The 122,594-nt window shown below is 44.2% G+C and overlaps 6 protein-coding genes across 9 annotated transcripts; 4 read left to right on the top strand and 2 right to left on the bottom strand.

Moving 5' to 3' along the window:
* The first annotated feature begins 3,816 nt into the window (after positions 1-3,816).
* On the top strand, positions 3,817-23,054 carry LOC121542605 (palmitoyltransferase ZDHHC11). Its single transcript, XM_041852039.2, is given in 12 exon segments — positions 3,817-4,059; positions 6,740-6,865; positions 6,867-6,968; positions 17,341-17,519; positions 17,741-17,842; positions 18,057-18,181; positions 19,036-19,233; positions 19,848-19,966; positions 20,190-20,248; positions 21,124-21,184; positions 21,387-21,465; positions 22,145-23,054. Coding segments are annotated over 11 exon segments (1,263 nt in total). The 5' UTR covers positions 3,817-4,059; the 3' UTR covers positions 22,258-23,054.
* A 1,247-nt stretch (positions 23,055-24,301) lies between these two features.
* LOC121542318 (tubulin polymerization-promoting protein-like) lies at positions 24,302-46,110 on the top strand. The gene is made up of 5 exons (XM_041851718.2): positions 24,302-24,451; positions 33,276-33,389; positions 35,090-35,434; positions 44,293-44,446; positions 44,830-46,110. Exons 2-5 carry the CDS (start codon positions 33,343-33,345, stop codon positions 45,241-45,243), a joined length of 960 nt encoding a protein of 319 aa, XP_041707652.2. The 5' UTR covers positions 24,302-24,451; positions 33,276-33,342; the 3' UTR covers positions 45,244-46,110.
* A 4,694-nt stretch (positions 46,111-50,804) lies between these two features.
* Positions 50,805-56,623, bottom strand: LOC121542606 (centrosomal protein of 72 kDa). 2 transcript variants are annotated; one of them, XM_041852041.2, is made up of 12 exons: positions 56,505-56,623; positions 56,118-56,245; positions 55,349-55,541; positions 55,112-55,226; positions 54,584-54,771; positions 54,077-54,286; positions 53,586-53,767; positions 53,307-53,400; positions 53,042-53,220; positions 52,781-52,907; positions 52,285-52,396; positions 50,805-51,511 (listed from the first exon to the last, which is right to left on the bottom strand). In XM_041852041.2, exons 1-12 carry the CDS (start codon positions 56,575-56,577, stop codon positions 51,448-51,450), a joined length of 1,665 nt encoding a protein of 554 aa, XP_041707975.1. In that variant the 5' UTR covers positions 56,578-56,623; the 3' UTR covers positions 50,805-51,447. The 2 variants fall into 2 exon arrangements, with proteins under 2 accessions (XP_041707975.1, XP_041707976.1); XM_041852042.1 differs by lacking the exon at positions 56,118-56,245 and having other exon boundaries at positions 56,505-56,587.
* A 31-nt stretch (positions 56,624-56,654) lies between these two features.
* On the top strand, positions 56,655-57,829 carry LOC121542607. 2 transcript variants are annotated; one of them, XM_041852043.2, is made up of 3 exons: positions 56,655-56,694; positions 56,970-57,117; positions 57,212-57,829. In XM_041852043.2, the coding sequence occupies exons 2-3, from the start codon at positions 57,028-57,030 to the stop codon at positions 57,749-57,751; spliced, it is 630 nt and encodes a 209-aa protein (XP_041707977.1). In that variant the 5' UTR covers positions 56,655-56,694; positions 56,970-57,027; the 3' UTR covers positions 57,752-57,829. The 2 variants fall into 2 exon arrangements, with proteins under 2 accessions (XP_041707977.1, XP_041707978.1); XM_041852044.2 differs by having other exon boundaries at positions 56,673-57,117.
* Positions 57,830-75,334: 17,505 nt separating this feature from the next.
* Positions 75,335-97,798, top strand: LOC121543752 (kinesin-like protein KIFC3). 2 transcript variants are annotated; one of them, XM_045226224.1, is made up of 20 exons: positions 75,335-75,515; positions 75,968-76,160; positions 76,880-76,985; positions 77,301-77,473; positions 77,772-78,033; positions 84,882-85,075; positions 89,602-89,667; positions 89,970-90,107; positions 90,790-90,987; positions 91,153-91,326; positions 91,822-91,969; positions 93,753-93,883; positions 94,151-94,262; positions 94,388-94,572; positions 94,741-94,845; positions 95,009-95,139; positions 95,381-95,501; positions 96,314-96,443; positions 96,739-96,968; positions 97,260-97,798. In XM_045226224.1, the coding sequence occupies exons 2-20, from the start codon at positions 76,062-76,064 to the stop codon at positions 97,389-97,391; spliced, it is 2,835 nt and encodes a 944-aa protein (XP_045082159.1). In that variant the 5' UTR covers positions 75,335-75,515; positions 75,968-76,061; the 3' UTR covers positions 97,392-97,798. The 2 variants fall into 2 exon arrangements, with proteins under 2 accessions (XP_045082159.1, XP_045082160.1); XM_045226225.1 differs by lacking the exons at positions 75,335-75,515; positions 75,968-76,160 and adding an exon at positions 76,515-76,599.
* A 1,487-nt stretch (positions 97,799-99,285) lies between these two features.
* On the bottom strand, positions 99,286-117,676 carry ccdc12 (coiled-coil domain containing 12). The gene is made up of 7 exons (XM_041852045.2): positions 117,542-117,676; positions 107,626-107,702; positions 102,105-102,184; positions 100,812-100,873; positions 100,645-100,679; positions 100,459-100,535; positions 99,286-99,758 (listed from the first exon to the last, which is right to left on the bottom strand). The coding sequence occupies exons 1-7, from the start codon at positions 117,623-117,625 to the stop codon at positions 99,676-99,678; spliced, it is 498 nt and encodes a 165-aa protein (XP_041707979.1). The 5' UTR covers positions 117,626-117,676; the 3' UTR covers positions 99,286-99,675.
* Positions 117,677-122,594: the final 4,918 nt, after the last annotated feature.

Raw genomic sequence — 122,594 nt, 5'->3', positions numbered from 1 at the left:
GAGTCTCTTACAGGCCACACGAGCTGTTGTTGCTAAGCTACATGTCCACCCCACCACTTTTAGCTTGACTGTCCGTTCTATTTAAGGACAATTCTAGAATTGACTCTTGTATTAATGGAAGGGTAACAGAGTTGCCATGCAATGTTCAGTTTCTTCTCACAGCCACTGTATCTCTGTGGCTGAGGAAAGAGACTATGCAATGTTGAGTTCAAAACATCACACCGAAATGAATGTCAATGTTGGCATTCAGTGCGTTCAGAAATATTCAGACCCCTTGACTTTTTACATTTTGTTACATTACAGCCTTATTCTAAAATGGATTAAATTGTTTTTCCCCCCTCATCAATCTACACAATACCCCATAATGACAAAGCAAAAACAGATTTTTAGAAATAATACATTTACATAAGAATTCAGACCCTTTACTCAGTACTTTGTTGAAGCACCTTTGGCAGCGATTACAGCCTTGAGTCTTCTTGGGTATGGCCCTACAAGCTTGGCACACCTGTATTTGGGGAGTTTCTCCCATTCTTCTCTGCAGATCCTCTCAAGCTCTGTCAGGTTGGATGGGGAGCGTTGCTGCACAGCTATTTTCAGGTCTCTCCAGAGATGTTCGATCGGGTTCAAGTCCGGGCTCTGGCTGGGCCACTCAAGGACATTCAGAGACTTGTCCTGAAGCCACTGCGTTGTCTTGGCTGTGTGCTTAGGTTCGTTGTCCTGTTGGAAGGTGAATTTTCACCCCAATCTGAGGTCCTGAGCCTTCTGGAGCAGGTTTTCTTTAAGGATCTCTCTGTACTTTGCTCCATTCATCTTTCCCTCGATCCTGACTAGTCCCCAGTCCCTACCGCTGAAAAACATCCCCACAGCATGATGCTGCCACCACCATGCTTCACCATAGGGATGGTGCCAGGTTTCCTCCAGACGTGATGCTTGGCATTCAGGCCAAAGAGTTCAATCTTGGTTTCATCAGACCAGAGAATCTTGTTTCTCATGGTCTGACTCCTTTAGGTGCCTTTTGGCAAACTCCAAGTGGGCTGTCATGTGCTTTTTACTGAGGAGTGGCTTCCATCTGGCCACTACCATAAAGGCCTGATCGGTGGAGTGCTGCAGAAATGGTTGTCCTTCTGGAAGGTTCTCCCATCTCCACAGAGGAACTCTGGGGCTCAGTCAGAGTGACCATTGGGTTCTTGGTCACCTCCTGACCAAGGCCCTTCTCCCCGATTGCTCACTTTGGCCGGACAATGCCCCCCATGCACCAATCGAGGTCCATACAGAAATGGTTTGTCGAGATCGGTGTGGAAGAACTTGACTGGCCTGCACAGAGCCCTTACCTCAACCCCATCGAACACCTTTGGGATGAATTGGAACCGCCACTCAGAGCCAGGCCTAATTGCCCAACATCAGTGCCCGACCTCACTAATGCTCTTGTGGCTGAATGGAGGCAAGTCCCTGCACAATGTTCCAACATCTAGTGGAAAGCCTTCCCAGAAGAGTGGAGGCAATTATAGCAGCAAGGGGGGACCAACTCCATATTATTGCCCATGATTTTGGAATGAGATGTTCGACGAGCAGGTGTCCACATACCTTTGGCCATGTAGTGTATGTTTTATGTCCCTCACAACAAGGAGTCTACATCAACTCTTTCATGGCAACTGAAGTTCAACTGGATAAAGTCTTTGTTTGCGTCCCAAATGGATGCAGATTACTTTAAAGTATGTGCAGGAGTCTGTTTAGAAAGCAGAAGTTTCATTGCCACAGTATTTCCTACCTGGTTTCAGTTCCCGTTATTCTGTGGAGGCTATAGGGAAAGTATGTAACATAATAACTTTAAAGTAAATTCCTCCCAAAGAAACAAATCCTGGGAAGGAATCTCCCTAATTATGGCTACATGAAGTTGGATGCAATGCCAAGATTATAGGGTTAGAGTTCTAGGCTACAGACAGTTGAAGTCGTAAATTTACATACACCTTAGCCAAATACATTTAAACTCAGTTTTTTCACAATTCCTGACATTTAATCCTAGTAAAATTCCCTGTCTTAGGTCAGTTAGGATCATTACTTTATTTTAAGAATGTGAAATGTCAGAATAATATTAGAGAGAATGATTTATTTCAGGTTTTATTTCTTTCATCGCATTCCCAGTGAGTCAGAAGTTTACATACACTCAGTTAGTGTTTGGTAGCATTGCCTTTAAATTGTTTAACTTGGGTCAAATGTTTCGGGTAGCCTTCCACAAGCTTCCCACAATAAGTTGGGTGAATTTTGGCCCATTCCTCCTGACAGAGCTGGTGTAACTGGAGTCAGGTTTGTAGGCCTCCTTGCTCGCACACACTTTTTCAGTTCTGCCCACAAATGTTCTATAGGATTGAGGTCAGGGTTTTGTGATGGCAATACCTTGACTTTGTTGTCCTTAAGCCATTTTGCCACAACTTTGGAAGTATGCTTGGGGTCATTGTCCATTTGGAAGACCCATTTGCGACCAAGCTTTAACTTCCTGACTGATGTCTTGAGATGTTGCTTCAACATATCCACATAATTTTCCTTCCTCATTATGCCATCTATTTTGTGAAGTGCACCAGTCCCTCCTGCAGCAAAAGCACCCCCACAGCATGATGCTGCCACCCCCGTGCTTCACGGTTGGGATGGTGTTCATCTGCTTGCAAGCGACCCCTTTTTCCTCCAAACATAACGATGGTCATTATGGCCAAACAGTTCTATTTTTGTTTCATCAGACCAGAGAACATTTCTCCAAAAAGTACAATCTTTGTCCCCATGTGCAGTTGCAAACCGTAGTCTGGCTCTTCTATGGCGGTTTTTGGAGCAGTGGCTTCTTCTTTACTGAGCGGCCTTTCATGTTATGTCGCTATAGGACTCATTTTACTGTGAATATAGATACTTTTGTACCTGTTTCCTACAGCATCTTCACAAGGTCCTTTGCTGTTGTTCTGGGATTGATTTGCACTTTTCGCACCGAAGTCGTTAATCTCTAGAAGACAGAACGTGTCTCCTTCCTGAGTGGTATGACGGCTGCGTGGTCCCGTGGTGTTTATACTTGCGAACTATTGTTTGTACAGATGAACGTGGTACCTTCAGGCGTTTGGAAATTGCTCCCAAGGATGAACCAGACTTGTGGAGGTCTACAATGTTTTTTCTGAGGTCTTGGCTGATTTCTTTTGATTTTCCCATGATGTCAAGCAAAGAGGCACTGAGTTTGAAGGTAGGCCTTGAAATACATCCACAGGTACACCTCCAATTGATTAAAAATTATGTAAATTACCTATCAGAAGCTTCTAAAGCCATGACATCATTTTCTGTAATTTTCCAAGCTGTTTAAAGGCACAGTCAACTTAGTGTATGTAAACTTCTGACCCACTGGAATTGTGATACAGTGAATTATAAGTGAAATAATCTATCTGTAAACAATTGTTGGAAAAATTTATTGTGTCATGCACAAAGTAGATGTCCTATCCGACTTGCCAAAACTATAGTTGTTAACAAGAAATTTGTGAAGTGGTTGAAAAACGAGTTTTAATGACTCCAACCTAAGTGTATGTAAACTTCCGACTTCAACTGTATGTTACACACATATTTCATTTTTATTGTAAAAAAATAAATATATATTGGTCTGCAAAGTGCTCAAAAACTGGTAAATTAAATGCATCCTTTCCGAGGGCGCTCTATAATGACCACGTACGGGGCATGCCGCGTTTCTGCAAGGCCCGTTTCCATAGCAGTGGACGCATCGCAAGATAAATTCTCCAATTTATGATGACTGACTGACACCCGCAGTGCCAGTTCCTTTTTATATGGATCGTGTTATGGACTTACATACGCTCAATTTTATATAGCCTAGTAGCCTTCCTAATTATTGCCTGATCGATTGATTCAGTGAACTTTTGCGTTTTGGCAAGAGACGGTAGTTGAGACAAAAGTCCGACTGATTGGGGGAAAGAAACAATTATGGGCAATCAAGACCGTGAATTCTGCTTCTTATTTTGAGCAAATATTTTTTGGGGTCATCACAGTGTTTTTCTTTTATTGTACGCCATCCGACAAAATGTAAGTAATTTTCAAATAATTTTGAATAAACTTTAAAGATGTAAAAAGGTAAACTTCAATAGCATATTTTATGTTTTTTTATATATAATGTGTATCATCAGTGTATGTAGTTTATGTTTTTAGCTGTGCACGTTGGTGTTTTGGAAAATGTTTACATCTGATTATGGTGTTGATTGCTTGCGTTGTTGACTGTGTGTGACTGACAGATGGAACATTCGCAGTTACAAACGTCCGGTTGGTGCAACATTTTTTTATGGCTTCTATATAGAAAGCCAATTGACACACTATACATTTTCCTGTCTCGATTTATGTTTAAACTATTGTGGGAACTAAGGCTACGTTATTTGCCTATCAAAACAGTGTAATCGGCGAAACCATCCGATTGGCAGGAGCACAAATAAGAAGCTTGGGTCCTATTCATTAGTCCACACCGGAGCAAAACGTTTTACAACTGCAAACGAAAACGAGCGTTTCTTATTGGACAAGTCCATACTAGTCTTTCCCAGTTTCAGTACATTTTCTTCCGTATGGCGGTTAATGAATACGCCACAGGGATTCGGCAACCGAATTTCAACCCTGTCAATGAACTCATGAGGCAAACAGGATCATACGCCCATGTCAATGCCAATGTGTGCCAAAATGAAGATGATGACAAAACGATTAGTTCTACAGCATCATAATTTTTCATGCACTAACATTCTGAATTTTGAGAATAAAGAGAATAGTCATTATGATTTTGACAGCTTAGTGGAGAAGGTAAGACGAGGAGGGGGAAATTATAAATCAGAAATAATGATAGAAACATAGTGGCATAGGAGGGGTTTGTCAGCGTAAATGTCATAGAAATGGTTAAGCTTTGATTGGGAAAGGTTCAACTGTTGTGACTGGCTGCCTGCTCAAAGCAATATCCTCCTTGTGAAACTGGTTTCTGTTTTTAAAAACCTGATCGTCCAGAGACAAGGAACCAAAACTGTCCAGAAGGGTTGGCTATTATAACCACAGTTGAACCACAATGCTTGGCTTTCCCAAATGGCACCTATTCCTTATATAGTGCACTACTTTTGACTAGAGCCCTATGGGTCCTGTTCAAAAGTAGTGTAATATGTATAGAGAATAGGGTGCCATTTGGGGACGTAAGCCAGAGTGTTTGGTTATTATGTTGAACCACTATGGACACTGTGAGCTAAGCTGTTGATACAGGTTGGATGTGGGGGATGGTAACAATGCCATCATGCTGCTCCAACTCAACTCATTTCCCTGGCAAATGTAACCGCAGCCTACCAGTGTGGCATCATGCATTCTAAAATAGATACAAAACATCCCTTTCACTTTTGGTGTGATGATGGAAGTGGGCAAGTTTTCCTTGGCCATTTGACATGAATAGGAAGAACTGGGTCCTAGTCATCGTAGTCTATAACCAGGGTCCTAGTCATCGTAGTCTATAACCAGGGTCCTAGTCATCATAGTCTATAACCAGGGTCCTAGTCCTCATAGTCTATAACCAGGGTCCTAGTCATCATAGTTTCTAACCAGGATCCTAGTCATCATAGTCTATAACCAGGATCCTAGTCATCATAGTCTATAACCAGGGTCCTAGTCATCATAGTCTATAACCAGGATCCTAGTCATCATAGTTTATAACCAGGGTCCTAGTCATCATAGTTTATAACCAGGGTCCTAGTCATCATAGTCTATAACCAGTATCCTAGTCATCATAGTTTATAACCAGGGTCCTAGTCATCATAGTCTATAACAAGGGTCCTAGTCCTCATAGTCTATAACCAGGATCCTAGTCATCATTGTTTATAACCAGGGTCCTAGTCATCATAGTTTATAACCAGGGTCCTAGTCATCATAGTCTATAACCAAGGTCCTAGTCATCATAGTCTATAACCAGGGTTCTTGTCGTCATAGTCTATAACCAGGGTCCTAGTCCTCATAGTCTATAACCAGGTTCCTAGTCATCATAGTCTATAACCAGGGTCCTAGTCATCGTAGTCTATAACCAGGGTCCTAGTCATCATAGTCTGTAACCAGGGTCCTAGTCATCATAGTCTATAACCAGGATCCTAGTCCTCATAGTCTATAACCAGGTTCCTAGTCCTCATAGTCTACAACCATGTTCCTAGTCATCATAGTCTATAACCAGGTTCCTAGTCATCATAGTCTATAACCAGGGTCCTAGTCATCGTAGTCTATAACCAGGATCCTAGTCATCATAGTCTGTAACCAGGGTCCTAGTCATCATAGTCTATAACCAGGATCCTAGTCATCATAGTCTATAACCAGGGTCTTAGTCATCATAGTCTATAACCAGGATCCTAGTCATCATAGTTTATAACCAGGGTCCTAGTCATCATAGTCTATAACCAGGGTCCTAGTCATCATAGTCTGTAACCAGGGTCGTAGTCTATAACCAGGTTCCTAGTCATCATAGTCTATTACCAGGGTCTAGTCTATAACCAGGTTCCTAGTCTATAACCAGAGCCCAGAGGTTTTCCTGGTCAGGTATTGCGGTCAGGAAAAATGACTGACTGCGTCCCAAATGGCACCCTAGTCTCTAAATAGTGCACTACTTTTGATCAGCGCACAATGGGCCCTGGTGAAAAGTAGTGCACTGAATAGGGTGCCATTTGGGACATAGACTTTGTCCTATGTGTCGTTGTCTTCTGTGTTCCAGATGAGCTGTTTTGAGCGGGGGCTGAGGCGGACGGCCCCTGCACGCGGCAGCAGCAGGAATGACCTGGTGACCCCCTCGACGGCATCTCTCTCCAGGGTTAACGGCTGGGCCTGTCCCCCTCACTCCCTTCCAGCTGGTGGGATGGACAATATACAGCTACATGGCTGTAGTTGGCTTTGGGATCTATATCCCACTACTACCTTCACCCTGGAGCCACATGGCCTACTCTGTAACCTTTACTCAAGGAGTCAAGGACTCTTGGTCGAAAGCAGAGGTTGAAGAAGTTTCAAGCAGGCCTTGGTCAAATAAGCTCTGGGTCAAATACTTTCAAATATTTGAGTTGCACTCAAGTGACTTTACCTGGTACAAGTAGAACCACTTGATTTAGTTTTCCAGTTACAAGTAGAACCAATAGAATAGTCCCAAAAGTGCAAAAAAAAGTCAAGCTAAGTCATTCGCAAGTCAAATAAGTAAGTGTAAATATTTGACACAGGTGTACAGGTCAGATATTTTCTGTGAGATGTCTTGCTTCTGTTTATTTGTTTCAGCTCTTGAAATATTTCTGCTTTGAGTGAAGAGCAAGACCTATAAATTGCACAGAAGGTTTTAGTGTTGCATTTCGGTCCCCAAATGGCACCCTATTCCCCTACATACAGTTGAAGTCGGAAGTTTACATACACCTTAGCCAAATACATTTAAACTCAGTTTTTCACAATTCCTGACATTTAATCCTAGTAAAAATTCCCTGTCTTAGGTCAGTTAGGATCACCACTTTATTTTAAGAATGTGAAATGTCAGAATAATAGTAGAGATAATTATTTTTTTCAGCTTTTATTTCTTTCATCACATTCCCAGTGGGTCAGAAGTTTACATACACTCAATTAGTATTTGGTAGCATTGCATTTAAATTGTTTAACTTGGGTCAAACTTTTCGGGTAGCCATCCACTGTTATGATTTACCAGTATTAGAACCCAAATGCAGACAAGTACACCAAGCCAGAGAAGGTTTAACAGGTTTATTTAAAATGTTCAATAGTCCAGGTTTCCAATAATAGGGGAAGAGCAAGTCCAGGTTACAGGGAGGGTAACAGATCCAGGTCAGGGCAGGTGTGGTACCGTAATGTCCTAGTGTCCGTGGTGAGTCCAAAAGAGAGGTCCGGTAGTGGAGAGGCAGGATGGTGGTGGCAGGAGTGAAGCGGAGGCAGGAGTCAGGTTCCAAATATATGGTCGTCTTGACTATGATCTGACGATGAGTGGAAAGTTTGACCGGGTCTTAAAGGCTGAGGTGATTATGGTGAATGAGCTGCAGCTGGAACCTGACTCCCGCACACCAGACTTCACTCCTGCAATCAAGGACAGACAGAGGAGGGAGAGAGCAGAGAGAGCTACCTAGCAGCAGTAGGCCTAACAGTACCCCCTCTACGACGCCACCTGGCGGCCGGTGGCTTATCGGGATGTAACCTTGAAACTCTCGGACCAGAGCAGGATCCACAATGAAGCTCCTGGGCACCCAGGAACGTTCCTCAGGACCATAACCCTCCCAATCCACCAGGTACTGAAACCCACGACCCGGCCAGAACATCCAGAAGTCGCCGGACAGTGTAGACCGGACCCCCACCCACGATCCTGGGCGGAGGAGGGGGACGAGGGCGGGCACAGAGGGCTAACCCGACACAGGCTTAATCTGGGAAACATGAAAGGTGGAATGAACCCGTAGGGAGGCAGGAAGCTGTAGCTTAACCGCGCAGGGGTTAACAATAGACAGTATCTTGAACGGTCCTATAAAACCAGGCGCCATCTTCTTAGACTCCACCTTCAATGGAAGGTCCCGTGACTTCAAGCCATACCTCTTGACCAGGAGAGTAACCGGGAGCCTGGGACCGGTGACGGTTGGCTTGCCTCTGCATGTACGCTCGAAGCTTCGGGACAGAGCTACCCTGGCCTTCCTCCAGACCTTGAAGCAGCGGCGCATGTGGGACTGCACCGAGAGTACCGCCAGTTCCCCTCTCTTGAGAAGGGAACAGGGGAGGTTGATAACCCAGAGCACACAGAAAAGGAGACAAACCAGAGGAAGCGTTAGTCAAGGTGTTATGAGCATATTCCACCCAGGGGAGCATGGAGCTCCATGACCCAGGGTTAGACCCTGTGACACAGCCAAGAGCGGTCTCCATCTCCTGGTTCGCTCTCTCGGCTTGCCCGTTGGTCTGGGGGTGATATCCAGAGGACAGGCTGGATGTAATTCCCAAAGCTTTACAGAAAGCTTTCCACACCTGGGAGACAAACTGGGGACCCCTGTCAGAGACAATATCCGTGGGTAGACCATGAGAGCGGAACACATGTTCAACCAAAATATCAGCCGTCTCTCTGGCAGTGGGCAGTTTAGGTAGGGCCAAAAAATGAGCGAACTTAGAAAAGCGATCAATCACCGTAAGAATTACAGTCTTTCCAGACGAGGGGGAAGTCCAGTGACAAAATCCATAGTGATATGCGACCAGGGCCGGCTGGGTATAGGTAGAGGTCGTAGATGACCAGCGCTAGCCTGGGTGGAGTTCTTACTTCGTGCACATACCGTACAAGCAGCAATGAAGGCTCGAGTGTCCGCCTCCATCGTGGCCCACCAGAACTTCCGTCGCACAAAGTCAAGGGTCCGCGAAACTCCAGGGTGACAGGTAAGGGGAGACGAGTGAGCCCACTGAAGTACCTGGGAGCCGAGCAGACTCAGGGACAAACATCCGGTTAGGAGGACCCCTCCCAGGGTCAGCTTGATGATGTTGAGCCTGTCTAACAATCCCCTCGATGTCACATGTGACGACCGCAATACTGCAGGTAGGAGGCAAAATGGGTTCAGGGTTACTACCAGTATCAACAGCCGAATGAACACGAGACAGGGCGTCAGGCTTGACGTTGCGTGACCCAGGACGGTAAGACAGAGAAAAATTGAATCTCCCAAAAAAATAGTGCCCACCTGGCTTGACGGGGTTGAGCTGCTTCGCTGACTGGAGGTAAGCCAGATTCTTATGATCCGTCCAAGCGATGAAGGGTTGTTCGCCCCCTCCAACCAATGTCGCCACTCCTCGAGAGCCAGCTTAACGGCCAGCAGTTCACGATTGCCAACATCATAATTCCTCTCTGCCTGAGAAAGTTTCCTTGAGAGAAAAGCACAGGGATGCAGTTTGTTATCTTCAGGAGAACGCTGTGACAACACCGCACCTACCCCAGTGTCGGATGCATCCACCTCCACGACAAACTGGCGGTCGGGGTCCGGCTGCATCAGAATGGGAGCCGAGGCGGGCGATGTTTCAGTTCTTCGAACGCTGATTCGGCCCCTTCATTCCAAGCGAACGGTCGTGAGATGGAGGTGAGAGCGGTGAGTGGCGCCGCAATGCGGCTGTAGTCCTTGATGAACCTCCTATAGAAGTTCGCAAACCCCAGAAATCGTTGAAGTTGTTTTGCGGGTAGAGGGGGCTGGCCAGTCCGTGACAGCAGAGATCTTAGCTGGGTCCATCCGCAACTCCCCCTGAGCGATGATGTAACCCAAAAAAGAGGTCTCAGACACATGAAATTCACATTTCTCCATCTTCACAAACAGTTTGTTCTCCAACAACCTTTGCAACACCTGGCGCACATGCAGTTCATGTTCCTGGGAGGACTCTGAGAAAATCAAGATATCATCCAGATAGACAAAAACAAACCGATTCAACATGTCCCGAAGGACATCATTGACTAGTGCCTGAAAAACAGCAGGGGCATTAGACAACCCAAAAGGCATAACCAGATACTCAAAATGTCCCAAGGGTGTGTTGAAGGCAGTCTTCCATTCATCACCTTTACTGAATGCGCACCAGGTGATACGCATTTCGTAGATCCAGTTTCGTAAAGATGGTAGCACCATGAAGGAGGGGAAAAGCAGAATTAATCAAAGGCAGAGAATACTTGTTCTTAATGGTGATGTTGTTAAGTCCACAGTAATCAATACAGGGTCTGAGGGTCTTATCCTTCTTAGCAACAAAAAAAGAATCCCGCTCCTACAGGTGACGAGGAAGGACGGCATAATACCTGCCGCCAAGGAGTCCCGAATGTAGTTCTCCATAGCCTCCGTCTCCGGCCGGGAGATTGTACAGGCGACTGCTGGGGAGCGGGGCTCCTGGCTGGAGGTCAATGGCACAGTCGTAAGGCCGGTGAGGAGGAAGAGAAGTAGCTCTGTGTTTGCAGAAAACGGATGCCAGGTCATGATACACGTCAGGAACATTAGAAAGATCCATGGACTCCAGTGGAGGTCGAGGCACAGTACTGGCAGGAGTCAGAGCAGAACACAAACAATTCACATGACAAAATGTGCTCCATGAAACAATTCTACCTGTCACCCAATCAATGTGTGGATTGTGTCTTATGAGCCAGGGGATACCAAGGACCAGAGGGGTCTGTGGGCAGTCGATAATATGGAATTGAATGTTCTCTTGATGATTTCCCGACACTCTAAGACAAACAGGAACAGTCTGATGGGTAATATGGGTCAACAATTGTCCATTCAGACCCTTAGCCTGCAGCGGACAGTCCATAGGAACAGTCTCCAAATCCATTTGTTGAGCCCACTCTCTATCCAAAAAGCTTTCGTCTGCACCAGAGTCAATCAGCGCACTAACAGAGAGATTCTGGAACTGCCACTGGAGGGATGCCTGGAGCAGAATGCGGGGAGAAGAGGAAGAATCCGCTGCTCGGCTCACCAAAACTTCTCCCATTAATGATGAGCCGGCCCTTTTCCCCGGACGAACTGGGCAGGAAGGAACGAAATGACCAGCTTCTCCACAATACAGGCAGACCAGAGCCTGAATGCGACGTGCACGCTCCTCTGAGGACAACCGTGCACGACCCACCTCCATGGCTTCGGGTTCAGTGCTCCTCGTATCGACTCGGGAAGACACGGCTTTCTCCGTAGGGAAGATGCGGGGGAGGAGTTTGTTGATGACAGACAGGTTGCTTGGAACTAACACTCCTCTCCGCGGCGCTCCCGAATCCGATTATCCAACCTGATGGTGAGTGAAATAAGATTATCCAGCGTAGGCGATTCATCATATGACACCAATTCATCTTTTAAAGTCTCAGACAAAGCATTGATGAACACTCCTTGTAATGCCTCGTCATTCCAACCACTCACTGCTGCTAAAGTCCGAAACTCCACTGCCATCTCCGCCACACTGCGAGCCCCCTGCCGAAGAGAAAACAACCGTTTCGCAGCCTCCTTGCCTCGTACGGGGTGGTCAAAACCTTCCTCATCTCAGTGGTGAAGGCAACGTAAGCGTTGCAAATGTCCGACTGACTCTCCCAGACCGCGGATCCCCAGGCACGAGCGGAACCGCTAGTAGAGTTGATAAGGTAGGCAATACGGGCTCTTTCTGAGGCGTAGGTGAGGGGCTGTTGTTCAAACACTAACGAGCATTGAGTCAAAAAATCGCCACAGGTTCCCATGTTCCCGTCATAGCGCTCTGGAGCAGGAACAAAAGGCTCTCTGATCTGGGCTGAAGGGGTAGTAAGAGCAGACACTTGATTGGTGAGTAATTGAACCTGATTAAGCAGCACCTGACTGTCCTCAGCAATCGTCTTAAACAGGGTATCATGTTGGCCAAGTAAAATGCCCTGATTGGCTATGGCAGTCCAAATTTGAGTGCACTCTGGGGTGGTATCCAAGCTACTGTCTGCTGGGTTCATGATGTTCAGATCATACTGTTATGATTTACCAGTATTAGAACCCAAATGCAGACAAGTACACCAAGCCAGAGAAGGTTTAACAGGTTTATTTAAAATGTTCAATAGTCCAGGTTTCCAATAATAGGGGAAGAGCAAGTCCAGGTTACAGGGAGGGTAACAGATCCAGGTCAGGGGCAGGTGTGGTACCGTAATGTCCTAGTGTCCGTGGTGAGTCCAAAAGAGAGGTCCGGTAGTGGAGAGCAGGATGGTGGTGGCAGGAGTGAAGCGGAGGCAGGAGTCAGGTTCCAAATATATGGTCGTCTTGACTATGATCTGACGATGAGTGGAAAGTTTGACCGGGTCTTAAAGGCTGAGGTGATTATGGTGAATGAGCTGCAGCTGGAACCCTGACTCCCGCACACCAGACTTCACTCCTGCAATCAAGGACAGACAGAGGGGAGGGAGAGAGCAGAGAGAGAGCTACCTAGCAGCAGTAGGCCTAACATCCACAAGCTTCCCACAATAAGTTGGGTGAATTTTGGCCCATTCCTCCTGACAGAGCTGGTGTAACTGAGTCAGGTTTGTAGGCCTCCTTGCTCGCACACGCTTTTTCAGTTCTGCCCACAAATGTTCTATAGGATTGAGGTCAGGGTTTTGTGATGGCCACTCCAATACCTTGACTTTGTTGTCCTTAAGCCATTTTGCCACAACTTTGGAAGTATGCTTGGGGTCATTGTCCATTTGGAAGACCTATTTGCAACCAAGCTTTAACTTCATGACTGATGTCTTGAGATGTTGCTTCAATTTATCCACATAATGTTCCTTCCTCATGATGCCATCTATTTTGTGAAGTGCACCAGTCCCTCCTGCAGCAAAGCACCCCCACAGCATGATGCTGCCACCCCTGTGTTTCACGGTTGGGATGGTGTTCTTCGGCTTGCAAGCCTTCCCCCTTTTTCCTCCAAACATAAAGATGGTCATTATGGCCAAACAGTTCTATTTCTGTTTCATCAGAGCAGAGGACATTTCTCCAAAAAGTACGATCTTTGTCCCCATGTGCAATTGCAAACCGTAGTCTGGCTTTTTTTGGAGCAGTGGCTTTTTCCTTGCTGAGCGGCCTTTCAGGTTATGTCGATATAGGACTAGTTTTACTGTGAATATTGATACTTTTGTACCTGTTTCCTCCAGCATCTTCACAAGGTCCTTTGCTGTTGTTCTGGGATTGATTTGCACCAAAGTACGTTCATCACTAGGAGACAGAACACGTCTCCTTCCTGAGCGGTATGACGGCTGCGTGGTCCCATGGTGTTTACACTTGCGTACTGTTGTTTGTACAGATGAACGTGGTACCTTCAGGCATTTGGAAATTGCTCCCAAGGATGAACCAGACTTGTGGAGGTCTACATTTTTTTTTCTAAGGTCTTGGCTGATTTCTTTTCATTTTCCCATGATGTCAAGCAAAGAGGCACTGAGTTTGAAGGTAGGCCTTGAAATACATCCACAGGTACACCTCCAATTGACTCAAATTATGTCAATTAGCCTATCAGAAGCTTCTAAAGCCATGACATCATTTTCTGGAATTTTCCAAGCTGTTTAAAGGCACAGTCAATTTAGTATATGTAAACTTCTGATCCACTGGAATTGTGATACTGTGAATTATAAGTGAAATAATCTGTCTGTAAACAATTGTTGGAAAAATTATTTGTGTCATGCACAAAGTAGATGTCCTAACCGACTTGTCAAAACTATAGTTTGTTAACAAGAAATTTGTGGAGTAGTTGAAAAACGAGTTTTAATGACTCCAACCTAAGTGTATGTAAACCTCCGACTTCAACTGTAGTACACAACATTTGACCAAAAGTAGTGCACTATATAGGGAATAGGGTGCTATTTTGGGACTTAGCCAAGGTTTTAGTGTTGCTCTATAGCTGTAATGTTGTTGTGGATAATGATAGTAGTGAGTCATCATCAGGTCAGATATGCTTCTTTATCACAATGTCTCATCCTCCCACTGACCTTTACAGACATAGTCTCATCCTCCCACTGACCTTTACAGACATAGTCTCATCCTCCCACTGACCGTTACAGACATAGTCTCATCCTCCCACTGACCTTTACAGACATAGTCTCATCCTCCCACTGACCTTTACAGACATAGTCTCATCCTCCCACTGACCTTTACAGACATAGTCTCATCCTCCCACTGACCTTTACAGACATAGTCTCATCCTCCCACTGACCTTTACAGACATAGTCTCATCCTCCCACTGACCTTTACAGACATAGTCTCATCCTCCCACTGACCTTTACAGACATAGTCTCATCCTCCCACTGACCTTTACAGACATAGTCTCATCCTCCCACTGACCTTTACAGACATAGTCTCATCCTCCCACTGACCTTTACAGACATAGTCTCATCCTCCCACTGACCTTTACAGACATAGTCTCATCCTCCCACTGACCGTTACAGACATAGTCTCATCCTCCCACTGACCGTTACAGACATAGTCTCATCCTCCCACTGACCTTTACAGACATAGTCTCATCCTCCCACTGACCTTTACAGACATAGTGGCATCCTCCCACTGACCTTTACAGACATAGTCTCATCCTCCCACTGACCTTTACAGACATAGTCTCATCCTCCCACTGACCGTTACAGACATAGTCTCATCCTCCCACTGACCGTTACAGACATAGTCTCATCCTCCCACTGACCGTTACAGACATAGTCTCATCCTCCCACTGACCGTTACAGACATAGTCTCATCCTCCCACTGACCGTTACAGACATAGTCTCATCCTCCCACTGACCGTTACAGACATAGTCTCATCCTCCCACTGACCTTTACAGACATAGTCTCATCCTCCCACTGACCTTTACAGACATAGTGGCATCCTCCCACTGACCCTTACAGACATAGTCTCATCCTCCCACTGACCTTTACAGACATAGTGGCATCCTCCCACTGACCTTTACAGACATAGTCTCATCCTCCCACTGACCTTTACAGACATAGTGGCATCCTCCCACTGACCTTTACAGACATAGTCTCATCCTCCCACTGACCCTTACAGACATAGTGGCATCCTCCCACTGACCTTTACAGACAAAGTGGCATCCTCCCACTGACCGTTACAGACATAGTCTCATCCTCCCACTGACCTTTACAGACATAGTCTCATCCTCCCACTGACCGTTACAGACATAGTCTCATCCTCCCACTGACCGTTACAGACATAGTCTCATCCTCCCACTGACCGTTACAGACATAGTCTCATCCTCCCACTGACCTTTACAGACATAGTCTCATCCTCCCACTGACCTTTACAGACATAGTGGCATCCTCCCACTGACCTTTACAGACATAGTCTCATCCTCCCACTGACCGTTACAGACATAGTCTCATCCTCCCACTGACCTTTACAGACATAGTGGCATCCTCCCACTGACCCTTACAGACATAGTCTCATCCTCCCACTGACCTTTACAGACATAGTGGCATCCTCCCACTGACCTTTACAGACATAGTCTCATCCTCCCACTGACCTTTACAGACATAGTGGCATCCTCCCACTGACCTTTACAGACATAGTCTCATCCTCCCACTGACCCTTACAGACATAGTGGCATCCTCCCACTGACCTTTACAGACAAAGTGGCATCCTCCCACTGACCTTTACAGACATACTGGCATCCTCCCACTGACCTTTACAGACATAGTCTCATCCTCCCACTGACCTTTACAGACATAGTGGCATCCTCCCACTGACCTTTACAGACATAGTGGCATCCCAAATGACACCCTATTCCCTATATAGTGCACTACTTTTAACCATTTGGGACAGAACCACTATCATCACTGCTCTTTTGTCTGATGTCAACTGCAGTATGATGTCAACTGCAGTATGATGTCAGCTGCAGTATGATGTGTACTGCAGTATGATGTTTAGCTGCTGTATGATGTCAGCTGCAGAATGATGTCAGCTGCAGTACGATGTCAGCTGCAGTATGGTGTCAGCTGCAGTATGATGTCAGCTGCAGTATGGTGTCAACTGCAGTATGATGTTTAGCTGCTGTATGATGTCAGCTGCAGTATGATGTCAGCTGCAGTATGATTTCAGCGGCAGTATGATTTTAGCTGCAGTATGATGTCAGATGCAGTATGATATCAACTGCAGTATGATGTTTAGCTGCTGTATGATGTCAGCTGCAGTATGATGTCAGCTGCAGTACGATGTCAGCTGCAGTATGATATCAACTGCAGTATGATGTCAGCTGCAGTATGATGTTTAGCTGCTGTAAGATGTCAGCTGCAGTATGATGTCAGCTGCAGTATGATGTCAACTGCAGTATGATGTTTAGCTGCTGTATGATGTCAGCTGCAGTATGATGTCAGCTGCAGTATGATATTTAGATGCAGTATGATTTCAGCTGCAGTATGATGTCAGCTGCAATGTGATGTCAGCTGCAGTATGATGTCAACGGCAGTATGATGTCAGCTGCAGTATGATGTCAACTGAAGTATGATGTCAACGGCAGTATGATGTCAGCTGCAGTATGATGTCATCTGCAGTATGATGTCAACTGAAGTATGATGTCAGCTGCTGTATGATGTCAGCTGCACCTCTTGTTTAAAGGCTAGCAGGTTGATGGCAGAAACAGAAAGGGTTGATTTATTCAGACTTGACACTCCTACTCCTCCTCACATAGAGAAGCTTTTGTGTACCGCGATGGTCACTGTAAGGTTTGTCAAAATGACATCTAGACTGAGAGTGGACACTTTACTTCATACACTGATACTGAATCAGATATTCAAGCTGGTTTGGATTCTACTATGGTTCATGGTGTGGCTATTTGATAAACTGTATCAATATTTCCCTTGTTAGTCCCTTGACCATCCCACTATGCAGCTGACTGGTTCAGCCTTCATTGTGCACCTGGTCACCCATCTAGCTGCCGTATCAATAAACCCAGCAGAGGCAGGCGTCCGAGCCAAGAAGAGCTACTCCAACCCACTGCCTGTCTTCGACAAGAAGAAACAACCACATGTTATCCACAACCTACACTGCTACCTGTGTAAAATCAATGTGTATGTATCTCACCCAAGTCTCTTAAAAAGGCCAATCTGGAATTGGTCAAATGTTTACATTCATTTTTGAACATTTAAAAAGTGGCGGGCGGCCGTTTTGTTCTGGTTTGAATTCAGGATTGTCCCTGTTGCATTATACTGTACATTGAGATACAATTATGTTTTTTCTCATTGAGGAAATTGCAACAAGGTTGATGTGGTTTCTCTGTGTCTTTCTCTAGGGACCCCAAAGTGAAACACTGTGGCGTGTGCAACAAGTGTATTGAAGACTTTGACCACCACTGTAAATGGCTGAACAACTGCGTGGGGGGACAGAACTACTGGTAAGAGGAAGCATGGGAGGATGGCCCATTTCAGTCGATGTTGACTACTAAGAGTTTGAGGAAATATTGTTTTGAATATCATTCCTTTAAATGTAGTTTATTTGGCTCTTTGTAGTCTAGACCAGGTTACTGTAAAGCACTTTGTGGCAAGGCTAAATCCAATACATTTGATTGAGATCAAAGCCAGATGTATTTCTATGTTTGTCCTCCTCAGGTACTTCTTTGTGACGGTGTTCTCTGCTACGCTGGGCGTCCTCGTGCTCCTCATGGTCATCCTGTTCATCTTCATCCAGCATTATATGGACCCCGCCAGTCTCCGCACCGCACCACAGTTTACCAGTGAGTTTTCATCTCCGCACCACAGTTTACCAGTGAGTTTTCATTTCCGCACCGCACCGCAGTTTACCAGTGAGTTTACATTTCCGCACCACAATTTACCAGTAAGTTTTCATCTCCGCACCACAGTTTACCAGTGAGTTTACATTTCCGCATCACAGTTTATCAGTGAGTTTACATTTCCGCACCACAGTTTACCAGTGAGTTGTAGTCTTTGGTGGTGTTAGGCTAGCTTAACTAGACTAGATAGAGAGGAGGCGATGCATGCAACTGGGTTCAATATGAGGTAATCAGAGGAGTAATTGGATGATTTTGATCATCTATGTCAGGGATGGGCAATTGGCGGCCCACGGGCCACAAGGCCCTCAGATAAACCCCCCCAAAAAAAACGGGACGTGACTGGTCTTCCTGTCTGTAGGTGTGTTGAGTAACGGGACGTGGCTGGACTTACATTTTACATTGACATTTTAGTCATTTAGCAGACGCTCTTATCCAGAGCGACTTACAGTTAGTGAGTGCATACATATTTTTTTTATTTTTCATACTGGCCCCCCGTGGGAATCGAACCCACAACCCTGGCGTTGCAAACACCATGCTCTATCAACTGAGCTACATCCCTGCAGGCCATTCCCTCCCCTACTCTGGACGACGCTGGGCCAATTGTGCGCCGCCCCATGGGTCTCCCGGTCGCGGCCGGCTACGACGCGGCCGGCTAGAATTGCTGTCTGTAGGTGTGTTGAGTGACGGGACGTGGCTGGTCTTCCTGTCTGTAGGTGTGTTGAGTAACGGGACGTGGCTGGACTTCCTGTCTGTAGGTGTGTTGAGTAACGGGACGTGGCTGGACTTCCTGTCTGTAGGTGTGTTGAGTAACGGGACGTGGCTGGTCTTCCTGTCTGTAGGTGTTTTGAGTAACGGGACATGGCTGGTCTTCCTGCCCCTGGTGCCCATGGAGACAAGCTCAGTCAGTCTCCTGGTTGTAGCCTTCCTCACGGTCATGTTGGCTACTGGCTCTCTGCTGCTGCTGGTTCACCTGCTGGGCTTCCACATCTATCTCTGTGAGTTACTAACTGGTCCAGGGGCTGTATGTATCAAGTGTCTCAGAGTAAAAGTGCTGATCTAGGATCAGGTCCCCCCCCCCTGTCCATATAAGCATATTCATTATGATCTGAAAGGCAAAACTGATCCTAGATCAGCAGTTCTATTGTGAGACTTTGTGAATACGGGCTCAGACCTGGGTAAAATATTGTACATATTATTTTGAATACCTTCCTGATACTAGCTTTTAGTTTGATTTAGTACAATGGAACCGATGGAATAGTGTATCTGTATGTTATTTGGCATGACAACACTTTATTATTGTCTCTGAGGATGTTTCTCTTGCAGCATTACAACAGTGAGTTGGCATGACAACACTTTATTATTGTCTCTGAGGATGTTTCTCTTGCAGCATTACAACAGTGAGTTGGCATGACAACACTTTATTATTGTCTCTGAGGATGTTTCTCTTGCAGCATTACAACAGTGAGTTGGCATGACAACACGTTATTATTGTCTCTGAGGATGTTTCTCTTGCAGCATTACAACAGTACACAAGGTCAACACAACAAGACGCTACATACAGAATGTTTTCCTTCCATTCAACTGTCTTCTCTTCCTCTGGTCTCTGCAGTGTTAAACAAAATAAGCACGTATGACTACATTATAACACGACGCCGTAAACAGGCCAGCAGCCAGGACATAGAGATGGGCTTTCCCCAGTCATCTGACAGCAATGGCAACGCAGGACAGGTCAGATCCTTTGTTTCACTGCTCCTCTCTGGCCTTGGTGAAATCCAACCAGGATTTCTGGAAAACCTGGGCATTTTGGCAAAGTTACTGGAATTTTGCAACCCTAATTCCAATAGTTGCATGCAAACTAGTTTCTTCAATCCCATAGCCATGAGTTTGGTACAAGAGAGACTACACAATCATGTATTCTCAGGATTGATTTGTTGATTTGATTGTTTTTTAGAATTATCCGCCAATGGAGCCCTCCATCGACTGTGATGCATCGTTGTCAGACGGTGTCAGGTAGGTAATTCCACTAGGAAACCATGATACCGATGCATGTGGTTATCATGTACAGTGTTGCAAGACACAAGTACTGGAAGGTTTCCTGCTATGCAGCTGGGAAATTGTAATCTTCCAAAGTGTAAAAGTTATCTCAAAGATAGACTTAGAGTAACACGTTATTGTAGTTATCTCAAATTTAGACTTGTAGAATAACACGTTATTGTAGTTATCTCAAATATAGACTTGTAGAATAACACGTTATTGTAGTTATCTCAAATATAGACTTGTAGAATAACACGTTATTGTAGTTATCTCAAATATAGACTTGTAGAATAACACGTTATTGTAGTTATCTCAAATATAGACTTGTAGAATAACACGTTATTGTAGTTATCTCAAATATAGACTTGTAGAATAACATGTTATTGTAGTTTTTAGATTTTACTTTTACCCCTTTTACTTCCCAATTTCGTGATATCCAATTGGTAGTTACAGTCTTGTCCCATTGCTGTAAATCCCCTACGGACTCGGACCCTGCCAAGCCGCACTGCTTCTTGACACACTGCTCGCTTAACCCGAAAGCCAGCCGCACCAATGTGTCGGAGGAAACACCATCCAACTGGTGACCAAAGTCAGCTTGCTAGAGCGCGATGGGACAAGGAAATCCCAGCCGGCCAAACCCTCCCCTAACCCGGACGATGCTGGGCCAATTGTACGTCGCCTCATGGGTCTCCAAGTCACGGCCGGCTGTGACAGCCTGGGATCGAACCCGGGGCTGTAGTGACGCCTCAAGCACTCCACCACTCGGGAGGCCCTTATTGTAGTTATCTCAAAGATAGATTTGTATAATAACACATTATTGTGCATGGCACCTCTTCTTTTGCGTGTTGTAGCTGCAAGAATCAGGAAACAGGAACTATTTCAAGTCAATTCTCTGGATCTTTCTGTACTGAGGTCAGTTACCCTAACCAAATTGAAAGTTATCACTAAACTACTTTTGTCATCATATTCTAAAATAATATTTTGGGTATTGTCTGTATAATATAATAATATAATATAATATGCCATGAAGGTCTTTTGTTTCAGAACTATTAGTTAGGACCATTTGCAAGAAAACATTGTCATAATAAAATAAGTAAATATGTTCTTGTTCTAGTTGGACAACTTTACTAAATCATCAGAAAAGGAAAATGGCTTTTACTATGGCACAGAGCTACCCACCCAGATTATACCAGGTGAGTTTACCCACCCAGATTATAACAGGAGAGTTTACCCACCCAGATTATACCAGGTGAGTTTACCCACCCAGATTATACCAGGAGAGTTTACACACCCAGATTATACCAGGAGAGTTTACCCACCCAGGCTAGACTAGGGGAGTTTACCCACCCAGATTATACCAGGAGAGTTTACCCACCCAGATTAGACCAGGTGAGTTTACCCACACAGATTAGACCAGGTGAGTATACCCACGCAGATTATACCAGGTGAGTTTACCCACCCAGATTATACCAGGTGAGTTTACCCACCCAGATTAGACCAGGTGAGTATAACCACCCAGGTTAGACCAGGGGAGTTTACCCACCCAGATTATACCAGGAGTGTTTACCCACCCAGATTATACCAGGTGAGTTTGGGACAGACATTTTAAATTCAGCAGGAACTTTTTTAAATGCCTACGCTGTATTTAGGTCTCTGGGTCTTTCCTATTTAACTAGAGCTGTGTCCCAAATGGCACCTTATTCCCTATTTAGTTCACTACCTTTGACCAGGACCAAGTGGATAAGGGTCATGATCAAAAGTAGTGCACTGCATAGGGAATAAGGTGCCATTTGGGACACAGCCCGAGGTGATTATCAGTGTAACTAATTCCAATCTGCTGGTTTTAAATGTTTTAAATGTTCTGTCTGGAAGGTGAAGTGGTGATGGACGACCCCTTGGGCTGGAGGTCGGGTGGAGGCGGAGAGGGCCTCAGAGCAGGCCAGTGTGAGGGGGTCTGTGCACGGGGTCTGGGTCCCCTGCGCTGACAGAGCTCATCAGTAGCTGGTCTCTGATGCTCTACAGGGGCCACACACAGTACCTGAGGAACTAAAGACATTGACACACCATAACGAACGTTGGCCGTGTGCAGTACAGTAGATCACCTACTGGATGTTGACTAACTGTGGTCGATACAACATGTCAAATCTTTGGGAAATGAAAAAAAAATGACTGTCGATGTTGTTTGGTCAGAAGCCATCGAATCGGCCACCGGCAGCAGTATCTACCTTGGGGAACGAATAGAGAATGTTCATGCTGGATTGAAATCACCATGATGCCTCCAATGGACCTCCTGTTGTTGCCTATGAGGATCACAACTTGGACCTGGAAATAAAACTTTGGATTCCGAGCTTCTAAAAAGCATCATGGAATGTTATGAAATGGGCTAGTGAATAGAACACATTGGATGCAACCTGGATTCCTATGGAAGAGGACAGACAATGGGATTTCTCACATATTGACTGCGAGGGGTGACATTGGCTTTTTTATAATATGCAATGGGCTATTTTAATAGGATATTTAGACTGAATGATGGGAAGGACATTATTTATTTTGTAGCAATTTTATATATTTTATCTGATCACATTTTTTAAGGAATTGTTTTACCTATGTTTTATTTGTTAATTTAGCAATTTCAAATCATATAGTTCTTGCCTGAATGTAATAATAAAATGTGTAAACATACTGTACAAACTCCTGAGTTAAATAATGTTCCATTCCCAGGTTAACCAGACGGTGGAGCTATTGAGACTCATTGAACTACAATAAATCTAATTAATTTATACCCTATGTATATGTATGTATATCCAGGCAATGGAGTGATGGAGCATTTGTCATTCCTGAGAAACATTTGCTAATTCTTCTGTCCTGGAGCTGTACCTCAGTTAGTGTCTTGCATCATCCATGAGTGCTGTACAGTGGTGGCTGGTGGCACTTTAAATGGGGAGGACAGGGATCATAGTAATGGCTGGAACGGAATGAATGTATTTTGTTAGATGCCATTCCGTTCACTCCATCCCAGCCATTATTATGAGGCGTCCTCCTCTCACCAGCCTGCCTGGCCCCAGTGGACAGTGCATTATATAATCTCCAGTTCTCCATGTTAAATCATTACCACTGGTTGTATAACCATTTAAAGAGGTCAATGCCATGAGTGGACATCAGATCAGAGAATTAAGGCCCTGAATAAGGCTCAAACCATACATTGACATCAAATTACCCACAAAGGTTAGATAGGGGCAGAGTGACACAATTACAGATACTTTGATTTTCAAGTGCATGTGCATTACTAGCAGAACTGTTCACGTTGAAGGAAGGAGAGGGTTCTGTCCTAATCTCTATCTTTTAGGGAAGATCTTATTTCGCTAGAGAGAATGCATCCCAAATGACACCTTATGCAAGCCCTGGTCAAAAGTAGTGCACTAAAGGGAATAGGGTGTAATTTGGGATGCAAGCAGCCTCTACTGTATCTTTGAGGGAAATCTTATTTCCCTAGAGAGAGAATCCCATTGGCCATGTGTTGACCAGCGACTCAAGACATCCTGTACTCGGACTAGAGCCAGGTTGCATTTCCTGGAAACTATTCTGATTTGTTTTTCTTTTCTAATCTTTTTATATACATACCATGGCCTTTGGTCCTTGGACCTCAGTGATGTGCTACTGCTTTCTCACTCTGCCTGTACTGGCTCTTTCTCATGGAAAACATTTCACTCAGAATATTTATTCTGAAGTATTACATTTTTGGATGGGAGTACAATTGATTGAATAGCAGCACCTAATTCAAATGAATGTACAATCACCTCATTGGCTGGTCTAACCTTTGATAGATGGTTTAGAAGTGCTCCGAATACTCCATACTGCAAAAGAGCACGACAGAACAGAGATTCCCACGGAACGGAAGGAATTCCCTTAACCTTTTATGGATAAAACAAAATAACGTTATCCATTGCCCATCACCTTCATGAGAATACTTTGACGTTTACACGAGTGGTAGGAGTGCTGCAGCCAATCAGTGGCCTGAATTTCTCCCCTCATTTCTTTAGCGGAGGCGAACAGCAGGCAGGCATTTGAGATCCTATGTAGCGGGAGAGTATAATGTTGCCAACGATCCTCGACGTGCAGTTATGATTTTGTGGAATTGACAACGAATAACAGTGGATTGGAGAAGGATTGAGATATCAGGTAAATGTGTTATTTACAGATGTGGTTAAATGTTTTTTGGCAAAATAACTGCTATTGATGTTGACAGTTTATTTGTTTTGGTGTGCGTTTATTTTGAAACTGACATATGGTCGGTTCAATGCGATTTTTTAAATATGCAAATTGATAGCTACTTTAATATAAATGTATTTCTATATTTCATTGCACACTAAATTATGTTGTGCATTATATGCAGAAAGTCGCTTGATTGTCAAATATGCTTTCGTTTTTCCCTCATTTGAACGCACTGGTCTTTTACGCCGTTTGGTTCTAGAATTATGCATTGCATAATGGTGTATCGTTTACTGAATTGTAGACGCTGTCAATAGTGTATACGCATATTCGATGTATTACCAGGTATTGCGTTATGCACTGGCAAGTGGCAATAGAAGAGTTGAGACTGCAGCCTGTGCATGGTCACAATAACAATGGTCACGTGCCACGGTGGACTATTCCAGAGACCACTACTTGAGCATGAATCTCTGCACATTTGCAAGTTTATGTAACCAATCTCGCGCAGGAAACATGCTCATACTGCATTATCCAACTTCTGTACTGTCAACTTAAACGAACCATAGCATAGCCTATATCGTTTGGTCTCTCGACGTTTTACATGTATTGTTACCTTCTCCCTTGTACGACATAGCTACTACCTCTACCAAGAGGTCGGGTCCTTTATGGCATAGGAGATCCTCTTGAAACTGTAGGGCAGATCCTTTGTATCAAACCCTGCTCTGGCTTCTAATGCATGATTGTTACATAATATAGCCTAGTCAGCCTAGAAGGGAAAATAGTTGAAGGAAGCCTGTTGGAATGATAATATTCTCATACAAACTACCCTAAGAATGCATGAAGCCCATTTACCCAGTTGTTCACCTCCTTGTGTATTCTGTTTATGTACTCTTTAGGTGCATGTCGATTCTATTGCATCAAAGATTCAACCAATATCTTGGCGCATGTCGATTCTATTGCATCAAAGATTCAACCAATATCTTGGCGCATGTCGATTCTATTGCATCAAAGATTCAACCAATATCTTGTAACATCATGATGACATGGTACTGTGGCTGATGATATGGTCATGTATGTTGATGGAAATGACAGATGCTTGGCCGGCAACACTACATGTGCTGGGCCCACATACAGTATCTAGTGTTTCACAGTCAGAGAGGATTTGCCAATCAGTCTTTGCTTGTCTCCAACTCAAGCAGTATATAAGTAAAGCAGTACAGTAATTCAAACGTAGACCTAATTGAAAACGTAGGTCAGATTTTACAAATAAATGGCCCAGTATTTTGTTCACAGCACTTCTGCTTTACGTGTGCGTTAGCCTTGTTTATCCCCATATGTTGTATTAGGTACGCATGAGGAGCGAATGCAGTCATTCACTGACTTTGCCCCAGATTTCTCTCTTGGCACATGGTTGCAGTGCACTCTGGTCCGAGAGTCACTGGATCCTGTCATAAACAATTACCCTCACAGGGTAAATTAGTATATTTTGTTGTTCAGTTAGTTCATATTCAGGACAGGGTGGTTATGAAAGGTTATGTTTTTGGGGAAAAAAACACATTATGAAAGTGCGTTGTCTGCATGGTCAGTGAAAAAAGCCAAAGGGGTGATCTAGTAATCTAAGCTTTAAGCCACTTCCTCTGGAGCACATGGACGATGTACCGCTGTCAGCGTGGGTTTGAATCCGGCCCAGTGCTCTTTAAGCATGCTCTCTCCTATCTTTCACGCCCATCCAACATGAAAAAACTCCCCACTCTTTTCCCCACAAAAATGTAAAAAGGCCAAAGAAATTCAGCTCTTGTAGTCCTCTCAAATCATTCAGGTAATTGTTGGTGTCACTGATGATGAATAATTAGAGGACACTGTCTGTATCTAATCAGCCCGCTGCATTTTGAAATGTTTTTAAACGTTTTTTTATTTTTTATGTTAAACTTTGCCTCTCCCAGCCGAGTGATATCAATGGAAAATGTGGTTACGGTTTCCACAATTGACTGGTGTGTACAGTAGTATGTCAAAAAGAACCCACGTTGTTCTGCATTCCTGTTGGAGTTTAACACCTTCCACTCAGTGCTATCAGATGAACAGGGTTGCATCCCAAATGGCACCCTATTCCCTATATAGTGCGCTACTTTTGACCAGAGCCCATGTAGTGTACTACATAGGGAATAGGGTACCATTTGAGCCACAGCCCAGGCCTCTCTCCATGTGAGAGGGGACAGACAGGACCACTGCTGCTCTCATTGGGATCATTCATCCATCGGGGTTGCATAAGGATCCTCTCTTTCATTACTCTGCCTTGTATCTTTATATGGCTTATTGTTATGACCACAATAAGGACTGAGCAGAGATAGCGTAACATATTGTTTCTGAAGCACAATACATTCGTGCCTGACACCGGAGAGGGGATGGAGGGAGGGAGGGAGGGATGGTGGGAGGGAGGGAGGGAGGGAGGGAGGGTGGGAAGGAGAGGAAGGCTAACATACAGTACACACTCCAGCCACAGAGAGAGAGAGAGAGAGAGAGAGAGGGAGAGAGAGGGAGAGAGAAAGAGAGAGAGGGAGAGAGAGAGAGAGGGAGAGAGCGAGCAAGAGAGAGACACAAAAACTCTAGTAATGGGGGAAGAAATCGATACAGTTACATTTCGTAATATTATTTTTAGACAACATTATATTGATATTTGACTCCAAGTATCTATTTGTAAAAAATATATACTTTTTTTTGCTACTGTAGGTAGCATTAGCTAGCGCTAGTTGGCTGTACCTGCACCAAAACTCCAGTATTTTTCCTTCATAGCTTGTTGTCCATCTTCTTCTTAAATAGTGAGCCAACATGTTTTCATCACTTTTATTTCCATGACTGATCAAAACTCATTTTCTCATGGCTCTCTCTTGTCTCTCTGCAGCAGACATATGGTGAGAAATATGTTTGGAACATCAAATCCCAATCAAATAGCAGTATAGAATCCCGATACGTATGTAATCATGAAAACGCAATACAAATCGTATCAGCACCTAAGTATGGTGATAATATCGTATTGTGAGGTCCCTGGCAATTCCCAGGCCTAACAAACTGCAGCAAGAGACACAGACAGACAACGGTGAGTGACTTCAGACCCATGGGGCAGTAGGGTGAAGATGTAATGCACTCTGGGATAGATGGATGGATGGAGGGGAGGGGGGTTACTGTGGACTCTGAGAGCTGCCTGCAACAGGGCTCTATAGTGCCGCCATTTTACTCGCATATGCAGCTAAATATTTTGCTGTGCAACCTGGAATTTTAACTTAGGAGCACCATTGCGCCTAGAAAAATGAAGGATTCTAGCTTTATTACCTCAAATATTTTTCATTGTGCTCCTAAATGTCTCTGTGTGCGCATACATTTTTCAACTTAGGAGCACACATGCTCAACGTAGAGCCCTGTGCAAGACTGGGTAACTAAGAGGGACACCATGGCAGACTGACTACCTGGACGTGGTAGAGAGGTTTACACAGGGAAGAGTTGTTGTCTGATTGGTGGACTCAGGTCAGTGGTTAGTGGTACAATGGTGGTTAAATGGCGGACTGGGACTCTGGGTGTTGGTGCTCTAGTGAAGACTGACAGACTCAGGATAGTGTATTTTAGCCTTCTGTCAATGTAGCCTGGGCCCAGATCTATGTTGCTTTATGTATGGGTTTGGCCATGCTAGTTAGAGCTGGGACCAGAATACTACATTATGATCTGGGATCTGGCTACCACATAATGATCTGGGACCAGGCTACCACATTATGATCTGGGACCAGGCTACCACATTATGATCTGGGAACAGGCTACCACATTATGATCTGGGACCAGGCTACCACATAATGATCTGGGAGCAGGCTACCACATAATGATCCGGGACCAGGCTACCACATTATGATGTGGGATCAGGCTACCACATTATGATCTGGGACCAGGCTACCACATTATGATCTGGGACCAGGCTACCACATTATGATCTGGGACCAGGCTACCACATTATGATCTGGGACCAGGCTACCACATTATGATCTGGGACCAGGCTACCACATTATGATCTGGGATCAGGCTACTACATTATGATCTGGGAACAGGCTACCACATTATGATCTGGGACCAGGCTACCACATTATGATGTGGGACCAGGATACCACATTATGATCTGGGACCAGGCTACCACATTATGATCTGGGACCAGGCTACCACATTATGATCTGGGACCAGGCTACCACATAATGATCTGGGAGCAGGCTACCACATTATGATCTGGGACCAGGCTACCACATTATGATCTGGGACCAGGCTACCACATTATGATCTGGGACCAGGCTACCAGGCGGTAGTCTATGGTAGACATGGCATGGTGGTCAGTTGGCAGACTAGGACAACCTGCATCCTAAATGGCACTCTATTCCCTTTATAGTGCACTACTTTTGACCAGAGCCATATAGGGAAAAGGGTGCCATTTGGGCTGCAGACTAGGTGTAGAACTGGGTAGACTAGGGGTGATGGTGGTATAGTGTCATACTAGGTGTAGAACTGGGTAGACTAGGGGTCATGGGGGCATTCTAGCACACACTCTGTTCTGATTGGCTGACAAGGCTGGCTGGGACTGATCTAGATGGAGAGCAGATTGGTTCACCACGGCATGCCCAGTCAGGGAGTGACACACAAACAGAAACATGCGCGCAGGCACTCATACGCATGCTTGAATGAACGAACACACGGGTTCGCGCTCACACACAAGCATGTACTCACGTTGCACAGCTCACACACACTCACTCACGCTCTCACACACACACCTCAAGTTGTTAAGTGTGTGGTATTCTCATAATGTTTACGATTGGCTGTGTCTGCTTATTGTCCTCTGCTGACTCTTCCCCCCCTCTTATGAACAGATAGAATGTTCTTACCATGGCGTGTTGTGTTGCTATTAATAACAGAGTTCAAAATGGGCCAATTTATATGGTAAAGCACTCATCTGTATGCAGCAACGCATGACCAGAAGGCGAGTATATGTAAGCATGCGGTCATCCAGTCACAGATTTGTCTCTTGAGATCTGGACTCAACCAAATGGCTTTTTTCCTTTGTAGTTGTCTACAAATATGGGACAGCAAACAGGCAGGCCTAAGAGAGAGAGAGAAGACGATACTACAGACTATCTGGCCAATGTGTCAGTATGGACTATACTCCATACTGTTGGGGGTTGTTATGCCTAGTGTCTGGTTAATGCCACGGTAATTAACCTTTCATATGCTGTAAATTAAATCCTCTATTAGATCCAAGCCACAGTTCATTTCTGACAGTTCTAATGTATGTAATATATTCTTCACTGTAATCCAATCATCAATAATATGATCATCCGATCATAACATGTTTACTAAAATGTAAGGTAAAATACTAATATCTTTAATAATATATTCTGTATTCACAGCCATGGACTAAATGAGACTTAAAGCTGCAATATGTAACTTTTTGGGTGAGCCGACCAAATTCACGTAGAAATGTGTGTTATAGATATGTCGTGCGCATTGAAAGCAAGTCTAAGGAGCTGTATATTTGTTCTATGTGAGCTATTTCTTTGCTTCCCATTCTTAACTTTCATTTTTGCGTCTTTTACTTTCGGTTTTGTACACCAGCTTCAAACAACTGAAAATACAATATTTTTGGTCATTGAGAAGATATTTCACAGCGGTTTAGATGGTACAATGATTCCCTACACTGTACATTGCTTGTTTTGTCACATAAACTGAAATGAGGTGAGCTATTAGAATTTTAGCAACCAGGAAATGGCGGAGTGATTTCTGCATATTGCACCTTAAAAATAGACACAATGCAGGGAAAAATGACCCACGTAAAAGTACCAAAATACTTTCTCTGCTTATATTTTACACACCATCCAGTCTTAATTGTTAACATGAGGGTTTTGTAGACTAAATTAACTCTTTGGGTGTTTCCCAAATGAAACCGTAGTCCCTATACAGTGCACTACTTTAGACCAGAGCCGAATAAGTAGTGCACTATATAGGGAATAGAGTGTCAATTAGGATGCAACCCCTCTCACTAGCCTCTCTATTAGCCTTAGTCTTGAACGTGATGGGTTTTTTAGGAGACTGTGGCTGTATAGGAGACTGTGGCTGTATAGGAGACTGTGGCTGTATAGGAGACTGTGGCTGTATAGGAGACTGTGGCTGTATAGGAGACTGTGGCTGTATAGGAGACTGTGACACTTGAACACTTGAGACTTCACTGACTATAAAACAAGAGAGTGAAAAGAGTCCTTTGTTCTAGATCGATTTTACTCGTCAGGGCACAAAGAGCACCACAGAGCACTCTATCGTAGGGACGAGGGTGTCACAGTAAATAAACAGCCTTCCCCAAACACAACTATGTACACAGAGGGAAGCCAAGTCTGTCTGTACATGTAGATGGTTCGAGAGGAAGTGGAGTGAATTTGCTGGGAAAGTCTTGTGTGGCAGGATGCAAGCTGAAACAAGATTGTGTGAAAGTTTCACACGGATCATCCAAGCTCCTGTACCAATAGCTGCTGTAAGTGTTGTGACATTGATCATATCACTGTTTTTATTCATTTGTGGAAGAGGGAAGCTGTTAAACTATTTATGTGTACTCTATAATACAGTTCTTTGTTTATTCCTGAAGTTGGGAGTTCAGTAGTTGAATGGTCGGCCAAGGGGTAACTGTTTAATGGCTTCAAGGGTAACTGTTTAAATACTTACCAAGTTAGAGTTATAAGTTAGAGCTATAACAGTTAACTAAACAACCCTGCATCTCTCCATGTCTGCGTCCCAAATGGCACCCTATTCCCTATGTAGTACACTACTTTTGACCAGAGCCCTATGGACACTGGTCAAAACAAAGTAATGCACCATATAGGGAATAGGGTGACATTTGGGACATAGCCTATGTTTGTTTTGGCCAGAGTCCTGGATGACCCATACCACCGCCCCAACCCCCGTAACACCAATGGTAGCACTCAGCGACGTCATCCACCATGTGTGGATGTGTGAAGAGACGGCCATGGGACTCAGAGCCAGACAGAGCTGTCACAGTGCTGTCACAATGGCTACCCAGTGTCCCCCGTTCTCAATGACATTATTGATAGACATTAATAATTGCTTGTTTTCCCTGTAAGAATGGACCCTGCAAAACATAATGCCCTTACACAGGGTCCATCTAGGGTTTTTCAGTATTTAGAGTTAATTTATGTGGTTGATTGTAGCTGTCTTGTAAACAAAACCCCTTCTTTGCCACCCATGGTGCCGTGTCACCCGTGTAGTACTGAAGGGGGCTGGGGGTGCATTGAATGACAGCAACTATCCACTCTTCACGCTCTATATTTGAGTGACAGTTGAAATCAGTTGGAGAAGAAATTTAACATTTAAATGTTATGAAATATAAAAGTTCTCTGTCTGTATTCCGGACCTCTAGATAGATAACAGAACTGCTCTCTGGGAGCAGTCAGAACTGACAAGCTGCGTGTGTGGGGGGGGGGGGACTTTGTTGGGGTGTACTTTGCCATGGCAAAATGGGTCCTGCGAGGCTGCTGAGTGGTTACTGTAGTTCACCATGGGAACGACTTGGTGAGCACAGTTCTTATTTACTTCAGTGGTACAACATTATCAGGAAGTCATCAGTATCTTCCAATAACACGGCTTTGTTGAAAATCTGATATCTGTCATTGGTTACTCTTTCAAATCTACCTTAGGTATTTCAATGAGACTTGTAACATGGAATCGTTTTAGTAAAATACCTGTGTGTGTCTTAGTCAATTTATTAATGCAGATGTGATCCAGGAATCAAAGGAAATGTCTTTGTGACGTGGTTAGCTAAATGCCGCTTGTCTTGCTGTGATGATGCCAATGATGTGTTTAAAGAGGAATCCTGCTCCTCAGACTGACTGAAAGCATCTGGAGAGAGAGTCTGTGTCCCAAATGGTCCCAAATGGCACCCTGTTCTATATAGAGCATTACTTTAGACCAGAGCCCTGGTCAAAAGTAGTACACTAATTAGGGAATAGGGTGTCATTTGGGACACAAGCAGAGAATGATTGTTGTAAAACAAGCCCTTAACAGGAGAGGGGCTCGGCTACAGCCAGACTTTAAAAAGGAAGGCAGTCAGGTTTTATCAGTTGGATTGAAGAAATGAGAAACGTGAGGTAAGAGCTGTGGCAGGGCATAAGGTTGTTATCTATTAGGGTCTTAACTAGAACATATGATGTTGTCTCTGAACAATACAGTATGTATTTGTTTTAAATCTAAACTATAAGTATTTAGGTTAAACTATAAGGTGTTATTCGTATTGCCATGCTATTACTAGTTTAGTGCTTTGGATTTGGTGCCAAGTACATAATGAAACATGTTGACTTACGTTCCAAATGGCACCCTATTCCCTATGTAGTGCACTACTTTTGACCAGAGCCCTATGGGTAAGTAGTGTCATATATAGCGAATAGGATGCCATTTGGGATGCAATTGTTATCACTGGATGAGTCATAAATATCTTGACAGTAGAAGGAGGGTGATTTAATAAGCCTGAAGGCCTCACACGGTGAAAGTGGGAGCACCCATAGTTCCGCACTTTGCACTTTGCTTTCAGACTTTGAAGAACAATGGGCTGTCACTTTTTCCACTTTCATTCTTGTCCACACACACACACATACATACACACACACATACACACACACACACACACACACACACACACACACACACACACACAGAAATAGAAAGAGTGAAACTGAACATCACAGTCACAATGTTCATTGAATCTTTTCCACAGCACAAAGAAACTAAGAGAATCACCTACTCCAAGCAGTGTAGAGGGGGAAACCAACTACAGCAGCGCCATGGCTGACCCAATCAAGCTGGCTGACCCAAAGCTGGCTGAACTAAGGTAAGTAGTCACGGATGTCTCTGAATATGCTGTTGTATCAACATCAATTCTCAACATTTCTTAAATCAGTCTGCCTCTCTCTAAACTGTTCTATGACCTCACGCGCAAAGTAAAACACAGCGGTTTGAAACAGTAGAAATACTACCAGTGTGTGTGCACGTGAAAGCGTGTGTGTGTGTGTGTGTGCGTGCGTGTGTGTGTCTGCCGGCCTGCCTGACTGTGCGTCTGCTCTCCTGGCACTACCATGGCTCTGCTCTTGAATTCCAGAGATAATAACGTCACCTCTGTGCCAGAACACTTACGACATCTGCCCATTCACAGTCATCCTGGGCCAGGCAACACACCACTGACAACTAGCTAAGCTAAAGATCTGGCTCCAGCCTCCAACTAGCACACTAAGCTAACTTGCGGTGAGAGAGAGAACCAGATCCAAAGCAACAAGCTGATCCTTGGGTTAGAGACAGTGCTTTTTCACAGGGGAACAAGAGGACCCAAGGCATCCACTACAGCTGTCTATACAGCTGCCCTAACATCATCCCCAGGCTAAGCCTGTGTCCAAAATGGGACCCTGTTCCCTACATAGTGCATTTACCAGGGTCTGATGAACAAGATTACAGCTGCTCCTACAGTCATCTCCTAAACCTACAGTCATCTCCTTAACCTACAGTCATCTCCTTAACCTACAGTCATCTCCTTAACCTACAGTCAGGATCACAACATGATGCAGCAGAGATGAGAATTCCCCTTTTCTGCCACCCCAGAGCTGTTATTATGTCCCACTCCACCTGTACTAACACAGTGGTTTAAAACAGCAGACACAGAGCTGTTATTAGGTCCCACTCCACCTGTACTAACACAGTGGTTTAAAACAGGAGACACAGAGCTGTTATTATGTCCCACTCCACCTGTACTAACACAGTGGTTTAAAACAGCAGACACAGAGCTGTTATTATGTCCCACTCCACCTGTACTAACACAGTGGTTTAAAACAGCAGACACAGAGCTGTTATTATGTCCCACTCCACCTGTACTAACACAGTGGTTTAAAACAGGAGACACAGAGCTGTTATTAGGTCCCACTCCACATGTACTAACACAGTGGTTTAAAACAGGAGACACAGAGCTGTTATTAGGTCCCACTCCACCTGTACTAACACAGTGGTTTAAATCAGGAGACACAGAGCTGTTATTAGGTCCCACTCCACCTGTACTAACACAGTGGTTTAAAACAGCAGACACAGAGCTGTTATTAGGTCCCACTCCACCTATACTAACACAGTGGTTTAAAACAGCAGACACAGAGCTGTTATTATGTCCCACTCCACCTATACTAACACAGTGGTTTAAAACAGCAGACACAGAGCTGTTATTAGGTCCCACTCCACCTGTACTAACACAGTGGTTTAAAACAGCAGACACAGAGCTGTTATTAGGTCCCACTCCACCTGTACTAACACAGTGGTTTAAAACAGCAGACACAGAGCTGTTATTAGGTCCCACTCCACCTGTACTACACAGAGCTGTTATTAGGTACCACTCCACCTGTACTAACACAGTGGTTTAAAACAGGAGACACAGAGCTAATATTATGTCCCACATACTTAACTCATGTACAGTATGTCAATCTGTTTGACATAGACAGGAAGACCAACCTTCTTGTCTCTTCAGCTAATAATGTCTTTCTCTTTCCTCCTCCTCAGAGACAGTATGGCAGATTTTAAAGTGCAGACGGCCAAGCACCCCAACCCTCCAATCTCCTCCACTCCCCTGCGGCCGCCCAGCGAACAGCAGTCCAAGGACCGGGCCTCCAAGAGGCTTTCCTCCGAGTCCAACGGCACCAGCGAGGGTGGGGCAGGGTCGCGGACGCCCGTGGAGATAACTGCACTGGAGGAGTCGTTCCGGCGGTTCGCCATCCACGGCGACACGCGCGCAACAGGAAAGGACATGCATGGCAAGAACTGGTCCAAGCTGTGCAAGGACTGCGGTGTCATCGACGGAAAAACTGTCACTCTCACGGACGTGGATATCGTCTTCACTAAAGTCAAGTAAGGAAAGCTTTTCTAGTAGGTTCTGTCCCAAATGGCGTAGTAGAAATCTTGCAGGCCAAATGGCACTCCATTCCCTAAATAGTGCACTACTTTTGACCAGAGCCTTATGGGCACTGGTCAAAAGTAGTGCACTTGGAAGGGATTAGGGTGCCATTTGAAACGCAGACTACTACTGTGAACTCTGACTTGTCCTTATTGGGGAGAGGAGAGGAGAGAGGAGCGGAGAGGAGGAGAGAGGAAGAGAGAGGAGAGGAGGAGAGAGGAGAGGAGAGGAGAGGAGAGGGAGAGGAGAGGGAGAGGAGAGGAGAGGAGAGGAGAGGAGAGGAGAGGAGAGGAGAGGAGAGGGAGAGGAGAGGAGAGGAGGAGGAGAGGGAGAGGAGAGGAGAGGAGAGGAGAGGAGAGGGAGAGGAGAGGAGGAGAGAGCAGGAGAGGGTAGAGGAGGAGAGGGTAGAGGAGGAGAGAGGAGAGGAGAGGAGGAGAGGGTAGAGGAGGAGAGGGTAGAGGAGAGGAGGATAGAGGAGGAGAGAGAGGAGGAGAGAGGAGAGGAGGAGAGAGGAGGAGAGGGTAGAGGAGAGAGTAGGAGAGGAGAGGAGGAGAGGAGGAGGAGAGGGTAGAGGAGAGAGTAGAGGAGAGGAGAGGAGAGGAGGAGAGAGGAGGAGAGGGTAGAAGGCGTTATCATCCTTTCTGTTTCTTTCATCCTCCTTGTAATGGTGAACTGCATTTCGTTGAATCAACTGTTGTCTCAGTATAAAGGGATGTCTGGTAGAGCTCCAGTAGTAGGATCCTCCTGTTATATACACTGCTAAAAAAAATAAAGGGAACACTTAAACAACACAATGTAACTCCAAGTCAATCACACTTCTGTGAAATCAAACTGTCCACTTAGGAAGCAACACTGATTGACAATAAATTTCACATGCTGTTGTGCAAATGGAATAGACAACAGGTGGAAATTATAGGCAATTAGCAAGACACCCCCAATAAAGAAGTGGTTCTGATCTGGCTGATGTTTTGGTCACTTTTGAATGCTGGCGGTGCTTTCACTCTAGTGGTAGCATGAGACGGAGTCTACAACCCACACAAGTGGCTCAGGTAGTGCAGCTCATCCAGGATGGCACATCAATGCGAGCTGTGGCAAGAAGGTTTGCTGTGTCTGTCAGCGTAGTGTCCAGAGCATGGAGGCGCTACCAGGAGACAGGCCAGTACATCAGGAGACGTGGAGGAGGCCGTAGGAGGGCAACAACCCAGCAGCAGGACTGCTACCTCCGCCTTTGTGCAAGGAGGAGCAGGAGGAGCACTGCCAGAGCCCTGCAAAATGACCTCCAGCAGGCCACAAATGTGCATGTGTCTGCTCAAACGGTCAGAAACAGACTCCATGAGGGTGGTATGAGGGCCCGACGTCCACAGGTGGGGGTTGTGCTTACAGCCCAACACCGTGCAGGACGTTTGGCATTTGCCAGAGAACACCAAGATTGGCAAATTCGCCACTGGCGCCCTGTGCTCTTCACAGATGAAAGCAGGTTCACACTGAGCACATGTGACAGACGTGACAGAGTCTGGAGACGCTGTGGAGAACGTTCTGCTGCCTGCAACATCCTCCAGCATGACCGGTTTGGCGGTGGGTCAGTCATGGTGTGGGGTGGCATTTCTTTGGGGGGCCTCCATGTGCTCGCCAGAGGTAGCCTGACTGCCATTAGGTACCGAGATGAGATCCTCAGACCCCTTGTGAGACCATATGCTGGTGCAGTTGGCCCTGGGTTCCTCCTAATGCAAGACAATGCTAGACCTCATGTGGCTGGAGTGTGTCAGCAGTTCCTGCAAGAGGAAGGCATTGATGCTATGGACTGGCCCGCCCGTTCCCCAGACCTGAATCCAATTGAGCACATCTGGGACATCATGTCTCGCTCCATCCACCAACGCCACATTGCACCACAGACTGTCCAGGAGTTGGCGGATGCTTTAGTCCAGGTCTGGGAGGAGATCCCTCAGGAGACCATCCACCACCTCATCAGGAGCATGCCCAGGCGTTGTAGGGAGGTCATACAGGCACGTGGAGGCCACACACACTACTGAGCCTCATTTTGACTTGTTTTAAGGACATTACATCAAAGTTGGATCAGCCTGTAGTGTGGTTTTCCACTTTAATTTTGAGGGTGACTCCAAATCCAGACCTCCATGGGTTGATACATTTGATTTCCATTGATCATTTTTGTGGGATTTTGTTGTCAGCACATTCAGCTATGTAAAGAAAATAGTATTTAATAAGATTATTTCATTCATTCAGATCTAGGATGTGTTATTTTAGTGTTCCCTTAATTTTTTTGAGCAGTGTAATAGTTATGTAAAGCAGACAGATACAGAGAGCTAGTAGCATGGATGGTTTGACCTGGGACTGTTTTCAAATGGGAAAAAGGATGCCAGTATCTAGATCAAGCTCAATTACAATTTGCTGATAGATGGACTTGGAATTTGAATTACACATACTAACAACTGCTTCACGCCAATATGACATGTCAGTGTTTATTGATATAAAATTAGCAGCATTGGGACAGATATATATGACATTCATAGGTAGGTTCTGTATCCATAGGATACTATCCTACATTTCTATATTATATTCATGGGACTTTCTTTCCTTTTATACAGCATATTAATAGAAAACAGTATTTCATATGGTATTCCATAATTTGGAATGGAATACCATATGAAATACTGTTTTCTATGAATATGCTGTATAAAAGGAAAGAAAGTCTCACTCTATATAGGCTCCCAACAGTTGAATGGGAAAACCTAACAAGCAACATTAAACTTTCAGCAACACCGGGTCCTAAGAATATACTGACATTCTATCTGAAAGATATATTCTAGAATCCAGATCCACATGCAGTAACATTCATAGAATTAGAATGAATAGAACAGGAACTCCCATTCAGGTCGGGAGGTTTCAATCCCTTCTACTCATTCTGTTACTATGGTAATATTCCATCAGCTCTCCCCATGCTATTTCATCCTGTGGGGGGTTGTTGCCCTCAGTAACAGTCATGTTGTGGGGGGTTGTTGCCCTCAGTAACAGTCATGTTGTGGAGGGTTGTTGCCCTCAGTAACAGTCATGTTGTGGGGGTTGTTGCCCTCAGTAACAGTCATGTTGTGGGGGGTTGTTACCCTCAGTAACAGTCATGTTGTGGGGGGTTGTTGCCCTCAGTAACAGTCATGTTGTGGGGTGTTGTTGCCCTCAGTAACAGTCATGTTGTGGGGGGTTGTTGCCCTCAGTAACAGTCATGTTGTGGGGGGTTGTTGTCCTCAGTAGCAGTCATGTTGTGGGGGGTTGTTGCCCTCAGTAACAGTCATGCTGTGGGGTGTTGTTGCCCTCAGTAACAGTCATGTTGTGGGGGGTTGTTGCCCTCAGTAACAGTCATGTTGTGGGGGGTTGTTGCCCTCAGTAACAGTCATGTTGTGGGGGGTTGTTGTCCTCAGTATCAGTCATCTTGTGGGGGGTTGTTGCCCTCAGTAACAGTCATGTTGTGGGGGGTTGTTGCCCTCAGTAACAGTCCGGGGGCAGGTTTGTTCACTCTGCTGTTTCCCCAGATGTATGATGTAGTCATCATCCTCTACTGCCACACGGTCGAGGTCATTTATAATAGTATGCAATGACCTCACCTGACTGAACAGTGTTTGTTGTGGGGTTCTGTGTTCGTATGTTCTTTGTTGGGTATTGAATGGTTAAGATGCTTTGAAAGGCATGGGGGTGTATATATATATATATATATATATATATATATATATATATACAGTGGGGAAAAAATGTATTTAGTCAGCCACCAATTGTGCAAGTTCTCCCACTTAAAAAGATGAGAGAGGCCTGTAATTTTCATCATAGGTACACGTCAACTATGACAGACAAAATGAGATTTTTTTTTCAGAAAATCACATTGTAGGATTTTTAATGAATTTATTTGCAAATTATGGTGGAAAATAAGTATTTGGTCAATAACAAAAGTTTCTCAATACTTTGTTATATACCCTTTGTTGGCAATGACACAGGTCAAACGTTTTCTGTAAGTCTTCACAAGGTTTTTACACACTGTTGCTGGTATTTTGGCCCATTCCTCCATGCAGATCTCCTCTAGAGCAGTGATGTTTTGGGGCTGTCGCTGGGCAACACGGACATTCAACTCCCTCCAAAGATTTTCTATGGGGTTGAGATCTGGAGACTGGCTAGGCCACTCCAGGACCTTGAAATGCTTCTTACGAAGCCATTCCTTCGTTGCCCGGGCGGTGTGTTTGGGATCATTGTCATGCTGAAAGACCCAGCCACGTTTCATCTTCAATGCCCTTGCTGATGGAAGGAGGTTTTCACTCAAAATCTCACGATACATGGCCCCATTCATTCTTTCCTTTACACGGATCAGTCGTCCTGGTCCCTTTGCAGAAAAACAGCCCCAAAGCATGATGTTTCCACCCCCATGCTTCACAGTAGGTATGGTGTTCTTTGGATGCAACTCAGCATTCTTTGTCCTCCAAACACGACGAGTTGAGTTTTTACCAAAAAGTTCTATTTTGGTTTCATCTGACCATATGACATTCTCCCAATCCTCTTCTGGATCATCCAAATGCACTCTAGCAAACTTCAGACGGGCCTGGACATGTACTGGCTTAAGCAGGGGGACACGTCTGGCACTGCAGGATTTGAGTCTCTGGCAGCGTAGTGTGTTACTGATGGTAGGCTTTGTTACTTTGGTCCCAGCTCTCTGCAGGTCATTCACTAGGTCCCCCCGTGTGGTTCTGGGATTTTTGTGATCATTTTGACCCCACGGGGTGAGATCTTGCGTGGAGCCCCAGATCGAGGGAGATTATCAGTGGTCTTGTATGTCTTCCATTTCCTAATAATTGCTCCCACAGTTGATTTCTTCAAACCAAGCTGCTTACCTATTGCAGATTCAGTCTTCCCAGCCTGGTGCAGGTCTACAATTTTGTTTCTAGTGTCCTTTGACAGCTCTTTGGTCTGGCCCATAGTGGAGTTTGGAGTGTGACTGTTTGAGGTTGTGGACAGGTGTCTTTTATACTGATAACAAGTTCAAACAGGTGCCATTAATACAGGTAACGAGTGGAGGACAGAGGAGCCTCTTAAAGAAGAAGTTACAGGTCTGTGAGAGCCAGAAATCTTGCTTGTTTGTAGGTGACCAAATACTTATTTTCCACCATAATTTGCAAATAAATTCATTAAAAATCCTACAATGTGATTTTCTGGATTTATTTCTCCTCAATTTGTCTGTCATAGTTGACGTGTACCTATGATGAAAATTACAGGCCTCTGTCATCTTTTTAAGTGGGAGAACTTGCACAATTGGTGGCTGACTAAATACTTTTTCCCCCACTGTATATATATATATATATATAGAGAGAGAGAGAGCGAGAGAGAGAAGAGTTTTGTGGGGGAAGGGATGTGTTTTAAGCTGTTTCTGACTTGAGGCATGAGCAGAGCTGAGCTGGGGAGGCGTGCGTGCCATCGTGCCAGAGATGATGCAGATAGTGCCTTTCTTTTAATCAGAGAGTCAGAGCTCACATAAACAATTCAATGGCTTTATGGCCACTGTCTGATGACTATATGGCTGAGTAAATCCACATTTATTCAGGGTGGAGATCGTCTACTGTACCACTGGGTTTCTGTGCCATGCTATAGACTATGTAATGAGGCTCTATTGTCATGCCATTTCATGCCAGTGATGATCCTCCCCTCTCACTGACTAGCCAACCAGGAGCATTTCGTTTTATTCTGTACGTAAAGCCGAGACACTCCATTTAGTATGATATGTTACATTTCGTATGGTATTTATTATTTGTGGATGTCCATCACCCATTTCATATGATACACTACAGTACATGACCAAAAGTATGTGGACACCTGCTCATCGAACATCTCATTCTAAAATCATGGGCATTAATATGGAGTTGGTCCCACAATTGCTGCTATAATGGCCTCCACTCTTCTGGGAAGGCTTTCCACTAGATGTTGGAACATTGCTGCGGGGACTTGCTTCCATTCAGCCACAAGTGCATTAGTGAGGTCGGGCACTGATGTTGGGCGATTAGGCCTGGCTCACAGTCGTCGTTCCAATTCATCCCAAAGGTGTTGGATGGGGTTGAGGTCAGGGCTCTGTGTAGGCCAGTCAAGTTCTTCCACGCCGATCTCGACAAACCATTTCTGTATGGACCTCGCTTTGTGCTAGGGGGCATTGTCATGCTGAAACAGGAAAGGGCCTTCCCCAAACTGTTGCCACAAAGTTGGAAGCACAGAATCGTCTAGAATGTAATTGTATGCTGTAGCATTAAGATTTCCCTTCACTGGAACTAAGGGGCCTAGCCCGAACCATGAAAAACAGCCCAGACCATTATCCCTCCTCCACCAAACTTTACAGTTGGCACTATGCATTGGGGCAGGTAGTGTTCTCCTGGCATCCGCCAAACCCAGATTTGTCCGTCGGACTGTCAGATGGTGAAGCTTTACACCACTCCAGCCGACGCTTGGCATTGCGCATGGTGATCTTAGGCTTGTGTGCAGCTGCTCCGCCATGGAAACCCATTTCATGAAGCGCCCGACGAACAGTTATTGTGCTGACGTTGCTTCCAGAGGCAGTTTGGAACTCATTAGTGAGTGTTGCAACCGAAGACAGATGATTTTTACGCTCTACCCACTTCAGCACTTGGCGGTCCCATTGTGTTAGCTTATGTGGCCTACCACTTCGCAGCTGAGCCGTTGTTGCTCCTAGACGTTTCCACTTCACAATAACAGCGCTTACAGTTGACCGGGGCAGTTCTAGCAGGCGGTGCCACAGTGAAAGTCACTGAGCTCTTCAGTACGGGCCATTCTACTGCCAATGTTTGTCTATGGAGATTGCATGGCTGTGTGCTTGATTTTATACACCTGTCAGCAATGGGTGTGGCTGAAATATCCAAATCCACTCATTTGAAGGGGTGTCCACAGTATGTTACGAATTACAATTTGTATTATATGTTACGAATTTGCAAAATGTACAATATGTTACAGAATTCACAATTTTCGAAACGTATGATATGCTACGAATTCTAGATAGGTGGCTAACGTTAGCTAGCTGGTTAACGTTAGCTAGGCTAGGGGTTAGGGTTAATGTTAGGGTTAAGTTTAGGAGTTAGGATAAAGGGTTAAGGTTAGGGTTAGGGGAAGAGTTAGCTAACACACTAAGTAGTTGAAAAGTAGCAAAAAAGTAGTAAGTAGTTGAAAAGTTGCTAATTAGCTAAAATGCTAAAGTTGTTCGTGATGAGATTTGAACTCGCAACATTTGGGTTACTAGACGTTCACGTTATACACCCACCCATCTACCCCAACCAACCACCCTACTTTCATTTTTGCCTTAAATAATCATCTGTCTTATGTAACCATACCAAACGAATTTGAGGGTCCCGGATTTACATTTACTATGTTACGTCTAGTCTATGAGACCAGGCTGGACTAGCTGTAGTTCAGCACTATGGTGTCTACTGCCTACCCCAACCCTACTGTGGTGAGCCAGGCAGCTGGCTAGATATTTTATTTTCACATTTTATTTTTTCAGTAAAAACATAAGAAAGTAAAAAATTAAGTCCCATCCCATCTTTAACATGGATTCAAAACGATAGCCGCAGTCTAGAACCGAAAGGCTTACCAATCGGCTAGCCACTCATTGTCAATTGAATGATATGTCCCAACCAGCCTCCACCACAGATCCAGGGCTGTATGTGTCAAGCTTCTCAGTGTAGGTCCCCCCTGTCCTTATTTATCGTGATCTAAAAGGCAAAACCGATCCTAAATCAGCACTCCTACGCTTGGTACAAACTGTTAGATATTTGTGATCCCGATAAACGCTCCTGAAAGGGTCATTTAATGGGTTTCCAGAAGACACAGAGCTGTCCTCCTCCTCTCCTCAGACGTGCCAGCTGGAAGTCCTATGTCCCATCTGACATTAGACAGCATGGAACAGGCATGGAGGAATGGAGCTCTGAACTGTTCAACACTGATGGATGGCCCAAACAAAAATCTGTCACTGAAGGAGTCAAATTAATAATAAACCTCAAACAGGCCTGTTTACTGTAGCTTGTTGCTATGACAGCAGGTTACCCGGGGAGACTGTTTGGCTTTATAGGCTTTTGTTTAGCAGATTTATCACCACAGCAATGGTTGTTTGTGTTTGTGTTACTATGCACGACGACGTCTGAACGGAGAAGCAGAATGGTGTATAGTCATATTAAACAGCCGTACGCATGGCCCCTCGGTGGGGTGGATGTGATTGGTTGAGCTATAATAACACCTGACATCATGTTGATGACTACTAGGCTGTATCCCAAATGGACCCTGGTCGAAAGTAGTGCACCATATAGGGAATAGGGTGCCATTTGGGACGTAGCCCTAGTAGAAAGCAGAACATGGAACACCAGAAAATCTAAAAACCCTTGTCGCAGAGAAGTTCACTTTCACACATAAACACATCGTCTGTCTCTGTCAAGGTAGTGCCGAAGACGCTTCTCCCTGTGTTTATCTGTAGAACACACCATTACACAGCAGGGCCATCATTCTCCTTTGAAGCTCTCAAACTGTGATGAGGGGCATTCAAATGACAAGCCAAATCATGTCTCGAATGGCACCCTATACCCTTTATAGTGCACTACTTTTGATCAGGGCACTATATAGGGAAAAGGGTGTCATCATATTTATGATGTGACACGAAGACAGAGGTCAATGTCAACAGCAGCAGAATTCTCTCACTGAATTCCACAGACTCTTCACTCTGTGACATCTGTAGTTTGGCATTTCTAAGTGGCTGGTTGGTTGTTTTACATTTCAGGAAGAAATCCTGTCGCACCATCACGTTTGACGAGTTCAAGGCAGCGGTGGGAGAGCTGGCCAGAAAGAGATTCAAGGAGAAAACGGGAGAGGAGGCGGAGGGGGAGGTCTTTAGGATGATTGAGGGGAAAAAACCTGTCATTAAAGGAGTCACGGTAAGGTCCCAAAGCAGCAGGAAATGACACCCAATAGTACTGACTTTAGATAGGAATTAATACAGTATATAGATATGCTACAGACCAATATGAGTTTGTCCGAGCCAGAACGGCCCATAGGGCCCATTCTGTAGCGTGATGCAGCTTGAGGCACCAGTACCAGTACATCCCCTGGATAGGATGCTAGTGTCCACTGTGATGTGTATATAGAAACAACTGCTGGGTATGACTCCGGGATGCGTCCCAAATGGCACTCTAATCCCTTTATAGTGCACTACTTTTGACCAGGGCCCACAGGGTGCCATTTGGGACGCATTCTCAGAACAAACTCAAATCATTATCGTGCATGACCTTTTTTTATGTGACTTTCTTTCTGTCCACAGAGAGCGGTGGCTTCTCCGACCGTGTCTCGTCTGACGGACACCACCAAGTTCACTGGGTCACACAGGGAGCGCTTTGACGGGAGTGGCCGTGGGAAGGGGAAGGCAGGTCGCGTGGACATGGTGGACACATCCGGGTATGTCGCAGGATACAAACACCATGGGTCATATGAGAAGAAAGTCACCAAGCCCGCCGGGCCCCCTGGAGCCGGGCCCCCTGGAGCCAGGCCCCCTGGAGGAGGGCCACCTGGAGCCAGGCCCCCTGGAGGAGGGCCACCTGGAGCCGGAAACCCTGGAGGAGGGCCACCTGGAGCCAGGCCCCCTGGAGGAGAGCCCCCTGGAGCCAGGCCCCCTGGAGGAGAGCCCCCTGGAGCCAGGCCCCCTGGAGGAGGGCACCCTGGAGCCAAACAAGTGTGAGGACAGTAGGAAAGAAACAAACAAACAGAAACCTAAGACCAACTACTAGGATAATACTTTTCTAAAGAAAGAACTCCATGAAAGCACAACAAAAATATAGGATTTCATATTTTCCCAGCCATCTTGTGTTTTCATTTTGCGCGTGGGATGTTTTGAGTTCCTCTCTTTCTGTGATGTGTGAGAACTGGAAAACTGTTTACATCTATTTTTACATAGCTATCAGCAGCTGGTACATTCCAAACAGATAGCAAGTTACTGCCAAACGTTAAAATGAACCCACCAACCAACAAGGGAAACCAACTGCTTTGCTCTGTATTTTTGAAACCTCTTTACTGTGATAGGGCCTTAACATATTTATTATAAGCACTATGAATAACACGATGCCAAGAAAAACTAAGAGAAGAGGGAAGAAAGGGTTCGCCAAATTGTTTAACAAAATTGCACTTTGCTATGGAAAGGCTATAGCTTCTTTTGCTATATTTAGTTGAAGAAATGCATCCTTAATTTCATACTTTTTTTATAGTTAGATTTAATGTTTATTGGCGTAAATTGGTGAAGTAGATATACTGATAGTTTGTTAGATTGATCATACCATCTTCAATATCAACGATCTGCCTTTCCTCTGGTCAATGAAGTCTGCTGTATGAGTCTTCATTTACTGTCTAGCTGTCTGTCTGTTCTCCTTTATAGTTCATCATAGTTTACACATATTGATGACTACATAGTTTGCCGTTCAGTTGTTCTTAAAATAACTCAACCTTGAACAGGATATGTAGAAGTTCTGTGTCTTCTTGTCTTTAGATACATACAGTACCAGTCAAAAGTTTGGACACACCTGCTCATTCAAGGGTTTTTCTTTATTTTTACTATTTTTTACATTGTAGAATAATAGTGAAGACATCAAAACTATGAAATAACACTTATGGAATCATGCAGCTCTGGATAAGAGCGTCTGCTAAATGACTAAAATGTAAATGTAAATATAGTAACCAAAAAAGTGTTAAACAAATCAAAATATATTTGATATTCTTCAAATAGCCACCCTTTGCCTTGATAATACCTTTGCACACTCTTGGCATTCTCTTAACCAGCTTCACCTGGAATGCTTTTCCAACAGTCTTTGAAGGAGTTCCCACATATTCTGAGCACTTGTTGGCTGCTTTTCCTTCACTCTGCCGTCCGACTCATCCCAAACCATCTCAATTGGGTTGACGTCGGGGGATTGTGGAAGCCAGGTCATCTGATGCAGCACTCCATCACTCTCCTTCTTGTTAAAATAGCCCTTACACAGCTTGGAAGTGTGTTGGGTCATTGTCCTGTTGAAAAACAAATGATAGTCCCACTAAGCCCAAACCAGATGGGATTGGCATATCGCTGCAGAATGCTGTGGTAGCTATGCTGGTTAAGTGTGCCTTGAATTCTAAATAAATCACAGACAGTGTCACCAGCAAAGCACCCCCACATAATAACACCTCCTCCTCCATGCTTTACGGTGGGAACTACACATGCGGAGATCGTCCGTTCACCCACACCGCGTCTCACAAAGACACGGCGGTTGGAACCAAAAATCTCCAATTTGGACTCCAGACCAAAGGACACATTTCCACCGGTCTAATGTCCATTGTTTGTATTTCTTGGCCCAACAGGTCTCTTCTTCTTATTGGTGTCCTTTAGTAGTGGTTTCTTTGCAGCAATTCGACCATGAAGGCCTGATTCACACAGACCCCTCTGAACAGTTGATGTTGAGATGTGTCTGTTACTTGAACTCTGTGAAGCATTTATTTGGGCTGCAATTTCTGAGGCTGGTAACTCTAATGAACGTATTCTCTGCAGCAGAGGTAACTCTGGGTCTTCCATTCCTGTGGCGGTCCTCATGAGAGCCAGTTTCATCATAGCACTTGATGTTTTTTTGCGACTGCACTTGAAGAAACGTTCAAAGTTCTTGAAACTTTCCAGATTGACATGTCTTAAAGTAATGATGGACTGTCATTTCTCTTTTCTTATTTGAGTTGTTCTTGCCATAATATGGACTTGGTCTTTTACCAAATAGGGCTGTCTTCTGTATACCCCCCCTACTTTGTCACAACACAACTGATTGGCTCAAACGCATTAAGAAGGAAATAAATTCCACAAATTAACTTTTAAGAAGGCACACCTGTTAATTGAAATGCATTCCAGGTGACTACCTCATGAAGCTGGTTGAGAGAATGCCAAGAGTGTGCAAAACTGTCATCAAGGCAAAGGGTGGCTATTTGAAGAATCTCAAATATAAAAAATATTTTGATTTGTTTAACACTTTTGTGGTTACTGCATGATTCCATAAGTGTTATTTAATAGTTTTGATGTCTTCACTAATATTCTTCAACGTAAAAATAGTAAAAATAATGAAAAAACCCTTGAATGAGTAAGTGTGTCCAAACTTTTGACCAGTAGTGTATATCATTTGAATGATAATAACATTTTATTTTAGTTCATTCTACTGTCAGATATCAAGTTTGTTATCTATGAGTCAACTTCCCTTTCTTGTGCATCTTGCTTTTATTAATGTTCTGTGACGTTATATCGGTACTGTACCATATGTATTTACAACACAAGGAGAAGAATGATGCTCAGAATTATTTGATATCCTAAGGCCACGTCTTATCTTGTTCATTCTGAAACCCTCATCAATTATTTACACCCAACATATTAAATAAGATAATAGGTCCATGACCCTGAAATTATTATCTCTAATCATTCATCTAAATCACACACACCGTTTTGCTAACACTCCACAGTTCATTCACACTATGTTGTTTGTATTAGCTTGACCACTGCAACTAAGAGGTGAGCTGGGGTGTTCAGGTTTGTATTGTTCAATATTTAACTGATATGATATTGCTATGCCGTCAGATTTATATAGTTCTAATATATTGGTGGTAAGAGTGTGTATATTTCTAAACGTGGCCGCATGGCTTAATTTAAGACACTGACTGCATTTATGTTTTTCTGTCTATTGCTGTATCTTATGCATGATGTAGTGGAATGCTACTACGTTTGATTTGGAAGTTACCATTAACAATAGGAAACATAGACAACATATTTCAGATTTCTCATTTGAACTGCTGTGTTAGTGACTCAGTTTTAGTGACTTGCTCTGCTCCTATGTTCTGGTAGAGTAGTCAGACCAATGGAATTAAAACAAAACTACTTAATTTTGAGAGGACCAAGTTGTGGTTAAATTGTGAGTGTACAGAGACCATAGAGATCCTATAAATTACTATGGTATTGACTAACATGTCAAGAATTTATCAAAGGGACATTTGTGGCCAAGGAGTTGGGTGACATTATCAGGTGATATTATCATTGAACAAAATTTCCAACAGTATTATTAACCATAGATGATATAAAATCAATAGCTTGGTGGAACCAGCCTGATCGCTGCATTCACTATGAAATAGAACCATGAAATAGAATGGTAAACCAGCTATCAGGCTGGTTCCACCAGGCTACAAAATCAATGCCAGCAATTTGAATTGTGTCAAATCGGTGCATATCAAACTAGAACGTTTACATTCTAAATGAAAAAGACTGATATGCCATAGCTACTACAGTTAGGTACATATGACTAGTGACTCCATCAGTATTGCTTGTGACCCTTGAACTCTTGTCTTTGAAGAAGTTTTAGGAAACCTTTTAGTTGAAACACTGTTATTCTGACAATTTCTATGGCACACATTCAACAGAATACAAAAGCAGGGTAATATAGTACTGTAACATTTGATGGAAATACTGTATGGGGGTAAAGGGGATGGGCAAAGAAGAAGGCTTTTGTAGGACATTTATTTTTCCAGCATAATGATGACGTCCTCTTCCTTTCATACTGGCCACCCTACCTTACTGTATGTAGCCTCTGCTGACCAATAAGACTCACGCATTGATTGAGATCAAACCAACACCCGTTAACTAGTGGAATCGTAGTCGCTTTAGTATGATTTGTGTTGTGTGCTTAATGCCAAATACTGTGCACCTTTTGTGTGGAGGAGCAATACTGTCTTATTTTTCCTAAAATAACTTGTTAATGTACTATTATTGGTTCCTGGTGCATGCTTTGTGTTTTGGTTCTTGTTCTCGAGACCTGTGTTCATGATTTGTAGCATTATTGAAAATAAAAACTCCCCATCCCAGAGAATCATAGGTGTGTTTCTAATTTCCTCTACTGGTCTGATTACTTATTAAGGGGATCAGTTGTCTCCTCTACTGGTCTGATTACTTATTAGGGGGATCAGTTGTCTCTACTGGTCTGATTACTTATTGAGGGGATCAGTTGTCTCCTCTACTGGTCTGATTACTTATTGAGGGGATCAGTTGTCTCCTCTACTGGTCTGATTACTTATTAAGGGGATCAGTTGTCTCCTCTACTGGTCTGATTACTTATTGAGGGGATCAGTTGTCTCCTCTACTGGTCTGATTACTTATTGAGGGGATCAGTTGTCTCCTCTACTGATCTGATTACTTATTGAGAGGATCAGTTGTCTCCTCTACTGATCTGATTACTTATTAAGGGGATCAGTTGTCTCCTCTACTGGTCTGATTACTTATTGAGGGGATCAGTTGTCTCCTCTACTGGTCTGATTACTTATTGAGAGGATCAGTTGTCTCCTCTACTGATCTGATTACTTATTAAGGGATCAGTTGTCTCCTCTACTGGTCTGATTACTTATTGAGGGGATCAGTTGTCTCCTCTACTGATCTGATTACTTATTAAGGGGATCAGTTGTCTCCTCTACTGGTCTGATTACTTATTGAGGGGATCAGTTGTCTCCTCTACTGGTCTGATTACTTATTGAGAGGATCAGTTGTCTCCTCTACTGATCTGATTACTTATTAAGGGGATCAGTTGTCTCCTCTACTGGTCTGATTACTTATTGAGGGGATCAGTTGTCTCCTCTACTGATCTGATTACTTATTAAGGGGATCAGTTGTCTCCTCTACTGATCTGATTACTTATTGAGAGGATCAGTTGTATGTTATTACCTCCCGTCTGGACGGAATCCTAACTTACATTTTATATTATTATTCGTTTTTTCCTTGCCAGAAGTTCAGGACCATAAAGGACACACTAACCACAATTCAGATCCCCATGCCAGTGTGACTGACAAGCTACATTCATACTGATCTGGTTTAAGTGTAAGAGTGTGTGTAGGCATCTCTTGAACCCTGAGGCAGAAATAAGGCCACGTTGCAGCTGTAATCTAGACGCATCCATTCCACCACGGCCGTGATAAGCAGATGGAGAGAAGAGAACTGACCTCAGAACCAGGCTACATACAGATCTGGCTGGGGGAGGCCTCATCTAGCCACTGACTCAGGAAAAGGTTTCATTCCAACTACATAGGTTCCATTTGGGACGCACACCATGCCTGTTCTCTCCTCATATGTCATAATAATACATTATCCCCAAAATATGTTCTACCGAGACAGGCCTTACTTGCTAGAACTGACCCCAAGCAGCATTGTGTTTAGTGAAGAAGCTCTTTCCCCACTTCAGTTTCCGTAAACAACACAAAGGCAGAAACACCTTTAACACAATAAATACTTTATCATTTAAACATGTCTAGAGTCATAAATATTGAGATTGTAAAGGGTGTGTAAAGGTGTGGATAGTGGATAGTCAGTAAGGAACAGTGTAAAGGTGTGGATACAGTCAGTAAGGAACAGTGTAAAGGTGTGGATACAGTCAGTAAGGAACAGTGTAAAGGTGTGGATACAGTCAGTAAGGAACAGTGTAAAGGTGTGGATACAGTCAGTAAGGAACAGTGTAAAGGTGTGGATACAGTCAGTAAGGAACAGTGTAAAGGTGTGGATACAGTAAAAGCATGATGATATACAGAAGTTTAAAAAAAAAATTATGACAAGTTTACGTGCTCAAAATTAATCCCAAAGCGTCAAAAGAACAGTGTAAATGCTGGCACCAGTATATATAGAGCTAAGATGAAGGAATCTGGTGCTGGTGCTCATTCAGCAGGACAATGTTGTGGAACGTTCAGATAGGAATGTTAGTTCTACATTTCTCTCTGACATCATGTAAAATAAGGAATCAGCTCTACTCATGACATTTCTACCTGCAATGTTCCATAACATTTAGCTACTGAACATGGCCCTGGTGTTGTAGTTGTAGGCCTGCTGGTTGTTGTAGTTCTGACGTGAAGCTGCCCCTCCCTCTCAGAGCAGTCTCCCAGTCCCCTCCAGTTCTCTCAGCAAACGCTCATTAGTTGCAACCAGTGACCTGCAGCACAAACACAACACCATTTAGTCACAAACACTAACAAGCACTTTATTCACCCATTGGGGTATAGTCTTTAATCTTTATATTAGAATAAACAATCTGGCATCTCTTATAATGAATATCTCATTAGGTTGCTTTTAGTCAGACCGTGTTAAGATTTGTATTATCCCAAGTGTCAAGGACTTTTACTGTCCCTAGAGTGGTTGAATGCTTTTCTTAGCTCCAGGTGGTACTGGACATAGTGTAGTATCTTAGCTCCAGGTGGTACTGGACATAGTGTAGTGTAGTATCTTAGCTCCAGGTGGTACTGGATATAGTGTAGTATCTTAGCTCTTGGTGGTACTGGACATAGTGTAGTATCTTAGCTCCAGGTGGTACTGGACATAGTGTAGTATCTTAGCTCTTGGTGGTACTGGACATAGTGTAGTATCTTAGCTCTTGGTGGTACTGGACATAGTGTAGTGTAGTATCTTAGCTCTTGGTGGTACTGGACATAGTGTAGTATCTTAGCTCCAGGTGGTACTGGACGTAGTGTAGTGTCTTAGCTCCAGGTGGTACTGGACGTAGTGTAGTGTCTTAGCTCCAGGTGGTACTGGACATAGTGTAGTGTAGTATCTTAGCTCCTGGTGGTACTGGACATAGTGTAGTGTAGTATCTTAGCTCCTGGTGGTACTGGACATAGTGTAGTATCTTAGCTCCAGGTGATACTGGACATAGTGTAGTATCTTAGCTCCAGGTGGTACTGGACATAGTGTAGTGTAGTGTGTGCTTACCTATGGTTATCCTGCAGCATATCTGCCAGCTCCTTGACTCTCTCCCCCTCCTGGACCTTCTCCCTCAGCTCTGATACCTTCCTCCTCAGCTCATCCACCTCTGCCTGCCTCTCTGGAGAGAAAGACACCACAGTTAGTTAGCACATGATGCTAGCAGCAATAGAAATTCACATGGACCACAGTTAGCACATGATGCTAGCAGCAATACAGAACCACATGGATCACAGTTAGTTAGCACATGATGCTAGCAGCAATACAGATCCACATGGACCACAGTTAGCACATGATGCTAAAGCTGCAGCAATACAAATGCACACTGACACGCAACATCAACAGATATAACAGACTGAAATCAAATCAGATTTGTGGAACATCTTGCATTACTCTTACATGTGCTCTACTTCACGGTTACATGTGATCTATGTCACGGTCAGATTCTGCCCAGTATAGTGACCACTGACCAGGTATATCAAAAAGCTGCTTTTATTTCACTCACCACATATCTCAGTGTTAGGTGAACTTTTCATCATAGAGTTGAGATATTGTTGTTCTAATTTGATCATCTGTTTCTGTAGAGAGATGTTATCGTCCAATAGTATCCTCAGCTGCTCATTCACGCTGTCCTGCAATCAATCAAAAGACATTGAACATAATTCCATCCATCCATTCTCAACTCTTTGTGGAGTCAGGGTCTCATGCATTTTCAAACATGAGGTAATATCATTGAAGATGCTGCTTTGAACAGTCTGAAGCTTACAACAGACATGCGTGCTTCTTTCAGCTGTGTAGTTAGTCTATGGGTCTCTGTCCTGTGTTCTTGGTCTCGTATCTCTGCCTGCTCCTTCAGCTCTTCAACGTTCCCTCTCAACGTCCTGACCTCGTCTTCTCCACTGGAGATGTCTTGTTCCATCATGGAGAGGATCTGGACTGCCTGAGCTGGAGGTAGGTCAGATAAATACTAGTAGACCCAGATTCTCCATTAAGCAGGTAAGCTATACAGTACATGGGGGGTTCATACTCACAGAGGAAGTTGTGGTCATGGTTCAGTGGCTTCTCCCCTGTCCAGTGCTTGTCCACTAGGCTCAGCAGCATCTCCATTGGTTTCCTATAGCTTCCCTAGGAGATAGATTTGATACAATTACAAATGACTGGTTATAATGAACAGTAAGATCTAGGATGGATGAATGGTACGGTAGGGGAGGTGGGTTTTCTCTAGGATTAATGAATGGTACGGTAGGGATAGGTGGGTTTTCTCTAGGATGAATGGTACGGATAGGTGGGTTCTCTCTGAAATGTCTCACCTTCTGTTGCTTGGCATGTTTCTGTGGTGAGGTGGAGCCCCCTGCTGTCTGCTGAGTGTTATGGTAGGACAGTCTGGGAGGGTGCAGGATGGGGTTGGAGGCATCAGAGCTATTTGGACAGAGACTTCGTGGACTGGGGGGGCGGATCTTCACTAAGGAAGACTTAGGCTGGTCTGCTTGATCTAAAGGAGGATGAAGCCAGTGCAAAATACTCTGAATGTTGTATTAGGATATCACAGGAGGTTGGTGGCACCTTAATTGGGGAGGACAGACTCGTGGTAATGGCTGGAGCGGAAGAAGTGGAATGGTATCAAATAAATCAAACATATGGTTTCCATGAGATTGATGCCATTCCATTTGCACCGTTCCAGCCATTATTATGAGCCGTCCTCCCCTCAGTAGCCTCTACTGTAGGACATTCATGCCACATGGTTTGTGTGACAGCTGTGACACCAAATTTCTCAGAGAGGATATTCAGAGTGTGATCTCACCAGGATGAGGGGTGAAGTGGCCCTTGGCTGTGACTCTCAGGTGTTTGGGGAGTTTCTCTCGCTCCTCCCGTCCAGAGCTAGCCCCGCTGTGTTTCTCTACACAGGGGTTAAAGGTTACCCTCGGCCCCTCTGACGTTTTCAACGAGGAGGAAGAACCTTTCATTCGAGATCCTTCTCTTAAACGTAGACCATTGGACTGGGAATGACAAGCTGATCATATGCACATTTTAGTGGTAGACCAAAATGAATGTAACTAGTTAAACATGCAATTCATCAAGTGCTGAATGAAATCAATTAAGGGTAAATCTCTGAAATCTTGCCATAAATGAGCAAAATCCCCCATGTTCCTAGGCAAAACTAAAGAACATCTGAACACTTTTGTCTCCCCCTGGTGGACTTTCCTTACACTAACAGTCATGGTGTACATCAAGCTCCAATACCAATTCATACTGTCATTTGTCAATGTAAAAAATAATGTACTATTCTGTGATGAAACAACAAACTCACACTCATCTTTGATCTGATGATAGAGCTGGGACTCTGGTTCCTTGTGGAAAGAGCCAGTAAGGAACAGAGGTTCACTTTGGTCCCAGTTGCTCTTAGCAACAAGGTTCAACACTATGTCATCGTTGTCATCCAGGACAGAGAGCTTCTTGGTCAGGCGATTTACTGAGGCCAACCTCGGCTTACTGCTCCTGGAAGACACCAATCAAACACTTATTACATCACAACATAGCAGTATTAGAAGAATATTGTATAATACAATCTATAACACTGTAATATGACAGTTGTTACACTGTACAGACTATTGGAAACAATGCCTTATAAAGAACAGTTTACTTGTTTTTAAAAAAATGACATCTGAAGTTTGTCTTTCCTGATGTTTTATAATAATACAAATCAATATCGAATGAAGACAAGAGACCTTGGTGCGCAAACAAGACCTCCTTACATTAGCAAGCTGATGTATTAACACTGTGTAGAGTACAGTACCTCTGGTCCGTGATGTCTGTCTAACCCTGTAGTGTACAGTACCTCTGGTCAGTGATGTCTGTCTCTGAGGAGCTCATCTGTTGGGGTCCGAGCGCAGAGTCTGAGGAGAAATGCATGATTGAAACTCTTCTCTCACTGTCCCTGACTGGACAGTCATCTGCAGGAAAAAACAATAAGAAAACAAACATCACATTTCAGATTGGTAAGAAGAACTATCTAACAGCAATATCATTGGACAGCCAATCGGACTCAAGATTAAAATATGGTAGCTATAGGTACCAAGCTTGCGAAGGTTGGACAGTGCGTGCACCAAGTACAGGCGGTAGTGTGGATCTGTTTTAGCCAGAGGGTTGAGCCTCAGGTCCAGCTCTCTCAGAGCAGTCAGCTTGCAGAGCACTTTGACCTCCTGAAGGGAGGGAATGCTGTTGTAGTACAAGTTCAGCCTCTCCAGCATCTTCAAGTGTTGGACCCCCTATAAATGAACAAACAGAAAGAAACAAATGTGACTTACACATTCAGTGTGTGTCCCAAATGGCACCCTATTCCCTACATAGTGAACTACTTTTGCCCAGAGCCCTGGTCAAAATAATGCATACTATATGGGGAATAATAGTCTCCCGAGTGGCGCAATGGTCTAAGGCACTGCATCGCAGTGCTAGCTGTGCCACTAGAGATCCTGGTTTGAATCCAGGCTCTGTCGTAGCCGGCCGCGACCGGGAGACCCATGGTGCGGCGCACAATTGGCCCAGCGTTGTCCAGGGTAGGGGAGGGAATGGCCGGCAGGGATGTAGCTCAGTTGGTAGAGCATGGCGTTTGCAACGCCAGGGTTGTGGGTTTGATTCCCACGGGGGGCCAGTATAAAACAATTATTATAATAATTGTATGCACTCACTAACTGTAAGTCGCTCTGGATAAGAGCGTCTGCTAAATGACTAAAATGTAAATGTAAAATATGGAATAGAGTACCATTTTGGACGCAAGAAGATCTACACATTCAGACTTCAGTCACCATGTACTGTATACATTTGTCTGTGGAGAGACATCTCACCTCGACAGAGATGAGTGCATTACAGGAGAGGTTCAGGGTTTTCAAACGGACAAAGTTCTTTAGTGAGATTCCCAGATGTCTGATTTTCTCCTTGTACGAGCCTGGGAGGCTCAGTGATCTCACATCCGCTGTAAAGTGGTCATGAATGTTAGTAGCCAGCAAGCAGAGTAGAGTTGTTGGGTAGTTGTAGACCCATTGTAACGTTGTCCATCTTTCGCTAGATAACTAGATAGCTACCTGTTGCCAGGTAAATGCAAAGTACTGTTTAGCTGGCGAGCTAACGTTAGCATTGATAAGCTATTAATGGCAGTATAAAACGTTTTTTAAATCAAACTCATCATATATCTAGCCTGCCAATTTACAAGCTACAAGTGTCAAAGATATTACCAAGGCAGTGGTGATTTAGATGTAGCTTCTCTCGTATCCACTCCTCTGTTATTGTTGTCAACAGCGCCGCCATATTGTTCGAATTTGGTGGAAGATCGAGCCGAGCATGCGCAGTTCTTTAACGTCTGGGAACGCCCACATCCTGGTACTGCTTGCCTCACGTGTTCAAACAAGCGGAACAGAGACAGAGGTAAGATTGAGTGAAAAGGGATATTTTTCAGCTCACATATTAAAGTTTCAATCTTGACTTTGGTTACATCAAGAGTATAAACGTGGCTAGTAACCTGAAACATAGCTGTTTACAATGTTAACACTGTACACATTGCTACGGTGCAAGACAAGTATCCTAGCAAACTTTCAACAGTGTTTTCTCAACTTTGGTATGGGATTCCACAGTTTAATTGCAGATATCTTACAACTTCTCTTTCACAAATCCCATTCAATTTCTTCACATCAAATGAACAGGGTGATTCTCTAACTGTAGCGTTGGATTTGAGTCCTCTCTTACCAGTCCTCAAGACCAATGGCAGGCTCTCTGACAGAGTTGATCACAGCATGTTCCAACATCACACTGTCAGTCTCTGCTCTGAACACAGCATATCAGCTCTTCAAGGTAATTTTAGGATATATTGGTGTTCACTTGAGTGATTAAACCATTCTCCACCCCTCAATCTGACTGTTCCCTCATCTCCCTCTTTCTCTTGTAGGACCACAGAGCTCCAGCGGTGGGTTTCTTCCTGCTTGGTCTCTCCTCAGGCCTCTGCACCCTACCTTTCTCCATCAGCCCATACCTGACCTCTATACAGGGGGTCCTGGAGTGGGCTGACGAGGTCCTGGCTCCACCACTGCTCTCCTTCGGCTTCCTGTGGCTCAGCGAAGACCGCAACACAGCCAACATCCTCCTTATTGGCTCAGCTCTCCTCCCGGTGTTCTGCGATTGGCTGTCAGCGGACGAGTTGATGCTGATGTCACGCTGCCTGGTGTTGTCAGCCCTCTCCTGCTCGCTCACCGTGTTTCTGTTTGCGGGAAATGCTGTCGGGGCCCTAGGTTGTGTGGCCCTCAGCCTGCTCCAAATGGTGGCCCCCAGGGTGGGGGTCAAGACTCTGGCTCCCCTTGTCTCTCCAGGGGCGACTGTGGGACTGCTTAAGTGGCTCCTGAAGGGCTCCATGGCTGTAGGGTGCTGGGCCTCTGAGAAGGCGCTTAGCAAGTACCTGTTGGAACTGAAGGAATTGGACTCACCATTTTAACTTGTTACATTTACATTTTAGTCATTTAGCAGACACTCTTATCCAGAGCGACTTACAGTTAGTGCATACATTTTCATACTGGCCCACCGTGGGAAACGAACCCACAACCCTGGCATTGCAAGCGCCATGCTCTACTGACTGAGCTACAGGGGAGTTACCACTGTAACACAGGGTTTTCCTAAACTCGGTCCTCGGGAACCTATGGTTTTATTTTCTTCCCTAGCACTACACAGCTGATTCAAATAATCAACTAATCATCAAGCTTTGATAATTTGAATCAGCTTTGTAGTGTTAGGGCAAAAAACTAAACGTGCACCCCTTGGAGTCCCGAGCATCGAGTTTGGGAAACGCTACTGTAACATCACTGTAACAGTTACTCACTGTCTGAACAGATCAATGGTCCCTCACACATGATAGTGACTGATAGTTAAGTTGATGTGGTCTCATGATGTGCACATAGAGCTACTGACAGAAGAGAACGAGATGGATGGTCTATTTATTTTGTCCTACAGGGCCTTGCCTCATAGAAATAGAATGAATAGAACGGTCTTGGAACCTCTGGCGATTTGACTGGTAAAGTCAATCACTGGCCAATCACCTTTACAATTCCTACTGGCCAATCACCTTTACAATTCCTACTGGCCAATCACCTTTACAATTCCTACTGGCCAATCACCTTTACAATTCCTACTGGCCAATGACCATTCCAAGAGATTATCCATATGATGATGTCAGTTTGCCAACTTGGAGGTCACATGATCCAGCAAGTGGCTCTTGCCAGTGTATGAGCACTGTCAAGGCGTTGTTCTATTTGTTGTTCAGCTTATTGTCATGGCCAGAGAGCTCTGCTCTGTTATCCAAGTACTTTCATCTGGTGTCTAATTCGAAAACTATAAACATTATTGATGATATTAGGAACAGGGGTTAATAACATTTTATGTGCCAAAATATTGATTTGATAAGCAAAATTATCAACAAAAGGAGTAGTGCTTGGATCTATAAGGAGCATCCAGACGCTGCACTTGATGAATTTATGAAATTGCTTCTTCCAATTATTGATAAACATGTACCTCTTAGGAAACATACTATTAGAACTGCTAAGGCTCCGTGGATTGATGAGGAATAGAAAAACTGTATGGTTGAAAGAGATGGGGCAAAAGGAGTGGCTAATAAGTCTGTGTAACAATGCCACTGTGAGTCGAGAAGCAGGTGCAGGTGAAACGTTTAATAAAACTTGAAACGAGACAGCGTAACAGTGGCGATATAGCATAAACACAGGAACAATACCGACTGAGGACTAAACGTAAGGGAGGGACATATAAAGGGAAGGTAATGAGGAAGGTAATGGAGTCCAGGTGTGAATCATAATGATCTGCAGGTGCGCGTAATGATGGATGCCAGGTGTGCGTAATGATGAATCCCAGGACCGGTGGTTAGCATTCCGGCGACATCGCACGCCGGAGGGGAGGAGCAGGAGTAGACGTGACAGTCTGGCTGCACGTCTGACTGGTTGACTTACTGTAAATTGAGAAATTATGTGACTAAACTCAACAAAAAGAAGAAGAAACTCTATTATGAAGCCAAAATCAATGATATAAAGAATGATGGAAAAAAAACTTTGGAGTACTTTAAATGAAATTATGGGCAGAAAGACAAATTCAACACCATCTTTCATCGAAACAGATGGCTTATTCATCACAAAACCATTTGATGTTGCCAATTATTTTAATGATTACTTCATTGGCAAAGTGGGAAAACTTAGGCAGGAAATGCCAACAATGAACAGTGAGCCATCGTATTCATGCATAAAAAAACAAATACTGAAAGAAAAGCATTGCAAGTTTGAATTTTGTAAAATTAGTGTGGGAGAGGTGGAAAAAGTATTGTTATCGATCAATAATGACAAACCTGGCATTGACAACTTAGATGGAAAGCTACTGAGGATGGTAGCTGACTCTATAGCCACTCCTATCTGTAATCTGAGCCTAGAGGAAAGTCTTTGTCCTCAGGCCTGGAGGGAAGCCAAAGTAATTCCGCTACCCAAGAATGGTAAAGCGGCCTTTACTGGTTCTAACAGCAGACCTATAAGCTTGCTGCCAGCTCTTTGCAAACTGTTGGAAAAAATTGTGTTTGACCAAATAAAATGCTATTTCTCTGTAAACAAATTAACAACAGACTTTCAGCATGCTTATAGGGAAGGGCACTCAACATGCACTGCACTGACACAAATTACTGATGATTGGTTGAAAGAAATTGATAATAAGATTGTGGGAGCTGTACTGTTATTTCAGTGCAGCCTTTGATATTATTGACCATAACCTGTTGTTGAAAAAACGTATGTGTTATGGCTTTTCAACCTCTGCCATATCGTGGATTCAGAGCTACAGTGAGGGAAAAAAGTATTTGAACCCCTGCTGATTTTGTACGTTTGCCCAACTGACAAAGAAATGATCAGTCTATAATTTTAATGGTTGGTTTATTTGAACAGTGAGAGACAGAATAACAAACAAACAAATCCAGAAAAACGCATGTCAGAAATGTTATAAATTGATTTGCATTTTAATGAGGGAAATAAGTATTTGACCCCCTCTCAATCAGAAAGATTTCAGGCTCCCAGGTGTCTTTTATACAGGTAACGAGCTGAGATTAGGAGCACACTCTTAAAGGGAGTGCTCCTAATCTCAGCTTGTTACCTGTATAAAAGACACCTGTCCACAGAAGCAATCAATCAATCAGATTCCAAACTCTCCACCATGGCCAAGACCAAAGAGCTCTCCAAGGATGTCAGGGACAAGATTGTAGACCTACACAAGGCAGGAATGGGCTACAAGACCATCGCCAAGCAGCTTGGTGAGAAGGTGACAACAGTTGGTGCGATTATTCGCAAATGGAAGAAACACAAAATAACTGTCAATCTCCCTCGGCCTGGGGCTCCATGCAAGATCTCACCTCGTGGAGTTGCAATGATCATGAGAACGGTGAGGAATCAGCCCAGAACTACACGGGAGGATCTTGTTAATGATCTCAAGGCAGCTGGGACCATAGTCACCAAGAAAACAATTGGTAACACACTACGCCGTGAAGGACTGAAATCCTGCAGCGCCCGCAAGGTCCCCCTGCTCAAGAAAGCACATATACAGGGCCGTCTAAAGTTTGCCAATGAACATCTGAATGATTCAGAGGAGAACTGGGTGAAAGTGTTGTGGTCAGATGAGACCAAAATCGAGCTCTTTGGCATCAACTCAACTCGCCGTGTTTGGAGGAGGAGGAATGCTGCCTATGACCCCAAGAACACCATCCCCACCGTCAAACATGGAGGTGGAAACTATGCTTTGGGGGTATTTTTCTGCTAAGGGGACAGGACAACTTCACCGCATCAAAGGGACGATGGACGGGGCCATGTACCGTCAAATCTTGGGTGAGAACCTCCTTCCCTCAGCCAGGGCATTGAAAATGGGTTGTGGATGGGTATTCCAGCATGACAATGACCCAAAACACACAGCCAAGGCAACAAAGGAGTGGCTCAAGAAGAAGCACATTAAGGTTCTGGAGTGGCCTAGCCAGTCTCCAGACCTTAATCCCATAGAAAATCTGTGGAGGGAGCTGAAGGTTCGAGTTGCCAAACGTCAGCCTCGAAACCTTAATGACTTGGAGAAGATCTACAAAGAGGAGTGGAACAAAATCCCTCCTGAGATGTGTGCAAACCTGGTGGCCAACTACAAGAAACGTCTGACCTCTGGGATTGCCAACAAGGGTTTTGCCACCAAGTACTAAGTCATGTTTTGCAGAGGGGTCAAATACTTATTTCCCTCATTAAAATGCAAATCAATTCATAACATTTTTGACATGCGTTTTTCTGGATTTTTTTGTTGTTATTCTGTCTCTCACTGTTCAAATAAACCTACCATTAAAATTATAGACTGATCATGTCTTTGTCAGTGGGCAAACGTACAAAATCAGCAGGGGATCAAATACTTTTTTCCCTCACTGTATCTATCTAATAAAACTCAAAGGCTGTTCTTTAACGGAAGCTTCTCTAATGTCAAACAAGTAAAGTGTGGTGTACCACAGGGCAGCTCTCTAGGCCCTCTACTCTTTTCTATTTTTACCACTGGCATTAAACTTAGCATGTGTGTCCATGTATGCTGATGATTCAACCATATACGCATCAGCAACCACAGCTAATGAAGTCACTGAAACCCTTAACAAAGAGTTGCAGTCTGTTTTGGAATGGGTGGCCACTAATAAACTGGTACTGAACATCTCTACAACTAAGAGCATTGTATTTTGTACAAATCATTCCCTAAGTTCTAGACCTCGGCTGAATCTGGTAATGAATGGTGTGGCTGTTGAACAAGTTGAGGAGACTAAATTACTTGGTGTTACCTTAGATTGTAAACTATCATGGTCAAAACATATACATTTTAGTCATTTAGTTATAAAACTGGGGAGAGGTCTGTTCGTAATAAAGAGATGCTCTGCTCTTATCCAGAGCAACTTACAGGAGCAATTAGGGTTTAGTGCCTTGCTCAAGGGCACATCGACAGATTTTTCACCTAGTCGGCTCGGGGATTAGAACCAGTGACCTTTCGGTTACTGGCACAACGCTCTTAACCACTAAGCTACCTGCCGCCCACCATTGAATTTAGATTTAATGGTTGTAAAACTGGGGAGAGGTCTGTTCGTAATAAAGAGATGCTCTGCTTTTTTGACACCACTCTCCAAAAAGCAAGCTGCAGGCTCTAGTTTAGTCTACTCTTGTGTATGTAGTTCTGTCCTTTGAGCTCTTCTTGTCTATTAATGTTCTGTATTATGTAATGTTTCATGTTTTGTGTGGGCCCCAGGAAGAGTAGCTGCTGCTTTTGCAACAGCAAATGGGGATCCTAATAAAATACCAAAATACCAAATCTAATGCTTGTATGTATTGATTATTGTCATGGGTCGCAGTGCTGTGTTAATCTTCCTTGAGAAAATGATTTGCAGCATTTTAACACTCCTAACCTCTTTCACACCGCATATTAGAAAGTCGAATTAATCTATGGATGTTGATTTACAGGACAGTGTAATTACCAATTGGCTATAAAAGATTCTATCTGCTTACTCTGTGAAAATAGCCTCCAACAGTGGCTCAATGAGGAGGATGGAAGTGCCTTCCAGACATGTATTACAGTCTTTGTCTATGAGGATGCCTCACAAATCACACCCTATTCCCTATGTAGTGCACTACTTTTAATCAGAGCCCATTTCGGGAATAGGGTGACATTTGGGGCACACTCTGGGTGAACCTGGGCTGGCTTGACTTCAGTGTCTTGTCCTGCGATGAGCACCAAACAGCTTGTACTGGACTATGCTCACTGTGAAGCCAATTTCATTGACACACAGGACACGTCTGAGAACCAATAGCTTTAGTGCCTGAACATGGACGCGTCCCAAATGGCACCCTATCCCCGATATAGTGCACTACTTTTGACCAGAGCTCTATATGGGCCCTGGTCAAAAGTAGTGCACTATAAAGAGAATAGGGTGCCATTTGGGACATATCCCTCAGTCCCCTCAGATTCAGGATCCTGTTCATTCTGCAGCCTCAGCAGATAGCTACTGTGTACAGTGAGATCTAACTAGATACAGCACCTGTAGTGTTCAGACCACTATCACTATTGATCTATATTCATTGATTCTTCAAATATACTACATATTATATCCACATACTGTCCATAATGTCTATACATCCCATCATATAAACATATATTTATACTCCGGACTCCAACATTGCTCGTCCTAATATGTCTATATTTCTTAATTCCATTATTTTACTTTTAGATTTGTGTGTATTGTTGTGTATTGTTAGATATTACTGCACTGTTGGAGCTAGGAACACAAGCATTTCACTACACCCACAAATATGTGTATGCAACCAATAACATTTTATTTGATACTGGTTGGAGGATTGTGCATTGATTTTGGAATGCAAATCGACTAACCCTTTGTGTAAGGTATGTTGTATTTGTGACGTACTTTGATTAACTTGTGAATAAATGAATATTTGATTGTCAGATAGATGCTCAGTTTGATGCATTTTGGGATGCATCAAGATTTCCTTCTCCTCAAAGCACAGCCAAGGAAGAATTTATTTCTGTGTTGGATAGAGACGCTGAGTGGACACTGCAGAACGGAACTGCTGTAATTCCCAGGACTCCAGGATAGCACAGCGCCAGCCTCCATCAGCACTTTACAAGACTTGCTGTTTTCTGCAGACTTCCTTCCAAAGATCTAAGCTCAGCTCAGCCAGACATAAATAGCGCCAGACATAACTAAGGATATCTACCTGTTAATTAATGTCCTTACAGTGGGGAAAACAAGTATTTAGTCAGCCACCAATTGTGCAAGTTCTCCCACTTAAAAAGATGAGAGAGGCCTGTAATTTTCATCATAGGTACACGTCAACTATGACAGACAAAATGAGAAAAAAAAGTCCAGAAAATCACATTGTAGGATTTTTAATGAATTTATTTGCAAATTATGGTGGAAAATAAGTATTTGGTCAATATCAAAAGTTTCTCAATACTTTGTTATATACCCTTTGTTGGCAATGACACAGGTCAAACGTTTTCTGTAAGTCTTCATAAGGTTTTCACACACTGTTGCTGGTATTTTGGCCCATTCCTCCATGCAGATCTCCTCTAGAGCGGTGATGTTTTGGGGCTGTCGCTGGGCAACACGGACTTTCAACTCCCTCCAAAGATTTTCTATGGGGTTGAGATCTGGAGACTGGCTAGGCCACTCCAGGACCTTGAAATGCTTCTTACGAAGCCACTCCTTCGTTGCCCGGGCGGTGTGTTTGTTTGCGATCATTGTCATGCTGAAAGACCCAGCCACGTTTCATCTTCAATGCCCTTGCTGATGGAAGGAGGTTTTCACTCAAAATCTCACGATACATGGCCCCATTCATTCTTTCCTTTACACGGATCAGTCGTCCTGGTCCCTTTGCAGAAAAACAGCCCCAAAGCATGATGTTTCCACCCCCATGCTTCACAGTAGGTATGGTGTTCTTTGGATGCAACTCAGCATTCTTTGTCCTCCAAACACGACGAGTTGAGTTTTTACCAAAAAGTTCTATTTTGGTTTCATCTGACCATATGACATTCTCCCAATCCTCTTCTGGATCATCCAAATGCACTCTAGCAAACTTCAGATGGGCCTGGACATGTACTGGCTTAAGCAGGGGGACACGTCTGGCACTGCAGGATTTGAGTCCCTGGCGGCGTAGTGTGTTACTGATGGTAGGCTTTGTTACTTTGGTCCCAGCTCTCTGCAGGTCATTCACTAGGTCCCCCCGTGTGGTTCTGGGATTTTTGCTCACCGTTCTTGTGATCATTTTGACCCCACGGGGTGAGATCTTGCGTGGAGCCCCAGATCGAGGGAGATTATCAGTGGTCTTGTATGTCTTCCATTTCCTAATAATTGCTCCCACAGTTGATTTCTTCAAACCAAGCTGCTTACCTATTGCAGATTCAGTCTTCCCAGCCTGGTGCAGGTCTACAATTTTGTTTCTGGTGTCCTTTGACAGCTCTTTGGTCTTGGCCATAGTGGAGTTTGGAGTGTGACTGTTTGAGGTTGTGGACAGGTGTCTTTTATACTGATAACAAGTTCAAATAGGTGCCATTAATACAGGTAACGAGTGGAGGACAGAGGAGCCTCTTAAAGAAGAAGTTACTGGTCTGTGAGAGCCAGAAATCTTGCTTGTTTGTAGGTGACCAAATACTTATTTTCCACCATAATTTGCAAATAAATTCATTAAAAATCCTACAATGTGATTTTCTGGATTTTTTTTTCTAATTTTGTCTGTCATAGTTGACGTGTACCTATGATGAAAATTACAGGCCTCTCTCATCTTTTTAAGTGGGAGAACTTGCACAATTGGTGGCTGACTAAATACTTTTTTCCCCCACTGTATTTACATTGTGTGGCTTCAGCTTTAGTGGATGAGCAATACATATAGTCAATAGACGCTTGAATTAACCTTTTACATGCTACCATTGATGAGTGACCAATGTAGTATAAAATGAATGATGCATATTGGCATTGTTTGTGATTGAAGTCATTTGTGTACTGGTATATCATTTGTTCACTAAAATGACAATGTGTTGTTGTGTAAACACACAGAAACAGTAATTGTCTGAAACATCGAACCAATGATGTAATTTGGTCCTTAGCTTTTCACCCTACTGTTGTGCCTCTCCTTAGGTCAAAACAATGGGGTTGTGGTAACTCGTGTCTGTACATACATAAACAATGGGGTTGTGGTAACTCGTGTCTGTACATACATAAACAATGGGGTTGTGGTGACTCGTGTCTGTACATACATAAACAATGGGGTTGTGGTAACTCGTGTCTGTACATACATAAACAATGGGGTTGTGGTAACTCGTGTCTGTACATACATAAACAATGGGGTTGTGGTAACTCGTGTCTGTACATACATAAACAATGGGGTTGTGGTGACTCGTGTCTGTACATACATAAACAATGAAGTTGTGGTAACTCGTGTCTGTACATACATAAACAATGAGGTTGTGGTAACTTGTGTCTGTACATACATAAACAATGGGGTTGTGGTGACTCGTGTCTGTACATAAACAATGGGGTTGTGGTGACTCGTGTCTGTACATACATAAACAATGGGGTTGTGGTGACTCGTATCTGTACATACATAAACAATGGGGTTGTGGTAACTCGTGTCTGTACATACAGTGGGGAGAACAAGTATTTGATACACTGCCGATTTTGCAGGTTTCCCTACTTACAAAGCATGTAGAGGTCTGTAATTTTTATCATAGGTACACTTCAACTGTGAGAGACGGAATCTAAATCACATTGTATGATTTTTAAGTAATTAATTTGCATTTTATTGCATGACATAAGTATTTGATACATCAGAAGCGCAGAACTTAATATTTGGTACAGAAACCTTTGTTTGCAATTACAGAGATCATACGTTTGCTGTAGGTCTTGACCAGGTTTGCACACACTGCAGCAGGGATTTTGGCCCACTCCTCCATACAGACCTTCTCCAGATCCTTCAGGTTTCGGGGCTGTCGCTGGGCAATACGGACTTTCAGCTCCCTCCAAAGATGTTCTATTGGGTTCAGGTCTGGAGACTGGCTAGGCCACTCCAGGACCTTGAGATGCTTCTTACGGAGCCACTCCTTAGTTGCCCTGGCTGTGTGTTTCGGGTCGTTGTCATGCTGGAAGACCCAGCCACGACCCATCTTCAATGCTCTTACTGAGGGAAGGAGGTTGTTGGCCAAGATCTCGCGATACATGGCCCCATCCATCCTCCCCCTCAATACGGTGCAGTCGTTCCTATCCCCTTTGCAGAAAAGCATCCCCAAAGAATGATGTTTCCACCTCTATGCTTCACGGTTGGGATGGTGTTCTTGGGGTTGTACTCATCCTTCTTCTTCCTCCAAACACGGCGAGTGGAGTTTAGACCAAAAAGCTATATTTTTGTCTCATCAGACCACATGACCTTCTCCCATTCCTCCTCTGGATCATCCAGATGGCCATTGGCAAACTTCAGACGGGCCTGGACATGCGCTGGCTTGAGCAGGGGGACCTTGCGTGCTCTGCAGGATTTTAATCCATGACGGCGTAGTGTGTTACTAATGGTTTTCTTTGAGACTGTGGTCCCAGCTCTCTTCAGGTAATTGACCAGGTCCTGCCGTGTAGTTCTGGGCTGATCCCTCACCTTCCTCATGATCATTGATGCCCCACGAGGTGAGATCTTGCATGGAGCCCCAGACCGAGCGTGATTGACCATCATCTTGAACTTCCATTTTCTAATAATTGCGCCAACAGTTGTTGCCTTCTCACCAAGCTGCTTGTCTATTGTCCTGTAGCCCATCCCAGCCTTGTGCAGGTTTACAATTTTATCCCTGATGTCCTTACACAGCTCTCTGGTCTTGGCCATTGTGGAGAGGTTGGAGTCTGTTTGATTGAGTGTGTGGACAGGTGTCTTTTATACAGGTAACAAGTTCAAACAGGTGCAGTTAATACAGGTAATGAGTGGAGAACAGGAGGGCTTCTTAAAGAAAAACTAACAGGTCTGTGAGAGCCGGAATTCTTTCTTTTTGTTTTAGATTCCGTCTATCACAGTTGAAGTGTACCTATGATAAAAATTACAGACCTCTACATGCTTTGTTAGTGGGAAACCCTGCAAAATCGGCAGTGTATCAAATACTTGTTCTCCCCACTGTACATAAACAATGGGGTTGTGGTGACTTGTGTCTGTACATACATAAACAATGGGGTTGTGGTGACTTGTGTCTGCACATAAACAATGGGGTTGTGGTGACTCGTGTCTGTACATACATAAACAATGGGGTTGTGGTGACTCGTATCTGTACATACATAAACAATGGGGTTGTGGTAACTCGTGTCTGTACATACATAAACAATGGGGTTGTGGTAACTTGTGTCTGTACATACATAAACAATGGGGTTGTGGTGACTCGTGTCTGTACATACATAAACAATGGGGTTGTTGTGACTCATGTCAGTACATACATAAACAATGGGGTTGTGGTGACTCGTGTCTGTACATACATAAACAATGGGGTAGTGGTGACTCGTGTCTGTACATACATAAACAATGGGGTTGTGGTGACTCGTGTCTGTACATACATAAACAATGGAGTTGTGGTGACTCGTGTCTGTACATAAACAATGGGGTTGTGGTGACTCGTGTCTGTACATACATAAACAATGGGGTAGTGGTGACTCGTGTCTGTACATACATAAACAATGGGGTTGTGGTGACTCGTGTATGTACATACATAAACAATGGGGTTGTGGTGACTTGTGTCTGCACATAAACAATGGGGTTGTGGTGACTCGTGTCTGTACATACATAAACAATGGGGTTGTGGTGACTCGTATCTGTACATACTGTGATGTCACGAGAGGCTACACAGCTTTCAGCGGGATTGCTCAAGTAGTGCAAGGAGACCAGGTTCAACCAAAACAAGGATTTTATTAAAGGTCTTGGGAAACTAACGAAAGTATAACACAATTCTGTACTCTGGTGTCTCTTTCAGGGTTAACAGTACAGGGATGTCTCTTCCACATCCAAAATCATAACTCTCCCTCGCTCAAATAACTTTTCCCCAGTCTTACTGTATTCCACGTTGCAGCTAGTGGCCAACCCAGCAAAACGTCCTTCCAAATGTCCCACACGTATTTCCACAGGTGCATATATCCCAAAGGTGAGTATTTCCCAAAGGTAAGTATCTCCAAATCCTTATATTCCTCATGGAAGTGGACGTGCAGCACTCTTGTCCTCCAGAGAGCCCAGGTTGGAGACTGTGTCTCTTCACCCCCCACACACTCCCTCAGTGTGTCTCTTCACTTCCCAAACCTTCAGCTCATCAGCTCCTCATTTGTTTCAGCTGCGTGGGAAGATTGGCCATAGAGGGGTGGAGTTCCCGACCCTACCAGCAGATGGAGCCATAGCTGTCTGGGTTTGCAGCCACCTCAGGGGATGTAACGTCCCTCCAGGACACAGCCTCTCGTGACATCACACATCCCCCTCCTCGGGACCGACGTCCTCGTCGGGTAAAGGCAGCGAAGAAGGCATCACGCCGGGAGAGGGCGTCCGCATTGCCGTGGTGCTTGCCAGACTGCTCTCTCTTCAACTCCTCCAACTCTAGGACCAGGGACTCAGCCTCCTGTTGTCTCTCCTTGAGTTTCTTACTGAACGCATCAGCCTTGGTTTTAGCAGAGTTTAGCTTCTGTTGAGCAGCTTTCAGTTCCTTCTCTCTCTCTGCCTCCGCATTCTTCATCTTGTTCTCCAACACCTTGTACTTCTCCTCTGCCTTCTTCTGGACCTCCTTACTACTGCGCAGGGTCTCCTCACACTCCTCGATGGTCCTGCGCAGCCTCTCCAGCTCCTCCTGTTGCTTAGGGAAGGAGCTCTGTTGGAGTTTAGCCTGGAGGATATCTAACTCTTCTGTCTTCATGTCTAACTGTTGCTTTAACAAACGATACCTCTCAGCGGTCCCCTTCAGACCAGACAGTTCTTTGTCCAGATTCTGTAGCTCCGTCTCTGTGTCGGTCTGGGCACCTGCCATCCCTATCAGAGCCCGGGCGGGAGTGAGTAATTCGGAGGATTGCACCGGAGCCTTCCCAGGATGAGTCTTGCCTCTCCGTTTCCGCGGTACTCGGGTTATCCTCTCCTGAGACTCTCTCCAGAGTGGGTAAAAGGCTGGGCAGTCTCGTCCAATTAGGACAGGGACGGGGAGGGAATCAACCACCCCCGCCCGTCGTGTGTATGGTTCCCCGTGTGCTGGTCATTGTAAGTTCAGTAATGGGGTATTCTCTGGTGTCCCCATGGACACAGGAAACTGGGAGGACTTTCCCCGGGGTCAGACACGTTGGGCCCACCAAATCCTTACGCACCAGGGTGGCCCGGCTACCAGAATCCAGTAAGGCCTCCACATCATGGTGATTCACAGTTACCGGGCAGGTGGGGGGGTCGATCTGGGCCGCCATCTACGACTCCCAAGAGCGAGGCAAACGGTGTGTGGGTGCTGAGCTGGAGGACTCCGCAGTGGGCATAGGTTCATCGGCTGGTTTCCCACACTGCCAGGAGATATGTCCCATCTCCCCACACCGGTAACACTGTCGAGTTTCCCCCTCCTGGTGTACTCTTCTTGGACCCGCCTGGTTTCTGGCTCCCCCTGGAGCCGGGATAAGTCCTGACGTGGCTGGGTTCGAGACCTTGGGGTCCTTTGGACGGGTTCTTCCCATTTGTGGTGGGGCCGCACTCCTGGGGTCTTTTCGGGAAGCATTCAGCATCTCCGCTGTGGCCTGGTACTTTTCCACAGCTTCCACGGTCAGATCAGCCGTGGTCAAGGCCTGTTGACTGATGAACCGTTTTGCCTCATAAGGCAGGGCGCGTGAGGTAACGATCCACCACAACGGCCTCCACCACCGCCGCTGCTGTATTCCTCTGCGGATCCAGCCATTTCCTTGCGATTCGGACAAGTTCATGCATCTGCGCCCGAGGAGGTTGGTCTGGTTGGAAGGTCCAACTGTGAAAGCGCTGGGCCATACCAAACTTTGTGAGTCCATATCTGCTGAGGATCTCAGACTTCAGGGCATCATAGTCAGTAACCTGGTCAGGGCCCAGGTCCCGGACAGCATTCAGCGATTCCCCGGTTAGAAAGGGGGCTAACAGACCAACCCACTGTTGCTTGGGCCAGGCTTCCCTAGTGGCCGTGGCCTCAAATGCATGCAGGTATGCCTCAATGTCATCGGTAGCTCCCATCTTAGATATAAAGTCACTTGCCTTTATTGGGCGGGTATTTTGGACAACCCTCTGTCTCTGCAACTGCAATTCCTCTGCCTTCAGAAGGTTGGCTTTCTTTTGCTCCTCCAAGAGAGCCACGTTTGCTTGCATCTGGGCTTGCTGGCCAGCAACAAGGGCTTTCAATATGTCCTCCATTTCAGTCGGCGGGGAGCCTACGGCCAACTTGGAAAACTGGGTGATCAAACCTTCGGTATCCTCCTCTGACATGCACTATTAACGCTTGAGCGTGCCTGTGTTCTCCACCATCTGTGATGTCACGAGAGGCTACACAGCTTTCAGCGGGATTGCTCAAGTAGTGCAAGGAGACCAGGTTCAACCAAAACAAGGATTTTATTAAAGGTCTTGGGAAACTAACGAAAGTATAACACAATTCTGTACTCTGGTGTCTCTTTCAGGGTTAACAGTACAGGGATGTCTCTTCCACATCCAAAATCATAACTCTCCCTCGCTCAAATAACTTTTCCCCAGTCTTACTGTATTCCACGTTGCAGCTAGTGGCCAACCCAGCAAAACGTCCTTCCAAATGTCCCACACGTATTTCCACAGGTGCATATATCCCAAAGGTGAGTATTTCCCAAAGGTAAGTATCTCCAAATCCTTATATTCCTCATGGAAGTGGACGTGCAGCACTCTTGTCCTCCAGAGAGCCCAGGTTGGAGACTGTGTCTCTTCACCCCCCACACACTCCCTCAGTGTGTCTCTTCACTTCCCAAACCTTCAGCTCATCAGCTCCTCATTTGTTTCAGCTGCGTGGGAAGATTGGCCATAGAGGGGTGGAGTTCCCGACCCTACCAGCAGATGGAGCCATAGCTGTCTGGGTTTGCAGCCACCTCAGGGGGATGTAACGTCCCTCCAGGACACAGCCTCTCGTGACATCACAATACATAAACAATGGGGTTGTGGTAACTCGTGTCTGTACATACATAAACAATGGGGTTGTGGTAACTTGTGTCTGTACATACATAAACAATGGGGTTGTGGTGACTCGTGTCTGTACATACATAAACAATGGGGAAGTGGTAACTCGTGTCTGTACATACATAAACAATGGGGTTGTTGTGACTCATGTCAGTACATACATAAACAATGGGGTTGTGGTGACTCGTGTCTGTACATACATAAACAATGGGGTAGTGGTGACTCGTGTCTGTACATACATAAACAATGGGGTTGTGGTGACTCGTGTCTGTACATAAACAATGGGGTTGTGGTGACTCGTGTCTGTACATACATAAACAATGGGGATGTGGTGACTCATGTCTGTACATACATAAACAATGGGGTTGTGGTGACTTGTGTCTGTACATACATAAACAATGTGGTTGTGGTGACTCGTGTCTGTACATACATAAACAATGGGATTGTGATGACTCGTGTCTGTACATACATAAACAATGGGGTTGTGGTGACTCGTGTCTGTACATACATAAACAATGGGGTTGTGGAGACTCATGTCTGTACATACATAAACAATGGGGTTGTGGTGACCCGTGTCTATACATACATAAACAATGGGGTTGTGGTGACTCATGTCTGTACATAAACAATGGGGTTGTGGTGACTCGTGTATGTACATACATAAACAATGGAGTTGTGGTGACTCGTGTCTGTACATAAACAATGGGGTTGTGGTGACTCGTGTCTGTACATACATAAACAATGGGGATGTGGTGACTCATGTCTGTACATACATAAACAATGGGGTTGTGATGACTTGTGTCTGTACATACATAAACAATGTGGTTGTGTTGACTCGTGTCTGTACATACATAAACAATGGGATTGTGGTGACTCGTGTCTGTACATACATAAACAATGGGGTTGTGGTGACTCGTGTCTGTACATACATAAACAATGGGGTTGTGGAGACTCATGTCTGTACATACATAAACAATGGGGTTGTGGTGACCCGTGTCTGTACATACATAAACAATGGGGTTGTGGTGACTCGTGTCTGTACATACATAAACAATGGGGATGTGGTAACTCGTGTCTGTTCATACATAAACAATGGGGTTGTGGTGACTCATGTCTGTACATACATAAACAATGGGGTTGTGGTGACTCGTGTCTGTACATACATAAACAATGGGGTTGTGGTGACTCATGTCTGTACATACATAAACAATGGGGTTGTGGTGACCCACGTCTGTACATAAACAATGGGGTTGTGGTGACTCGTATCTGTACATACATCAACAATGGGGTTGTGGTGACTCGTGTCTGTACATACACTATCAGTCAAAGGTTTGGACACACTTACTCATTCAAGGGTTTTTCTTTATTTTTGCAATTTCTTACATTGTAGAATAATAGTGAAGACATCAAAACTATGAAATAACACATCACAATCATGTAGTAACCAAAATAGAGTTAAACTAATCAAAATATATTTGAGATTTGAGATTCTTCAAATAGCCACCCTTTGCCTTGATGACATCTTTGCTCACTCTTGGCATTCTCTCAACCAGCTTCATGAGGTAGTCACCTGGAATGTATTCAATTTACAGGTGTGCCTTCTTAAAAGTTAAATTGTGGAATTTCTTTCCTTCTTAATGCGTTTGAGCCAATCAGTTGTGTTGTGACAAGATAGGGGGGAGGGGTATACAGAAGATAGCCCTATTTGGTACAAGACCAAGTACATATTATGGCACGAACAGCTCAGATAAGCAAAGAGAAACAACAGTTCATCATTACTTTAAGACATGAAGGTCAACACGGAAAATTTCAAGATCTTTGAACGTTTTTTCAAGTGCAGTCGCAAAAACCATCAAGCACTATGATGAAACTGGCTCTCATGAGGACTGCCACAGGAATGGAAGATGCAGAGTTACCTCTGCTGCCGAGGATAAGTTCATTAGAGTTACCAGCCTCAGAAATTGCAGCCCAAATAAATGCTTCACAGAGTTCAATTAACAGACACATCTCAACATCAACTGTTCAGAGGAGACTGTGTGAATCAGGCCTTCATGGTCGAATTACTGCAAAGAAACTACTACTAAAGGACACCAATAAGAAGAAGAGACCTGCTTGGGCCAAGAAACACAAGCGGTGGAGATTTGTCCTTTGGTCTGGAGTCCAAATTGGAGATTTTTGGTTCCAACCGCCTTGGCTTTGTGAGACACGGTGTGGGTGAACGGATGATCTCTGCATGTGTAGTTCCCACCGTAAAGCATGGAGGAGGAGGTGTTATGGTGTGGGGGTGCTTTGCTGGTGACACTGTCTGTGATTTATTTAGAATTCAAGGCACACTTAACCAGCATGGCTACCACAGCATTCTGCAGCGATACACCATCCCATCTGGTTTGGGCTTAGTGGGACTATCATTTGTTTTTCAACAGGACAATGACCTAACACACCTCCAGGCTGTGTAAGAGCTATTTGACCAAGAAGGAGAGTGATGGAGTGCTGCATCAGATGACCTGGCCTCCACAATCCCCCGACCTCAACCCAATTAAGATGGTTTGGGATGAGTCGGACGGCAGAGTGAAGGAAAAGCAGCCAACAAGTGCTCAGCATATGTGGGAACTCCTTCAAGACTGTTGGAAAAGCATTCCAGGTGAAGCTGGTTGAGTGAATGCCAAGTGTGTGCAAAGCTGTCATCAAGGCAAAGGGTGGCTATTTGAAGAATCTCAAATATAAAATATATTTTGATTTGTTTAACACTTTCTTGGTTACTACCTGATTCCATATGTGTTATTTCAAAGTTTTGATGTCTTCACTATTATTCTACAATGTAAAAAATTGTAAAAATAAAGAAAAACCCTGGAATGAGTAGGTGTGTCCAAACGTTTGACTGGTACTGTACATAAACAATGGGTTGTGGTGACTTGTGTCTGTACACATAAACAATGGGTTGTTGTGACTAGTGTCTGTACACATAAACAATTAGTTGTTGTGACTAGTGTCTGTACACATAACCAATGGGTTGTTGTGACTCGTGTCTGTACACACATAACCAATGGGTTGTTGTGACTTGTGTCTGTGCACATAACCAATGGCTACTGATCCTTTCCATGTGAGTGCCCATCAGATAGTATCAGTGACTGGCTTGTCTCTCCTCTCCTCCAGCATGAGGCCCTACAACCCCCAACACAATCAATCTCCATCTCAGCTGCTTGCTTCACCACTGCAGAGAGCTGCACTGAGCATGCCCGCTGCATCTGCAGCCTGTGGATGGATGGAGTGGAGAGGAGGAGGAGAGAGAGAGAGAATCACACAGGAGCTGCTGTTCAGTGCAGGGATGCTGCTGCAGCAGAGAGGAGAGGGGCTGCAAGGGGTGCTTCAGCATTAACAATAACAGACAAAACAGGGAGGACACAGAATGTTGTGGTGGAATGCAGAATGTTGGAATGTCTGGAATGGACATCATTAATGAAATGAAGACAAGTATGGGTAAGAAAGGAGAAGATCAAATGCTTCAGAGGGATGAAGGAGAGGAGAGGAGGAGCGTTTTAAGATCAGAAAATGGACAAAGAGGAGGATGCAAGGATAACCTCTGGGGAAAGATCAAGCGTAACCAGCCAGATCTATGCTAATCGGTCTTTCTCTGTGGTATCCTCATCCGTCAGCATTTGATCTTTTAGCTGCCAGAGCCTTTGTTGTCAGTCAATGGGCTTCACTCCTTGGGAATAGATCTGGTGTCTTGAAAATTAATGGGCTATAGAACGACATTGTCATTCTCTCTCTCTCTCTCTCTCTCTCTCTCTCTCTCTCTCTCTCTCTCTCTCTCTCTCTCTCACTCTCTTTCCTCTCACTCACTCTCTTTCCTCTCACTCTCTCCCCCCCCTCTCTCTCGCTCCTTTCTCTCTCTCTTCCTTTTCTTTCTCTCTTTCTCCTCTCTGCAGAGTGAGCCGAGGCAGTGTTATAGTTTGACAGTGTCTCCCTGGGTATCTATTTCTGCGGCTGTCACTGTAACAGTGGCTCCCAGACGGAGGGGAGATGTATGCCTTCTACTCCCTGCTAGTTTACATCTTCTACACTGTCTTCAAGAAGGAGGAGGAAGAAGCTCTGGAAGCTGCCCAGTATGGAGCCTCAGCGGTGAGTCTAGTCACAGCGTCTGCATCCCAAATTGCACCCTATTCCCTATATAGTGCACTACAGTGCACTACTATAGTGCACTTTGAAGCTCACAATGTGTAGTATGTAGATGCCTCAGTAGTGAGTCTAGTAACAGTGTGTAGCTACAGTCCTCAGTAGAGTCTAGTAACAGTGTGTAGCTACAGTCCTCAATAGAGTCTAGTAACAGTGTAGCTACAGTCCTCAGTAGAGTCTAGTAACAGTGTGTAGCTACAGTCCTCAGTAGAGTCTAGTAACAGTGTAGCTACAGTCCTCAGTAGAGTCTAGTAACAGTGTGTAGCTACAGTCCCACTGGGTTCCTTTGTCTTGTCATCAGAGGATGACAACCAACCGGTAACCAGCACCAGGACCACCAATCCCATGACAGCAGGGAAACTGCTATAGATACTGAGCTATTTATGTAAGTTTACTGTCTGGGGGATATGTTACTGGTAATCTCACAAATGTACAGCTGAAATGCTATTTTATGTACGTAGAGAGAGATGTTCATGCTGGTCATACATATTGTGTAGGTAAATTGTATATCGGGAACAGCAGCTGGGCTGACATTGACATTGCAGGCTGGCAGTGTGTATGTGTGTGTGTGTTGTGTCTGTGTTGGAGGTAAATACAGTATTTAGTAACACTAACGTCTGTTTCTGCTCTCTGCCATCACCCTGTCTGTCTGTTGCTGTGATCAGGAGCCAGGACGGGTTTCCATGGAAACAAGGAGCAGGAGGAAGAAAGGCCACACCCTCAGGATGGAGAGGAAGAAAAGGGGGCGTGGCAGCAGGTTGAGTGACTCCAGTGAGTGGATGCTTTACGACAACAATGTTTATAAATAGAAGTATCTGTAACACCGGTTAAATACTTAACTATAGTACTTGCTACTGACAGATATCAGTGATAATTGCTGTTATTATGGTATAGATAGATATTTTTCATGGTGATCGATAAATACTTAAATACCAGGCCTAATGATAATAGCTACTGTAGAATAGGAATATCAGGAATGATGTTAGCTACTGTTTTGATATGGTATAGCTCTCATGGTGATTTCTCATGGTGATTGATCATATGAATTCATGCCCTTTATTCAAATGTTGATGTATTTTCTTCAAGGCAGTAGTAGTGATAGTGACGGCCTGTCCCTGAGTGACGAAGGTGATGATGGTGGTGGAGGCGGTGAAGTGCCCGAAATCCCAGCATGCACTCCTCTGGGTGCCTTCCTGTCCTTTAAGCAGGAGGACGAGAAGAGGAGGGAGGCCCAGGAACAGCTGGAGACGGCAGGAAAGGTAGGCTTCACCACAAACACCTTGGCGCCCTATTCCCTATAGGTCCACAGGCCATTGGTCAAAAGTAGTGTACAATATAGGGTCCCATTTACACAATAGTACTGTTTGCTTCTAGTTCTAGCCATGACCTTCTTAGAACTGATGCATTATCTAAACTTTCTAAAGCCACATTTCCCTCCTGGTCTAGTTGTGGGAGTCTCCCTTGGTTTAGTACACACAGACAGTAGTTCACGCAGTAAATAGTACAATTGCTTCTAGGCCTGAAATACATCTAAACCCACATTTCCTCCTGGTCCAGTTGATGTCTGAGTCTCCCTTGGTGGCGGTGATGTCCCACTTGCTGAGTTTTCTGGAGCAGTACTCCCACCTCCAGCAGCTGCAGCAGCAGGCTGATCAGTACCGGGTCCAGCTGAAGAGGCACCGGGCCCAGCACCGCCGCCAGATGAAGGCCCTGAGGACATCGTACCGCCAGAGGCTGAGAGATAAGAACAGCGTCATCGACAGCCTGGAGGAGGCCATCACCACCCAGCAATACACGCCGAGCACCCCGGGGAGCGACGGTGAGAGAGAGGGGGGTTGGGGGGGTTGGGGGGTTGTTAGGTGGGGAGAGAAGATGGAAGGAGTCATTTTAAGGAGATTTATGGTAAAAGGTCATAAATGGGATGATATGGGAGGGAGGGAGGGAGGGAGGGAGGGAGGGAAGGAGTGTGGCAGGGAGCGTGGATTCTAGTTTATACTACAGAGTAAAGAAGACAGGCTACACTTGACTGAGATATTAACTATTTATTTAGTGCTTCTATGAAAAAACCCAGTGGATGGTTATAATGTCTTGCACCACTTGGTGAGAGTGGCTATGGAAACTCAGGTATTTGCTGTTACTGTAGAGAGACTAGGGACGAGACAGTGTTAGACTCATAAAGAGCAGAGGTGGGTAATATCCCCATAGGGCCCTGGTCAAAAGTAGTCCACTATAATAGGGTGCCATTTGGGACAAAGTATAGGGCAGAGAGTTTAGGAGAAATACAATCTATTCCACCATTTTCAGATATACCCCTCTACAAAGTAACTATAGTTTCTATATTAAATAATTTCACTGTTTGTCTGTCTGAATACACAGTAGAGAGAGATGTTGATGTGTAGCAGGCTTCTTAGAAGAGGGATGTTGGTGTAAATCAAGTTGGAATTAGGGATGAGGAATGACATCAGACTGTGGCTATGTCCCAAATGGCACCCTATTCCCTGTCTAGTGGCCTTTGGCTGGTCAAAAGTAGTGCACTACATAGAGAATAGGTTGCCATTTGGGATGCAAACTAACTGATCTAAAAGCAATGGATGGTTTTGAGGGATCTGCTCTCCTTTAGATTTGACCAATGTTCTGTTCTGGACATGGAACAGAAGGACAGCCCTCCATCACCCTTATCAACCTATCAGTGTGTGTGTGTGTGTGAGCAGCATATACGCACATACTTGTGTGTGTTGCTGTATGTGTATAATATCATGAATGTACTGTAACGTGTGTGTTGGGCTCTTATGTGTGACAGTAATCTCGGCACCCAAAACCAAATCAGCTACTCATTTGAATGTTTAGGATGTCATGAAAGACTGGTGCGACAGTGACAGTGAGCTCTGCTAAGTAAGTGATCCCTCCTCTCTCCTAATGCAGTATACTCCTCTCTGACTAGTACCACATAACCCTGGAGAAACATGCCACTAGATGACCCAAAGGTGGCTCTCTCTGCTCTGCAGCAGAATGTGGGGCTTTCCTAAGTGGGAGACCTCAGGCATTACTGCCTCTCATTACGCGTTAGACAGCGTTAGATAAAGAGATGGATGGATGGATGGAGGTACTATGGTTCTATGGTACTTGGCCAGTGAATCAGTTGTTATATCATGAATAAACTATCCCTGTGAGTGCTGCTTTCTCTCCCCTCCACTGTGAGTAGAGCACTTACTTACCAGCCTCCGGCACATGCTAGATGCTAGACCTCCACATGTACCGTGTCAGATATAAATAGCCCTGGGACAGGGATGGGAGGGGGGCACTTCCCACAGTTCCCAGTGTTATGATCCTGGTGGAGGAAAGGAAAGGTTGTTTGGTTGTTTTCTGCAGGTCTGAGCTCCCTGCCTCTCTGAGGTGTTGTCAACAGCCACAATGTATGCATCCCACTCCCAAATGGCAACCTATTCCCTATATAGTGCACTACTTTTGACCAGAGCCCTGGGGGAATAGGGTAACATTTGGGATGCAGACTGTGTGTTATGGTGGTGGAGGAAAGAAAAAGCTTTTTTCTGCAGGCTGGTCTGAGCAGAAAAGCAGTGGTGTAAAGTACTTAAATAAAAATACTTTAAAGTATTACTTAAGTAGTTTTTGGGTTATCTGTACTTTACTTTACTATTTACTTTTACTCCACTATATTCCTAAAGAAAATAATGTACTTTTTACTCCATACATTTTCCCTGACACCCAAAAGTACTCACTACATTTTAAATGCTCAGGCAGGACAGGAAAATGGTCCAATTCACACACTTATCAAGAGAACATCCCTGGTCATCCCTACTGCCTCTGACCTGGCAGACTCACTAAACCCAAATGCATCATTTGTAAATTATGTCTGAGTGTTGGAGTGTGCAACTGGCTATCCGTACAATAAAAAAAACAAGAAAAGTGTGCCGTCTGGTTTGCTTAATATAAGGAATTTGAAACAATTTATTTGTTTACTTTTACTTTTGATACTTAAGTATATTTAAAACCAAATGCTTTTAGACTTTTACTCAAGCAGTATTTTGCTTGGTGACTTTCACTTTTACTTGAGTCATTTTCTATTAAGGTATCTTTACTTTTACTCAAGTATGATAATTGGGTACTTTTTCCACCAATGCAGAAAAGCGCTCTGCCTCTCTGAGGTGATGTCAACAGCAGCTACTGTAGTGTGTTGTGCTGTTCTCCTGCTTTGGTGTTGGTTTTGAAGACAGTGTTCTACCACTTCTATCCTGATGTGTTTTGATGATGATCTACAAAGTGTGTGAGTTGGGGATTCTCCTAAATCACCAGTCATTCATACCCAAATACTCTCTATAATGTTGTAAATGTGCATGTTGTGCAAAGCTGAAACACCTTCCACATTTCTCATATCATTAGTTGTATGCACTTGTTTATCATCAAGCTAGTGTACAACACAGTGTTTAAACACTCCCTGTGATAATGTTGCTTTATTCTAGTTAGACAATGTTAAATAGACTGCTCTTTGAGACATTAACATTTACCCAAACTTCATTTAGCATGTGAGGTAAAATACAGGTCTAACTAGCAGGGTGATGCCATTACTTCCACCCGAGTGTAAAGCATTAAAGCCCATATTCACCACATCACGTTTTCCCAGGATCACGTGTCTGCATCTGCCCTTGAGTTAAACATCCAGCATCTCCTCTGGCTATGTAGACCCCCCCCCCCCCTCATCCCCCTGCCCTGTCTCCCTCCAATCACCACCTCTCCCCATCTCCTAAAACAGTGACACAGCACAGCAGAGCTGACAGAGGCTGCCTGGTTGATTAGTGTAGAGTTCAGCAAAGAGAAACAGAAACAGTCCTGGCAGAGACAGAACACCATAAATCATGCAGCAGGAGGAAACTGATTAAAAAGCTACTGGGCACGATGTTCTGAGAGGCTACGTCCCAAATGGCACCCTATTCCCTTTCTAGTGCACTACCTTTGACCGGGGCCCAAAAGCACTGTAGCGTTGGTCAAAAGTAGTGCACTAGAAAGAGGATAGGGTGCCATCTGGGACGCAGTATTGGTCTCACTTGCTTTGCCTGAACTTTATAAAGGTTTTAAACTAAAGGCAGGAAGTCAGTGCTTGTGAGTGTGGACCATGCACCTTCACTTTGTGCATTAGATGGTAGGTAGAGACAGGCAGGCCGTACGTGAGTGGCTGACATTATCCCATACTAACTTTTAGGGTAGTAAGCTGTAGGTACATGATGGAATGGGGATAATATAGCAATAATGTGCCCTTGAATATACTGGCTACGTCCCAAATGGCACCCTATTCCCTCTATAGTGCACTACTTTTGACCAGAGCCCGATGGGCTCTATGTAGGTAATAGGGTTCTAATTGGGATGGAGACAGGATGTGGGTGACTATACTAGTCTCTGGGGACTGACATTATGGCTTGCGATTATGTGACTACTGTGTGACTACTGTGTGACTACTGTGCGACTACCATGTGACTACTGTGTGGCTACCATATAACTACTGTGTGACTACCATGTGATTACTGTGTGACTACAATGTGGCTACTGTGTGACTACAATGTGACTACCATGTGACTGACAGAGACTACCATGTGACTACCGTGTGACTGATACAGTGGGGAGAACAAGTATTTGATACACTGCCGATTTTGCAGGTTTTCCTACTTACAAAGCATGTAGAGGTCTGTAATATTTATCATACGTACACTTCAACTGTGATAGACGGAATCTAAAACAAAAATCCAAAAAATCACATTGTATGATTTTTAAGTAATTCATTTGCATTTTATTGCATGACATAAGTATTTGATCACCTACCAACCAGTAAGAATTCCGGCTCTCACAGACCTGTTAGTTTTTCCTTAAGAAGCCCTCCTGTTCTCCACTCATTACCTGTATTAACTGCACCTGTTTTAACTTGTTACCTGTATAAAATACACCTGTCCACACACTCAATCAAACAGACTCCAACCTCTCCACAATGGCCAAGACCAGAGAGCTGTGTAAGGACATCAGGGATAAAATTGTAGACCTGCACAAGGCTGGGATGGGCTACAGGACAATAGTCAAGCAGCTTGGTGAGAAGGCAACAACTGTTGGCGCAATTATTAGAAAATAGAAGAAGTTCAAGATGATGGTCAATCACCCTCGGTCTGGGGCTCCATGCAAGATCTCACCTCGTGGGGCATCAATGATCATGAGGAAGGTGAAGGATCAGCCCAGAACTACACGGCAGGACCTGGTCAATGACCTGAAGAGAGCTGGGACCACAGTCTCAAAGAAAACCATTAGTAACACACTACGCCGTCATGGATTAAAATCCTGCAGCGCACGCAAGGTCCCCCTGCTCAAGCCAGCGCATGTCCAGGCCCGTCTGAAGTTTGCCAATGACCATCTGGATGATCCAGAGGAGGAATGGGAGAAGGTCATGTGGTCTGATGAGACAAAAATATAGCTTTTTGGTCTAAACTCCACTCGCCGTGTTTGGAGGAAGAAGAAGGATGAGTACAACCCCAAGAACACCATCCCAACCGTGAAGCATGGAGGTGGAAACATCATTCTTTGGGGATGCTTTTCTGCAAAGGGGACAGGACGACTGCACCGTATTGAGGGGAGGATGGATGGGGCCATGTATCGCGAGATCTTGGCCAACAACCTCCTTCCCTCAGTAAGAGCATTGAAGATGGGTCGTGGCTGGGTCTTCCAGCATGACAACGACCCGAAACACACAGCTAGGGCAACTAAGGAGTGGCTCCGTAAGAAGCATCTCAAGGTCCTGGAGTGGCCTAGCCAGTCTCCAGACCTGAACCCAATAGAAAATCTTTGGAGGGAGCTGATAGTCCGTATTGCCCAGCGACAGCCCTGAAACCTGAAGGATCTGGAGAAGGTCTGTATGGAGGGGTGGGCCAAAATCCCTGCTGCAGTGTGTGCAAACCTGGTCAAGACCTACAGGAAACGTATGATCTCTGTAATTGCAAACAAAGGTTTCTGTACCAAATATTAAGTTCTGCTTTTCTGATGTATCAAATACTTATGTCATGCAATAAAATGCAAATTAATTACTTTAAAATCATACAATGTGATTTTCTGGATTTTTGTTTTAGATTCCGTCTCTCGCAGTTGAAGTGTACATATGATAAAAATTACAGATCTCTACATGCTTTGTAAGTAGGAAAACCTGCAAAATCGGCAGTGTATCAAATACTTGTTCTCCCCACTGTATGTGACTACTATTTGACTGCTATGTGACCACTATGTGACTACTGTGTAACTCCTGTGTGACTGCTATGTGAATACTGTGTGACTACTGTGTGACCACTATGTGACTACTGTATGACTACTGTGTGACTACTATTTGACTGCTATGTGACTGCTATGTGACTACTATGTGACTACTGTGCGGCTGATATGTGACTGCTATGTGACTACTGTGTGACTGTGGTGTGACTACTGTTTGACTACTGTATGAGTACTACTAGACTACTATGACTACTGTGTGACTACCATGTATGTGTACATCGTGTGTGTGATTACTATACTGTGTTTTAAGTGCACAATGAGTTTCATTAATATTGCAACACTTACACATACCATGGTACAGAGTATGTATCCAATCTTTCCTGGATATATTTAGAAAGAGGTCAGGTAATAGTGATGTTGATATATTGAATTTCTACTTGATGATGATAGTGGTGATAGTGGTGATGATGATAGTGGTGATAGTGGTGATGATGATACTAGTGATAGTGGTGATGATGATAGTAGTGATATTAATGATAGCGGTGATAGTGGCGATGATGATAGTGGTGATATTGGTGATGATGATAGTGGTGATGATGATAGTGGTGATAGTGGTGATGATGATAGTGTTGATAGTGTTGATGATGATAGTGGTGATGATGATAGTGGTGATAGTGGTGATGATGATAGTGGTGATGATGATAGTGGTGATAGTAATGATAGTGGTGATGGTGATAGTGGTGATGATGATAGAGGTGATAGTGGTGATGGTGATAGTGGTGATAGTGCCGATGATGATAGTGGTGATAGTAATGCTAGTGGCGATGATGATAGTGGTGATAGTGGCGATAGTAATGATAGTGGTGATGATGATAGTGGTGATAGTGGCGATGATGATAGTGGTGATGATGATAATGGTGATAGTAATGCTAGTGGTGATGATGATAGTGGTGATGATGATAGTGGTGATAGTAATGATAGTGGTGATGATGATAGTGGTGATAGTAATGATAGTGGTGATGATGATAGTGGTGATAGTGGTGATAGTAATGATAGTGGTGATAGCAGTGATGATGATAGTGGTGATAGTGGTGATCTTGATGATGATAGTGGTGATAGTGGTGATAGTGGTGATGTTGATGTTGATGATGATTGTGTTGATGTTGTTGATAGTGATGATAGTAGTGATGATGATGATGATGATGATGCTAGTGGTGATAGTGATGATGATGCTAGTGGTGATAATGATGATGATGATGGTGATGAGGATGATGGTGGTGATGCTGATGCTGGTGATGATGGTGATGATGATGAAGATGATGAAGATGATCATGATGATAATAATACTGCTGCTGATGATAATGAGTATAATGATGAAGATGTCTATCCTAATCCTAGAGTATTGTCTGCCTTTAGGTGAGTGTGGTGCTGATGTCCCTGGGGCCGGGGCTGGGGCTGGGGCTGGGGCAGGGCTCCACAGGCTGGTAGAGTCTCTGTATGGACTACAGGGAGAGAAGAGCCAGCTGAGGGGAGAACTACGGCTGCTGCACTCCCAACTGGAGCAGAGAGAACAGGACCGACACTCACGAGTACAGGTCTTCCAACAGCAGGTACAGTACATCACACATGCATACGCACACACGAATGTAAGCACACACACACACATATATGCATGCAAGCACGGACTCACACACACATGCACGTACGCATGCACACACATCCCACACGCACACAGAGAGAGAGAGAGAGAGAGAGAGAGAGAGAGAGAGAGAGAGAGAGAGAGAGAGAGAGAGAGAGAGAGAGAGAGAGAGAGAGAGAGAGAGAGAGATTGAGAGAGAGAGAGAGAGAACGAGAGAGAGAGAACGAGAGAGAGAGAAAAAGAGAGAGAGAGAAAGCTACATGGATGCATACTTACAGACAAACACCCAGCACCCCATACGGAAAATTAATATATGGCAATATACAGTACCAGTCAAAAGTTTGGACACACCTACTCATTCAAGGGTTTTTCTTTATTTTTACTGTTTTCTACATTGTAGAATAATAGTGAAGACATCAAAACTATGAAATAACACATATGGAATCATGTAGTAACTAAAAAAGTGTTAAACAAATCAAAATATATTTTATATTTGAGATTCTTCAAATAGCCACCCTTTGACTTGATGACAGCTTGACACACTCTTGGCAATCTCTTAACCAGCTTTATGAGGTAGTCACCTGGAATGTATTTCAATTAACAGGTGTGCCTTGTTAAAAGTTAATTTGTGGAATTTCCTTCCTTCTTAATGTCTTTGAGCCAATCAGTTGTGTTGTGACAAGATAGGGTTGGTATACAGAAGATAGCCCTATTTGGTAAAAGACCAAGTCCATATTATGGCAAGAACAGCTCAAATAAGCAAAGAGAAACAACAGTCCATCATTACTTTAAGACATGAAGGTCAGTCAATCCGGAAAATTTCAAGAACTTTGAAAGTTTCTTCAAGTGCAATCGCAATAACCATTAAGCGATATGATGAAACTGGCTCTCATGAGGACCACCACAGGAAAGTAAGACCCAAAGTTACCTCTGCTGCAGAGGATAAGTTCATTCGAGTTACCAGCCAAGTAACAGACACATCTCAACATCAACTGTTCAGAGGAGACTGCTTGAATCAGGCCTACATGGTGTAATTGCTGTAAAGAAACCACTACTAAAGGACACCAATAAGAAGAAGAGACCTGCTTGGGCCAAGAAACACGAGCAATGCACATTAGACGGGTGGAAATCTGTCCTTGGTCTGATGAGTCAAAATTTGAGATTTTTGGTTCCAACCGCCGTGTCTTTGTGAGATGCAGAGTAGGTGAACGGATGATCGCTGCATGTTTGATTCCCACCGTGAAGCATGGAGGAGGAGGTGTGATGGTGCTTTGCTGGTGACACTGTCTGTGATTATTTAGAATTAAATTATTTAGCATGGCTACCACAGCGATACGCCATCCCATCTCGTTTGCGCTTAGTGGGACTATCATTTGTTTTTTAACAGGACAATGACCCAACACACCTCCAGGCTATGTAAGGGCTATTTGACCAAGAAGGAGAGTGATGGAGTGCTGCATCAGTTGACCTGGCCTCCACAATCACCCGACCTCAACCCAATTGAGATGGTTTAGGATGAGTTGGACGGCAGAGTGAAGGAAAACCAGCCAACAAGTGCTCAGCATATGTGGGAACTCCTTCAAGACTGTTGGAAAAGCATTCCAGGTGAAGCTGGTTGAGAGAATGCCAAGAGTGTGCAAAGCTGTCATCAAGGCAAAGGGTGGCTACTTTGAAGAATATCAAATATATTTGATTTGTTTAACACTTTTTTGGTTACTACCTGATTCCATATGTGTTATTTCATATTTTTGATGTCTTCACTATTATTCAAAAATAAAGAAAAGCCTTGAATGAGTAGGTGTATCCAAACTTTTGACTGGTACTGTATGTGCTCATGTGTGACACATTTAGCATTCAAATGTTTATTACATACAGTGGGGAAAAAAAGTATTTAGTCAGCCACCAATTGTGCAAGTTCTCCCACTTAAAAAGATGAGAGAGGCCTGTAATTTTCATCATAGGTACATGTCAACTATGACAGACAAATTGAGGAAAAAAAATCCAGAAAATCCCATTGTAAGATTTTTAATGAATTTATTTGCAAATGATGGTGGAAAATAAGTATTTGGTCACCTACAAACAAGCAAGATTTCTGGCTCTCACAGACCTGTAACTTCTTCTTTAAGAGGCTCCTCTGTCCTCCACTCATTACCTGTATTAATGGCACCTGTTTGAACTTGTTATCAGTATAAAAGACACCTGTCCACAACCTCAAACAGTCACACTCCAAACTCCACTATGGCCAAGACCAAAGAGCTGTCAAAGGACACCAGAAACAAAATTGTAGACCTGCACCAGGCTGGGAAGACTGAATATGCAAAAGGTAAGCAGCTTGGTTTGAAGAAATCAACTGTGGGAGCAATTATTAGGAAATGGAAGACATACAAGACCACTGATAATCTCCCTCGATCTGGGGCTCCACGCAAGATCTCACCCCGTGGGGTCAAAATGATCACAAGAATGGTGAGCAAAAATTCCAGAACCACACGGGGGGACCTAGTGAATGACCTGCAGAGAGCTGGGACCAAAGTAACAAAGCCTACCATCAGTAACACACTATGCCACCAGGGACTCAAATCCTGCAGTGCCAGACGTGTCCCCCTGCTTAAGCCAGTACATGTCCAGGCCCGTCTGAAATTTGCTAGAGTGCATTTGGATGATCCAGAAGAGGATTGGGAGAATGTCATATGGTCAGATGAAACCAAAATAGAACTTTTTTGGTAAAAACTCAACTCGTCGTGTTTGGAGGACAAAGAATGCCGAGTTGCATCCAAAGAACACCATACCTACTGTGAAGCATGGGGGTGGAAACATCATGCTTTGGGGCTGTTTTTCTGCAAAGGGACCAGGACGACTGATCCGTGTAAAGGAAAGAATGAATGGGGCCATGTATCGTGAGATTTGGAGTGAAAACCTCCTTCCATCAGCAAGGGCATTGAAGATGAAACGTGGCTGGGTCTTTCAGCATGACAATGATCCCAAACACACCGCCCGGGTAACGAAGGAGTGGCTTCGTAAGTAGCATTTCAAGGTCCTGGAGTGGCCTAGCCAGTCTCCAGATCTCAACCCCATAGAAAATCTTTGGAGGGAGTTGAAAGTCTGTGTTGGCCAGCGACAGTCCCAAAACATCACTGCTCTAGAGGAGATCTGCATGGAGGAATGGGCCAAAATACCAGCAACAGTGTGTGAAAATCTTGTGAAGACTTACAGAAAACGTTTGACCTGTGTCATTGCCAACAAAGGGTATATAACAAAGTATTGAGAAACTTTTGTTATTGACCAAATACTTATTTTCCACCATAATTTGCAAATAAATTCATTAAAAATCCTACAATGTGATTTTCTGGATTTTTTTTTCTAATTTTGTCTGTCATAGTTGACGTGTACCTATGATGACAATTACAGGCCTCTCTCATCTTTTTAAGTGGGAGAACTTGCACAATTGGTGGCTGACTAAATACTTTTTTTCCCCACTGTATATGTCCCTTTATATGTCACAATACATCTTAACAATATGTGTTAACGTATATGTTACGGGAGCATTATTTCAGTGATACTTGTAGTCATGGTAATAAACCAAACGACAAAAAATAAATAAATAAATATGTCATTTAATTCCTGTTATTTTTTCTTCTTCTCAATCCAGCCATTTGACTGTTTTAAGACGGTCCCTTTGTTGCACCTTGGGAAGCGCTTCATGACAGTGTCTTTGTTGCACCTTGGGAAGCGCTTCATGACAGTGTCTGTGGAGGGAGAGCAACGACTAGAAGATAACGAACACATAGAACAGTTAGGGGTTGAGTTTGGGCTCATAAATACAATCAGATTCAGTTTAATAAGAAATCCTTGACCATTAATGCCCTATTTGCAATGATTGATTTGTAAATTAATTTAAGGGATAGTTAACTTTTTTACACCTTATAGTCATTCAGATGGTTCCTTACCCTGAAAGTAGTCTATGGGCCAGGAGAAACTGTATTCCATGGTTCAGAGTGGTTTAAATAGCCACTACTAACTTGAGGGGATTCGACCACAAACACTGAACTTTGTCTAATTGCCCCCATCACCCCCATAGTTGTTTTGCTAGCCATCTGACTATAAGATGTAAAAAAGTTAACTATCCCTTTAATATCTTTAATTCATTTAATTGAAATTGGCCCCAACCCTGTTATGGGGTATTCATGTTTAAAGGGACGCTGAGAGATTTAGAGAATTAGGTCATTTTTCTACTCCCCCAGTCAGATGAACTCATTAATACATTTTTTATGTTTCTGCGTGCAGTTTGGAGATTATTGAAGTTAGCGTGCCATGAGTAACTTATAAGTAATATTATTTTTAAAATATCATGACAATACCTGCACACTTTGCAATCAATTAACAAAAACCTACTCTCCTGTTATTGTGGTCACTTTTTCTGTCCTTTTTCTCCCCGTCTTCGTCACTTTAAGCTTCTTGTACAAGACTACAGACTACAGACTTTCCCTGTTTCCTCCCCAGATTGACGAGCTGAAGAGCTGCATCGAGGAGCGGGAGGAGGAGCTGTCCAGACTAAGAACTGACTCTGTAAGCTTTCATGAGAATCTGCTCCATTTGTTATCAGTAAAGCTGCCACAAGGCATTTTAACACTGCTGCTGTAGTCTGAGACTAAATGGTGAAGTGTGAAAATCCTTATGGTGTGTCAGCATTGAGGTATATTTCAATGGCTTGTTTTTAAACCTATAGGGAAATCATACTGGTAAGGCAACAAGCAGGCAATATTGTGGGACCAGTATTGACAGGTAGAACATATCCATCATGCTTTAGTATGATATAACTTTTTCATCATGCTTTAGTGCTTACTGTAATCCATTTTGTTCCTCTTCAGGGAGCCACAGACTCGGAGAAGCGGGTTGTGTGTCTGTCAGCAGAGAACGAGAGTCTGAAACAGAGTCTGACTGTCACCCAGGGCCTCCTGCAGCAGCTCTCTGTCATCCCCTCCCAGTCCAGCTCTGTACTCATCAAGGTGAGAGTCAGGCTGAGTCCCAAACGACACCCTATTCCCTATACAGTATATATAGATATATACTTTTCACCAGGACCCATAGGGCTATGGTCAACAGTAGTGCACTAAATAGGGGAAAGGGTGCTATTTGGGACGCAGCCCCAGAAGTACTGCTGTCTGTCTGTGAGCTCATCACTAACAGACGAGGAGCTGTCCCACTATATCGGCCAAAACCACAAATGATTCTGTGTTTTGATTTTCTAATGGTGTCTTTAGAAATCGCTCTGTCATTTCCTGGTTGCTAACATTCTAATTGTTCGCCTAATTTCAGTTTATGTGACAAAACAAGCAGGTATAGTGTAGAGAATCATTGTACCATCTAAACCGCTGTGAAGTATATTTTCCATAACCAAAAAATATTGCATTTTCAGCTGTTTGAAGCTGGTGTACAAAACCAAAATTGAAAAATGCTAAAATTAAACTTAAGAACGGGAAGCATAGAAATAGCGCACATAGAACAAACAGATCTACCGCTTCTTAGACTTGCTTTCAATGAGAATGACAGATCTAAAACTGACATTTCTATGTGAATTTGGTCGTGCTCTGTGTCTCACCCTGTAGGAGAATGTTCTCTCTAATGGTGCTCTGTCTCCCCCTTTAGGAGAATGTTCACTCTAACGGTGCTCTGTGTCTCCCCCTGTAGGAGAATGAGAACCTGCGCAGCCGGGTGCAGCAGCTGGAGAGTTCCCTGCAGCAGCAGGCTGATCAGCTGTCTTGCCTGGAGAGACAGAGCGAACAAAGCGAGTGGAGGAGAGGAGAGGAGCAGAGGAGAAAAGAGGAGAGAGTGAGGGAGCTGCAGCTAGACCTGGATAAAGAGAGGGCCAAAGAGCCACAGGTCAAGGTAGGGATAGTCTGCAAGAGACACCTTACTGTATATACAATACGTTTTCATTCAAATGAAGCTGATAACAGGTTTCTGATTGTTTGGAATCAGAAACCGGTCTTGTTGAATAAATTGATTTATATTAAATGAAGTTGTAACCTTCATTGTTATTTTCCCTGCCAGATTGTCACTCATACTGTGGAGGTGGAGTCACCGGCGACGCTGAGGCAATTGGCTGAGGCCACAGAGAGGAACGAGCAGCTGTCAGAGAAACTGACCAATCAGAACGAGAAGTGCAGACAACTTGAGGAGCACATCAGGAAGTCAGATGAATTCAGCTGTAACCTGCAACACAAGGTGAGAACCAATGAAAAGTCACCTGCAACACAAGGTGAGAACCAATGAAAAGTCACCTGCAACACAAGGTGAGAACCAATGAAAGGTCACCTGCGACACCAGGTGAGAACCAATGAAAAGTCACTGTATTGGTTTGAATGTCCTCAGAAAAAGGTGAATATGTTGCGTGAAATATTCATGAAGAAATATTACATACCTGAGAAAACTGTATTCTACTTCAAAGTTCACGATGATGAGATTTAACAGTTAAATTATTAACAAATGAAGAAACTAAAGAGGATTATACTAACCTCCATTCCTACCAAGCTATTGTCTGCATCCCATATGGCACCCTATTCCATATATCACGTACTACTTTAGACCAGGGCCCATGTTGGCCAGAGCCCAATGGGCCCTGGTCTATAGTAGTACACTAAATAGGGAATAGGTTGGGACGCATACAATTCATGAACCTCATCATCACATGCTGAATGTGAATGTGACTGCCTCTCCCAGATTGCAGCGTACGAGCGGGAGATCAGTGTACTGCAGGAGGAGCTGCTGAAGGAGATAGGTCACCTGGAGGAGAAGAAGGAGGAGGCTGTGAAGGCTGCAGCGACCTGCTCCGTAGAACACTTCCAGAGCCTGCAGGACCAGTTCTTTAGTGAGTCCCATCTAATACAACCTTCAGAAGCTTCTACAGGCTGTGCTACACATACAGTGGGGAGAACAAGTATTTGATACACTGCCGATTTTGCAGGTTTTCCTACTTACAAAGCATGTAGAGGTCTGTAATTTTTATCATAGGTACACTTCAACTGTGAGAGACGGAATCTAAAACAAAAATCCAGAAGATCACATTATATGATTTTTAAGTAATTAATTTGCATTTTATTGCATGACATAAGTATTTGATCACCTACCAACCAGTAAGAATTCCGGCTCTCACAGACCTGTTAGTTTTTCTTTAAGAAGCCCTTCTGTTCTCTACTCATTACCTGTATTAACTGCACCTGTTTGAACTCGTTACCTGTATAAAAGACACCTGTCCACACACTCAATCAAACAGACTCCAACCTCTCCACAATGGCCAAGACCAGAGAGCTGTGTAAGGACATCAGGGATAAAATTGTAGACCTGCACAAGGCTGGGATGGGCTACAGGACAATAGGCAAGCAACTTGGTGAGAAGGCAACAACTGTTGGCGCAATTATTAGAAAATGGAAGAAGTTCAAGATGACGGTCAATCACCCTCGGTCTGGGGCTCCATGCAAGATCTCACCTCGTGGGGCATCAATGATCATGAGGAAGGTGAGGGATCAGCCCAGAACTACACGGCAGGACCTGGTCAATGACCTGAAGAGAGCTGGGACCACAGTCTCAAAGAAAACCATTAGTAACACACTACGCCGTCATGGATTAAAATCCTGCAGCGCACGCAAGGTCCCCCTGCTCAAGCCAGCGCATGTCCAGGCCCGTCTGAAGTTTGCCAATGACCATCTGGATGATCCAGAGGAAGAATGGGAGAAGGTCATGTGGTCTGATGAGACAAAAATAGAGCTTTTTGGTCTAAACCCCACTCGCCGTGTTTGGAGGAAGAAGAAGGATGGGTACAACCCCAAGAACACCATCCCAACCATGAAGCATGGAGGTGGAAACATCATTCTTTGGGGATGCTTTTCTGCAAAGGGGCTAGGACGACTGCACCGTATTGAGGGGAGGATAGATGGGGCCATGTATCGCGAGATCTTGGCCAACAACCTCCTTCCCTCAGTAAGAGCATTGAAGATGGGTCGTGGCTGGGTCTTCCAGCATGACAACGACCCGAAACACACAGCCAGGGCAACTAAGGAGTGGCTCCGTAAGAAGCATCTCAAGGTCCTGGAGTGGCCTAGCCAGTCTCCAGACCTGAACCCAATAGAAAATCTTTGGAGGGAGCTGAAAGTCCGTTTTGCCCAGCGACCGCCCCGAAACCTGAAGGATCTGGAGAAGGTCTGTATGGAGGAGTGGGCCAAAATCCCTGCTGCAGTGTGTGCAAACCTGGTCAAGACCTACAGGAAACATATGATCTCTGTAATTGCAAACAAAGGTTTCTGTACCAAATATTAAGTTCTGCTTTTCTGATGTATCAAATACTTATGTCATGCAATGAAATGCAAATTAATTACTTAAAAATCATACAATGTGATTTTCTGGATTTTTGTTTTAGATTCCGTCTCTCACAGTTGAAGTGTACCTATGATAAAAATTACAGACCTCTACATGCTTTGTAAGTAGGAAACACTGCCGATTTTGCAGGTTATCAAATACTTGTTCTCCCCACTGTATATGCTATGATGGGCTTGTCGAATCTGGGTGCGGTTGATTCATAGAATATTGTGTTTCATGCTCATCACCATTGAGCAAGCTGTGACAGTCTCTCTCTCTCTGTGTGTGTCCTATGGCAGACCTGCAGAAGCGTCTGACAGCGCTCCCTCCGACCCTGTGCACCATGAAGACAGACTACGCCAGCCTGAGGAGCCAGGTCCGCAACTTCTCCGACTTCTACGGAGCAGCCATCACCGACGCCAAGAAACAGGTCCCACAAAACACTGCTGCTGGATTAACAAGCATTGTTTAAAGTCAAATCAAATCAAACTTTATTTAAAGCGCGTTTAAAACCACAAAACAGTAAATCAATAAAATGAAGGAGATAAAAAAAACAGAAGGCAATAAAAGAGATGAATAAAAGAACATGGAAGAAAAAATGATGTTTAAAGTAACAGTAAAGATAGAACACTGATTAAAGGCCAAGCTCAAAAGGTGTGGTATGTATTTACCGTTTTCCTATGGTCTGTCTGTGTAGATATCAGCCACTATGAGTGAGATGTCGGAGGCCAACAAGGACCTCCTGGAGAAGTACAGGAAGGAGGTGGCACTGCGGAGGAAGTACCACGAGCAGCTGGTCGAGCTCAAAGGTACGGTGAAACAAAGTCCGGATGAAGGAAAGAAGACTGGAGGAGGAAGCCTATTTATTCTATTGGGGGAAAAAACATTATATATGAGGTTGTATCATTATTAAATAAACTGTCATTGTTGCTAGGCAACATCCGTGTGCTGTGCCGTGTGAAGCCGGTTCTGAAGGAGGACCAGCATGAGGAGGGCCAATCGGTGGTGGTAACTACTGACCCCAATAACGAATCAGCTCTCTCCGTGCTGAAAGGGCAGGGCCGCAGCCACAACTTTGAACTGGACCGTGTCTTCCACCCTCAGGCCACTCAGGAAGAGGTACTGAGAAACTCCGCCTCCATTACGAGACACAGTGCTGTCACTTCTCTATCTATTTAAATGAGTGGACGCCATGATGGTATTCCAGTTTCTGTGGTGTGACTCAAAAACAGCAGTGACTGTGAACGATACACACTTGCTAACCTTTGGCTTTCTATTGTGTCTAAGGTCTTCCAGGAGATCGAGCCCCTTGTGACATCCTGTATAGATGGATATCACGTCTGCATCTTTGCCTACGGGCAGACTGGCTCTGGGAAGACCTACACCATGGAGGTATGTTGTAGCACTGCGTAATGTAATGTATGGTTTATACATGTGTTCTTAAGTCCTAAGCCTTCATATAAAGTGTTACCACAGATTGTAATGAGAAAGAAGGCTGAATATTTGATAAAAAATTACTCATTGTATCAAAATCTCCATAATTTGTTGTTGTCAGGGCAGCACAGAGAACCCAGGCATCAATCAGCGTGCTCTGAAACACCTGTTCAGTGAGATAGAGGACAGGAAGGACATGTGGACGTACACCGTGAGTGTCAGCTCTGTGGAGATCTACAACGAGGTGCTCAGGTACCTTCCCTCTCAATGGCTGGCAGAAAAATATCCAGCGTTTAGAAGTGGTGATATGTTTTATTATTCATTATTCTAATCTTCTGTTTTTTATTAGTGCTACTATATTGTTTTATAGTAATAAACAAGGTCTAGGAGTTAAATATATGAAAAGTGCTTTAAGTTAGGATTAGTGATAAACTGAGAATAGAGCTACTTTCTAACTCTGAATCTGACTAACCTGTTCCTGTTCTGTCCCCAGAGACCTGTTGAGTAAGGATGGAGAGAAGCTGGATATTAAGATCAACCCAGACGGGACAGGACAGCTGCACGTCCCTGGACTCAGGGTCATCGAGGTCAAGAGCTTCCAACACATCAAGAAAGTGAGGAGACTCACATAAATTTTTCTTAGGGTGAAAGTCTTGGTAACTTTCAAAGTCCTGGTAACTTTCCCAAAATTCCAGGGATTTCCTGCTGATTGGTGGAATCTTCCAACCATGATTTCTGGAAAACCTCAGAATGCTGGGAAAGTTACATTTACGTCATTTAGCAGACGCTCTTATCCAGAGCGACTTACAGTTAGTGCATACATTATTCTTTTTTTTTCTTCATACTGGCCCCCGTGGGAATCGAACCCACAACCCTGGCGTTGCAAATGCCATGCTCTACCAACTGAGCTACCTCCCTGCCGGCCATTCCCTCCCCTACCCTGGACAACGCTGGGCCAATTGTGCGCCGCCCCATTGGTCTCCAGAGCCTGGATTCGAACCAGGATCTCTAGTGGCACAGCTAGCACTGCGATGCAGTGCCTTAGACCACTGCGCCACTCGGGAGTTACCATACACTTTTTTCAGTGAGACTGATTTCTCCAACTATATTAATATATATTTTCCTTGACTTTTCGCCTTGACCTTAATAATAATTGAATATACTGTATATGCCATTTAATAGACGCTTTTATCCAAAGCAATTTACAGTCATCCGGCATACATTTGTTGTATAGGTGTCCCAGGGAATAGAACCCAAAATCCTGGCGTTGCAAGCGCTATGCTCTACCAACTGAGCCATATATATCCATTAGAACCCTAATGGTTAATTTACTGTAATGTATACAATCATATGAAAGTATGCCAAGTGCAAGTTTCCTATAATTCCACACCACATTTTCATGAACTCTGTCACTGTTCCTGTGCAGCTTCTGGCGCAGGCGCGTCGTAACAGAATCACCTTCGGGACCCAGATGAACCAGCACAGCTCTCGTTCCCATGCCCTTCTCATGATCACTGTGCTGGGGACTGACCTGGCCAGCGGGGCCAAGATCACAGGTACGTAACACACACCTTAGAGACTGGACACAGTCACAACTAACTGTTATAAGCAGCAGGTGGCAGCCCTATCGCCTCTGACCAGAACAGCAGCTGTCATTTTCTGTTAATTTCCCGGCGATTCTACGCGCGGAATCGCCACTTCTCATCGACACCCGCTACTTTTCAAGGTGTGTTTTGTCCGGGATGCGCAACTCATTTGGCAAGTGGGTCGGTTCCAGATATTGACACGATTCAAGGGACCAGAAAATGTTCCGTTAACGACGCACGGGCGATGTTTTTGTGACATCTGCAGGCAAGTTGAACCTGGTAGACTTGGCTGGCTCTGAGAGGGTCTGGAAGTCAGGAGCTGAGGGAGAGAGGCTGAAGGAGGCCCAGAACATCAACCGCTCCCTGCTGGCTCTGGGGGACGTCATCCAGGCTCTGAGGGGGAAGGAGAAACACATCCCCTTCAGAAACAGTCGCCTCACATACCTGCTGCAGGACTCACTGGGCAAGGGCAACAAGACGGCCATGGTAGTGCAGGTAGGGACACACACAACAGTACATCTGATACACACAGATTATAATGTCTGTATATCCATCTATATGTACACTCATAGGGCTGGCTTCCCGGACATTAAGCCTGATCCTGGACTATAAAGCATTCTGAATGGAGAAGTCCATACTGTGTTTAGCCTACACATTACAAGACAACTAGGCTATGGTGGTGCAGCCAGGTATACACAGCATAGAGTACAGTACATCAAACACACTGATTACACTGTCATGTTTGTCTGCAAGTGTCTTCTATCTGATCCTCTGGTCCTCCTCCAGGTGTCTGCTCTGGAGAGTAATGTGGGAGAGACCATGTGTTCTCTGAAGTTTGCTGAGAGGGTTTGTAAGGTGGAGCTGGGGCCTGCAGCCAGGAAGATACAGAGAGGAGGGGGAAGCCATCAGTGTGACTAGAACTCCACTCCCTGAAATCATCCAACTTCCTGTTCCCATGGACAATGAGGACTACAGGGACTCAACAGACACACAGCCAACCAAATACATCAACAAGCAATAACAACAACAAGCAACTGCTCTCGCCAGTCAGTCAATCTATCAGTCTGTCTATCAGTCAGCCAGTCTCAGTCTATCAGTCAGCCTGTCTGTCAGCCAGTCAGTCAATCTATCAGTCTGTCTATCAGTCAGCCAGTCTATCAGTATAAAAGCTACCAGGTGTGTATTCATTGAGATGAAATAGAGAATATTGCAGATTCTCTAGTCTATTGATCATAATGTATGTTCATGTCATGCACAGGAGGTTGGTGGCACCTTAATTGGGAAGGACAGGCTCATGGTAATGGCTGGAGCGGAATTAGTAGAATTGTATCAAATACATCAAACACATGGTTTCCAGGTGTTGGACGCCATTCCATTTGCTACGTTCCGGCCATTATTATGAGCCGTTCTCCCCTCAGCAGCCTCCACTGATGTCACGTCTGTTGAACGTTCTGTAACTTTACATCCTCCTGAACAGACCCCAGCTGTAACGTTACACCCTCCTGAACAGACCCCAGCTGTAACGTTACACCCTCCTGAACAGACCCCAGCTGTAACGTTACACCCTCCTGAACAGACCCCAGCTGTAACGTTACACCCTCCTGAACAGACCCCAGCTGTAACGTTACACCCTCCTGAACAGACCCCAGCTGTAACGTTACATCCTCTTGAACAGACCCCAGCTGTCTAAAACTATCCTGATAAAGAAGGGCTATAACTTGAGGTTTCTGTGACAACGTCATCAGGATAACAGATAAGAGTCAGGGATAAGAAGGCTCTACTCTCTCCTGTCTGCTGCTGTTTAGATAAGGCTCTACTCTCTCCTGTCTGCTGCTGTTTAGATAAGGCTCTACGGTCTCCTGTCTGCTGCTGTTTAGAAATGGCCCTTATCTATCAGCTCATCTGCATGATGCACCAACCAGTATGACATCATCAACAACAACACACTAACCCGAGTGCCAAGACAACCTTTGAAACTTCCTACTAGAACCACAACTAAACAACAAATGCTGTTTCCTTTGACTGAATCGCCAGAAGTTCTTCATCAGGGGTTGTATGTTCCAAGCATCTCAGAATAGGAGTGCTGGTCTAGGATCAGGTATTCCCTGTAATGTAATCTTATTCATTATGACCTGAGAGGCAAAACTGATCCTAGATCAGCACTTCTACTCAGACATTTTGTGAATGCAGGCCCTGAATGCGATTTCCACCATCACAATGCTTAGAGATGCTGCTTCATAATCAAATATGTTCGCCAAGAGAGGAGTGCCACAGTAGACACATTTGTGCTGTTCTATTCTTGAAGTATTAATAATCAAGCTATATCTTCTATATAATAACACATTATTTTCCTGCTGTAGCAACCTGGCTCAAATTAAGATCCTACATCTGTAGCCTCCTTTGATAGGGAAATGTTGGTCTGTTTGGGGGACTGGTGGGAAGCACTTTGTGAAATAAATAAGTTTTTTGCGCTTTTCAGATCAATTTAGGTGCTTTAGATGTATAATTAGTGAAATATCATCATACCAAAAATGGCTTTGTTCATTGTAATCTGTTTTCCATCTTAGTTGAACCTGACGGTCAACTGTTGGGTTAATAGTAACTTTTAATTGAATAGCGTAGCAATAACATTTCCTGTTGCAGTAACTTATTATACAAGTGGATTAGGGTTACTTTACAATCTGATTGGTTAAGGATCAGTTTTCAGCTGATTTTCCAAATAAATCTGGAATTTTAAGATGTGGGGTACTCATTCTGTGTTGTCTCCTGTACATAATATTCACAGACAAAGGAAAAGGTCACAAGTCACAAAAACGTTGGGAAAATCCAAATCATTTTACTGGAAAAATATCATTATAAAGATGCATGAACAGCAGACGATCCTTACAACAGCTCTATACAATACAACAGTCCCCAATGATCCTCTAGCTAGCACTACACTGAAACAGTCTGGTCGGACTTTCACACAGGGTCTGCATCCCAAATGGCACCCTAGGGTGCCATTTGTGACGCATACTAGGACTAGAGTTCAGAAGTCATTAAGGTGACATATCTAACTGGCATATTCACTCCCCAGTAGCTTCAACAGCTACTGAAACCAACTGTCTCTGATTCCCACAACAAATATTCAGCTGTACAGAACAGGAACAGACACATTGGTAGGGTCAGATCCAGGATTGCCGTGTGTCTCTGGATTAAGGGGTCAGTCCGAGTCCCCCTCTGCTGTCACCCCTATGGCCCCCACCGCTCCAGCCAGCTCCTCCTCACTGCCTTTCAGACGGTCACCTGGACACACACAAATCTAGACTTTAGAAACAGGGCTTGCACAAAGCACAAATGAGGTAATATTGAGGTAGAGGCAAAATAACTCTAGTGCCAAAGCTGCTGTCACTACGTACACTTCATTGTCTTTAGCTCCTACTGCGTTTATCATTTCACAATAAACACCTGGAATCAACCATTTTAGATTGCCACTCCAGACTGAATCTAGCCCTTGGTGCTTTCTGATGGAATTTGTGGGCCAAAGCAATATCTATTCTGAGAATATAGATCCCAGGAGGAGTGGAGGAATCACATCAATGATGTCATCAAGTGGCGTCAAGCCTCCCTGGACTCTGGAATCCACAGAGCAATTAGTCTAATTCAGTAAGTAGCTACATGTGACCCCAAACTTTTGAACTGTAGAGTATATGGCTGGTCTGAACATGTAGCTACTGACTGTATCAGACTATATATGGCTGGTCTGAACATGTAGCTACTGACTGTATCAGACTATATATGGCTGGTCTGAACATGTAGCTACTGACTGTATCAGACTATATATGGCTGGTCTGAACATGAAGCTACTGACTGTATCAGACTATATATGGCTACATGTTCAGACCAGCCATATATAGTCTGATACAGTCAGTAGCTACATGTTCAGACCAGCCATATATAGTCCCAGCACACATTCACTGTATTGAATACAATAACAAATACTCACGGATAAGTTCAGCGATGGCCTTCTGGGTTCTCCTCTCAAGCTTCTCCAGCTTCTTCGCCACGTCTCTCTTCAAATCCCTTCATTCAGAAACAGGACATTAGACCACAACAACAAGGCATAGGGAAATTAACCAAGTATTATACTTGTTATACTATGAAGTATAACGTCTTAGTCAAAATGTCTTACCAGTCAGGTTTCCTGGGGGCTAGGTTGGCCAAATCCTATGGAGGAAATATGATCACATGTATTTAAATGGTGGAAACTTAACATGAACACTAATCAAACAGTAGGCTATCTACTGACTTATCACAGAGGGCTTTGGATATTTTAACTATGTCAAGATCACTACTTACCACTTCTTCAATGACAGACTCTGGTTTAGCTGCCTCTAGCTGGTCCTTCACTTTATCCTCCACTGGAATAACACAAAGCATGCATTATGTACAGCTGCATCATGTAATAGTTATAGTGCATTCAGAAAGTATTCAGACCCCTCGACTTTTTACACATTTTGTTACGTTACAGCCTTATTCTAAAATTGATTAAATCGTTTTATTTCCCTCAATCTACACACAATACCCAATGACGACGAAGCAAAAACAGGTTTAGACATTTTTGCAAATGTATAAAAAACAAAAAACGTAAATATCACATTTACGTAAGTATTTAGACCCTTTACTCAGTACTTTGCTTAAGCACCTTCGGCAGCAATTACGGCCTTGAGTCTTCTTGGGTATGACGCTACAAGCTTGGCACACCTGTATTTGGGGAGTTGCTCCCATTCTTCTCTGCAGATCCTCTCAAGCTTTGTCAGGTTGGATGGGGAGCGGCTTCCGTCTGGCCACTCTACGATTAAGGCCTGATTGGTGGAGTGCTGTAGAGATGGTTGTCCTTCTGGAAGGTTCTCCCATCTCCACAGAGGAACTCTGGAGCTCTGTCAGAATGACCATCGGGTTCTTGGTCACTTCCCTGACCAAGGCCCTTCTCCCCCGATTGCTCAGTTTGGTCGGGCGGCCAGCTCTATGAAGAGTCTCGGTGGTTCCAAACATCTTCCATTTAACAATGATGGAGGCCACTGTGTTCTTGGGGACCTTCAATGCTGCAGAAATGTTTTGGTACGCTTCCCCAGATCTGTGCCTCGACATAATCCTGTCTCGGAGGTCTACAGACAATTCCTTTGACCTCATGGCTTGAGGTCAAGGATGATCAATGGAAAAAGGATGCACCTGAGCTCAATTTCGAGTCTCATAGCAAAGGGTGTGAATACTTATGTAAATAAGGTATTTCTGTTTTTTTACTATTGGGTATTGTGTGTAGATTGATGAGATTTTTACATTTTTTAATCCATTTTAGAATAAGGCTGTAACGTAACAAAATGTGGAAAAAGTCAAGGGGTCTGAATGCTTTCCGAATGCACTGTATGTACTCAACATCACCACAGCAGTGCTTTCCCCAAGCTATTCTCTGGAGATAACTCCTCATCACTGAGATGTCTCACCTGAAGCAGGTTTGGCGTTAGGCATATCTCCATCCCTCCCGCTCTGTCCCCCCTCCCCCAGGCACCCGTCTCACCTGAAGCAGGTTTGGCGTTAGGCATATCTCCATCCCTCCCGCTCTGTCCCCCCTCCCCCGGGCACCCGTCTCACCTGAAGCAGGTTTGGCCTTGGGCACCTGTCTCTCCTTCAGCTCTTCATCCTCTGGGGTGTAGTTCCTCAGCTTCAGCTCTCTACACAACACAAACACAGGGACTGGCTTTAGTGGTTTATATCCACTTAGAGGTTTAAACTGTAAGCTATACTATAAGGCAGATATACAAACGAGAGAGAGAGAGAGAGAGAGAGAGAGAGGACGGAGAGAAAGACAGATAGAAAGAAGAGGGGGTGACAGAGGGAGAGAGAGGACGGAGAGAAAGACAGATAGAAAGAAGAGGGGGTGACAGAGAGAGAGAGAGGACGGAGAGAAAGAAGGGGGGGGTGACAGAGAGAGAGAGAGAGAGAGTGGACGGAGAGAAAGAAGGGGGGGTGACAGAGAGAGAGAGAGAGGACGGAGAGAAAGAAGGGGGGTGACAGAGAGAGAGAGAGGACAGAGAGAAAGAAGGGGGGGTGACAGAGAGAGAGGACGGAGAGAAAGAAGGGGAAGGCAGTCTACAGGCCTAAACCAAATGTATTAGGTCCTACTCCAGAGCCAGCTAGGAGACCTGAGGAGAGGGAGAAGGCAGTCTACAGACCTAAACCAAATGTACTAGGTCCTACACCAGAGCCAGCTAGGAGACCTGAGGAGAGGGAGAAGGCAGTCTACAGACCTAAACCAAATGTACTAGGTCCTACACCAGAGCCAGCTGGGAGACCTGAGGAGAGAAGGCAGTCTACAGGCCTAAACCAAAACACAGCTGCACAGCTTTTGTCTCCGGAGGTTTTTATACCAGTCCAGGGAATAAGGCCTCCCTTTATTCTGTTGAACACATCTATTAGCATGAGCCATCTGCTCAATGGGTTAGTCTGTCTCCAGGACAGTATATAACAGCTGAGGAGAGAGCTGGTTTACCACATGCTACGATAGATTGTCATCTTTCATCAAGGCTCCTCTTGGTGGAATTCTTAGCGAGCTTGGATGACGTCTATGTAGGATAGATAGATTGAGCCCAAAGACAGGAGAAAACCCAACCCTCAATGTATGGAGAATGAGAACATGTATGCATCCCAAATCACCCTATTCCCTATATAGGGTCCTGGTCAAAAGTAGTGCACTATATAGGGAATAGAATACCATTTGGGACGCAGCCTGAGAACATGACTTTGAATAGGGATTCCTCCTGAGGGAGTGAACAGTGATCGGAGCATGGATCAGTGCTGGGATGTAGGCTAGGTTAGCTGGAGGAGACACACAATACCCCATAATGACAAACTGAAACAAAAGGTTTTTAGAATTATTTTGCAAATGTATTAAAAATAGAAAACAGGCCTCCCGAGTGGCACAGCAGTCTAAGGCACTGCATCGCTATGCTTGAGGTGTCACTACAGACCTGGGTTCGATCCCAGGCTGTGTCACAGCCGGCCATGACCGGGAGACCCATGAGGCGGTGCACAATTGGCCCAGCGTCGTCCGGGTTAGGGAAGGGGTTTGGCCAGCCGGGATTTCCTTGTCCCATCGCGCTCTAGCAACTCCTTGTGGCGGGCCGGGCCCCTGCAAGCTGACTTCAGTCGCCAGCTGGATGGTGTTTCCTCCGACACATTGGTGTGGCTGGCTTCCGGGTTAAGCGAGCAGTGTGTCAAGAAGCAGTGCGGCTTGGCAGGGTTGTGTTTCGGAGGACGCATGGCTCTCGACCTTTGCCTCTCCCGAGTCCATGGGGGGTGCAGCGATGAGACAATACTAACTACCAATTGGATATCATCAAATTGGGGAGGAAAGGGGGTAAAACATTTACAAATTTAATAAACAGAAATACCTTATTTATATACACTACCATTCAAAAGTTTGGGGTCACTTGTCCTTGTTTTCAAAAGAAAAGCAATTTTTTTGTCCATTAAAATAACATCAAATTGATCAGAAATACAGTGTAGACATTGTTAATGTTGTAAATGGCTATTGTAGATGGAAACGGCTGATTTTTAATGGAATATCTACATAGGCCCATTTTCAGCAACCATCAGTTCTGTGTTCCAATGGCACGTTGTGTTTGCTAATCCAAGTTTATCATTTTAAAAGGCTAATTGATCATTAGAAAACCCTTTTCCAATTATGTTAGCACAGCTGAAAACTGTTGTGCTGATTAAAGAAGCAATAAAACTGGCCTTCTTGAGAGTAGTTGAGTATCTGGAGCATCAGCAATTGTGGGTTTGATTACAGGCCCAAAATGGCCCAAAATGGCCAGAAACAAAGAACTTTCTTCTGAAACTCATCAGTCTATTCTTGTTCTGAGAAATGAAGGCTATTCCAATCCAAGAAATTGCCAAGAAACTGAAGATCTCGTACAACGCTGTGTACTACTCCCTTCACAGAACAGCGCAAACTGGCTCTAACCAGAATAGAAAGAGGATTGGGAGGCCCCGGTGCACAACTGAGCAAGATAACAAATACATTAGTGTCTAGTTTGAGAAACAGACGCCTCACAGGTCCTCAACTGGCAGCTTCATTAAATAGTACCCGCAAAACACCAGTCTCAATGTCAAAAGTGAAGAGGCGACTCCGGGATGCTGACCTTCTAGGCAGAGTTGCAAAGAAAAAGCCATATCTCCGACTGGCCAATAAATAGAAAAGATTAAGATGGGCAAATGAACACAAACACTGGACAGAGGAAGATTGGAAAAGTGTTATGGACAGACGAATCGAAGTTTGAGGTGTTCGGATCACAAAGAAGAACATTTGTGAGACACAGACCAAATGAAAAGATGCTGGATGAGTGCTTGATGCCATCTGTCAAGCATGGTGGAGGCAATGTGATGGTCTGGGGGTGCTTTGGTGGTGATAAATTGGGAGATTTGTACAGGGTAAAAGGGATCTTGAAGAAGGAAGGCTATCACTCCATTTTGCTATGCCATGCCATACCCTGTGGACGGCGCTTGATTGCAGCCAATTTCCTCCTACAACAGGACAATGACCCAAAGCACAGCTCCAATATATGCAAGAACTATTTAGGGAAGAAGCAGTCTGCTGGTATTCTGTCTATAATGGAGTGGCCAGCACAGTCACCGGATCTCAACCCTATTGAGCTGTTGTGGGAGCAGCTTGACCGTATGGTATGTAAGAAGTGCCCATCAAGCCAATCCAACTTGTGGGAGGTGCTTCAGGAAGCATGGGGTGAAATCTCTTCAGATTACCTCAACAAATTGACAACTAGAATGACAAAGGTCTGCAAGGCTGTAATTGCTGCAAATGGAGGATTCTTTGACGAAAGCAAAGTTTGAAGGACACAATTATTATTTCTATTAACAATCATTATTTCTAACCTTGTCAATGACAACATTTCATATGCATTTTGCTATATTTCCTATTCAAACTCATTTCATGTATGTTTTCATGATAAACAAGGACATTTCTAAGTGACCCCAAACTTTTGAATGGTAGTGTAAGTATTCAGACCCTTTAGTATGACTCAATTGTTGCTCAGGTGCATCCTGTTTTCATTGATCATCCTTGAGATGTTTCTACAACGTGATTAGAGTCCAAATTCAATTGATTGGACATGATTTGGAAAGGCACACGTCTATATAAGGTCTCAGTTGCCAGTGCATGTCAGAGCAAAAACCAAGCCATGAGCTCAAAGAAATTGTCCGTAGAGCTCTGAGAAAGGATTGTGTCGAGGCACAGATCTGGGGGAAGGGTACGGATGTTCACTCTGACAGACCTTCAGAGTTCCTCTGTGGAGATGGGAGAACCTTCCAGAAGGACAACCATCTCTGCAGCACTCCACCAATCAGGCCTTTATGGTAGAGTGGCCAGAAGGAAGCCACTCCTCAGTAAAAGGCACATGACAGCCCGCTTGGAGTTTGCCAATAGGCACCTAAAGGACTCTCAGACCATGAGAAACAAGATTCTCTGGTCTGATGAAACCAAGATTGAACTCTTTGGCCTGAATTCCAAGTGTCACGTCTGGAGGAAATCTGGCACCATCCCTACGGTGAAGCATGGTGGTGGCAGCATCAGGCTGTGGGGATGTTTTTCAGAGGCAGGGACTGGGAGACTAGTCAGGATCGAGGGAAAGATGAACAGAGCAAAGTACAGAGAGATCCTTGATGAAAACCTGCTCCAGAGCACTCAGGACCTCAGACTGAGGCGAAGGTTCAGCTTCCAACAGGACAACGACCGTAAGCATACAGCCAAGACAACGCGGGAGTGGTTTGGAGACAAGTCTCTAAATGTCCTTGAGTGACCTAGCTAGACCTCAGACTTGAACCCAATCAAACATCTCTGGAGCAACCTAAAAATAGCTGTGCAGCGACGCTCCCCATCCAACCTGACAGAGCTTGAGAGGATCTGCAGAGAAGAATAGGAGAAACTCCCCAAATACAGGTGTGCCAAGCTTGCAGCGTCATACCCTAGAAGACTCAAGGCTGTAATCGCTGCCAAAAGGTGCTTCAACAAAATACAGAGTAAAGGGTCTGAATAATCATGTAAATGTGATATTTCAATTTATTTATTTGAATAAACTTGCAAAAAGTTATACAAACCTGTTTTTGCTTTGTCATTATGGGGTATTGTGGGTAGATTGATGAGAAGAAAAAACTATTTAATCAATTTTAGAAAAAGGCTGTAATGCAACAAAATGTGGAAAAAGTCAAGGGGTCTGAATAATTTCTGAATGCGCTGTACTTTCCATGGACCTACAGTAGTGTAGCAGTAACCTACATGTTGGCCCTAGTTATCAGAAAACAGGAGAAAATGTAACTGTTCATAATCAATCAGGCTACATGAACGCAACAGGAAGACTTTGAGGACAACCACATTTGCTGCATCACAACGATCTTGGTCTTTGATACCGCTGTTCTGCAATCTGAGCTCCCATGCAATTTTAATAATTACACGGCTGGACACAAGATATTTATCTCTGAAGACTAACAGATGGGGGGGGGATAAAACATTTTCCAAGTAGCAAAGTGTTTGTAACAAACGTCCATAACACGACCTACACTACTCCATTCTGAGTTTGACCCACAAAACACCAGGCTGCATCCAACATGGCACGCATAGGGCTCTTGTCAAAGACAGCGCACTAAATAGGGGATAGGGTGCCATTTGGAACGCAGAAGATTCTCCATCCCGTTGAGATGTGGCAATGGCCTGCCTGTGAGTGTACTGCCAGCACAGTGCTGCCTGGACTATCATTAAACATAAACAATGGAAAAAAGTGTCTGTCCTGTAGGAGGGAGGGAGGGAGGGGAGGAAGAGACGGCTGCTCTTGTTCCTGCAGCTGAAATAGAGCCCAGTAAGCTGCAGGATATTTGAGCAGCTATTGTTTAACACAGGGCCCTGCTCCAACCCAGAGTAAACACTGAACACAGGACATCTGACTGGGAGGATGAGGTGCATTGTGAGACCTTGGTCTAATTCACTATAGGCACCCATCGGGGAAAAAACTGACAAACTACCTGAGGGCTACCAGAACTTATCCAATATGAAATGCTTGTTTTTGTTTTCTGTACTAATGAATAGGACCCAGCGGAAACTAACCTGTGTCGCTCCTCTTCAGCTTCCTCCTCAGCCCGCTCCTTCTTCCTGTCTGGCTCCCCTTCCTCTCCATCTCTCACCTGTCAGGTGACAAACACTGGGTTTTTAAAAGGTGACAAACACTGGGTTATTAAAGGTGACAAACACTGGGTTATTAAAGGTGACAAACGCTGGGTTATTAAAGGTGACAAACACTGGGTTATTAAAGGTGACAAACACTGGGTTATTAAAGGTGACAAACACTGGGTTATTAAAAGGTGACAAACACTGGGTTATTAAAGGTGACAAACACTTAGCTATTAAAAGGTGACAAACACTAGGTTATTAAAAGGTGACAAACACTGGGTTATTAAAGGTGGCAAACACTTAGCTATTAAAAGGTGACAAACACTAGGTTATTAAAAGGTGACAAACACCGAGCTATTAAAGGTGACAAACAATAAAGGTGACAAACACAGGGTTATTAAAGGTGACAAACACTGGGTTATTAAAGGTGTCAAACACTGGGTTATTAAAGGTGTCAAACACTGGGTTATTAAAGGTGACAAACACTGGGTTATTAAAGGTGACAAACACTGGGTTATTAAAGGTGACAAACACTGGGTTGTTAAAAGGTGACAAACACTGGGTTATTAAAAGGTGACACACTGGATTATTAAAGGTGACAAACACTGAGCTATTAAAAGGTGACAAACACTGGGTTATTAAAGGTGACAAACACTGGGTTATTAAAAGGTGACAAACACTGGGTTATTAAAAGGTGACAAACACTGGGTTATTAAAAGGTGACAAACACTGAGCTATTAAAAGGTGACAAACACTAGGTTATTAAAAGGTGACAAACACTGAGTTATTAAAGGTGACAAACAATAAAGGTGACAAACACAGGGTTATTAAAGGTGACAAACACTGGGTTATTAAAGGTGTCAAACACCGGGTTATTAAAGGTGTCAAACACTGGGTTATTAAAAGGTGTCAAACACTGGGTTATTAAAGGTGACAAACACTGGGTTATTAAAGGTGACAAACACTGGGTTATTAAAAGGTGAGACACACTGGATTATTAAAGGTGACAAACGCTGGGTTATTAAACGGTGACAAACACTGGGTTATTAAAGGTGACAAACACTGGGTTATTAAAGGTGACAAACACTTAGCTATTAAAAGGTGACAAACACTGAGCTATTAAAAGGTGACAAACACTGGGTTATTAAAAAGGTGACAAACACTGGGTTATTAAAAGGTGACAAACACTGAGCTATTAAAAGGTGACAAACACTGCAAAAGATATATAAGGTATGTAGAAAAGATAATGGAGCAATACATTTTAAAATAAGATCATCTTTGATAACTAAAAAATCACCTAAATAAAAACTAGACAGTCAGGGAGAAGATAGAATTCCCAAAATGGCATGGTGCCCCCATTGATTTTGTTATAATGTTTGAGTCACTACTCCCCTGTCCCCACTACAGACAGTAAGCAAGAAGGATCACGTCTTTCTTCAACTGACACACACCCACTTCCATCTCTCCAGTACACTAACATGATTCATTACCTTTCTGAGGTAGGCCCATTTCTGACTCAAATAGCAACATTTACATTATGGGCTCGAGTAGCATTGGTTTGAGGGCTATCAAATACAAACAATGAGATCCTTGAAAAACATAGGAGTTGGTCAGAAAAATCAATATAGCCTAACAGTCATGCCCACTTTGATGGCGTTGGTCAAACTAACCAGGCCACAAGACAGAGGAGTGGTTCCCTGTACGAAAACATGTCACCATAAACATTCACAGAAAAAGTTATGAGAATTTTTTGGGGAGAAAATATCAGAATATTATTGACCGTGACCCAAGTCAGACAGCATAACAACGAGTCCTAGTAGGACTCCTCCCAGTCCTGTGTTTTCCTGGAGAGGCTTCCTGTCCACCAGCTGGAACAATCAAACCAACTCATTCTCCAGTACAGTACAACAATCACATGCTGAAGGAATGTCAACAGCCGTCCATCAAGAATAGCCTAGCTGCTGGGCCAAGCCCTCTAGCGTTCCCCTTCGACGGGGCTGTCACTGGCTGGCTTAGCCAAACACACAGAAGGAAATACCCAGAGTGTGTCACAAATGGCACCCTATTCAACAGAGCCCAGGGCGTAGGGTGCCATTTGGGACGGAGACCAAGTCTAATGGCCAAAACGGTGGCTTGCTTGCCCTTGAAACAAACAGCACATGTAGTGTAATTTGGAGGTAGGAGGATGTTTGCAGCAGTAGAACAAAATACCAATGTAAACAACAGGACTGAGGCTCAAGGGGGAAGCTGTAAAGTGGACTTTGGTTGTGTTGGTCGTACTCAGTCACACTGGTAGACTACATAACAGTGTGTGTACACAGCACTCACACTTCTAGGCTACATACAGTGTGTGTGTGTGTAACTGATAAAAGCCAAACTCTTTTAGGCAGGGACCACAGAGCTAGGCGAGGGGCCTGTCCCTGGTAGGGAAACACTGGTGGCATGTATCACGTAGCTATAAGTTGAGGACCCATGATGACTAGCTATCTTTTGTGAGTGGGAGAGACTTTTAATGGACCATATGATCAGCCCAAATGTAGAGGGGCCATAGTGAACAAAGCATCTGCCAGCTAGCTAACTAAGTTACAAAGCAAAAAAGTGTGATGATATAAAATGCATCGTAGGATACAAAACGGATCATCACACCTCTTGAGTTTTTTCAGTACCTAAGTGCTCCATCTTGAAAACTTGAATTACTCCTGACATGCACAATTGTTTGGGACCATATCAACAGCAGCTGAGGAACGCTCAACTCTGTTCTCTTATATCGAGGCAGAGTTGAGATTTGATAACTTTTTGCGGGATTTGCTAGCAACAACATTGAGTCACCATCAGTCAATTATTGTAAAAATGTCAATTCTGAAAACGCTTACCTGTACCTATGTTAGTCCTGTACAACTGCGGTCCTTCCGCAGGGTGCTGAAATTCATACCTTTAATAAAAACTTTTAGTGAATACAACTACTGACTTTTATCTCGTACTATGTAAACTGAGATTCATTCAATTGGGTCCGTGCTATCCGGAATCCTTGGGACGTCCCTACCCTAAACATAGGTACATGTAAGCGTTTTCAGCATTGACACTTTTACAAGAATTGACTGATGGTGGCTAAATGTTGTCAAATCAAATTTTATTTGTCACATGCTTGGTAAACAACAGGTGTGGACTAACAGTGAAATGCTTACTCACAGGCCCTTCCCAACAATGTATGAAAAGAGAAATGACAGAAAAGTAATAACAATTATAAATACACAATGAGTAGCAATAACTTGGCTACAGTGGGGGAAAAAAGTATTTAGTCAGCCACCAATTGTGCAAGTTCTCCCACTTAAAAAGATGAGAGAGGCCTGTAATTTTCATCATAGGTACACGTCAACTATGACAGACAAAATGAGGAAAAAAAATCCAGAAAATCACATTGTAGGATTTTTAATGAATTTATTTGCAAATTATGGTGGAAAATAAGTATTTGGTCAATAACAAAAGTTTCTCAATACTTTGTTATATACCCTTTGTTGGCAATGACACAGGTCAAACGTTTTCTGTAAGTCTTCACAAGGTTTTCACACACTGTTGCTGTTATTTTGGCCCATTCCTCCATGCAGATCTCCTCTAGAGCAGTGATGTTTTGGGGCTGTCGCTGGGCAACACGGACTTTCAACTCCCTCCAAAGATTTTCTATGAGGTTGAGATCTGGAGACTGGCTAGGCCACTCCAGGACCTTGAAATGCTTCTTACGAAGCCACTCCTTCGTTTCCCTGGCGGTGTGTTTGGGATCATTGTCATGCTGAAAGACCCAGCCACGTTTCATCTTCCAATGCCCTTGCTGATGGAAGGAGGTTTGCACTCAAAATCTCACAATACATGGCCCCATTCATTCTTTCCTTTACACGGATCAGTCGTCCTGGTCCCTTTGCAGAAAAACAGCCCCAAAGCATGATGTTTCCACCCCCATGCTTCACAGTAGGTATGTTGTTCTTTGGATGCAACTCAGCATTCTTTGTCCTCCAAACACGACGAGTTGTGTTTTTACCAAAAAGTTATATTTTGGTTTCATCAGACCATATGACATTCCCCCAATCCTCTTCTGGATCATCCAAATGCACTCTAGCAAACTTCAGACGGGCCTGGACATGTACTGGCTTAAGCAGGGGGACATGTCTGGCACTGCAGGATTTGAGTCCCTGGCCCCTAGTGTGTTACTGATGGTAGGCTTTGTTACTTTGGTCCCAGCTCTCTGCAGGTCATTCACTAGGTCCCCCCGTGTGGTTCTGGGATTTTTGCTCACCGTTCTTGTGATCATTTTGACCCCACAGGGTGAGATCTTGCGTGGAGCCCCAGATCGAGGGAGATTATCAGTGGTCTTGTATGTCTTCCATTTCCTAATAATTGCTCCCACAGTTGATTTCTTCAAACCAAGCTGCTTACCTATTGCAGATTCAGTCTTCCCAGCCTGGTGCAGGTCTACAATTTTGTTTCTGGTGTCCTTTGACAGCTCTTTGGTCTTGGCCATAGTGAAGTTTGGAGTGTGACTGTTTGAGGTTGTGGACAGGTGTCTTTTATACTGATAACAAGTTCAAACAGGTGCCATTAATACAGGTAACGAGTGGAGGACAGAGGAGCCTCTTAAAGAAGAAGTTACAGGTCTGTGAGAGCCAGAAATCTTGCTTGTTTGTAGGTGACCAAATACTTATTTTCCACCATAATTTGCAAATAAATTCATAAAAAATCCTACAATGTGATTTTCTGGATTTTTTTCCCTCAATTTGTCTGTCATAGTTGACGTGTACCTATGATGAAGATTACAGGCCTCTCTCATCTTTTTAAGTGGGAGAACTTGCACAATTGGTGGCTGACTAAATACTTTTTTTCCCCACTGTACATACACACACAAGGTTCCAGTACCGAGTCGATTTTCAGTGGTACAAGGTAATTGAGGTAGATATGTACATATAACTACAGTGGGGAGAACAAGTATTTGATACACTGCCGATTTTGCAGGTTTTCCTACTTACAAAGCATGTAGAGGTCTGTAATTTTTATCATAGGTACACTTCAACTGTGAGAGACGGAATCTAAAACAAAAATCCAGAAGATCACATTGTATGATTTTTAAGTAATTAATTTGCATTTTATTGCATGACATAAGTATTTGACACATCAGAAAAGCAGAACTTAATATTTGGTACAGAAACCTTTGTTTGCAATTACAGAGATCATACGTTTCCTGTAGGTCTTGACCAGGTTTGCACACACTGCAGCAGGGATTTTGGCCCACTCCTCCATACAGACCTTCTCCAGATCCTTCAGGTTTCGGGGCTGTCGCTGGGCATTACGGACTTTCAGCTCCCTCCAAAGATTTTCTATTGGGTTCAGGTCTGGAGACTGGCTAGGCCATTCCAGGACCTTGAGATGTTTCTTACGGAGCCACTCCTTAGTTGCCCTGGCTGTGTGTTTCGGGTCGTTGTCATGCTGGAAGACCCAGCCACGACCCATCTTCAATGCTCTTAATGAGGGTAGGAGGTTGTTGGCCAAGATCTCGCGATACATGGCCCCATCCATTCTCCCCTCAATACGGTGCAGTGGTCCTGTCCCCTTTGCAGAAAAGCATCCCCAAAGAATGATGTTTCCACCTCCATGCTTCACGGTTGGGATGGTGTTCTTGGGGTTGTACTCATCCTTCTTCCTCCAAACACGGCGAGTGGAGTTTAGACCAAAAAGCTCTATTTTTGTCTCATCAGACCACATGACCTTCTCCCATTCCTCCTCTGGATCATCCAGATGGTCATTGGCAAACTTCAGATGGGCCTGGACATGCGCTGGCTTGAGCAGGGGGACCTTGCGTGCGCTGCAGGATTTTAATCCATGACGGCATAGTGTGTTACTAATGGTTTTCTTTGAGACTGTGGTCCCAGCTCTCTTCAGGTAATTGACCAGGTCCTGCCGTGTAGTTCTGGGCTGATCCCTCACCTTCCTCATGATCATTGATGCCCCACGAGGTGAGATCTTGCATGGAGCCCCAGACCGAGGGGGATTGACCGTCATCTTGAACTTCTTCCATTTTCTAATAATTGCGCCAACAGTTGTTGCCTTCTCACCAAGCTGCTTGCCTATTGTCCTGTAGCCCATCCCAGCCTTGTGCAGGTCTACAATTTTATCCCTGATGTCCTTACACAGCTCTCTGGTCTTGGCCATTGTGGAGAGGTTGGAGTCTGTTTGATTGAGTGTGTGGACAAGTGTCTTTTATACAGGTAACGAGTTCAAACAGGTGCAGTTAATACAGGTAATGAGTGGAGAACAGGAGGGCTTCTTAAACAAAAACTAACAGGTCTGTGAGAGCCGGAATTCTTACTGGTTGGTAGGTGATCAAATACTTATGTCATGCAATAAAATGCAAATGAATTACTTAAAAATCATACAATGTGATTTTCTGGAATTTTTTTTTTTGGTTCCGTCTCTCACAGTTGAAGTGTACATATGATAAAAATTACAGACCTCTACATGCTTTGTAAGTAGGAAAACCTGCAAAATTGGCAGTGTATCAAATACTTGTTCTCCCCACTGTAGGAATAAAGTGACAGATAAACAGTAGCAGCAGTGTATGCGATGAGTCAAAAAAGTTAGTGCAAAAAGGGTCAATGGAGATAGTTAAATATTTAACTAAATAGCTACCCAGACTAACTATTTAGCAGTTTTATGGCTTGGGGGTAGAAGCTGTTCAGGGTCCTGTTGTTTACGGACATATTCAATCTCTCCCTATCCCAGTCTGCTGTCCCCACTTGCTTCAAGATGTCCACCATTGTTCCTGTACCCAAGAAAGCAAAGGTAACTGAACTAAATGACTATCGCCCGACAGCACTCATTTCTGTCATCATGAAGTGCTTTGAGAAGCTAGTTAAGGATCATATCACCTCTACCTTATCTAACACGCTAGACCCACTTCAATTTGCTTACTGCTCCAATAGATCTACAGACGATGCAATAGCCAACGCACTGCACACTGCCCTATCCCATCTGGACAAGAGGAATACCTAAGTCAGAATGCTGTTCATTGACTATAACTCAGCCTTCAACACAATAGTACCCTCCAAGCTCATCATTAAGCTCGGGGCACTGGGTCTGAACCCCGCCCTGTGAAACTGGGTCCTGGAATTCCTGATGGGCCGCCCCCAGATGGTGAAGGTAGGAAACACCTCCACTTCACTGATACTCAACACAGGGGACCCACAAGGATGCATGCTCAGCCCCCTCCTGTACTCCCTGTTCACCCATGACTACATGGCCATGCCACGCCCCCAACTCGATCATCAAGTTTGCAGACGACACAACAGTAGTAGGCCTGATTACCAACAATGACGAGACAGCCTACAGGGAGGAGGTGAGGGACCTGGCAGAGTGGTGCCAGGAAAATAACCTCTCCCTCAACGTCAACAAAATGAAGGAGCTGATCGTGGACTTCAGGAAACAGCATCAACGGGACCGCAGTGGAGAAGGTGGAAAGCTTCAAGTTCCTCGGCGTACACATCACTGACAATCTGAAATGGTCCACCCACACATACAGTGTGGTGAAGAAGGCGCAACAGCCTCAGGAGGCTGAATAAATACGGCTTGGCCCCCCAAGACTCTCAGAAACTTTTACAGATTCACAATTGAGAGAATCTTGTCGGGCTGTATCACCGCCTGGTACGGCAACTGCACCGCCCGCAACTGCAGGGCTCTCCAGAGGGTGGTGCGGTCTGCCCAACGCATCACCGGGGGCACATTGCCTGCCCTCCAGGACACCTACAGCACCCGATGTCACAGGAAGGCCAAAAAGATCATCAAGGACATCAACCACCCGCGCCACGGCCTGTTGACCCCGCTATCACCCAGAAGGCGAGGTCAGTACATGTGCATCAAAGCTGGGACCAAGAGACTGAAAAACAGCTTCTATCTCAAGGCCATAAGACTGTTAAATAGCCATCACTAGCCGGCTACCACCCGGTTACTCAACCCTGCACCTTAGAGGCTGCTACCCTATATACATAGACGTGGAATCACTGGCCACTTTAACAATGGAACACTAGTCACTTTAATAATGTTTACACACTGCTTTACTCATTTCATATGTATATACTGTATTCTATTCTACTGTATTTTGGTAAATGCCACTCCGACATTGCTCGTCCTAATATTTATATATTTCTTAATTCCATTCTTTTACTTTCAGATTTGTGTATTGTTGTGAATTGTTAGATCCTACTGCACTGTTGGCGCTAGGAACACAAGCATTACGCTACACCCGCAATAACATCTGCTAAATATGTGTGTGACCAATAAAATTTGATTTGTTGGTTCCAGACTTGGTGCATTGGTACCGCTTGCCGTGCGGTAGCAGATAACAGTCTATGACTTGGGTGGCTGGAGTCTGACAATTTTTAGGGGCTTCCTCTGACACCGCCTGGTATAGAGGTCCTGGATGGCAGGAAGCTCGGCTCCAGTGATGTACTGGGCCGTACTCACTACCCTCTGTAGCTCTTAGAGATGTGGACACCGAATAACTTGAAGCTCTCGACCCGCTTCACTACAGCCCCGTCGATGTGAATGGGGGTGTACTCGGCCCTTCGGTTTCCTGTAGTCCACGATCAGCTCATTTGTCTTGCTGACATTGAGGGAGCGGTTGTTGCCCTGGCACCACACTGCCAGGTCTCTGACCTCCTCCCTATAGGCTGTCTCATCGTCGTTGGTGATCAGGCCTACCACTGTCGTGTCATCAGCTAACTTAATGATGGTGTTGGAGTCGTGCGCAGCCACGCAGTTGTGGGTGAACAGGGAGTACAGGAAGGGACTAAGCACGAACCCCTGAGGAGCCCCCGAGTTGAGGGTCAGCTTGGCGGATGTGTTGTTGCCTACACTCACCACCTGGGGGAGGCCCGTCAGGAAGTCCAGGATCCAGTTGCAGTCGGAGGTGTTCAGTTCCAGGGTCTTTAGCTTAGTGATGAACTTGGAGGGCACTATGGTGTTGAACGCTGAGCTGTGACGTTAGTCAATTAACAGCATTCTCACATGAACAGATTGCGTCATCTGTGGATCTGTTGGGGCGCTATGCGAATTGGAGTGGGTCCAGGGTGTCTGGGATGATGGTGTTGATGTGAGCCATGACCAGCCTTTCAAAACTTATCATGGCTACAGATTTACATTTTACATTTTAGTCATTTAGCAGACGCTCTTATCCAGAGCGACTTACAGTTAGTGATTGCATACATTTTCATACTGGCCCCCCGTGGGAAACGAACCCACAACCCTAGCGTTGCAAGCGCCATGCTCTACCAACTGAGCTACAGGGGCCAGATGTGCGTACTACGGGGCTATAGTCATTTAGACAGGTTGTTGCAAGCAAATCCTGCGACATTATCAAAACTCAACTCTGTCTCGATATAAGAGAACAGTTGAGCGTTCTCAGCGATATCAACAGTTGATTAATGAACCAACATGTTTGAGTAAATTATCCCAGCATTGCTAGCTAGCTAATTTCACCACCAGTTCACAACTAGCTAACTAACATAGCAAGCTAAATACAGACAGCTAGTTAGCTAGCTTGCTAACTATTTAACGTTAGCTAGCTAGCCTAGTAGTTATCTAACTAGCTAGCCATGTAGAATCTGTGATTTGATATTCCAGTTAATCCGTTGTGCAGTTAGCTAGCTATGTAAATTTCAAACGAATGTCAAGCGCAATGCTGTGTGTAACGAGCTCCTGTTCTTTCCATCAGCTAACGTAGCTAGCTAACTCAAACTGCTGGTAGCTAGCTTGCTAACTCTATTTTTGTACTGTTTACAACACAGACACAATGTTATTTTTGGTTGATACGCACTTGAAGTTGTCGACCTCTCAAAGCTTTAAGTCTTTCTTTCCTTTTTAATGCTTGTTCCTGCAGTGAACCAACCGATTGCTCCATTTCTGCTTCACGTTGTCGTGGTTCGGCAATCGATTAATAGGTCTAGCTAGTAGCAACTCTCAAAGGTTTAGAAGCGAGTCTCGAACGCATCGATTCATGGCCTGAACATCTGAGCATAACTTGGTATAGGCTACTGTGGCCTTCTGTATCAAATGATGTGCAAAATACACTAATATCATCAGAATATATCTTATAAAATATGTATTTTTTTAAGCCTATGCATTTACTAGAGCAAACATAAGGCAAAATTATACCAAATTATAAGGCTGCAAAGCCTGCAAAAATGTCACAAGACATCATGATCAACAATCCTATACAATGTTTTTCAATGCAAATAAAACATCAAACTATATGGTTGCCTTGTACAACATTGGCACCTTGTTTACTGACCAGAATATACAGGGGCAGGCTTTTTATTTGAAATAAATTGTGGTTCAATTGACCCTGGTCAGCCAGTCGACTGCCTGCCCCTCTCCCAGCCTTTAGTTGGCTCGATGGAAGTTCTGTCAACCTCTAGTGAATCTTTGTTTTCATTTCAACAGCTTTCTACTTGTGATGTGCAGGACGTCTTGCGCAAGATAGATGTTTAAACAAATCCACTGGGGCTGATTTGTTTGACCCTTTCTTGTTGCAGCTTTCTGCTCCTCTGATTGCAGAATAATAACTATTATTTTTCACCTAACAATTATTTCTGGTACCATCCCCAGGGTCTGGAAGGCGGCCCATATACTTCACAAAGGTGGTGATCTGTGTGACCTAAATAATTATAGCCCTATTTCCAAACTCTCTTGCCTACCAAACATTTTAGAATCCTTGGAAAATACTCAACTTAGATCCTTTTTAACTACGAAATGTATTCTAAATGTACACCAGTCAGGTTTCAGACCAGATTATAGCACCATCTTTGCTACTTTGGTTTCAAATGATTTTCTTAATTGTTTGGATAAAAATAAACACTGTGCGGCCTCTGTTATTAACCTGTCTAAAGCCTTCGACACTATGGATCACTCATTACTTATTCAGAGGCTTCCGTCAATTGGCCTGGACCAGGCTGCATGTACAGTTGAAGTCGGAAGTTTACATACACTTAGGTTTTTCAACCACTCCACAAATGTATTGTAAACAAACTATAGTTTTGGCAAGTCGGTTAGGACATCTACTTTGTGCATGACACACGTAATTTTTCCAACAATTGTTTACAGACAGATTATTTCACTTATAATTCACTGTATCACAATTCCAGTGGGTCAGAAGTTTAAATACACTAAGTTGACTGTGCCTTTAAACAGCTTGGAAAATTCCAGAAAAATGATGTCATGGCTTTAGAACAGGGGTGTCAAACTCATTTTAGCTCAGGGGCCACATGGAGGAAAATCTATTCCCAAGTGGGCCGGACCGGAAAAATCATGGTATATATATAACTTAAAAACAACAACTTCAGATTGTTTTCTTTGTTTTAATACGATCAAACATACAACATAAAGCTGGAGCCTGAGGACAGTGTGTCCAAAATAGTACAAGCACAACATCACTATTAATCATAAAACACGTCAAGTTTATTTGAAAATTCTAAAGAAAAAGAACACACAAACACACAATGCCTCAGTGATTAACAGAACTGTTTCACAGATCACAGAACTATATCAGGGTGTCATTTCTCAGGCAGAAATGTAGATAAAAATAATGAAATCCTGTTCCCCAAACAAGTGCAAGAACCACAGAGTCAAGAATAGGTTAAATATACAAATAAAATAAAATCAATTAAAAACAATAGCACATCAACATAAAAACATATAAACATAAAGCTGGAGCCTGAGGACAGTGTCCAAAAGCACAACATCACTATTAATCATAAAACACCTCAAGTTATTTGAAAGTTCTGAGGACAAAGAACACACAAACACACAATGCCTCAGTGATTCACAGAAGTATATCACAGAACTATATCAGGGTGTCATTTCTCAGGCAGAAATGTAGATAAAAATAATGAAATCCTGTTCCCCAAACAAGTGCAAGAACCACAGAGTCAAGAATAGGTTAAATATACAAATAAAATAAAATCAATTAAAAACAATAGCACATCAACATAAAAACATATAAACATAAAGCTGGAGCCTGAGGACAGTGTCCAAAAGCACAACATCACTATTAATCATAAAACACCTCAAGTTATTTGAAAGTTCTGAGGACAAAGAACACACAAACACACAATGCCTCAGTGATTCACAGAAGTATATCACAGATCACAGAACTATATCAGGGTGTCATTTCTCAGGCAGAAATGTAGATAAAAATAATGAAATCCTGTTCCCCAAACAAGTGCAAGAACCACAGAGTCAAGAATAGGTTAAATATACAAATAAAATAAAATCAATTAAAAACAATAGCACATCAACATAAAAACATTTAAACATAAATCTGAAAGCGTTGCTCAAACTCCCATAACAGTCCCGTTATTTTATCTTTGAACCGCTTCATGTCTGCCACATGTTGGGTCGCGCACACATTTTTCAGACAGGGGAAGTGAGCTGCATCACCACCGGCAAGTTGCGTCTCCCACAATGACAGCTTCAACTTGAAAGAACGTATGCTGTCATAATACTGCGTGACAACTTTGTTGCGCCCTTGCAGCTGTTTGTTCAAGTTATTCAGGTGCTCTGTAACATCCACCATAAATGCAAGGTCCTGCATCCATTCTGCGGAATGAAATTCTAACACTGGTTTGCCCTTTTCTTCCATGAACTGTTCAATTTCTTCTCGTAAATCAAAGAAACGCCTCAGCACAGCACCTCGGCTTAACCATCTTACCTCAGTGTGGTATGGCAGGCCATAGATGTGGTCTTTCTTTTTGAGAAGGCTGTCAAACTGACGGTGATTCAGGCTTCTGGATCGGATGAAATTAACAGTTTGGATGACCACCTTCATGACGTTATCCATCTTTAATGACTTGCAACACAAAGCCTCCTGGTGCAAAATACAGTGAAAAGTCAAAAAATCACATCCTCCATTTGCAGATTGCACTTTCTCTCTGAACTTTGTCACAACGCCTGCTTTTTTCCCGATCATTGAGGGCGCACCATCTGTAGCCAGGCTGACAGCGCGGGACCAGTCCACTCCGACCCTGTCCAGCGCGCGACGAGTGCGGTAAAAATATCAGCTGCTGTCGTTGTATCTGTCATCGGCACCAACTCCACGAACTCCTCGGTGACGGTCAATGTGTCATCAACTCCGCGGATGAAAATGGCCAGTTGTGCAACATCTGTAATGTCCGTGCTTTCATCAATTGCAACCGAAAACGCAATAAATGACTTTACTTTTTGCTTCAACTGGCTGTCCAAATCCACTGAAAGATCGGAAATCCTGTCTGCAACTGTGTTACTTGTCAGGCTGATATTTGCAAAAGCCTGCCGCTTTTCAGGGCACACAATCTCAGCTGCCTTCATCATGCATGTTTTTACAAATTCACCCTCACTAAATGGTTTTGAAGCCACTGCGATTTCATTAGCAATGAGGTAGCTAGCTTTCACTGCAGCGTCACTGATGTCTCGGCTGTGAGTAAACAGACTGCTGTTTCTTCAGACCCGCCAACAGTTCATTCACCTTCTCTCATCTCCGCTGTCCTTGAAAGTTGTCATATTTGTCGGCATGAAGACTCACATAGTGGCGACGAAGGTTATATTCTTTCAGCATAAATAGGATGACCATTTTTCTTGGAACACTCTGCACTCTGCGTCCACTTTTCTCTTTTTTGACAGAGACATATTGGGGCAATGAGGGTGCCAAAGCACATAATGTTAAAAGTAGAAGCCGTAATAAATATCGCGGGCAAAACAAAGTAGCTCATTGGCTGCACGTGCTTGACCTACTTGCTCTGCCCCGGTATAAACAGTTTGCTTGCTTAACACAATTGCTATTGCGCCATCCAGTGGACGCAATTGGAACAGCAGTTTTTTTTATTGAAAAATTGCAGCGCATTTTTATACTTTACAAAATTATTATATATATATATATTTTTTTTTATCAACTCACGGGCCGGATTAAACCCGTTTGTGGGCCTGATCCGGCCCGCGGGCCGGACGTTTGACACCCCTGCTTTAGAAGCTTCTGATAGGCTAATAGACATAATTTGAGTCAATTGCAGGTGTACCTGTGGATGTATTTCAAGGCCTACCTTCAAACTCAGTGCCTCTTTGCTTGACATCATAGGAAAATCAAAAGAAATCAGCCAAGACCTCAGACCTCCACAAGTCTGGTTCATCCTTGGGAGCAATTTCCAAACGCCTGAAGGTACCACGTTCATCTGTACAAACAATAGTACGCAAGTATAAACACCATGGGACCATGCAGCCGTCATACCGCTCAGGAAGGAGACACGTTCTGTCTCCTAGAGATGAACATACTTTGTTGCGAAAAGTGCAAATCAATCCCAGAACAACAGCAAAGGACCTTGTGAAGATGCTGGAAGAAACAGGTACAAAAGTATCTATATCCACAGTAAAACAAGTCCTACATCGACATAACCTGAAAGGTCGCTCAGCAAGGAAGAAGCCACTGCTCCAAAACCACCTACAAAAGCCAGACTACGGTTTGCAACTGCACATGGGGACAAAGATTGTACTTTTTGGAGAAATGTCCTCTGGTCTGATGAAACAAAAATAGAACCGTTTGGCCATAATGACCATCGTTATGTTTGGAGGAAAAAGGGGGGGCTTGCAAGCCAAAGAACACCATCCCAACCGTGAAGCACTGGGGTGGCAGCATCATGCTGTGGGGGTGCTTTGCTGCAGGAGGGACTGGTGCACTTCACAAAATAGATGGCATCATGAGGAAGGAAAATTATGTGGATATGTTGAAGCAACATCTCAAGACATCAGTCAGGAAGTTAAAGCTTGGTCGCAAATGGGTCTTCCAAATGGACAATGACCCCAAGCATACTTCCAAAGTTGTGGCAAAATGGCTTAAGGACAAC

The sequence above is a fragment of the Coregonus clupeaformis genome, chromosome 17 (assembly GCF_020615455.1).
Source record: "Coregonus clupeaformis isolate EN_2021a chromosome 17, ASM2061545v1, whole genome shotgun sequence".
In the NCBI taxonomy this organism is placed as follows: Eukaryota; Metazoa; Chordata; class Actinopteri; order Salmoniformes; family Salmonidae; genus Coregonus; species Coregonus clupeaformis.
This window is presented reverse-complemented; position numbering and strand designations above follow the sequence as displayed.

Excerpts from the sequence above, each read along its gene's own strand:
- LOC121542318 (XM_041851718.2), top strand. The coding sequence starts at position 33,343 with ATGGCTGACCCAATCAAGCTGGCTGACCCAAAGCTGGCTGAACTAAG. Across the intron at positions 33,390-35,089 it reads CCAAAGCTGGCTGAACTAAG|AGACAGTATGGCAGATTTTA; the intron begins GTAAGTAGTCAC and ends CCTCCTCCTCAG. Across the intron at positions 35,435-44,292 it reads ATCGTCTTCACTAAAGTCAA|GAAGAAATCCTGTCGCACCA; the intron begins GTAAGGAAAGCT and ends TTTACATTTCAG.
- LOC121542606 (XM_041852041.2), bottom strand. The coding sequence starts at position 56,577 with ATGGCGGCGCTGTTGACAACAATAACAGAGGAGTGGATACGAGAGAAG. Across the intron at positions 54,287-54,583 it reads TCATCAGATCAAAGATGAGT|CTTGTCATTCCCAGTCCAAT; the intron begins GTGAGTTTGTTG and ends GCATATGATCAG. Across the intron at positions 53,768-54,076 it reads CCACTTCACCCCTCATCCTG|ATCAAGCAGACCAGCCTAAG; the intron begins GTGAGATCACAC and ends ATCCTCCTTTAG.
- LOC121542607 (XM_041852043.2), top strand. The coding sequence starts at position 57,028 with ATGGCAGGCTCTCTGACAGAGTTGATCACAGCATGTTCCAACATCACA. Across the intron at positions 57,118-57,211 it reads CAGCATATCAGCTCTTCAAG|GACCACAGAGCTCCAGCGGT; the intron begins GTAATTTTAGGA and ends TTTCTCTTGTAG.
- LOC121543752 (XM_045226224.1), top strand. The coding sequence starts at position 76,062 with ATGTATGCCTTCTACTCCCTGCTAGTTTACATCTTCTACACTGTCTTC. Across the intron at positions 76,161-76,879 it reads CCCAGTATGGAGCCTCAGCG|GAGCCAGGACGGGTTTCCAT; the intron begins GTGAGTCTAGTC and ends TGCTGTGATCAG. Across the intron at positions 85,076-89,601 it reads TACAGGTCTTCCAACAGCAG|ATTGACGAGCTGAAGAGCTG; the intron begins GTACAGTACATC and ends TTTCCTCCCCAG.
- ccdc12 (XM_041852045.2), bottom strand. The coding sequence starts at position 117,625 with ATGGAGCAATCGGTTGGTTCACTGCAGGAACAAGCATTAAAAAGGAAA. Across the intron at positions 102,185-107,625 it reads GCTGAAGAGGAGCGACACAG|AGAGCTGAAGCTGAGGAACT; the intron begins GTTAGTTTCCGC and ends TGTGTTGTGTAG. Across the intron at positions 100,874-102,104 it reads CAAGGCCAAACCTGCTTCAG|TGGAGGATAAAGTGAAGGAC; the intron begins GTGAGACGGGTG and ends GTGTTATTCCAG.